The following is a 141,968-nucleotide window of genomic DNA, read 5'->3' on the forward strand; positions in this document are numbered from 1 at the left end:
GACCCCACCGTAATTTGGTAGGTATGAGCAGCACGTGATTGGCGCCCCCACAACACAAGGGAGGGCATCACCACAAAAACTCTTCATCATCCTTCCATCACATGATCATCATACTTCTTCATTCACAAATCAAACACCAATCATCGTATACGTAGAATGCATGAACAACTCTATCTTTTTTTATTAATCAAATAATAATAATACTTCTCTTGTGTTGTGTTGGTTTCTATAATATTCTTATATTTTCAAATTTTAATGAAAACAATTAAGTTAAGAATAGTTTTCTGGATAGATACATGTTCCTGGTTTTTTTAGAAAAGATAAAGTCTTTAATACTTGGTTTAGTCCAACAGAAAAGACAATAATACAAAATAACTTTTGAATTTAAGAGAGGAAGGGAAAATGTATATAGTCCAGATCTAATATGTATGACCTCAGTACATCTAGAACATACAAGATATAGTTAATTACTTATATATTAATTTATGATAATCGAGTTAATTTAGGTTTACTGGTATTAAGTTATTAAAAATAGGTTGATTAACATCAAACTAAGATACGCATTGGTATTTATTATTTTATCTTTGTCTTCTCGCCCTTACGATTTCTGGGCTTAGTGATTTGCGGTTTATACTTCCTTTCTCTAAGAAGAGCGGGATGGGGTATTTGCTAAGACGCTCTGACACTCAAGTTAGTCCGAAAACAATATGCCGGTGAGTTAAAAGTGAAAGATTACCTTTGACTTTGGGTCTTCTCTGATATTTTTAACTTTGGATGGACCTTAGCTGTCATAGGTCTGCTTTTTGATTTAGATGATAGTCCAATTGTATCTTAATCATAGTTTATAATTAATCTGATTTAATTACAGTTAATCAAAGATTTATTTTATGTTCTTAAGTTTATTTTATCTTGTCGCCATTCGACCTCTCGTACATTATTAATTATCAAATGAATGAAAAAAATTAAAATATTAAAGATATCATTATCCATATTTTGATAAATAAATTAATACATGTCGAAAGTATTAGTATTTATTACTTTCAAAAGACACTTTTTTCATATAGTCATACTCTAACCCAATTGCACAGCAGAGACTTAGTCAATGCCGATCCTTACAGCAATCTGCTTTGACAGAAATGACAACACTGTTCTCATATATTTTGTTGTGTTTCATTTCTTACTTTAGAATAAAAAATACTAATGATTTTAGAATTCGTACTCTTTTAATATTTCAAGGAAGTGGAAATGAAAGAAAAATAACTAATTAGCAATTTTTTGGTAAAGAATGTCTAATATATGTAAAAGTTTTAATGAACGATACTTTGAAATAGAAATAGCAGCACTTACAAAAAGTTCTACGAGAACCACTGATGAACTAAGCATTTAAAAAATTAAAAATAATACATTATTGATGAGAACAATACCTTTTTAATTATGGATAACATATGATTTGTCCATTTATGACAATAATTAAATTTAAGTTGAAAAGCAAGCAATAGAAAAAAAAATGGGGAAATTTTGAATAGAAGAAACATAGCATTTGCAAATGCAGTGGATTAGGTGTGCTTAGGGATGGAATAGAGGTTAGATGTCTATTTTAGAGATGACATGACCAATCTCTTGTACCCAAATCAATTAATCACTCTTTCTTTCAAAAATAATTTGTCTTCACACCTTTTTAAAACGGAAAATAATTATTAGCTATACTCATTTTATATTTTTCAACTTCTTCTTCTAGTTCATTTTTTATTTTTTTTATTAATTTAAAAAAAAATTATCTCATGTACTCGAACGATCGAATTGATTCCCAATGAGTCGATCAGGAACTTAACCATTCAACCAATCAATCACAGTAAGAAGATCGTATGACGACACGTGACCGACCAGGTCAGCAGAGTTATTCTGACTTACTTAAGCGTTGGAGTGCCTTCTGCAAGTACTATCCCCGCCTGTGAAACCAGACGACCGAGAGGAGGAAGGAGAAGCAGGAAGCTTAAAGTGATAGCAACCGACCGAAAATAGAAGCAGAAGTAGTCATTCTCTAGGCCCCAACACCCATTTCGAGAATCTCATTTTAATGATACATAAGTTAAAATATATAGGAATTTGATTATACTTATCTTTATTTTTAGTTTTGGAGTAAGAATTCATCTTTATTCTAGCTTTGAAATAGAAGTGATAGCCTATTGTATATACCACAAAACTCTTCCATCAAAAGAAAGAGGACAATAATACCTTCACATCAGAACTTGACAAAAAAAACTATTATTTTAGTATAATATAATATTTTATTCAAAAAAATTGATTATTTTTTTGAGAAAAAAAATATTAAAAAAAGAATGAGTGTTTCTTTACTGAGACACTCCCATTATGTGAAACATTGAAATGGGGGAGGGCATGGAAGTGTTTTATTTTGATTTTGTTGCATATATAAAATATATGTATGTATGTGTGTTGAGGAAAGTTGAATTGTTGAGGGTTGAGCATGTGGGAAATGATAGCATGAGGGGCCAAGATGAGGAAAAATGTTGTGAAGAATCCAATTAATGAGAAGACAAGATCCATTGAGTCTGACCCAACTAATGCTTTCCTTTGAAACAATCACTTGGTCTGCGATTGGATACTTTTAGACCATCATTATTCAACACACTCCAACTTCCTCCTCTTTTACTTTTCTTACCCTTCTCTTCTCATTTTCTCATTAGATTAGATTAGGATCATTATCCCCTCAATCACTCTTCACAAAACTCCAACCACATCCTAATCACAATCACAATGCTAACCCCACAACATTTTCATCTTCAAAACACCCTCATTTAATATTCTAGATCCCTCTCTCATTTCATTCCAACCTAAGACTATTAAAATAGACCACTATAGGGAATCACTACATTTCAGATATTATCGACTTTGAAACTTAAAATTATGGCATTTTTTTATTCTTAAAAGACACTTCCGTGAATTAAGAAACGAAAGTGTCACCACAAGAAAATCATTAAAAAAAATCAATTTAAGAAACCAAAAATAATTAGTTATTATATTGACTAAATTAGATACCATTTTAGAAACTAAAAAAAAATGGTTTCTAAAAAGGTTTCTAATTTTAGAAACCAAATTTTTTGTTAGTCTCTAAAATGGTCTTTAATTTAGTTAATATAGCAACTAATTATTTTTTGTCTCTAAAATTGATTTTTATTTAATGATTTTCTTGCCGTGTGTATATAAATTGTTTTTGATATGTGACTATTAACTCCTTAGTAATTAGTAATGTGTGACTATTGGATGTATCTCGTTTCGTTACGATCTCAAGTCTGTTGAGATAACATCAACTAAAATTAATCATCGCATCATTTGATGTATCGTCTATTTTAGAACTTGAAACTCCATTACGATTTTTTTTCTTAAAAACGTTCAATGAATTAAGAGGAAAAAAAAGTGTATATAAACTTTATCTACATCAATTTTTGTCTCTTACATTGACTCTTCTTAATAATGTATAATGTATGATTATTATTCATTGATAATTTATGACTATTAGGTGTACCGAAATATAAACTAGCCTCTAATAAAACTCAACATTGATGAATTATGTGTAGACAGTGAATGATTTTGCTTTAAGGAACAAAATTGCCGTTAATTAATATATGTGTGCTTGCACATGCACCACTCAATTCTTTCTATATCCAATCACTATAGTCACTACCTTTCCCTTTACACTGTCAGCAAAAAGAAACCCGTGATCCTTTTCATGTTGGAAATTCCACAGTTTTTTTCTTTCTAGGGCTCATAAAAATTCACTCTGTTAAAGATATGAGTGGAAAATTTGCATGCACTCATTGCTTTGAGCATTTCTCGTTTAACCCATATTAATTAGTATTACTCTCTCTCTCTCTCTTTTTGTGTTCCCTGGTCTAACCTAACATTGGCTATGCATGCACACCTTTATGCAGTAGATTTATGGGTACTAAAGATGGAATATAGTGTTCAGAAAATGTTCACGTACGAATTGACAGAACTAAAGCTGAATTCTTCGATCGTTGATTGAGGGGGTCATGTTCAAGAAAACACAATATGATTCAAAACAACAATGATGAAAAAGTGAGGGAGAAAAAGCATGGAGTGATGGAGTTCATATCAGACAAAAAGAGAGATAGAAAGATAGCATGCATTTGCATCACATCATGGTGAATTGAAGGACTGTGATATTTGATTTTGATTCAATGTACTATTGGTTTTCGTGTTTCGGCTGCTTAGATCCTTACATTATTGATAAACGCCAACATATAATATATAAAGATTCTGTTATGTTATGTTATCTTTAGAACTCCATCTTCAATTGATTCAGATTATAACGGTTAAAAACAGAAGTAAAAATATTTTTTTATTTGTGGACTTATCTGAGAAATGTAAAAGTTGTGGATTTCACCATTATTAGGACATTTCATTCATTTTGATTCTAAACGAATGTAAATCTTATTTTATAATTTAAAATAAGTTTTTTTAGGTTGAGTTAAAAAAAGTCAATTTCTTAATATGATATCAGAGTCATTTAAAAGTTTATCTTAACGATAATTTGTTGAGACTATCGAGCCGTTATATTTACTAAAGATTTTTATAGATGAGTGTAGACCTTACTTTATAGTCAGTTTTATGAGATAGAGTTAAGCTTAAAATTCATTTTTTAATGGAAATTTTTTAAAAGTTATAAATTGATGAATTTGAGTGTGAAGGTGTTGTTATTTAACATTTTTGAAATCTTTATCTTTATAACTGTTTTCATTTTTCTTCTTTTGTGTGATATAACCCATCTTTTCCGTTTGCATGTTATGGTGCTTGCTTAATTATTGCAAATATGAAAATTCTTTTGGATAGAAAAGGTAGTTAGATTATATGAGGAAGCTCATGTCAAATCACTTAGTTGTGTGGTGTGTGGTGTATATGAAGATTTAAGACCTCATCTTATGAAAAAGTTATCTTTTCATACACTCTATTCTTTTGAAATAACTCTTGCTATATTCTCTTAAAGAATCTTCTTAACAATTCACCTTCTTCTGCAGACAAAGTTCTTTATAATCCACGAGTAATACTTATAAACATCTCAATATTTCATCATCTCATATGATAGGGTGAATTCATATGACCTAAAAGATCATATTATATTTCACACCGCAGACAAAGTCATATGAACCTCCATCGACTTTCACCAACTAATAACTTCATCTATGTGATTCTATTATATCAGTAGAGTCATGATGTCTTATTACGGACCTAACAGATCAATACACCCTAACAATAATCTCAACACGGTATTTCCTTTCCTGAAAATACTATATCTTGATCACACTTTCACATCATTCTATACCTCATGTAACACATCAATGCACCATTCAATCATATCATATTTTAAATTTTTCTAAAACAATTCAAATAGATCTCAAAATTTACCGAAACACATAACTAAGTTCATTTAATCATATTTTGAAATAAGATTTATAATTTTCACTTAAAAACAATATACAATAATAAACTAGGCTTTCAAAAGCAAAACTAAAAATTTTAAGTTTTTTTTTACAGAGAATCTAGCTTGAGCGAGAATTTGCTCACTTGAGCTAGACTCGTTCTCACTGAAGCGAAAATTTTCCCGCTTAAGTGAGATTCAACCCGAGAGCACCCAGAACTTCATCCTAAGTCTCGCTTGAGCGAGATATGCAGAAAATTTCTGCATAAACTTGTTTAAATTCAAAACCAACATTTCATTCAATTGATAAATTTATAAATTTACATATTACATTGACAGTTCCTGTTCAGAATTATACAAGCACTCTCATTGACTCATTGAGCTAGTATATCAATATATACATACATATGATTTCTAAATCAAAATCATTTAAAATCAAACAATCAATTCTCATCAAACATTTCATTTAACCTGATTCAACAAACTATTCAAATACATTCATAAACTCTTTCAATTACAGACTCATATACATTCTACAACATTTACTATATCTACCATTTCATATTTCAATTTCAATCAATTTCCAATCGACTCAAAACAAGAAATTCTGCAAACAAAAATTTGGAATTGGTGACCACGTCACCCCCACATCCAGATCTTCTAGTTTAGGGTTCTATTGAAAATTTAAACTAGCTTCACTTACCTTTACTTGAGCAGATGCTCACTAAGAGCTCCAAACCTACCAAAAGCTTCAAGAGTAGCTTAATCTGCACCATAAAGTTTTGATAAAAAAATCTAACTATACCACTAGGACTCTTAGCTAACAAAGACTAATCATAAAGCTAAAAGGGTCACATGCGTAAACTTAGATTGAAACATATCTACAAGTTCAAAATTTAACTCAAAGAGAAGAGTAAAATTGAACTTACTTTATCAGAGATTCTGATCGGGTAGTCTTGTAATCTTCGTTGTCAAAAGTCTAATGGCAGACTCCTATTTCAAACTGATGAGCGATGAAGTCAGAATCTTAGAGAGAAATAAGAGAAAAGGAAAAAGAAAACTTCTAAAAAAATGATGATTCTTTTGAAATGAAACTTGTATAACTGAATTTTTTATTTATATAGTTTTTTATTTTAATGATAAAATATTTAAGAATTATTTAAAATATACCATTTCTTGGATACTTGTATCTTTCTTACAAACATTTTTTGAATTCTGCATACTTTATAAAAACTTTTGGAAACATATGTATTTACACTTTTATTTTTATCTGTATTTATATTTATTAAAATAAAATATAAAATTTGTGTATTCGTATTTTATAAATATTAAATTATATATATACATATATAAGATAATATAAAACAAAATTAAATAAGGTGTACTTTGCTAATAAAAAAAATTGTACTTGGTTCAGCTTAATTTATTATGCAAGATTCATGCCACAATAAAAAGTTAAAGATATAAACATTTTTTCAGCAATAATTGAAGTAACGATTCACGGTACTATCCTTTTTGCTAAAGTCAATTCTCACTGATGTGTAAAGTTACATTGTTATTTTAGAGAAGTTAATATTAATTTAATTTTTCCAAAATAAAAATACATACAAAGTATTGTGTTACGTTAACAAAAAAAAATGTCAAGACATACAATTTAAATTTGATTCAATCTGTACTGAATTAAAAACCAAGTGACTACCACTAAATAGTTTTAATTGTTTTTTTAATATTGTTAACGAATACTCTAAGGTTTTATCTCTTGTTAATCCAAAAAAAAAAACATAATATATATTGAATTTTATTCTCCCTTGTACATGTTCAATTAATTAGTATATAAAAAAATTGTGTATCAACATAAAATAATTTAAATATAAATATAATGAATTTAAACAAATAAACCACTTAACAATTTATGTTCTTCGTATTTTCTTGATTATGCTTTCGTGTCAAAATACGGTTTATTGTACAATGAAATAATATACATAAAAAACATTATTAAATTTTATTTTATAATTAACATTAAATCATAAAGAATGATTAATTATTTATAAGAGACTTGTATTTAGCTTATATTATATATATATATATATATATATATATATATATTATTTGTTTTGAAAGTTAGTGTTTTGTTACGATTTTATTATTTAAAAATATATTTTTTAAAGAAAAATAAAATAAAAATAAATAAATATATATATATATATATATATATAAATTGTTATTATATATATTAGTATATCAACACTAATAAAGTTCAATAGATAAATTTTTAAAGTGATGAAATAAATGTAAAATTTGACACTTGAAAGTGAAGGAATGAGAATTGAGAGTCTTCAAAAAGTGCAAAGCACAAACATAGGTTTGACAATTCTTAGTCCCAAAATTCCACTTTGAAGACACATCATTACTAGTTCTATTTCTAGTCATTCAATTATTAGTTAAACTATATCTCTATCTTTATTATTTTAAATTCTTTTATGCATTTATTATATTGCAACTTTTTTCTTTTAAAGTAAATTAATATAGAAAAAAAAATTGAAGTCAACTATGCATATCCTATCTATTAAATTAAACAATTTTGAAAGTTCCAAATTTGACATATATAGACAAATGCTGGCAATGAAGACCTCCTATCTTAAATAAACCTTATCATGTAATCATGTTCATAATAATAATAATAATAATAATAATATCTAAAAAGTATTTTCTCACATAAAATATCTAGAATGCTATTTATAACAATTATCAGTAAGATAATTATTTTTAAAATATAATAAATGTTATCAGTTTTATGTGTAAAATCACTAATTAATAATCAATTACAATATTTAATCAAATTATTTGTGGTAAGAATTTATAAACATTGAGTTTTTATATAACCAATAACTCGATATTAGTATGTAAAATAACAAAGGTGTAACCATTATTATCTCAACAAATTTAAAATCTTATTACATACATATATTTTACACGGTCATTACTTAAGAAAAAAAGTTTGATTTAAGTAATTTATTTCAATACTCAATTATTTTTCTTTTGATTTAAGATTTACATTATTTTGAATCATTGTGAATATTTTAAAGACTATTTAACTCCAATATATGAACCTTTAATATATTTTTCATCTTATATATTTAACTTGCTCAAATGAAAATTACTAGCTACACCCCTAGATAGGTACTTCGTGTGGATGTAAATCTGCAATGAAATAAATGGTGGGGACAACAGAAAATTTAGAGAGCCTTCCAAAGTGCAGAGCACAAACATAGGACTAAAATATAAATCTATATTAAAATAATTTTTTTATTAATAAAGATTTATCGTAAAATAATTTTACGAGAGATGTTATTAGTTATATTTATATTTATTTAAATGTTAAAATAATATTCATTATCATTTATACTTTATTTTTGTTTTCTTCTATTTTAAAGTCAACACGTAAATAAACGAAAGAAGTCAACTATGCTATGAAGCTTATGTCCTTTTAAGCTCCAAAATTTCCACAGACATCATACAATATCGACCAGAAAATACCTCATGAGTTCTTTATGTAATCATAGTTTCCATTAACGATAGAAAAAATGCAACAAAATTATATGAACTTTCGAACTTACGAAAATTTTCTAATTGGATTTGTGAAACATCTTGAAATTTCATTTTACAATTATTTCATGTTTCATCATGTTTTCCGTCCATTGTTTTCTCAACCTTGTATCTCACTTAAGAACAAAGAATGAAAATGCAAGGTAGAGTCTAAGTAAACCCTTTTCTCTCTATATATCTATGGTCGATTAGATAACAATATTAATTTAATTTTATAAAATTGATTTGTAAAATAAAATTTACATCACTTTTATATATATATATATATATAAATCTCACATCAATTAGATATTAAGACATTTCATTATATATAAGTGAGTGTAAATCTCTCCTCATGAACCGGTTTTATGGGATTGAGTTAGGCTTTAAAGTCCATTTCATAATATGTTATTAGAGTCATTTTGAATCTATCCTAACGAGTGTTTGTTGGGCTTATCAGGTCACCTGCTATCAGAGAGTGTGTTGGAGATCCCACATCGACTAAAGAAGCACCTCATGAGCTGGTTTCATGGAGTTGAGTTAAACTTAAAGTTCACTTCATAATAATATAAAAAATTGTCTTAATTAATATATATTTTTTAACAATATTAAATAAATATCATAATTATTCATGTTTTCTGCGAAAATAATGAATATAATATGTAAAATATAATATTGTAACAATAGTCATACCTAGTAGTTACATAATCTTCTTCAAATATTTTTATTATAAAAAAATTGGTAACTATCCTAATTTTTATAAGTTTTTTTAATCAACAAAAGGAAAATTAAAATTATAGAACGAAATCTAGGATGCCTTCTATACAAACGAAATAAAACAAACATGTACAAAGATTAATTATTATTATTATTATTAAGAAGCTTATGTACATAATAATCACTCAAACTACATGCCTTCGGGACAAAATAAAGGTAATTTCATAATAAGCGCGTTTTGAAAAATAAAGCATGAATTAATGTTTGAAGTAACCATGATGATTAAATACAATTAAGAGAGTTTTGTTAGATCAAAAGACTATGATGTAATAATAATAGCACGTGACAAATTTATAATAATGTCACAACGGAGATTAAATTTTATGAGATTTGTTTTTGAAATCGTGTAATTTACATTTACACCTTTTGATTACAAAAATAAGTTAGTAGCCAAATTCAATATATATTTTTAACCTAATATAAAAATTACCAAAAGTTGCTTAATCTCATAATCAAACATTTGAATATCTACACAAACTCGCATCAACTAATATTTTAATATGATTACGAAAACCCAACTTTGAAACTAAATATTTTGCTTGATGAATTAAAAAACTAAAAAAAATAGGATTTATTACTCTTCCGAATTTCTGGTTTTAAAGGATTTTTCATTCTTATAATGTTTTTTAAGATAACTTTATGCATATCCTTGTGTATTGAACTAAAATTAATCCAAAAGAAGGATCAAAACAAATAACACACCTTCTCTAGAAATGATAGTAATTTGCATATTTTAATAATTACAAATTACAATACAATTAGGAGATGATATTTCACCTATTACAACCGAGTCTTTTAACGAATAAAATAATAATAATAATCAAACGGCTCTTATCATCGTTTAATCTCTCTAATAACCTAAAAAAACTCACCCAAAATCATTAATTAGGATAAAAATTACAAACCCCAAAAAAAGTAGTTAGTGACAAATGAGTATTGTATTTTCAGGTGAAGGAAACCGAGTCAACTCAGCAGATCAGTTCATCACGAAGCAACGGCCACGATTCAGAGTTGCCGCTCGACACATCCACGTGGCACCGTCTCCTTAAATCCTCGAGCGTGTACAATCCGGGTACGGGTCGGTCCACGACCCGGAGAAGCTCTTCGAACAGAGACTCGTCGCAAGGAAGAGCGAGAGGACCGTGGTTGCAGAAACCGTATTCTTCTTCTGCTTTCGCGAGAAGCATCTTGAAGATCGGATGGTTCAGGTACGTGGCGCGCACGATGAACCTCCTCCGGCTAGGCCCCACGCACACCGCCACGTGGCCCGCCGGAACGTCCGACGTCGCCAGCCGCGCCTTCCTCCGCCACCGGAGAAGCATTTGCCGCACGCGCACAATGCGCCGGATTTTGCTGCAGTTCCCGGTCGTCGACGGCGACATTCTCCAACAGTCTGAACGAAGAACAGAACGGAACGGAGTGTGAGAGTGAGTGCGTTTTCGTTTTGGAGTTTGGATTTTGAAAGTGTGAAGAGTTGGGTCGAGTAGGTAGGTGGAGTGGAAGAAGGTAAAGAGCGCGTGGGGTATATATGGTTTGCGGAATTCGAAATGCCACTGGAGTTTGAGATAATTACGAGATTGTGCCTGTTGCCTGCGTCGTAGTCAAGCCCATGTGGAACCCAGTGGGGTGACTCGATGTGGGCTTGCTTTAGCCCACTAGCCCTGCTTTCTTATCTTGCATTTCAATTTTTCTATGCATTGTACTAGGTCTCCTTTTGCAAAGCTAAAACTATATCTCCACTTTTTATCCCTAACACCACCTTTTTCTGTTCTCATCAACCTTTTACACATCTTTTTATTTTAATTTTATGCCTTTTTTGTCCAAATCAATTTTTAATTCATTCACTTTCGTACAACTCCGGAAACTAAGATTTAAAAAATATAATTTGTAGGCTTAAAAAGTATATCTAAAAATTGTACCCATCTAAAGACTAATCAAATAATGAATGGTGTTAGTGGGAGTTCAAGTCACTGTGTTAAAAGTGCACAGAGTGTGGAAATGAGAAATGCTTCAAAAGACAATGCACCTTTGTTGGGATTTTTTAGAAGAGCTGTTTTCAAGATTGTTCATGGCACTTTGGATCCATCTATTATGGTTTGAGTTGAATTCCTGTTTAATACATGAAATAAGAGAAAAGAGAACAGCCCATGATACACCATTCACTCATATAATAAAATAATAAATTTTGTTATTGTATACTAGAAACTTGAAAAAATAAGGGCAACAAGGGTAATAGTTCAACAATTTGATTTTTCCTCTTCGCTAGTCTTTCATTACAAGAAAATCATGAAATATAGACTAAATTTAGAAACAAAAAACAATTAGTGGTTAGTGACTAAATTAGAGACCATTTTAGAAACTAAAAAAAATAGTTTATAAATTAGTTTTTATTATTGTTAAATGGTTTTTAAATTGATATCTAACTAGCTATCAAGATTTTTGCTACCAAATTTAGAATCTAAATAATTGGTAGTTAAAATCTTGGTAGCTAATTAGATACCAATTTAGAAAATAATTTATAAATCAAAAAATTTTTTAGTCTCTAAAATGGTCTCTAATTTAGTTACTATATCAATTAATTATTTTTTGTCTCTAAAATTGATTTCTATTTCATGATTTTCTTGTAGTGCTTTTTCCTTTCTTCCATCATTTCTAAGTTTTAAGTTTTGGCTATCGATTGAAAATGACCGATGCTTGAGTAAATGTTTAGCATTAGATGATGTTGAGTAAATGTTCAGAATTTGACGTGTAATGAGTTTGTATTGATTAAATGTGATTATTTATATAATTTTTTATATATTATATTATTGATAGATGTATATAATCATAAAAATGAAAATACCTAATTTATTTTATATTTTTTTATCTTTATCTAGTCTGACTATATTCAATACCAAGTATTATACGTCGTCTAGTACCGACCAATTAAAAAATAATAATTTACAAAATGATGAGAAACAAGAAAATGCCTCTTACTAATTGATCTGTTGTTTCTTTAATAAAAGAAATCGCAGAAACGTGGATGTTGTGAATCAAAATGTTGTTTTTATTTTTTTATTTGAAGTTGGAATAACAAGTAAGAAAGAACAATTAAGGCTTAACTTTGTTTGTGGTTTAAGTTACTGAACATGCTCACGTTACATGTGCTTGCCTCAATTAATTATTATGTTTCCTCATATCTAACATAGAGATTATGGGAACTCAAAACCTGATCTTTGTCTTCGAACTGCATTAGATCCCAACTACATAATCCTGTTGCAAAATTTTTAGCTTTCATTATCCTTCCAATTAGTAATATATTCTACTCATGATGTTGTCAATTACCAATCAAGGGCACAAAAATGGAAGTGAATGCGAATTGTTATGATTAGATTAATAGTGAGAGAACCACACTGGATCTGGCTTCTGTGGACACAGACCAACAGAAAAACTCATTTTGCTTTGAATTGATTAACTAAACAAATTATTTGGTCTTATAAACCATGATTTGTGTTCATATGAATCTAGAAAACTATTGAATTCTTCATTTTTCTTCTTCGGTCGGGCAACTTGTTAAGGTTTCACTGGAATCCTTCTCGCCTTCGTGTTTCTCCTTCGACTCTCGGTCTCAGGTGAATACCGAATGGGGTACCTACAGAAGGCACTCCGACGCTCAAGTCAGTAAAGCGGGTGATTGACACTCAGGTAGATACACAGTAATAAATGACATATCTTTCTCATTGGAATGTGTGTTATTTATATTATTTTAATAGGCTTACCTTAGTGGGTCTGATTAGTAGAATGAATCACACTTATGGATGTATTACCTAGTCCTTAATGACATATTAGTTTCACTGACCTTGATTTGAGAGTTAATGGATTTATGTGTCGATCGGCCAAACCGTTCGTGATGATTTCCCTCGGCTCGACCGGATTTCCCTTATCTCGACTAAATTTCTCTAATCTCGATCAGAAAGATCGAATCTCGATTAGGGAGATCGAATTTCGGTCTCACCCGTACCAATACAATTTGATTCCAAAACGGAATGATAAGAGGGAGGTTTAGTGTAATTAACTACTCATAAAAGTTGAAATGGTAGGAGGCAAAAGAAGACAAAAGATATCTATGCGATGAGATTCGGTGATAGCACTGTGGTCAAATCAAATTAATAGTGTTAGTTGTTTATTAGTAACATTAACAAAAGATTTTGAAGAAAGAGACAAACATTGAGGGACAAAATCAACTGCATTTTAATTTGTAATGTTTAGTTTTCTTAATCCCATGATTTTGCTGTCCCCAGAATCGTTTTAACATAGTAATCCTGATTAGAACACCGGCATAACTGATTCTTTTCGAATATATGCTGCCTCCTGCATTAACAATAAACAGAAAAAAGAAAGGGAGCAACAGTGGAGAGAAAACGATAACTGTTTTGCAATTTTTTTACTACTATCACCACTATAATGTCACACCATCCAAATGCTAACTCTTGTGTTAGTTGAGAACAAAGCGTAGTTGCTGGTAAAATAATAGTTAAACAAACATTAAATAAAAAATTACACTTCATTACCCGAAAGTCATATTTACAAAACACAATTTCAATTTTTATTTATTTTATATTAAAACAAAATCGTATGAAAAAGCATAATTATAATTTTATTAATAAAATATACTACTTCAAGTTTATTATGATAATAATATTCATTATAATATTATCATAATATTTTTTTATAATTACAATAAAAATATATTATTATGATTAGTGTTACTATGATGATTTGTATTTTTATTATAATAAAAAAGTATAACTATTATTATTACATTGGTATAATGATTATTATAATATTATTATTTTTATAATTATTATTTTAACATTCATAATAATAGTATTAGAACTATTATTCTCATTAAAAAATATTAATTATTATCATTATATTATCATAATAATAAGATTGAAGTTCAAATTTATCATAATTTTTACGATAAATTGAAAGCGTATTTTGAACGATAAGTTCATTTTAATTTAATTTGATTTTTTCTATACTAATTATGTTTTTTAAATATGAGTAATCAATTTCTATATTTTTAAAAAATATATAAAAAATGGAAATTGCACTAATTTAGTAAGAAAAACCGAATTCTGCCTTAATTTCTTTGTCTTTTCCCTAGTAAATATTTGGAGTTAAATTTGGCATGTCAGCCAATTTTGGTGGAAGAAAACCCATTCCATGGGCTTCGAATAACGAAAAATATAAATCACGGGCTTTGCTTACATAAACAAAAAAAAGTCCCCTTCTTCCTGCACCTCCATGATCTCTGCATGCACCCATAGAAGGTGCAAAGAGAAAAAAATATGCCACCGCAGCTTCTTCTTCCTCCACAAGTTTTCCACTGTCCTTTGCCAACTATTGTTTCATTCTGCTAGTGCCACTCTAGCCATCCTCGTATAAAAAGTAACTTTTTGTACTATTATCTTCTGGTACATTTTTCATGTAGAAGAATCGACAAAGATTTCAAATAAGATATTATATATAAGATTTCAACCGGAAACATATTTCAAATTGACCAAAATAAAATGAGTACAAGTAAATTTAAGATTTTGGATAGAACTATCCAAAAACCTAAACAAGAACATTTCATAAATTGTTTAATTTTTAATATTATAATAATTTGAATTGAGCAATTCAGAATGTATTGAAGTATCCTGCAGATTTATAATATTGAAATATCTGCAATACATAAACAAATTGATTAATCTACAATACAACAATTGAAATGTATGACTATAAAAAGCTTCTCGATATTATTAAGCATTCAACAACCGAAATATTGGATGCCCCGATCCCACTCTAATGCACAAACAGATATAAAAATAATACAACTATCTTAACGACATGGGGATTCCCTAAAGAAACCACCTTCAAAATCAAATTATATATAATCAATGATAGATTAAGCACAAAGACATATTCATTGTTTGATAGTTGCTTAATATGAAATTCTCGATCGTTCCAGCCACCATTGGAGAAGAAAGGAGAAGCTACATAAAAGAGATTGAGGCAATATAGCGTTTTTAAAAATTTGGGGCTGCATGGGAGAAAGAGCATAAAGAAGAATGGGTATTTCAGGCAGCTGAGAAATAAACAGAGGTTAGCAGAAGTCTGTGTGGCAGACTCTTACATAATAGAAGTAATTTTTTTTGGATATACCCATCAAACATAGTAATTATGGATAATCTTTAACGAAGAAATAAAATCTCTTTCGTAACTTTGTAGGACTGACTTCCTCATGCTTTGCTTGACTTGCATTCATTCATTGGTAAAAAAGCAATTCATATGGTTGCAAAGTTATGCAGATTGTGAAGATAATTTAACAATACGATTCTTTTGCTATTCAGCGGAAATTTATAAAGAAACCCAAATTCACACTCATAGTAAGTGAATAAAACAACAGCACCAACCAATTTTAACTTATAAACAACACAAATACTGGTCAATCCAGTAAATTTTGGTTGTATTTAGCTCTTGATCAAATGTGGAGAAAGGTAACATCTATACAAACCACCATTGATAAAGCACGTGGATCAAATCAAACTACTTTCTCCAGTATTTGTGGATCAAATATATACAGCGTTTTCCTCCTAGATAAAAGTGAAATGTTTCACACAAGACTGCTATAACTTACCGTTCAACAAGAACATAAGAACTCTTGAAACTCGAACTTGAACACAAGAGCATGATCAGCAAGACAAGTAGATAAAGTATTTAATCTTTCAACCGTCTAATAATAGAAACATACGATGTAACTATAATACCAAACAAGGTATACTATACAGAGAGAAAAAAATTATTTATTTATTTATATGTATATATATATATAGAGAGAGAGAGAACGAGAGAACTACATTTTTTGGAAAACAGCCATACGAAGAGGGCTTACATTAGCTGTTCTGGAACCAGATCTAACAAAAGACTAAAGTTCATTTCACTCCCACCCATTTCAATCAAGCACAACAACCAAACAAAAGCGTAATGGGAGAATACACTCTAAACTGCATACATTTGATACACAGCACATGAAATAACTGACCAACTTAATTTAAAAATAAATTTGAAAAAATTTCAAAATGCATTACTATTAAGCAAATATGACAGTCTAAGCATCTTGCAATATAAACATGGAAATAAAATAAAAAAGACATCGTATTTATTATAACAAGGCAAAATCTTGAATATTTTCATGATGCACTGAACTCAATGCTTCAAGATTGTCTAAAGCTTAACCAGAAAAAAAAATGGGAGAAAACATGGTACAGTTTCTTGTCATGAATTATTTCAGTATTCTACTCCATCCTCAGAAAGATAACAGCCTAGGCATGTCCCATTCCTTTTCAGTGATGAGCCTTCTCCTGAGCTTTTTTATGAGAGTTGGCTTTTGCCTGAAAGTAAAACAAACATGAATTACAAAGAAGTTCTGCAGAGTGCGGTATAATCATAAGATGTAGATGTTGGAGCAAGGTAAACCAACCTAAATTCAAGAAATAACAAATATAAGGCATTAAGCACGATCGGAGTTTGAATAGAAGACAATAGAAATACAACGCATGGCACAGCACAACAATGCATGCCATTGAAATTGAACAAATATTACAAAATTATATGACAAAACCAGAACAGATTTCAACCATTAAGGATATAAAGCCTTTCCCAAACATCGGGAGACTATTCACAACTCATATCAAGATCGTAACCAAAACATCAGTAAGCCGCCACTCAAATTCACCCAGCAGAAAGGCTTAATTCACGTTAAGGCTGTAGATCTGGGCTGAAATTAGAACTAGTCACGAGAGAATCGGCAAGCTGGGGCTTTGATTAATCAAACCAACAACAAATCCGTATGATTCACTCCAAATTTTTTAAATCACAAAAACAATATAGTGCCTAAAATCCCTTAATCAACTGATAACCCCACTCAACATGAATGTAGTGTTGAAAATCAACATGTGGACAGCAATTTAGAATTTCAGATAAACCATGGATTTCTCTAGATCGCCAAATTACAGTTTCAGAAATGCATATCATCGTCACAAAAGAGGTGTACGATCGGATGAATTTTAAAACAAAAACTAGAGATTCGTTAAAATACCTTAAGATACTTGAGCTTGATGCTTCCATAAACAAGGCCGAAGGAAAAAGCAGAAGCTCTAGCAACCTACCAGTGCATTTGGTTTTAGATAAAAATACTAAAAATGTTGTCACTGAATTAGTACCTCGTTTTTCACGAGAAACAAAGAGAATAGGGTAATTCGGGGCATACCAAAGCTAGGGTACTGGCACCGGAATAAGGTCCTGGAGGAGGTGCCATTAGATTGAGAGACGTCGGCGCAGTTGTGGTTGAAGAGAGGAACAAACAATGGAAGGCAACTACTCCGAACGAAGACGATGAAGAAAAGAGTGCTTCACAATTGTCGATTATGGAACCCTAGCCAAGGTAGGACCGAAAAGAGAGGGTGACTCGTTAACAGCACAGTGTTCGTTTAGTGGACTGAGACTAAGTTTCTGCCTCCAAAGCCCAATAGGCCCACATATAGTATCAGCCCAATTTTGAATTTAGAATCCAAACCCCTATGTCTGTAAAAAAACACACGTAGCAAAAAAAAGTAAAATGAAAAAAAATATATAATGTCAGAAGTGGGATTTGAACCCACGCCCTCTTTCAAAGACCAGAACTTGAGTCTGGCGCCTTAGACCACTCGGCCATCCTGACTTGTATATTTAGTTTCAATACTAAATTATATTTATAAATTTCTTAGTGTATTATTATTGGGCCTTTAAAATGCAAAAAAACTAGCAATAGTTTAAAAGGTGTGTAAAGATATGTTCGTGATTTAAAATTAAAAAAATATACATTGTGAAACTAGGGTGTTGAGACTTGGGTTGGGTTCTGAAATTTTAAATTTTCTTTTCCCTTGATTTGTGCCTTACCATTAGCAAAACAAAGTCAATGACTTACAGATTCAAGTATAAGATATATAAGATATATGACCAACACAATCCACGGAATAAAGGGTTTCTTAGAAATGCTAAAACAGAACTTGATGTTTATATACAACAAACAGTGTTGTTTCTACAATTCTTTTTTTTTTTTAAGATACATTTTTATCATTTTTGAAACTTAAAAACTAAGTTTTCACTTCAAAATAATAAGTAGACAGAAAATTTTAAATTTTTTTATAAGAAAAACCATCAAATATAAAAGGTCATAGATCAGACGGGTATGAAATGCTCTTACCATCCAATCAAGTCCAACCATATTAGAAAATAAATTGAGTTTAGAGATTTTATAAAAAAAACTTAAACTTATATAAAATTATATTTAGATAAATAAATTGATCTCTTATCAGATATTTTCCAATTAAAATAAAATAGTACATTCAAAGTAATCTGAGTAGAGATGATCTGAATGGATAATTAGTATGATAATTTAGATTTTCTCAAAACTAGATTCCTTATTAACAAGGTATTTTAAGTAGGAAAAGTTAACTCTCTTTTAAGTTATACTTGGGTTCTATGAGATGAATTTATTTTGTAAAGATCAAAGTTTAATATGTATGAATTTATACTTTTCTTGAATAATTTAAGTTTATAGAAATATTATATTCGTGGAAATTTATAATTAATGTCGTTAAAGCTTTACGAGCATTAATTTGTAATTTTAATTGAATGATTTAAGTTTAAAGAAATATTGTATATAATTTATCTTAATTGCATTGTTATATAATATTTTGTCTGTCTTTAAAAGGGTTAAAGTGCTGTGTAGTGATTGGTGATGATTTGAACTTGATATATGAATTATGTGAATGTTAATTACTGTGGTAGTAATTGATTTGTTTAATGTATAGGGTATTCAAACCATTGCTACCATGAGAGATATTTACGCTTCATAAATAACTCAAATTAAATAGATAGAGATACTAAATTGTGAGAAGTTGATAAAGATTTTTGTCCAATAAATTGTCAAGTATATGAGGTACTGTTAACTTTTTTATCATTGTTTTACAAATATCCACAACTGCGGAATTATCAAGTTAAGCTAAAACATTTCAATATGGATATAGTGGTACAGTGTAGATTCCGTGAGAAGATGTCGGCAAGGCCCTCATACTTGAATTATTGATTTTGACTTCGAGAAGATAAATTGAACAGTTTAGATTAACTTGTTCCGAACGCCATAAAGTAAAACAGATCCATGACAGAATGGTCATTCTTTACAAAAAGAAAGTCTGAACAGTGTTTCTAAATGTCATCACAAAACAAATCATGTCCAAATAATGCTTACAATTTAATAATATATATTATATATACTGAAATTAAATATGCTCTATAATTCAGATATAGGACAGGAATTAGAACTTGTATATGAACTTTTTGCCCGAGTTGGACAGGTAATGCGAATCAAACTTCATACCATAATAATTAAGGAAAACTTTCTGTAAATATGAGAAAATGAGTGCAGTGAAACAGCAGCGAAATATATAACGAACCAACCATCCAGCTGCAGGACCTCCTTCCCAGGCTATTGTTTTATGTCGGAATTTGAGTTGCCATTACCATTCTGGTGGTGCTGCTGCTGCTGTTGAAGATGAATGTTTTGTTGGGATGCAGTGGGAGGCTGCTGCTGCTGGAACATCAGAGGGTTGACAGAATGTTGAGGAATCAAACAGCTAGAACCATGTGAATCCCCACTAAGTTCAGCTGTAGCAATCTTTAGTCTTTGAACCTCGGCAGTAAGAGCCTCATTTAGAGCTATTAAAAGAAAACACAGGGTAAAGAATCAATCAGAAGGAGTCATGGATGATTCTACTAGTCTCCAAAACAAAGCATACACAATGAAGATATGTCACTTTGAAAACCAGTCATTCTTGCAAGAAATTTACATAACAAGCTTCTATGAAAAGGAATGCAGAAGCATATTCTTATTCAGCTTGATAAGTTCATATCCGGCAGATCCTATAATGGGATTGCTTCAATATTACTCATGTTAACTGCAACAAATATGTTGTGTAAACAGAACGTAATTGACTTGGTTATGGCTCACACAGCATTTCTCAACTCTCCCCGAGAAATTTGGACATAAATAACTGAGTAGGTATCTTACACTATAATTCCTACATGCCATTCCTATAATTCCATTTACTTTGGAAGTGCTTCAACCGAGTTGCTCACGAGATAAACTTCTACATAGAAAGGCCTTAATACGATGAATATAAAGCATTTCGGTTTCAATGGGCCTACTATTGTTAGCAAAATGCTTTGATGATACATTTACAATAAAGGGAGCATTATTAGCATTGAATCCGAGCCATAAAGTTTCAGTGATTTGAGAAATATTAATAAATGGATCTGTAATAAACTAATTATTATCCCAAAAAAGTTAGTTGATGAAGGCTAATGAATGATTTTTATATACGAAACACGACCTTGCCCAGGAATCCCCTTCAACGAGAGTGACAAGAATGAAACTCCTAACCGCTAGATAATAAAGTTATGGTATCATATCAAGAACCAACTCGCCAAAGAGTATAAACTGTTAGGTGAAAAGACATGATAGATTATTATTTCTGAAAGGTTCCTAACATTTTATAAAAATATTACTAACAATAAACCAGCTAACAAAATGAGATCATGTAAAGGCCCGGTTTCGTGCATAACATTTACTGCAACAAAATAGAATTGAGTAGCTAACGTAAGCCAAAATCCCAAGTTAGATTGAGAATAAAATTTACCCCCACAACTTGAAGGACCAACATGAACGACTTTTCTACACTACTGTCTATACTTAAAAGCTTCTCAGCTTGCAAGTATCATAAAAGTAAACAATGGCAATTTTATCGTCAATTGCAATGTTGTTTCCACTTTACAAGCCATCTGCTGAATCCTTTCACCCGTACTCTTGCACTCTTTCACAAAAAGTATTCATCATGCACGTTGACATGAAATATAATATAAAATGTGAAGACTAGATCAGCCAAGACTATAAATGAAAAAGTAACTACTGATACCTAGCACATATCAATAAAACAAAAATTTTGAAAAACTACGAATGAAAGGGAAGTAATACCATCTCGGAGCTTTGCTTGTTGTTCCATGGATTGAAGGCGAAATTTCAACTCGCTATTCTGATTAGTGAGTCCAGCAGAATCTCTCTGCGTTCATATAATTGGAGGAATTCAATAAAATTAGAAAGCAAAGCCATGGCCACAGTCTAATCATTAAATTACCAACACAAACATGTTAGGCTCCCACCTGTAACAGAGTAAGCTGTGCAGATAGTGTGGTGGCTTCCGTCTGTAGTGTCTGAACCTTATGCTCTAGCTCAGATATGTACCTCATCTTCCGCTCTTTGGATCGTGCAGCCGATTGCCGGTTAGCCAAAATCCTGAAAATCACCCCAAAACCTAATCAATCAGTCAACTGGTAACATGAACTATATATGTTAATAAGTTTACGAGCTATAAGATAGAATGTTTAATGGTTCAACATCATCACCTTTTTGCACGCTTTGGATCGGTCAAGGCAATCTCAGCAAGTTTTTCATTGGCCATAATTTTCTTCAATTCAGGCCCACTAAACTCCCCATTTCCAAACTCCAAGCTGAAGGCCGATGAATTGCCATCAACTCCACCGGCAGGCGAAATCAAACCAGTTCTCGGCCCCGGCGACGGTGGCAGCTTCGGCGACTCATCACCGAAGTTCAACTTCGAAATGAAACTATCCATGGAGACACTCCTATAGTGCCTGGTGGTGGGTGCAATCTCCCCACCCGCACTCCTCTTCATCCCTTCCCTCTTCTCACTCCCTCCCTGCCTCACCGCACCATCCCCACTCTCATTAACACTACTCTCAGCTTCATTATCACTACTGTCACCACCATTAGTCTTGGTCCCACTCGCTCTACTATCCAAATCATCGCGATTTTCAGTCCCGTTTTTATCATCGGTTCCAGAAGAGTTCAACGCATCAAAGCTATCTAAATTCATGTAAGCAGAGAAAAGATCATCCACAACTTCCCCTTCCGGGGATTTCTTCTCCCCGGATCCCTCTACATTGCTGTGGTCAACACCCCTGTCCCACGGTGTTTCTCTTTTGACCAATTGAGCAGGTTTCGCCAAAACGGGGTTTTCTCTGCCCCGGAGTGGAATAAGCGGTGGCGAAGATTGCAAAACGGTGGAAAACCCAAATGGAATATCACTGTTAGAGCGTCTATGCGCTTTGCGAGGGGGTAAAGGCAAATTGCTGTTGGTTGAGGTGTTGAGTGTTCTGGCGAAAGGTGAGGGTGGCAAGAGGGAGTGAGAAGTGACGTCACGATCCTCCATGGACACGTCAGCAGCTTCCGAGACAGATGTAGAGGAGGAGTCGCGGAAGGGGGAAGGGCTGAGGGGAGGGAGGGAGTCGAGGGAGAAAAAGGAAGGCTGCGAGAGTGATCGCGTGTGGGTGGGTGTAGGGGAAATGTTGTGCGACCCCATTTGCTGCTGACGCGTCACCGGGATCTGAGAGTAGGGCGAAATGGGCGGGATCTGGTGCGGGTGCGAAGGTGGTATACCCGCGCGCTTGTTACTGTTCCCACCGTCGAACTGATGCTGATGCTGATGCTGATGCCTGGCGCGCATTTGCGAGGGATTGAACTGCGGGATGCTGAGTTGCTCCATGTTCAACGGCTGTTTCAGAAACGAAGAACAGTGAAGCCTCTGCATCATGTCATTGGTGGCCTCTTCATTTTCACCCATTCTCCTTCACCTTCAAATTCCACTTCCAATCAAAATCTGCAACCGCACACCACAATAACAACAATCATCATCACAATTGAGGTAACTGAGATTGAGCGAGTTACCAAATTATTATCATCGTCATCGCTATTCATTACCTTGCCACTGTTCATCTAGAGATTGGAACAGAGAATGGTGCAGAGGCCAGTTGAATTGAATTGATTAATAATACCACCGTCGGTCTTGGAAGTGTTAACTTTGTCTGACGGAAATGCCGAAGGAGCAGGCGCTTATCTCTCCAAGATTCACTCTCTCTCTCTCTCTCTCTCTCTGTCTCTCGAACAAGACCAACAACGAGAACAAAAAAAAAGTTTTCTGCGTCTCTCTCTCTCTATCTCTTTCTGCTTTCTCTCTCTACATCCACGACGATGACTACTACACGGATTTCATGACTCCTACGCGTGAATTTAATTTAATAAGAATTTCATTTCACCCCAATTTGCATTTCGCCCGCATTTCAATTTCATTCCGACCTCATTTGTTTTCTCCTACACCAGGTTTTTCTTCCCCTTGTCTCCGCAGCTTATTTAGCCACTCTTTACCCAATCCACAATGTCTTTTTTTCTTTTTCTTTTTCCATTTTTTTTTCTTCTAAAAATCTGTTTAAAGATATAAAACCTATGAAGTGGGGACACTTCTCTTAAATGGCGTGTATAATACTCATATCGAACACCGACATTCGTATGACACTTGTAGGACACGTATATGTGAAGTGTCTAATTCAAAAAGTATTCGTTGAATTTCTGACCATTCTAATATGATTCTAACACAATTTTAAAAAATAAAAATACATTAATTTTTTAAAAACTCAAACTTATTCTAAAAATTATTATTATTATAAAAATAAGAAACAAATCATTTTCAATAAATGATGAAAAACATTTTTTTCTCCAAAAAATAATCTAGAATATATTTATGTATATAAATTTTTATTGTCAATTTATATAATTTATAATTATATAATATATAGATCCATATCACATGTCCTATATTTTAGATATTATACGTATCTCCGTGTCCGTGTGTAGTACCATTATGTCCGTGTCCGTGTGTAGTACCAGTATGTGCTACATACCCTAAAACTTATTTCCTTTTCATTAAATTATTCAAAATAAATCGTTACGAGATATTTGCCTAAATTCACGTTTAACTTAATGAAACCGCGCAGGGTAGTGTTTGTTCATTAAATTATCCCTTTTATTTAAAAAGATACTTTATTTCTTTTTCGGGAAAAAAATGTAATCCCACCACTCTTCCTTCATTGGGGGCTTTAATTTGCAATTTTAAGATGAGATTTTGATATTTGAAAACTGTGGTATATATCTTCCACGTAAATCAACAAAAGTATCTAATTTGACATGGACGGGGCATAAAGATTTGTTCAGATTCTCATTCCTATGATTCTGTCTGATCTTAACAAAAATACTCTTTGAGTTTACATAACTAGTTGGGATATAAATATATGATGGTCACCAAGGACGACAAAAACAACAAAACAAAGTGTGTGGACACTGAAAAAAGATGAAAATTCCATGGGGAAATTTTGGTATCAATTTAAATCATGGTGCAGGGTTTTCTACCCTGTCCCATATCAATGGCACAAGATTGTTAAATAGTAAGATATAAAATAGACATTGAAAAAAGAGATAGTTGTGGATCATGGAGTGTTTAGCAGCCCATTATTACAGAGCTCATCTCAAGGTTCCATAACATCGTCATTGCCCTAGCTGAATCGGGATGGTTGGATTTCTTGAACGGTGGATGAGTCTTACAGATCGAGGTTATGTCCAGAAATTTATTTTTTTATTTTTTTTGGGATTTTATGGAGTACTTTTTATTCACTTAGTTTCATTTTATAAAAGGGTCCAAGTATTTTATGATCAAATATATTATCAAATTCAAGATTTTAAAGGAATTTAAATTCTAAAATTTTATGAAAGTAATTAAATTGTTTAAAATTATAGAATTTTAAATTTATGGTAAAAGAAAGTAAATTTTTGAATTTTTTATTTTTAAATTTGTATATTCTTTCCTATTATTATTTTTTTTCTCTTTAACTTGCCTTTTGGTGGAAAGTTGTGGATTATACTAAATCATAATATTATTGCAATGACTATTTCTTTTTAATTTAGGTTGATTATAATTTTGTTGTTTAAATTGATAAATATTTTATTTTAAATGTTACTATTGTTTTTATTGTTGACTAATGTTATTTTTTCTCGATAATAGGTAGAATTTTTCTGATAAATGTCAAGGAGATTATACTTTGACGAATGCCAACTATAATTTGTCATGATAATTTTTTTTTATGTTTGTAATGATTTTTTCCCATGTTTGCAGTGATTCTTTTATCATAAACACCGATGTTATTATTTTTCAATAGTTTGTTAAAAAAAATGTTGACTATGAAAACTTAAAATATATATTAATTATGATTTTTTTTTATCAATGTCAATTGGAAAATCTTTTCTTTTACATTGATCGAAAAGTTTGAATAAAAACACTAACCATCAACTTAATAAAAATAACTTTAGATGATGTTAACATGTTAAAAGTAAAATTTAAACATCTTTAAATTTTTTATTAACTATTAAAAACAATCAAGTATAAAATGTTATAAGGTTTCTCTTTTGAGATGATGGTTTAGTTTAAATAAAAAAAAAATAACAAATTAGGTAAGATACAAGTATTTTGTCTTATATATGAAATAACATTGTATAATTCTTTATGTCTGATAAGGTATCTATATGCTGAAATCATACATACATGGACTAAGTTAACCACATATTACTTAAATATCTATATGTTTATTCTATGTTGCGGAGAATTTATGTTGTTTTTTATGTGAAAAAAATATTTTTAAAAACAAACACAAATCTCATTAAATGATCTATTGCAAAAACAGTTAAGTTGTTTTCTTCAATAACTTATTGATATTGAAACTAAGTGCATTTATCTCTAACTCAACTAGCTTGAAGCACTGTGTTTCCTTAAGTTAAATGTTAGTTCTGAAAGACATACTATTTTTTTTTCAAAGATAAAGAGAATGAGACACAAAGTGAGACTATATTATTAGTATTTAATTATATAATAATTATGTTTAAATATATATACATTTTATAACCAATTATATCATGTCTTTCGCATAATTAATCTTCCACGTAATTAATTATGCGGTAAAAATATTTACTCATTTATAATAATATTTTACTTAATCTAAATAACTTAAAAATTTAATATTATTTCTCTCTCTTTTTTTTTTCTTTTCTCTCTTTCACCTTTCATCATTTTCTACATAAACATCAAATTTTCAATAAATAATGATTGATATATTATCTTATTAAACTCGTGGTTACAATATTAATGTAGTTTATGAAGATAAAAAAATGAATTTCAAGCCTTTATCACTAACCTCTTAACCAGGAAAGTTCTTATACATTCAAAAAATCGCATATAATAACTTAATAATAGAAGTCAATAATATTTAACAAAAAAGATTTCTTAATCAGTTGAGATGTCATAAAAATGTAATTTATAAAAAGGTCATATATATATATACACTTAATGTGTCTTATAATAATAAAATTAGGATGAAATTGTCAAACTGAAAAAAAATCTAAATCTCAAAAATGATGATTTACCCTTAATAATTACATTTTAGTGGAATTATAGTATCCATAAAGGTTGAATAAAGAATCATTGCGTTTCATTTGAATCTAAATGTTAAGTTCTTTATAGGATTTCATGCTAATCAGACCAGATCTATGATTAATTAAGAATGAATCTTACCTTATACTTATACTTATAGATCAGTTATATGATAATAAATTAAATTTAAACATAATTTTTAATTTAATATTATATATTATTCTAAAAAGAGTTTATTAAACTTGTTATATCACCTACTATAAGATACAAATATATAATTTCACATACTATATTCATTGTTTTAGAAATCTCACTAACAACTAGACATAATAATACTTAAATTTACTTTCTTACTTTATAATAGGCTCCATGCATTTGCATCTTGATTTAATGAGAAGGAAGAGAAAGATAACATGTGAGAAAAACAAAACCAGACGGCAAAGTAATGACCATAACCAAAGTAATGACCATAACCGTAGAATTTTGTAGATGTGTGGAATAAGAGAATAAAATTTGATGATTTGAAGCTTTGAAGAATGGACAATGAAGGACAAAGAAGAAAGATGATAGGTTGATAAGTGTAGAGTATAATTTAAACCATGGCAATGATGAAACCAATCGTCTGCACCAAATCCTTCTTAATCATTAACCTTTATGGTGCCTTTTGGTAAGTGACCAAGATTCATTCCATAGACCACCAAAATCATTTCAATCTGCAAACATCAAAGATCATATTCCTAACTTTGTTTTTTTCTTTCTTCCAAGCTCACCAATCCACATCTATGGTGAACCCTTTCTATCACACTACTGTGTTTCCCCGTACTATGTACGGATCGTATAAATATATTTAAAGTAATGTGAAAGTTTATATAGTATTTACAAATGTATTTATAGAAATACGTGAGTAATACATAAATTGCTATATCATGTTAATGAACTCACTTTTTAATTAGATTCCGCTTAAATAAATATAAAATTAGAAAAAATTGAAACTCTTGTTACAAGTTTTGTAAATAGGCTTTTGAACGATTATATAAAATAAATTGTTAGAATTAATAAATTTACAATAATGAGTAAGTAGTAATTTATATGTATAATTTTTGTTCTCGTAAAAAATGATTGAGAGAACACCTATCGGCTTAACTATTGACTTTTTTTGTTTCAGTCGGTATTATTTTCTTTTGCTCATTCTCTTTTAAGTCTTTAAGTTCGGTTGGACTCTATTTCCTTCCTTCATTTTCGTTCGCTACTTTCAGTCAAACTTTGCTTTTTTCCTTCACTCTCATTACTATATTCGGTCAAGCTCTGCTTCCTTCCTTCACTCTCGGTCAGGACATCTGCAAAAGGTGTTTTAACGCTCAAGTAGGTGTTCGTTATTCGGTGCAATAAATGCGTAATAATATTATACATTTTTCTTTGAAGTTGTGTTTATTTATATGAATGTGATAAACCTCGTTAGTATTGGACCAAAATTAGTACATGAATCGTGATTCGGAGAATTGATCAAATTCTCCGTACAACTTAGTTTTATTAATCATCTATTTATCTTAATGCATTTTAAATTGACATCGGATACTAAGACATCTAGGACTCATTTGGTCCAAATCGTTACAACTTTAAAAAAATTGTATTTAACAAACACCACTATAAGTTACAAAGAAATTAATAATAGAAATCATGTATATAAAATACAAATTCAATGCAAAAATTAAACAAATAAATGAAAGAGTAAAGACTTTGGTTCTTTAATATTACCATTGAAAAAAGTTATTGGTTAAAAAGAGATTGAATAACATTTGTTACTAAAGCATAAATTGTTTTTAAAGAAAATTATGGTAAAATGTTTAATTAATAAATAAGTCCGAGAATTCATGATAATTAACAATTTTTTAAATATTTTAATAATAAAATATTAAAATATTAAATTAATTTAAGACTTGAGATAATGAATAATTTTTAAAATTTGATGTGAATAAAAATGCATGAGATGCATGAAGAAATCCTATTCTTCATTAGATTCACTCCGCGGTAGAAATGATTTTTCGTTTTTTTCTCATTCTCTCTCACCCTTTTCTTTCTGTTTTTACTTTTCTCTTACATGCCCCCTCTCTCAAACATATTCCCTTTTTCTGTTTTTTCCTTTCTCTGTTACAGTTTCTTTTTTGTGTTGCCTTTTTCTCTTATTTGTGTTTGCTGAAGACTTGAAGTGTGTGTGGTCAAAGAGAATGTAAGAGTTGTTGTCTGTATTCTTAGAAGGTAGTTTGTTACAAGACACACCTCAGCATTCACTTTTAGAGATACTATGATATAAAAATAGTGTAAAATTCCATTTGATGTTAAAATAATAGGTATAGAGTGTTTTTTTCTTAAGTTCTTTTATATGGATTGTATTTATTTATTTTTTAATAATATTTTTTTTCTTGTGTAAGATAAGATTATTGAAACTCGAAGATAAGATTATTGAAACTCGAAGTGTTTAACTTAAATGTCAAGTTTTATAATAATGTCTAATATGATAATTTTTTATATAAAAAAATATCATGATTTGAAAAGATATAATCACGAATAGATTTTTTCTAATTTTTATCCTTTTGAATTAATGATATGTTTATTATTTTAATTATTTAAAGAATAACTTTTTTTTAAAAATTTTAATTAGTTATCCAAACGAAATTGAGATTGAGTGTTGATATATACAATTACTAATTAGTCTTCCTTATTTCTTACACACAACATGTGGAGGTCAAATATGAAATTCAATCTCGTATTAATAGATAAATAATATTCATTCCTAATTGAACTTCACAAGTGTTTTAAATATTTTGCAGACTTTATGTTTGATCAATACATATAATGACAATTTGATCATATAACGATAACATAAGGATAAAACTATCAAATAGCTTGAAACTCTCTATAGTTACATTACCAATCGTTTAAATTTAATTGTGTATGACATTGGTCAACGTCCAAGTTGGGGATTACTATTTCCTTACCACCAAACTTTGATTTTTTTTAAATTATACATTTGCACATGAAACATGATAGGTTGAAGTTGTTCAATTTTTTTTACTATAGTACTAATGTCTTATCATGATTTTATTATTTCAAAGGCTGTCTTAAAAAGGATATAAATGTGTAAAGATTGTGTTTCCTTCAAAATAAAGTTCATACATTCGACTATATTTGTTTTTAGATATACTCGTACCTCATGCCTTCATCATACGTCTTAGTCAACTTTTTTAATGGTATTTGATCTATTTAGGAAACTATTTTATTCGCAGGTATCAACTCATTTTTTATAAAGAATTTCACTCTTCAAAATAGAGTTCATGTATTAAAATAGCTTTTATTGTCATATGTTATAATTCACTTTTTAATAAAATTTGATTTATTAAAAATAACTACTTTGAAACTCTTAGTAAGTATTGATTTTTTTTTTTAAATTCATTATCCAAAATAAAGTTCATACATTCAACTAGATTTATTGTAATATAATCATACCTCGTGCATTCATCATATGCATGAATTCACCTTTTAATAATATTTGATCTATCTAAAAAATTATTTTGAAAAGTATATGTTCATTTAAAATAAATAAATAAATAAATAAGGCTATGTTTAAATTTTAATACTACGAGTGTGGATGGTGATAGTATCCCATAAGAATTCATTGTCTTAAAGAAAACCGTAAAACTAGCTTTAGAATAATTAATGCTAAAAGTATAAAAGGCTTTTGAGATTTTATGAATCTTCTATTCAAAGTTTTTTTTAATTATCAAAAGATCAAGATAATATTTTAAAAAAGAAGATATTAATCTAGACGCTAGAATTATTTAGCAATAATTTATTCTGGTGTGAGGCAATATAGTAGAACATATCATAAAAAAATGTCATAAAATTTAATTACTTACAAATGTCACTGTTAATCATGTTAAAATTTACATTTTTGTTTTTTTGAAATCGAATTATAAAAATTCTAAACACTATTCGGGTGCCCAACCAACACAAGTTGTCAATTTCGGACATATCATGTTGTCCACCTAAAAAATCTCATTCATTTATTTCTTGACAACAAAATTATTTATTTTTTGAACTCTAAATCATAAGGTATACAAATAAATCATTTTTTAACATCTTCCTTTTTTTTTGTTTAAAACCAAATAAAAAAAGCTAACTCCTCTCTATTTTTCTTCTTCTTCTCTCAAAATGTCTAATTAAAATTCTAAGGAAACTATTGATACAATAAAAATACAGTTTTTTCAAAATAAAAATTAAAAAGGCGTGTTTTTATCTTGTTTCATTTTTTAAAACATATAAAATTACCTTAATAATATTCTCTGCTATTTTTTTATGTTTCCCATAAAAATATTCTCTCAAGAAAGTAAAAAAATAATAATTTTTTTTTAGTTAAAAAAATGTACTATAATGAAAATATCATAGTATCCTTGTTATTTATAATTTAATGTCATAGATAATTAAAATTTCTAGTAACAACATGGTGTTATTTGGTTTTAAGAAAATTTATATGAATATTTCTGGAGATAATTTTTTACCACTATATTTAAGAATCATAATTTTCAAAAAAATCATAGTTTACAATTATGAAAATAAAATTTTCTTACATTAAACCTTTTCAGTGACCTTTTAATATTTATAAGATTTGAAGATGGAATATTACTTTTAAAAAATATAAATTTTACTCTATTCATAGTAAGTTAATGATTTTCTATATACACGTTGGTGGAGAATAGGCCATTAAAAATGGTGGCATAACGAAGGGTATTGATTTTCCTCGTCCATGTGATACATCGTAGTCATATTGTTCGTATTTATCACTCTCCCACGTCCTATTAGTAAAGTATTTATACTATAGCGTGTGTCATCTTTTATTGCTTTCCCTCCCACAACACGTGTGACCTTGGCCCATGCTAATAGCAATAATTATATGCAATTTCTTCCTTCACCATATCATTTTTATATTCATCAAATATACATTTTTAAACTCAACTTTATCTTATCACATATTTGCTTACAATGTCAATATGTGGAAGTCATATATTTTGGTATCGATAAGGGTTAGTTTTGCTTGTTGGTATTTGAAAATGTTACATTTATCTACGAATATTGTCATCTAAAATTATATTATTTAACTATAGATATCTTTATCTAGAAGACACCATCATACTTTCATATATACATATCCAAAAATTAATCATCCTTAGCTTTTTTTTGGCAGTGTGATGCTATTGAAGACTTGCAGTCCAAATTAAGCACTTTATTATTCATATAAGGTCGCACTTTTCACAGATGTAGTTGGTCACACACGATTCACATTAGAAGATCCTCCTCCTCTAATCCTGACCATGTTCCTAATCATAAAATACTATCAAATAAAAAAAAACGTACATACACTGACTTCCAGATTTCCACATCCAGAATTACTCGAAAATACTACCTTCTAGATTTTTTTCATCCAGAACCCATATGGATATCCATATCCAGAAACAATAAATCACAAAAAACCTTCAAGATATAACTATTTGAAACCCCTCTATATACACTTCTGGAACACAAAAAACACTTCCAGATATACATATCTGGAAGTCAAAGAATTTACAAAACTTTAACGTTCTACATTGAGTATCCTTTACCTTTCTGCATTGCGCATCCTCCTACGTTAATGACACTTCCTTTTCGCTACATCGTCATTCTTCACCGCTGTTGGAAAATCCCACATCGACTAGAGATAAGGACATTTCATAATATATAAATGGGTGCAAACCTCACCCCCAAGAGCCGGTTTTATGGGGTTGAGTTAGGCTTAAAACCCACTTCTTAACAACCGCAAAAACACTAATGTGTGTATGGACTTTCAGATATGTTGAGTTCTACCCTAGCTCCAATTACAAGAAGAATGAATTTACTAAGACTATTAGGTGTTGAATGCATCTTAAAATTAACCTAATTTTTACTTTATTAAAGATAAGACGGTTAATTCACACTAATATATTGGGGTGTCTGAAATAATATGAGAATATACCTTTTTTTACCAAAGTGAGAATAGTTTTATCCCATTAAAAATTAGAGTTAGTCGTATTAACATGATATCATAACTTTAATCTAAAAAAATCGTATAATGACATATCATATTATGGTAAAATCGTGCCGACAACTTCTGAAAATAAATTTGTTGTAATGTGACATTCCTGTAATTAATGATTATTTTAAAAGTAAAAGTACTTCCAACTTGATACTTGTAAGTCAATATTTTGATTTTATTTTATTGATATACGTGTATATTAATATATATAATATTAATTAATACAGATAGTAAATAAATTCGATGTAAATAATAATATATAATTAACTATTTAATTATAGTTTAAATATATTAAAATTGAGTTTTGAATGATAATAAGTTATGTAATATTTTGATTTGTTTATTTAATAAGTAATTATTTTTAGGAGTTTTGTGTTAAACAAATATATGTTATTTAATATTGTATTGTTTTATATTTGAATATTACTAATTTTATATAGGAAATCTCTAATTATGAAAAAATAATAAGCATATAATTTTTTATTAATTAAAATTACTAAACATGTGGCATAAATTAAATCAAAGCCAAACAACAAAGTAACAGTTCACGTATAACTACTGTAATTTTGATAAAAAAAACTTTAAAAACTGCAGTATATACATACATACTTCAACTGAGTCAACATAATTTCACATTCCACTAGTAATTTAATATAATTATTAAAATTTGTAATTAATTTCAAAGACAAAGTCCTGCATAACAACTAATCTATTTGAAGTAAACTAATTGTAATTACTTTACTATAAGCAGAATAATTTTAGAACTGTTATAATAATAATTTATTTTTTCCACTATTACAGTTTTTATATATAAAATTAGTAATATCCAAATATGAAACAATACAAAATATATTTTTTAAAACAAAATTCTTACATAAAATTAATTTATCAAATAAGTAAATCAAAATATCACATAACTTATTATTATTCAATATAAAATTTTAATTTATTTAAATAATAATTAAATAATTAGTTAAAAAATACTATTTATATCAATTTTATTTACTATTTACATTAACTAATATTATATATTAATATTTTTTTATACAACACATATATGTAAATAATAAAAAAGATTAACTTAGACATTGTAATAATGTGACATGAATTCAGTTTAAATCTATTTATACAAAAATTGTGATAACTTTCATATAATTATATTTATCACCTAACACAATTTTATTATTTTTTCATTAATTAAAGTCGTATCATATTGTTACGAGTTTATCTTCAACACTAATATTGTCATCTTGAAACAAATTCACTATGATTTTTTCATCATTATACAACTTTTTCATATTAAAGTCGCGTCATATTCCACAACTAACTCTAATACATATTATATAATATACACAAATATATAATATATATAATATGATTGATATATCATATATGTGATATATATTTTATTATATAATATTTTTTAAACTAAAACTCACCTTATTTATTCGTATAAACTGTTATAATAGTACTTAATATAAAAACAAACAAGTTTACAAGTATATATTATTTTAAAAAACTTAACATTCTAATATTGTGTAATATAAATACTATATTCAGGTAGAATAATATATGTTTGTTTGCTATTGTATACAATCATTTTCACGTTGAAATTGCTTATATTTAATAATAATAATAAAATAAAATTATAGATAAAACAAAGTAAATTGGGTTTAATAGACAACCCATCACCACACCACCAATTTCGTAGGATAAGTTATAAATCAATCTACCATTTTTTAAATGTATTAAAATATAAATACTATAAATTAAATAATATAACACTGTATAATAATTTAAACCATTAATGCTTACAAATTAATTTTTTATTAATAATAACGAACTAATTTAACATGTTAAAGTAAAAATATTATCAATTTTTCCCATTAAAAACACAAATTAAATGGGTAAAACTTATATAACTAAATGAATTTTTAATGTATTTAAAAATATTAATACTTTTTTCCAAAGGTAAAAAAAGTAAAAAAGTAGTAGATTAACCTATCAATTTATCTTAACTATAGTGTGTCAAAACAAATATATTGACACCTAAATAAATTTTTCCAAAGACAAAAAAAAAAACATAGGAATAAAAAATGAATGGTAAAAGATATATTTTTTATTCCTTTCAAATAAAATACATACACACTTGTATTTTCATCACTTTCTGATTCTATTTTACTCCAACCCAACAACTTTAACTTTTTATTTTTTCTCTTCTGCTCGTATAGTTTTAAAGCAGCATTAAACAAACAAAACAGAAAGAAAAAATAGAAAATTTGAAAAATAAAGTTAAATGGCAAACTAAATAAAAACACAAATAATATGTATGAGTGTACGTATAGGAGATTCCTTCAGTTAGTATTCTATCCCTAAGTTCCACATTGGCTAAATATATACAATTTAGTAACCTTCCATTCCATGCGCACCCACCACAACCATCACTGTTTAGTGCGCCGTGGACAAATGACGCCGTCACGGAGGTTCTCCGCTCCATCTCCCACTATTCCCCGCTGCTGTGGCAGCTAAACCTCCAACACCAGAAGCTCTGCAACCTATACCTTGTAGTAATGAGAGATAGTGTTCCACACATGGCATATTTGGCATCATGGAACATGAAGAAGCTAGGAGGAAGAATGTGCTGGCTTTCTTTTACTAGTCTACTTTTCTGTTTTCTTTCAAAGCTTTTCTGTTGATTTCAGTTTTTTTAAACTCACCAATCCATGATCACCGTAGTTTACTGATAATAGGATAGCAGGATATGTTTTTCTGACAAAAAAAAGTGTTTACTAAGATAGTCCCACATTGAAAAGTTTTCTAAAAGAAAACAAGTTTATAAAGGAACACCTAATGCACTTGGTCACGACCTTACTTGAACAGGATCTGTTCTATAGGCTCGTACCTCTGTATCCTTGAGTTCTAAGGAGACAGGAACTGAAGTCTGGTGGATGAACCATGACCCTGTGATCAGAGCGTGATTAACGGTCAGGTGTGTCTTCTCTCAGGATTAGATACATCTTAGCTGTAGAGGATCGTTCCTAGTTGTCAACATCTGGGATGGTCACAGGGTTGTCTGACAGACTCCCTCAAATATTTTTTTTACCCCTTTTCCACTAACTAAACCCAAACTGGAAAGGGTCTTATCCACTTTTTAAAATCAAAGGGCCCAACAATGACCCATCGCAGTAACATCATCTTATTCAAAATGATTTTAAAATTATAAAACTATAAAAAAATTAAAATCAAATCAAAATTTCATAATTAATATAATATATGCAGCGAGAGAGTTACCAAAAAGTGCCTAATTTTTTTTGTCCTAAAATTAAAAATTCCATTGAGATGATTTCAAATGAACCATTTGAACAGATAAAATGCAATTAAAGAAAAGATTAAAAATAAAATAATTTAGGAGGTTCGTGTCAAGCAAGGGAAAGGCCTTCTGCGATGAGTTTCTACTCACCGTTCTGATGGTGCCATAGGGGTCAACACCGTTTCCACTTTAATTCAACACAAACATTCTTCAATCTCTCTCACGCTTATTATATCATGATATTCATAGTTCCTATTCATTCAACAAGAGGAATGAAAACGAAAACGAAATTGAAATTGAAATTGAAATGAAACATTGTAGCCAGATCCCTAATCCTTCCCTTCACGCACCATAGGTTTTTGGCGATTCCTCACCCACGCTTCGTATCTCTCTCCGCTTCATAAATCCACGCAGAAACCATGCTTCTGCATGACCAACCAATGGAGGAGGTCCTCGTTCAAATTCTCAGAGCGGCATGGCTCGCTGCCACGTTACCAATCGTAATCGCGTCCCTTCCGATTCCCAATCTAAGCTTCCTCCGCCGCACCTTGATTGGCTTCGCCGGGCGAGGCAAAATCATGCAATCCTCCTCCCAAGTAACGCCACTTTTACGCGGTTTCATTTTCATCCCTCGAAATTTCTCATCACCGACACAATTTTCTTTGTAGCAGAAATTCACCATTCCTCAGAGGCTGTTTCTGCACTTCTACGCGGTGGCTTTTTTGTGGACCACGTTGCTGCTTGTCGCGACATGGGCGTATGCGTACAGCATGGTGCCGCTTGTAGCGGAACCGTTCTCGTACTCTACTATCACCAGCTTCTTGACGGGTGGTTCCACCATCAGAACCGATTCGTATAAACTGAGGCAGAGGTATGTGGCGTGGGAAGCGGTTTTTCTGCTTTTTCTGATGGAATTTCACGTCCTCCGACGACTCTTTGAAACCATTCACGTGTTTGACTACAGCCCTTCCGCTCGCATGCACGTCATTGGTTATCTCACTGGATTGTTGTGAGTTTTTTTTTTCCCCATCTTTTTCACTTGCATTTGTTTCTTTTGAAGTATGGAAGTTGTTTTTACCGTGCTGAATTGAGAATTTGTGTGAAGTCTGTTACTTCCTGTTGTAGTTCGTGGGATGAATAATTCTTAATTGTTGATTGTTTGGTCTGAAATTGTAAGGGAGACTTGTAAACTTTGTAAATTCGGTTAATACAATTCCTGAGGTGCATGGATCGCTGAACTAATTGTCGAGAAATCTGAGTAATGCACTCTTTAAAATTATCTTTCTGACACGCTTTTCCCATAGGTGAATTCAGGTGGGTCTCACTAAATATGTGGTTTCCATTCCCCGTTTGGTGGGCTCCCATTTCTAAATTAGTAGGACCATGAGAGTTTCATCTAATAAGAGTGTCTCAATAGAAAATGTTAGAGAACATGATGCGAACACACAAACTCACATATAGCACTACTAAAACGTTTGAGTCATGTCAATATGACATAGGTTAAAGTTTAATGTTGTTTCCAGGGATATTCAAGTTTGGCTTTCATCATATTGCATTTTCTGAATAAGCTTTTATGAGGATGAGCATGCCGTGGTGCTTGGAAAAAAATGTTGTAGTTGCCATAGCACTTCGAATGTTTAGCATGAGCTGAGAGAAGTAGAACACGCATATTTAAATACTTCTTCTATTATAGAAGACTTCTATTATTTTTTCATATCCAATATAATATTTATGATTTTTTTAATAAAACAGGTCTAAACTAATCGACATTTGGACTTAGTCTGTATATTTGAGTGTTGCCGACATACATAGTCTGAGTGTTAAATCTTTAATCGATACACTTGATCTACCATAATGCATTGAAATTAAAACAGGAGCAAGATGAGGAAAGTAGTAGATGATTTCAAATGAGAGTGACTAATTCCATTTATTTTTTCACTTGTGAATTAGATGTTAGTTATGTGTCGCTTGTCCAGAATGATTTGAAGTACTAGTATTACTTGTTGATTTGTGCAAGCTAAAATAAATTCAATCTTTCTGTTTTTGGAAGTGAGAAGGTCCACACCTATGTTCTTACATAAATATTAATTGCATAATTTCCTGTATTTGTACTTTTTAGTTATATCTGGTTGCTCTCCAGAAAATAATAAAATAAAGAGGATTAATTTATTATTTTTCTGAAGCTAGTTTCTACATAGCAGCACCACTATCGCTGTGTGGTGATTGTGCAGTGGAGGTGTTTAACTTCGTAGCAAATCTAGTGACCGAGTTCATTGTCAAGGGCAAGAATCAGATGCAAGTGACAGAGTTCGAAATCTTTCAAATTTTAAATCCTCTTTTCAGGCTTGGGTGGAAGCATTGGATTGGTACAGCTGTTTTCTTATGGGGTTGGATTCATCAATACCACTGCCATAAAATTCTCGTATGCATTTACTTGTTAGACCTCTAAATCCTTTATTTTGAGAACACGCCTTCATAACTTATAGGGGCTACTTCATGGGTTCTAATTGCTATTTATTTTCATATCACTGATATAGAATTATACTAATGCTACCAAGTGATAAATTTGGCGTAAAAAAAAAATCTATAGTTTTCTTCATTTGCTTTGCGTGTGGATCTTTGTTTTACATTTTGTAAACTAATAAACAAATGATTCTTTAAAATGAAATGTTGGAGTTTGAAGCAAATATGTCAGTTTTGTAACGAGGTTAGGTGAATTAGGTTATCTTAATATTGTTACATTCAATTGTCGTGAGGCTATCTGAGTTTAGCAATTTTGGCAGGGTTCTCTACGACATTCAACACAGGCAGAGGAATATGTAATTCCTCAAGGTGATTGGTTTGAAATCGTATCCTCTCCACATTATCTCTCTGAGATTGTAAGCCTCTTTCTCTGTCTTTTATAATATGTACTTATGTGACTGATATGAATAAGCCTAATATTTGATAATGATGAAGGTTATATACGCTAGTTTTGTGGTCGCTACTGGAGGATCTAACCTAACAATCTGGTTACTTTTTGCTTTTGTGGTAATATTTCTTTTGCAATGTTTTAATGTTTTAAACAAAATTGCCTTCTGTTTTTTCATTTGTTTTTGGCATATTTCTTTTCTAGGTGGCAAATCTTTCATTTGCAGCTGTGGAAACACATAAATGGTATCGTCAGAAATTTGAAGATTATCCAACTAGTCGATTTGCTATAATTCCATTTCTTCTGTGAGTTTGTGAGCAATGTGTAATTAGATCTCAGCAAAGAACTGTACTATTTCTCTAAGTTGTACTTATTTAGATCAAGTTTTTTATTGTAGGGAAGCTTATACTGAAATTACAGAGATAACTTTTGGCTCTCTTTTTGGTGTAAAAATCAAACATTCAGAATCAGAGTCGATCTTATTTTACTTTAACCCACCAAAATAAACCCTAATTTGATATAATTGCATTCATTATGGAAATTTCAGAAAATTCTGGTCATGTAAAATACTCATCGGTTACTGATAACTTTCCCGGTGACAATATTATTGGTTGAAGTACTTTTTTCTATGTTTATAAAATTACAAATCTCAGGAGGACAACTTGCATAACTTTGTATACAGATATACTTTTTTTTATCTTGAAATAACCATGGTTAATACTGTTATCGTTAGCCAAGTCATCAATTCATCATCGTCATGGTAATTAATTACTACTAGGATTCCGAATATAGACTTAGATCATTTTTCTTTCTATTAAAAATTAATAGGCTTCGACCTTCCTCCGTGGCATTATTAGCCCTCTTTAAAGTAGCTTTATATCTGGTAGGAGTATTACTGATAATCTTATTTTGGCTCATGAGATTGTTTACTCCATGCACAAAAGTACGCGCTAAAACGGTTTTGCAGTCTTTGTAATTAATCTTGATGAAACTTATAACAGGATACAGTGGGATTTCTTAGAAGGTGTTGGTGAGGGATTTTTTTTTTTTTTTATATTACCATTTAGCTCATCATCTGGTGTATTGAATCAAATTCTGTATCTTCTGAATGGATCTAGACCGGAGAGCTTCAAACCTATTAAAGGACTTACATGAGAAGGTCCTCTTTCTGCTTATCTTTATTGTGTATGGAGAAGCTATCTCTTTACATTCAGGAGTTGGTAGATGATGGTGCAGGGCAACCTATTTCTATTTTTAAGGATGGTCCTGCTATTTCTCACATTTTTTTAGGATGGTGTCTTTTAGTTTTGCTAAGCCAAAGAGTCTCAGTTTCGTTTGCTTTCTTCCATGTTGAGACATTTTATGGGAAATTCGAATTGAGGTTGAATCTTAATAAATCTAAATTTTATGTTAACGAGGTTAGGGATCTTGGCAAATATCTATCCCTGTTGAAGGAGACGGTGAAGAAAGAATAATTTAATTATATCCTGGATAGAGTTCGCGGTAGACTTGCGGCTTGGAAAGGTAGACTTCTCAACAGAGCTGGCCGGTTATCTAGAAGTTGTCGTAATACAACTAACATGCAATGAAGGTATAAGTTGATAACACTGATAAAGCTATGTAGTTTCAGTTTCTTTAGTTCGTCTGTTTTCCTTTGTACTCTTGCTATATAAGTCTCTTTCTGAGACTTAAGTGTTAATGCAACTTATTTCTTTTCTTTCTTTCTAACAATAAGATCTATGCTGTGAATTCAACTCTAAACTTGCGTTGGGATTGATTCATCATCCTGAGGATAGTTTCCATTTATTTTTTCTTGGTCAGTTTCATTCCAGAGCTTGTAGTTTTGGATTGCAGATTGGATGATCAAATTTTATTTTACTAGGAATTTAAACGTAAATTGGAAGTGTCACATTAGATGATGGAAACATAAAAGATGAATAGTGTATAAAAAGAGTATGATAAACATATTATCTTAAGAACTTTTTGGAAGTGATGTCTTATGAGATTGACTCATCGATAAAATTCTTCGTTGAAGTATCCCAATTGATAAAATTTACCAAATTTTTATAATTGCATTTTCTATATTTCAGAAACTTATCAATTAAATGTTCTCATTTCCAAAGATGAAGACTCCCAAATAGAACGGAAACTAAAAGGGAAGGGAGGGGGTAAACAAATGGGCAAACAAATTAACTAAAAATATTCAGAAATCTCCCTTATTTACTACACGAAATATTCTATGTGCTAAAAAGATAATTTTTGAACCATTAAAATGAAGAGTTTACATTATCAAATCAATGAACTACCAAGGAGCCAGAAGCTTATACCATCTCTGAATGTCAATACAAGTCTCAAGATCAAACGGCCATTATATTTTTGCATACTTGAAAGATTATGATACATTCTTAGGAACGGTGTTCTCACGCATACAGATTTATGCCCCAAAACACAGCTGGTTGATTAGTTCGGTATGTTTTATCTATATTTCCAATGAGCTTCATGTCCTCTTTAGACAACTCAAAATCAAAAACCTGAAAGTTTTCTTTCAACCTCTCCAGTTTTGACGATTTAGGAATGACCACAGTGTTCCTCTGAATGCCCCACCGAAGAGCAATCTGGGCGGCAGTCTTTTTGTATTTTTCAGCCAGACCCTGAAATCAAAGAAAATGGTACAACCTCCTCAAATTAATCAACTCCGTGAAACTGTTTTTGAATAGACGATTGCAGGCAGTTATGGTAGTTTGTTAATAACATTGTGCTCGGAAACTAGTATTGACCACTCACTTTGAAAACTTGGTCATCCAAACATGAAACTGAACCAAACCATTCAGTATTTGCTGCTGCACCTCCTAGTGGAGTGTGTGCAGTGACACAAATCCCATGCTTCTGACAAAATTTTACTAGAGACTCACGCTGGAAGTATGGATGAGTTTCAATCTGATTTACAGCAGGTTTTATCTTGGAATATGCTAAGCAATCTCTTGTCAGAAATATATCATAGTTGCTGCAAATAACATTTTGTCAGAGTGCAATTTCAATAAAAAGAATCAAGCATTTCTCAAGTTAATACTAGGAACATCTAGACCATTAAATCAAACATAGATGGGTTATCCAATACATTCCTCTTATCATGGAACACGAGTCAAAGAGAAATCAAATAAAATAAAGTCTTATTAATCTAGCTAAGGGTTACCCGAACGAAACATGAGACAAGGATGAACAAACCAGAATGATGGAGATCAAAGAATCAGATTCATATCACAGCATACAAAGAATCTTGAATGTGAATCATACCAGTCAATACAGTTTAATAGCTTTATTACTTGGAGAGACTATCAGAATGATAAGATGGATAATGCAAAGAGACTTAGCTGGAAGTCTTTAATCATCCCCAAATAATATAAACTTTCATGCAGATGTCAATCTTGGTGAACTTTACAAAGCTGTTTGTTTTTATCTTTCTTCATTCTTGATTTTACTGTTTCTAAATAACTGGACAAAACTTGCCCATGAAGGGTAGTAAAAAAATGTTTTCTGGGGCATCTACTAGAACATAGCAAAAATTGTTTGCATAACCAAATTGCACCTGATCCCTATGCTGCGAACCAAGCCGGATGAAACAAGATCCTCCATCGCATGCCAGGTAGTTTCCAGGGATATGGTGGTATCTATATCCAGAACTCCATCATCACCCAAAGGACTAGAAGTATTACCAACCCCTGCATGTGTGCAATATGAGAAAATTATACTAGAAGGCATTCAAATGTGCACGAAATCACTGTTAAAAACCCTAAACAAAATGAAGAAGTATTCATGTATATGTCTGATCTCGTTTGTAGGGAATTGAAGCTCATCTGTATTTTCAGTGTAATGTTAAAACACTAGTTGTAACTACACATGCACCGAAAGATAAATGAAAGGGGTGCATAAAAAACGGACATACCAGTATGCCTTACGGCAACAGGAAAGTGAACAAGATATAAATCTAGATAAGTTAACTGAAGCTTTTTGAGACTGTCTTTACATGCCTCAAGAACGTGTCCATGATCGGAATTCCAAAGCTGAAAGCAAATTCAAAAGCAAAGAGTAAGACTGTAATTATCTGAATCAGAAGAATTATCATTACCATCTTCACCTACACAAGTCACAAACAAACAAGTGCACAGGAATCACTGTGAAACTAACCTTGGTGGTAATGAAAAGGTCCTCCCTCTTCACAAGGCCACTATCAAAAGCCTCCTTAAGCGCCTCTCCAACTTCTGCTTCGTTCTTGTAGTCAGCTGCAACAACGCATCCAAATCTCGTCAACCACAGTATGCTTATCCACACATCACTAAGTAAACTAATCAACTAAAAATCATGCTTTGACATTAATTAATCAACAGGTTTTGGTGGGGTTAGTCTAATACTATAAAAGGGATAAGAGGAGCCATTAGAATATTCTGAAAAAAAGAAAGTAACATTGAATCATCATCCATTTAGGGAATCACTAGTCGTTTTGATACTTTAAACTGCACACAAAGAACATTTAGTGATTTTGGATTCAATTCAAATGATGCCGTAAAAAAAAATGCCTAATAAGGTAGAAGATTCCAAAGTAGATAAAGAAGCAAGAAATATGCCTAAATTGGAACTTTAGAATACCAGCACAATCAAAATGGCGATAACCAATTTTGATAGAATTGAGAATTAGGTCTTTGATTTCTTTTCCTTCCATGCGCCACACACCCAATCCAATGATGGGCATCTTGAAGCCATTGTTGAGCGTAATTGCCATGCTTTTCTTCTCTTCCTCCTTCACTCACCTCTGCTACTCCATACTTCTGACCGTGATCTCTTATGCTACAAGTTTGGGCCACAGTGTGGGTAAAAGCCCAAATCCGGTGATAAAATAAGGCCCACTTGGACTGGGGAATCTCTGTTAATTTCTTCTTGCACCTCCATAAATCTCTTTCATTTTCAAAATTACTCTTAGGAAAAAGGTGCAGGATTTGGGATTTTTGCATTTTCGAATTGTATAATCCATAAAAATTCCCTAAAATTCAAAATTATGAACTTTAGAGTTTGGAACTATGAGGCTCGGACACTTCTTCTTAAATGACGTATCCGTGTTGGATGCGTGTATCCGTGTTGACACTCGTACGACACTCGTAGGATACTTATCGGTGAAGTGTTCAATTCAAAAAATATTTGTTGGATTTTAAAAAATTTTAGCACGGTTTTAACACAATTTTAAAATGTATAAATACAATAACTTTCTAAAAACTCAAATTTATTGTATAAATTTTTATTATTATTATAAAAATAAGAACAAAATTCTTTTGAACCAAAAAGATATCTTCCTACTCCCAACAGAATCCAAAACATACCTTTGCACATAAATATTTATTTTCAATTTATATAATTCAAAATTACAGAATATATAGATTCGTGTCTCCGTATTCTTCATTTTAGAGATTATATGTATTTCCGTGTCCGTATCCATGTCGTGTCAGTGTCTGTATCTGTGGTACATAGGTTTGGAATGTATTTTTGAAGTCATAAAAATACTTTATAAACTCTAAATTCGGAATTTTAGAATCTGAAAAAAAGGAGAGAGGGTATTAATGAAAAAATGAAGAGAAGGGCAAAGTTGTTCTTTCACGTCTTCTATGGAGGTGCTCAAAGAAAGCATGGAGGTATACGAAGAAAGGATGGAGGTGTAGGAAGAAATTAATGGAATCTCACTCCAATAAAAGCACGACGTTATGAGAAATGGACTGGGCTGGTTAAATTTGGGTCCAATTGGGGGCACGGAAGGTAATTAACTAACTATAAAACAAAGGAAATGGTTCCTTCCCCTCCTCAGTGTACGGTAACAGAGATCGGAACGTGGAACTTCTCTGTGCTGCGGAAACCGGAATATCCAACTTCTCAGATCGGATCTATTCGACTTCGTTGCAGTGATTATGGCTTCTTTCAGCGGCGATGAGACGGCACCGTTTTTCGGCTTCCTTGGAGCCGCTGCTGCGCTCGTCTTCTCCTGTAATTCAATTCTTAACTTCTCAATTAGATCTATGTTCGAAGTAGTTACATGATCTCTTTCCAGTTTCAATTTATTAGGAAATTTTTTTGTCCTGTGCGCAATTTGATCCCTGCATGATAGAAATAAAAGGTAAACAGTATATGTTATGATTGGTTGATTCAGTTGTTTGTTTTAGTTTCTGTTGTTCAATTGTTTTGTTGGATTCAATTGCGCAGCTTCAAATCGTAGATATAGTTTCTTGTAGATATAGGTTGATGACTGATACCGAATAGTTTTGGTTAGAATATTTGTTTCTTTGGTTGGCTCTCAGTGGACAAAATTAGTCTGTTGAAATTGCTTCACGTTGTTTTGATTCTTGAAATTGCTTGGTAGAAGAGCTTGAATAGTTGTGTATTTAAACATGGAAAGAGGAATTGTGAGGCTTTTTGTTAGCTCTTCATTCTCTCTAGATTTATCTTACTAAGAGTTGTTTGAAATGACGGAGGAAGGTATGGGAGCTGCCTATGGCACAGCAAAGAGTGGTGTGGGCGTGGCTTCGATGGGTGTGATGAGACCGGAGCTGGTGATGAAGTCTATTGTTCCTGTTGTTATGGCTGGAGTTTTGGGTATTTATGGTCTTATTATTGCTGTTATTATCAGTACTGGCATTAATCCCAAGGCCAAATCTTATTACCTCTTTGATGGTTATGCACATCTCTCCTCTGGTCTTGCCTGTGGGCTGGCTGGGCTCTCTGCTGGCATGGCTATTGGCATTGTTGGTGATGCTGGTGTTAGGTATTATTCTTCTGCCTTGGTCACCTTTTTCATTCAACCTGTTTTGATCATATTCTGAATCCTATAGAATTCACGTAATACTTTATGCAATTGCTATGCTTTCAATCAACGGGCATGTTATCATGTTATCCTTGATGAAATGTATATTTTGCTGTTAGTTTGATACAGGAATATAACTTTTATAATGAATCCTAATAAAATTCTTGCTCTAAACAATTAATCTTCTTCTTCTGCAGAGCCAACGCACAGCAGCCAAAGCTTTTTGTTGGAATGATTCTCATCCTCATCTTTGCTGAAGCTCTTGCCCTGTATGGTCTCATTGTTGGTATTATCCTGTCCTCTCGTGCTGGTCAGTCTAGAGCTGATTAAGAAAGATGTGCTGCAAAATATTCTTTGATCTCCCTTCTGTTTTAACCTTCTTATTTTGAGGGCGAGGGGGTAAATTGTTGATTGTGGAGGTTAGTGATGTTGGGACGGCACTTTCAGGATTTAACACAAACTTATGTGAAAGCAGTTGCTGCACCAGTCATTTTTGTGTCTGTATAAGTGTAGTATTTATTTGCTTAATAAAGCTTCTTAAGCTTCTTTTTCCCTGTGCCATATAATCTTAGTATTAAATTTTTTGTGCTACTGCCATTGTAATTTATTTGTATTAATGAGTCTTTAATATTGGATGCTAGTGTGGCTAAATGTTGCCTTGTGTTTTGATCAGTTAGTTGTATAAATCCACATGGATGTTTTCAATAAAAGAACATTTTGAGCATTCTAATATTATTTTGAATACTTTTATTGTCGGAGCAGGTACGAATTATGAAACGAACTTGATTAAAATTGAATAGGCGAACTTGTCAGTGTACTAATTTTAAATGTGGTATTATTTTTCCCTACTAGAAAATACAACGAAATTACTAGATGAGCTATAATATAAGAGCTTTGTTATTTGTAGATTAAAGTCAGAGTATTATATGTATCTTTATATACTTATTTTTAAGTTTCACTTAGTTTTTTTTTTCATTCACATCAGAAAAACATTTATACAAAAATTGAAAGAACAAAATGTTATGTTAAATTGTTGTACAAACAAATAAACCAATAATAACAAAATATCAAGATTGAATTGATGTTTACAACGTGCTTGCCTCTTCATCTAACCTCTTTTTTTCTGAACCTCTCACTACATGACATACACGGAGCCACAAGATCCATGAGTTAGTTTAGGAAATTTTCTTATAATAATGCACTCTAGTCACGTGCTGCGCCGTGACCTTCTTACTCATACAAAGTAGGTCTCCTTCACTGTGTTACTGTTGTGTTGTGTTTATTCCTGATAAATCTTGATCGAAAGTTTTTTTTAGTCTTGGGCTTGACGGGCCTGAAATGGTTGTTATTAGCAAAAGAGACTTCCAACGCTCACATAATTGAATCAAGTTATGAGTAATAAATGTTATTTGAATTACCTCTTTAATGTCAACTATATTTATAAAGTTTGTCTTGAGTTAAGGATTTGTAGGAATGAGGATGCTTTATCTCGTTTTATTATAACAGTACGATTAATGTAGTACGTTTATAGGTTAATTTATTTCAAGTAAAAGAAATATGACATTATCAAGTATTTAATATTAAATATATTTTTTTTTCTAATATTAAATATTAAGAAATAAATTATAATTGTATAAATATATTTTTCCTAAACTCTTGATGTTTTATGTAGCTTCTTAGTCTTAATTGAGGTGTGAACCTCCTCCAAAATAGTGGTTTGTTCCTTCTCAAACAATAAAGCATTATTCAAATGCTTAAACATTTTATGTTATGCATTAAAAAGAAGTAAAGGTTTATCTTCTTTACCAAGCTTTACTTAAATATTTTCTAAATCATCCAAAATATTGTGAAAGTCTTTTTGATGCTCAAAATATTATGAAGGTCCAATGAGAGCTGAAAGGGGGAACTAACCAAAACCAACAAGTGATGGATGGATATGAGAAGATGGTTGGTGTGGCTCCAAATAAACCACGGCGAGAATAAGAATACGAATGAATAGTTTATGAACACACACTTTATGGTTTTTGCTAACACTCACTCGCTGTCTTCCAAATTGTGGTGAGTGCTGAATCCTAATGGAAATGTGTGGAGCCACTGCTCTGACATGGTCTCACACCATCTCTCCGTCGCTTCACCTTCCTCCATCTCTCTCAGTAAGCTCATTCACTCAACCAACCTTTTCCTTTCTCACCTTTCTGCATTCCCCACTTATCATCAATGCCCATTCCTTCCATTTTACCAGACCAGAGACCCTAGGAGCTTCAGGGTTTGGTGCGTCACCGATAAAGATCCCAAGGTATTTCTTACCCTTTCATCATTCTTTCAAAGTCAATGTGAGTGAGTGGCATGCCACAAGTGATACTTTGTAAAATCCGTTTTGTAGCTTGAAAACTAAACACAGTGACACCAAATTCAAGGATTGGTCCAGCAATTTCAAATCCAATGCTATAAAATTTATGCTTACATTTTAGTGTATACAATTTATTTTAAATGATTGGATTTCACGCAGTTGAACATTCAATTAAAGTGAAGAGAACCCCTTATCCGAAAATTTACTGCCAATCTCAGAAAATTTGGTTGAAGGCTTACTTTCTGTGTAAATCAGAAGCAATAAATGGAGTAGTTGAGAAGCAGGTGTTTAGACCTATTAGTTACCCATGTCACTGGCTGGAGTAGCATAGAAGAGGATCTTCTCCTATATATAGTAACCACAAGCTTTCATCCTCCTATTGAGGTGTATTCTCCTTATTTTAAGAGTTTGTTTTTGTTCTATCCTTGTATTCAGAGAGAGATTATAAAAGAAAATTTCTCATACTTTTTTCCCGTGGTTTTTCCCCTTATATGTATTCCACATTAGATATTTTATTTCAGTTTTAATTTAGTTTCATGGTATTATTTCTGTACACTCAAAACCCAATACGGTGGTGTTCTATTTGTTGCTTTTGTGTGCTAATAATCGCAGTAGGCTTGTCTTGATCTTGCCTTAGGAAACCTGATTCAGGTTAGGATTAGCTCTTTTGGTTCAAAATAAGAGTGCCACCTGTGATTATTAAGTTATACCCATCTTTGGCTTAGCAGGTGGTATTACAATCTTTAAGATTTCGACCTCTCAACCTCACAAGTGATTACAAGCACAAAAAAGAGGGATGAGCTATGCAACTTTGTATACCTTGTTGAGTGCTGCGTATAACTAGTATTTACTTTAAGATTGACAAGATTGCTTCTATGTGTGTAGGAAGCATGCTTTTTTGTAAACATTACTTTGGTAATTTGCATATTAAGAATGTCATTAACTGTTATCAGTTTCGCCTTTTCTAACTACTTATTTAGTTTGGGTTTCACAGTATCACCTAAGAGTGTTTTTGCAGGGAAGTAAAATGATCATATCTGTAACTGGAGCAACAGGTTTTATTGGTAGAAGGTTGGTGCAAAGACTGCAAGCAGGTTATGCCACGCTCTAGCTTAATGAGCACATTTGTTTATGTTTTATGATATGAAATGCAGCATTTTTCTAGTGATCTATTGTACATCTAGATTTCGGCCGTTTTTAATCCTGCATAAGTTTTACTCTAAAATGCATTGTGGTTGTATTTTCCTAGTTCTCTCTTGTACATCTAGTTTGCACACAGTTATCCTCTTGCTTTGCAAAATATAAACCTAACGAACATAAATAGTTGCATCCTATAGTATGTTGCGTCCTTGGTTTGGTATAACCTCTGGTTTTTTCAGACTCCTGCTTGTCTATTTTTTATCGATTAAATTCTATCTAAGCTTCTGTGGGTATATGCATAAACATTTAAGCTAACTTGCATCTCAAATAACAATATTTGCAGACAATCACAGTATTCATGTCTTGACGCGATTTAAATCTAAAGCAGAAACAATTTTTCCGGGTAAGAAGGTAATAAATTAATGCTATAAATGTACACTAACAGTCACACTTTAGAAAAGAATACCAACAAACTTATTCACAAGTGCTAACCTTTTCAAAAGATCATAGTGACAGGTCAACTTCAATTACAGCAGAATAACTTTAATTTTTAAATTATAAGCAATATATATTTGTTAGTTTCTATTCATACTAATTTAGACTCCTCTAGTTTTATTTTTCTCATAATGGTAGAAGAAAAACAATTTTTTTGCACAACCTGACTCTGTCAGAACATACACTATAGGTTGGATTAATTGGTTAATTTTGCCTTGGTATCTACAGCAAAAGACTTTCCAGGAATCAAGATTGCAGAAGAACCAGAATGGAAAGATAGCATTCAGGGCTCAACGGGGGTTGTGAATTTGGCTGGACTGGCCATAAGTACCCGTTGGTCTCCTGAGGTTATTGCCGTTCTAATTACTTCCACTACTTATATGATTTAGTACTCAACTTACACATATTTGGTGGTTATTTAGGCATATTAGGTATCTTTCTACTAATATTTTGATATTGTCTCTGTTCAGGCTATTTTGATTTGTAGTTTGCTTATTGGCAGTGCATGTGTTCTTTTATAGTTGTGCTGGAAAGACCTCATTTACTTTTTTTAAAATTTTATTGGAATAAGAAAATTTACAGACGACTTTTTTATATCCAGAATTCTTAAATTATAAAATAATATATTGATGTATATTTTGGAAATTTTTGCTATCTTGGACATTGCTGTAAGTTGAAAACTGCTGAACATTATTTTTTAGAGGAACTGACTATACGCATACACATACACTGTTTATTTTTCTGTCTCTTCTTCCTCCAACCTTTACTTTTGTGCTGGTAAAATTAGCACATGCATAACTTGAAGTGAGTAACATGCATTTAATGCTGCAGATAAAGAAGGAAATCAAGCAAAGCAGGATTAGAGTGACCTCAAAGGTAACCATACATTTCCCATTGACAAAAATGAAAATAAATGTATTTTTTATTATTTTCTCTCGGGAAAAATATGTTCCTCCATATATTTTTCTGTTATTTACATAAATCATTGCTTATTCTTCCTGACCTATTTATTTCGTAGCAAAGGTTGTAGAATTGATAAAGAGTGCACCAGATGAAATTCGACCTAAAGTTCTTGTTAGTGCAACAGCTGTTGGTTATTATGGTACGTTTGTATGCAAAAAATGGTTAAATACTAGTTGATCACTGTCTTGCTTTGTGATTAATATTATCATTGGTTGTTTAATGCACTGGTTAGCAAATGTAATGTAATTACTTTTGGAGCACGTTTTATATTCACCGACTGGTTAATAACTATGCATTATTTTGCATACAAAGTAAGTTTTTTCATTTTCCTTCCACTTTAATATGTTCAGGTACCAGTGAGACACAAGTCTTTGATGAACAAAGTCCATCAGGAAATGATTATTTGGCTGAGGTAAGTAAAAAAAATAGGAAAAAAATACTTCTTTGCTTTGTGAATGGAATGTTTAAGAGTATACTCATGAATTTCGAAAGGGTATTGATCTTTCTTATTTAACATTTTATAAGATGATTTTTTTAATATTTTAGCCTTTTGTTTTTCTACTTAGTTGACGGTGTACAAGAATATTTGTCACAATTGATTGATATACCTTATAAATAGCTTTTGTCTATTTTTCCTCTGAAAGTGTGTTTCTGATCATTCAGTTCTACGAATCCGATATTTTCCAATCAACTAAAGGTATTAAAACTAATCGACTTTGGTTTTGGGCATTTAAGTAATTTGAAAACCAACATTTATTAAAAGTTGAAAAAGAACCCAGTTTCTGCTTTAAAATTTGATCTTGAGACTAAACTTTAAAGTGTCTAGTACAAAATATACAAGTTAAATGAAGGCAGTTGTTATGAAAAATCGGAGCTACTTCTGTCTAACTTCCTGTCCCTTGAGATGTTATTCAAATATATGGAACAATGTCCAACTGTAGCCTCTAGATTGTATTGATCAAGAATGCCCCTTCTGTACAGGTTTGTAGGGAGTGGGAATCCACAGCCCTAAAGGTAAACGGAGATGTTAGACTGACTCTAATTCGCATTGGTGTTGTTCTTGGTAAAGATGGTGGAGCACTAGGTTTGACTTCTAAAGTGCAAATTATGGACTTAAATATAGTATTTGATATATTATTGTCCGTAGGCTTATATTGGTGATTATATTAAATAGGAATTTGAAAGGTATTTTTCTTTTTTAATGTCATGAAGAAATTATATCTGATAAAAAACTATTGAAAATTCATGATATTGTTGGGTTAAACTGATAAAAACATCTGAGTCTCTGCAGCTAAAATGATACCTCTCTTCAACTTGTTTGCTGGTGGACCTCTCGGCTCTGGAAAACAATGGTATTTCACTCAGTTTCTTTCGCTTGTAAGAGATGTACTTCGTAGTATTTTTAGCCCATTCTAAGACACTGTCGATGAAGCAACTTCCCACTCCAACCTGGTGTGTTTTGTAAAATGCAAAAATAACCCTTTTCACAGCTTGAATGCTGCTAATAAGATGTGTAGTTTGTATTAATTTCATGGTTGATGCCGTAGTTGAGTACTTGAGTTCCTTTTATTCTTTCGTGCAGGTTCTCCTGGATTCACTTGGATGACATTGTCAATTTGATATATGAAGCGCTATCAAATCCATCTTACAAAGGTGAATTATTCACTCCCATATCCCCAAAACAAATTTATCAAAATTCTTTAAAAAAATGCAAATGAATAATGAACAGTGGATATTGGTCATAGCACAGACTTCATTGTAATAGGATTACCCATTTTCCTCCTATTACATTAATACCTCCAGCCGCAATTACACGGTTAAATTATGTTATTCCTTTTGAGATTACCTCTAACAACTCTAGACACTTTCAAGCAAAATCATGGATATATTTTTCTGTTTAGTTTGTTGCATTATCATGAATCATGTTTGTTTAGGTGTTATCAATGGAACTGCACCAAATCCTGTGCGATTGGCAGAACTGTGTGACCAGCTGGGACATGTCTTGGCTCGTCCGTCATGGCTGCCGGTACCGGATTTTGCACTCAAAGCTGTTCTTGGAGAAGGTGCTTCTGTGGTAAGGAATAATCTATGGTTAATTTGTCCTCAGTTTACTTAACTTCTGGCATCATTTCATTTAAACGAACCTTTAACTTCTTTTCTTTGAAGGTTTTAGAAGGGCAGAGAGTAGTTCCTACTCAAGCTAAGAAGTTGGGTTTCACATTCAAATATTCTTACGTGAAGGATGCCCTTAAAGCTATTCTATCTTGAAGCATTTTTTGCCCAGTAACTGTCATATTCTTTATTCTTTTCAATCATGCATGCATCATCAACCTTTTAAGGACATTAGTGGATGTCATTCACCGTATTGAGATTTTTGAAAGCGGTATACGTTTGAAGATGTGGTTGCATTGTGTAGTCAATATTATATTTTGGTAATGTGTATCAGAACGTGTATTATAGCACATTTTCTCTTACTTTTTGTGAAGTATTTTACATTATCTCTACATAACGTTAGAGAAACAACTAGGTCCGAATTTGTCCAACTAAATTCATTTTCTCACCTTTAATTAACAATGCAGAACGTTTTATCGTAACTATCCAATTACACATCCTAATGTATAACTATCAAATTCATTCAGTAATTGCCTATTCATTTAAATTAAATATAATTTATACAACAATTTAATTATTTATCATAAATTCAAATTATATCATTATCATTAGAGTTTTAATTATAATATATCTTTCATTCTGACCAAAGACCAATAGGAGAAACTTGTTAACTGTGGACACCAAAGTAACATTGAGGACCACCGGCGCATACAAGAACAACACTCCTATAATTTATAACCTCAGTTATAAATAAAACTCCTTTGCCAAACACGTATCGTAAGGGTAAAAATGTCTGAAGATAAGCATATTATCCTAATCCACGTCTGTGGAAGTTTGGGCAGTGCTCCTTAATTGGGCGTCGCCGTTAGCGCAGTGAAGTCCTTTGGGTTTAGGGTTCCTCCAGAAATTACCAAAAGAGCCTTCAATTTCCTCAAGAGTCTTCCCACGTGTTTCGGGGAGCATTGTGTAGTGAAAAATCCACGCAGCAACAGCGACACCGGCAAAGAGAAAGAAGGCACCCCCAGTGGTAATGGCCTTACAGAGGGACAGAAAAGTCATTGAGATCACCCCACTCGTCACCCTATTCACCACCGCCCCAATCGCCACGCCCTGAGCGCGCAACCTAAGCGGGAAAATCTCCGAGCTATACACCCACGTGATGGGCCCCGACCCAATCGAGAAAGTCGACGCATAGGCCAACACCGCAGCGATGCTCAGCCCAATGGCCCACGTCAGCGTCGACCCAGAATGGCCCACCACCGTGAGACACACACCCAATGTCACAAGCGATAATATCAGCCCACTAACGCTGCATAAAAGCAACACGCGCCGCCCGGCCCGGTCCAGCAAAAACGTGGCAACCAAAACGGAAGCGGTTTTCACGAACCCAACCGCCACCGTCGCGAGGAGAAGGTAGTTATCGGATTTGATTCCGGCGTTCTGGAAGATCCTGGGGCTGTACAAAACGACGGCGTCGATGCCCGTAGCTTGGGCGAAGAAGTGAATCCCGAGCGACGCGATGAAGATGTGGCAAACGGCGCGACTGGGGTGTAGGAAAAGCTCTTTCCATACGCCTTGCCCGTGACTCCGCTTGGTCACTAATACGACGTCGTCGTCGCAGTCCTGAGGAATCCCAGCCGTGTCTTTTATGTCGGCTAGCCTTAGCCGAGCCTCTTCCTCCGAGTCCGAGATTTTGTGCAGAATTCTCTTTGCTTCGCCTAATCGACCTTGCGCCACGAGCCACCTCGGTGACTCCGGCATGGCCAACACTGCCACCGCTAGAAAAATGGCCGGAACGGCTCCCACTCCAAGCATGAGCCGCCATCCCAGCCGAAGCGGCAGCTTCGAAAATCCGTAGTTTGAAATGTATCCTATTAGAATCCCTCCGTTCAGGAATATCTGAAAAACCGAAATGGCGTCAAATAATTTTGCATTGAATCGTTGTTCATCTTAACTAATCGAAATGAATCAGAGAGAACCAAACTGAACTTAGCCATGTCAACTGAATAAATATATCAATGAAAAAAATAGTTTGTTACCTTTCAGTTGAGTTCGAGCGCATAGTTTATTTCTAATTTGATAAAACAATTCACTCGATTTCATAACACTTTTGAAATTCTTATTTATGCAGCTTTGAACACAGTAGTTTAAAGTCATTATTAGAACATGATTGGAAGGAGAGAGAGAGAGAGAGAGAGAGAGAGAGAGAGAGAAATGGAAACCTCTGGGAAGGAAGTGAGGAAGCCGCGAGCGGAGGTAGGGGAGATTTCGGAGTTGTAGACGGGGGCGATGAGGAAGGCGAAGCCGATGCCGACGCCGGCGAAGAAGCGGCCAAACATGAGAAAGGCGTAGTTAGGGGAGAATCCCATGAGGATTGCTCCGACGAAGAAGATGACGCCGGCGAGCGCAATGGTGTAACGGCGACCTATCCAGTCGGAGGTTCTGCCGGCGATAAAAGAGCCTACCGGCGAGTAGAGGTTAATGATTCCACTCAGGATTTCGATTTGGACGTCCGATACTTTGAGATCTCGTTGTATGTACAAAGCTGCTCCACTCATGACTCCAATATCTGGAGTGATTAAAATTCACATAAGAAAGAGAAAGAGTGTTGGAGTGAGAGAAATTAACGTAGCAGTAGTGTGATACTCACCATAACCTAGTAAGATAGAAGTCATGGAAGCTAAAATGGCACAAGCTAAAGCAAACTTGTTTCGTTTGGGTTTGTTTTTAGGATCTATCATAGATGCAGCTTCGTCCACAGCCATCTTTTTGTTGAAGAAGATGATGCAGATTTTTGAGAAGAACAGTGACCATATATAATTGGAATGCACGTTCCTCTGATGTTATCTTATCTCACACTCATGCCATTTTCTTTGACTCTTCACTCTTCAGTCAAACAAACGTGCAATAATTTTCTACTCCTAAAACAATACTCACTTATGTAATTCACTTATTTCCATTAAATAAATAATTAAAATTGTCTCGTCTCTAAATTATTCTTCTATCAATTTGTGATTACAGTGCTATGGCCGAGACCGAATGATACAGATGTCCGAGACGATCGAAACTATTATAGAAGGTCTGAACTAAATCATTAACGATCAAATCAATCAATGCTCAAATCAAGATCAATGAAATTAATTCATTATTAAGAATTAGGTAATACAATTATAAATGTGATTCATTCCACTAATCAGATCCAATAAAGTAAGTTCATTAAAATAATATAAATAGTGCACATTCCAACAAAAAAAAAAGTACCTCATTATTACTCTACACACCCAGGTGTTGAATATTCGTCCGTTTCAATGACTTGAGCGTCGGAGTGCTTTCTGCAGGTACTTATCCCATTTGACATTCCTCTGAGGCTGAAAAGAGTAGTACGAAGACCAGAAAGACCACAATAAAATCCTAGCAACCTCCCCGAAGGAAGGAAGAAGACGAAACTTTCAATAGTTATTTAGGTCTCATCTCCCTAACAGGGAGAGTAAAACTTCATAATACTTTATTAATTATTTACCAAACTTAATTAGTTATAATTTTTATAAACAAAAAATAGACGTTTATATATTTTTTTAATTTTAGAAATCTCTAAGCTTGATTTATTTTAAAATTCGAATTAAATTATGATGATGTTATCCATATTGAATGTGGATAAGGACATTTTGCATGGAAAGAGTGTCCCAGACCAAAATCATTCATGCGGTTATTTCTTTTATTTAGATAATGTAGATCAGAAAGAAGTATCTGAAACACTAAAATGCTTTAGATGATCAGGATAATGAACCTGTTATGTTTTCCAACATACTAGGTTATTTCAAGAATCAAATTTAAATATAATATTATAAATATTAGACTTAATTAAGTTTCAAAAGTTACTCGTAACTAAATTTTGAATATTTTTAATTGATTTTTTATTAAAAAATAATTTACTTCAAAAATTTATATTTTTTAATACAATCTTCATAATTTATTTTTCTGAGTAGATTATCTTTTGTTTACTTAATTTCATACATGTTAATAAATGTAAAAATTTCTAGTTAATATAAAGTAATATTACACTTAATATAAAATAGCGAGTACTTTTTATTGATTCTATTGAAAAATGTGTTTAATAACAAACTATTATCATGGTCACCTTTGGGCAACATTCTTTTGGTGGTTGGTGTAGATAATGATGTAAAAGCCATAAAAAAAATCTCATTATTTAACACATTTTTAATTAAAATAATAAAAAATTTATGTCAATTTATGTTAATTATAAAAGCTCAGGTCTCTTAATACATGAAGACAACAAGTAAGCAATATTATCAGATAAAATAATAGTCACGATATTCAAATTGCAAACAAATTAACAACAACTCAAATTAAACAATATAATTTTTTTAATATTCACTGTAACAGGAAATTAAATAGAGATTCAGTTAAAATATTTAAATTTACGAAGAATTTCAAAATTAATTAAACTTAAATATTATTCTCTCTAGCTTTTAATCAAAATTTACATTTTCATTTCACCTAGTTATAATTCACATGCATTTTGTTATTACTTAAAGAAAAACATGACTAAAGTTAAAAAACAAATCATTGCAATTCAATTTTTTTTTTAAAAACATTGTATTGTACACTGAAACAAAAAATTTGATCATACGAGATAAATATGTATTTAAGACAAAAAAAAAAATCATAAAGTTGATGGAATTTGTACTCTAACCCAATGAAAGTGAGGAGAAAATAAAATGTACAGAAAACAAATGTCCTATTGGAACAAACTATAATGGAGATTGCTAGAACCTCATTAATTATTACCTTAATCTCTCTTCTATTAGCTCCTTCAAAATGGTTTTCCAACAAAATCAATAAAACAGTTAATATTATTTAATTACTTTAATATATATATATATATATATATATTTATATTTAAATTAATTATATTAAAAGTTATATACAACTATTATGTTATTGTCAAACTATCATTTCTCTTAAAAAATAATTTTGTTTGAATGATTGAGATTCACTTTTTTCTTTGTAGTTAGAGATTAACTTCACAAACTAAATAAAAAAAACTATAATTATTAATTAAAATTTAATAATGGAGATTGTAGTAAAAGAAACATATATTCTTTATAAAATAAAATAAATAATAAATTTAAAATTAAACTAATGTAGATAAAAAATTGAATTTCCAACTCCATGAAAAAATAACAAAATGATTATTATTATTATCATCACTTATAACTCTAAATAATCAAAATTATAAGCAAAAGAATTATCATGTATGTATGTGAATAAAATTGATATTAGCTATCCAGTAAATTTATGATTCAATAAAAATATATAAAATAATTTGTAACTTGAAAGAATATATTTTAGTAAAAAATCTATAGACTAAATTAACTTTTATATATATATATTATGTTGTTTCATTGAGATTTTAAATAAAATATTCTCACGGGTATGTGGAAAATAAACATAACGAAAATAATACCTAGTTGTTACATACACTCGTTTTGTGATTTGTTGGGAAAATATAAATATACAAATTCATTTTTCTTTGAAGTTCTTCAATTAATTGTAAGATTTTAATATTCAATAAAATCTATCAATTCTTCATAAAAATGTCATATTATTATTACAATTTTAAAAATGAAAATTTTGATTGAACTACTCTTAATAATGAAAATTACATGAATAGAATAAATAATATTCAAAGCAAATAAAAAAAAAATTGTTAATTTATTTTTATATTATCATTGTGGAAATAGAAAATACACTATAATAGGGTAAAGGATTGAATTGTTTTAAAAAATATTTTATTTTTTTGCAAGTATCCTCTACGTACTAAGATGATAAGTTTAATACTAATCAGAAGAATTATAAAGATTTTTAGATACTTGAAAACGTGTCACTTTTACCATTATTGTTGAGACCATTATTATTGAGCGAGTAAACCGTCATTGTCAATTGCTGAATTTAATCAACAATGAAGTCTTACCAGGTTTCCAACGAACTCGTATTTTTTTGCCAAACATAATCTTTTATTTAGCAGATAAAAAATGGAGAGGTTGTTTAGCGCGGATAAAAAATGTATAGGTTGTCAGAATGTTCATATAAGAAAAAATTATATAAAAAGATATAAAAAAAAGGCTCAATTACCATTTACATCTTTATTTCCCTATCTAGCACCCTTTTGTTTTTATTTCCCTTATCTAGCACCCTTTTCTTTTTATTTCCCTATCTAGCACTCTTTTATTTTTTATTTTCCTATCTAGCACCATTTTAAAAATAAATAAATAAATAATAAATTATTATTTTTTTTAATAATTTTAATTTTGAATGCATTAAAAAATAAATATTTTTAATGTTTAAAATAATTATAAATATAATTAATGAATAAATAAATGAGTTTTTACAAAATAAAAATAAAAAAGTAATAAATTAAAAATATTTAGTTTAAAATTATTTTTTTTTACAAATGTTACACTTATTTTATTGTTGTTGTTTTTATTTTCTAGACTTATTTATTTTTGTATTTTTTTCTTCTCATTTTTAAGCATTAAGTGTAACATTTGTATTAGTTTTTTTTAGAATTTTGCATTTAGGTAAACACTTCAATATTATTTATGTGTCCACTATTAATTAATACTAATTGACTTTGGTTTTTTTATAAATATGTCCTGTATTTTTTACTTGAAATTAACATGATTATATCATCAATAATAATCAAAATAAATAGTAATTTATGTTTATAGATTCAACTTTTATGTTGTTGTAAAGTTTAATTTTTTATTTTCTTCTTCTATGATGGAGATCAAGCCCAAGAGAACATGGAGGCCACTCATCAAGCTCAAGAAGAGGTGGAGGCACAAATGTAGGACGCCCATGGAGGTCAAAGTCCACCTCAAAGGATTACAAGAAGCATGTTCAAAGCCTTGGGAGCTAGAGGACATTTATTTTCTCTTTTTGTAGTGTCTTTAGTTGAAGGTGCTTAGAGGGAAACCTTAGAAACCTCTTTTGTTATAGCATCTTTTAGGCTTTAGTTAGGAGCTTTAGGGGGGTGTATTAGTAGATAGGTGTAGGAGTAGAATAGGGGGTGCCAAAGTGAAGGAAAGGATCACACCTTCCTTGCTTTGCAAATAGGCGCCGGTTCTAGTTTGAATTGGAGGGAATTTTGAATTGTTTTAGCTTTCTTTTTTCAGCACCTTAGGCTATAAATAGAGGTGCCTTCCTTGTAAAATTCAGATTTGAATTCATCTAAAGAAACTATACTCAAAATTGGAGTGAGCATTTGGAGAGCTTTTGAGCTTCTACTCTAGTCTTATCTTGAAGGACCATGGTTTCCTCAAGTGGCGGCTTGCACACTCATCTAGGAGCATCCATACTTCTAGTGGCGTGATCATCCAACCATTCTTCCATCTTCATGAGCATTCTCTTCTCCTTCCTTTCTTCTTCTTCAATTTGTTCATGTTGCCTTGTGTTTTGAGTTGTTGTTGTTTCGGTTCTTCTAATTTTCCAGCACCTATATTCTGTTTGTTTCTTAATTTCTGTTCGGTACATTTGATTTTGATTCAATTCTGTTCGGTCTCTTCTTTTTAAATTCCTTTGTTGATTCAATTTGACAATATTTGGTTCATCCAAATGAGTTTGGGATTTGGTACTTGTTATTGGTGAGTTCTTGACTTAGAACCATGATCCAACTTCTAAGAAAGTGCCTCTATATTTTCCAGCTCAAGGTGATTCCTCAAAGTGTCAAGAATCTTGTTCTATGTGGCTATTGGAATCACATCACTATTACAATCTAACAGTCATATATTTATACAGAAAAAAATGATCAGTTTTTGTTATTTCAGTTTTGATGTGGATTAGTTAGAAATGGATAAACAGTTTATTTTATTATAAAATCCATCCACAAAAGCCATCCACATCCACAACAGCCCCACCATATCTTTGGTATATTTTCGTTTCTAAACTTATTCTCGCATGGCGAAAACATGTATCATTTGGACGAAAGAGTTGCAAGCCTGTTTCTATGACTTTATTCTCTTATGTGTATTTACATAATTTCATATACAGAAAATATATACAACTATATGGAGACTTTCTCTCATTGTCCTTTTTCATTGTATATATCAGTGTATGCAAACCCTTTTTCATTGTCATTTCCTTCTCAACTCTATTTGGATTGACTAATCAAAATGGTAGAATGAAAAAAAGAAAGAATAAAAGTTAAAAATTGATTGTTTAGACTGAGAAAGAGAATAAGGAAAAAAAATACTATAAAATTTGTGAGTAATTTCATAGATAATAATTTTTAAAAATATGTAATAACATATTTGTAAAACAATTAAATTATCTTTGTTATTATAAATTATTTTTAATTAATTATTAAATTATAATTTTATTATTATTATTATTTTTAATGGTTTTAGTATTATTTAAATTAAATATTATTTTTATTTGTAATAACTTTTTATTTTTTATTTCATTATTTCTTATATATATATATATATATATATATATATATATATATATATATATATATATATATATATACTCAAGAAGTAAGCCATCCACTGGTAGTTTTGGTTTATAAATATTAATGAGTACGTAAACACAAATTAGAAAAATCATACACCTTTAATCACTGTTAACCAGAGGGATATATCCCCTCCTTAACCTTTGTATATAAAGTAGATTATATACCTTTAATAAGATTGATTGAGTTACATTTTATATCTTCTCTCTCTAGCTCCTCTACCCTGTGCCTAATATGGTATCCAGAGCTATTAGCTTTTTCGCTTTTCTTTTCTTTTTTTGAGTACCCATGACTTCTGCAGCCTCTGGCCCACCTCCTCCACCTTTTCCACCGCTTCCACCTCTTCCACCTCTTCCACCGCTTCCGCCTCTGTTTCTTTACACCATTTCCACACTCCGATTCTTCTCAAGCTTGATGAAGAAAACTTTCTTCTCTGGAAACAACAGGTGTTGGCCACGCTTGATGGTCTTATGCTCTCGCATTTTCTTGATGGTTCTTGCGTTCCTGAATCGCCTTCAACCTCCGCCGATGGCACTGTCCCAGCATCTCATGCTTATCGTCTGTACAAACAACAGGACAATCTGGTGGTGGCGTGGCTTTTGGCGTCAATGACGACACCATTGCTAACGCAAATGGTTGGTCTCCATTCTGCAACCCAGATCTGGACCACGCTGCACACGTATTTCTTGTCTCATACTCGATCTCAGGTCAAGAAACTTAAACTCACTCTCAAACAACTCAAGAAAGATAAATCTGTCTCAACGTATGTTCTCGGCATCAAAAGAACTGTGGATGCTCTTGCGTCAGTCGGTGCGCCCATATCCGTCGAAGATCATATCGAAGCCATCTTGGATGGTCTTTCGTCTGATTATGATCCATTTGTTGCCTCTGTTTTGTCACGAAGGGATCCCTATACTGTTGCTGAGATCGAAGCCCTTCTTCTGGTTCAAGAAGAGCGTCTTGAGCGGCACAATCAAGTCGATCCATTAACGTTTCCTGCCACTGCTGCATACACATCCTGGCATCCGGCAAATCCATCTCAAGAAAAATACAAGAACAATTTTTCTGGTTCCCGTGGCTCTGGCAGAAACAACAATTTTAGTCGCGGTGCTCGTGTGGCTCGCTCTTCCAATCGTGGTGCTTGGAATAACTCCAAGATATTTTGTCAAGTGTGTGGCAAACCCGGTCACACTGCTCTTCATTGCTGGCGCTGGTATGATTATCAACCGCAACCTCCTCCACATGCCCATGTCTCTCATTTTTCAGATTCTGATCATGCATCGAATGAGGCATCTTTGTTGGGCGTTCAATCCACTATGGACGATCCTCTTTGGTACCCTGATAGTGGCGCCACTCATCACGTCACAAAGGACTCCACTGTCTATTCTTCAAAACAGCCTTACCATGGCACTGAAACTGTCAAAATGGGTAATGGATCAGGTTTGTCTATTGCCAATATTGGTTCCACATCTTTTTCTTCTCCTTCTACTCATAAAAGTTTAGTTTTAAAAAATCTTCTACATGTTCCTTTAATTACAAAAAATCTTCTCAGTGTGTCTTCCTTTGCTCGTGATAACAATGTCTTGTTTACTTTTACTGCTAACAGTTGTTATGTTGTTGATCAGGCTACGAAAAAGATTCTTCTTCAAGGCACCCTTAAAGATGGGTTATACAGTTTCCCAATGCTTCATAATCATCTTCCTTCATCCTCTGTTCACAATATTTCTTTTACTCGTAATACACTGACTGCTAATGTTTGGCATCAAAGACTGGGTCATTGTAATATGGATATTCTCAAACAGATTTTTCACAATAATGATATCAGATGTTCCAATCATATTAGTTTTTGTTCTAGTTGTCTGCTTGGTAAACATATGCAATTGCCTTTTCATTCTTCTGCTACTGTTTACACAAAACCTTTAGAACTTGTGTTTGCTGATGTGTGGGGACCTTCTCCTATACCAGCTTCCAATGGTGCCCGTTATTACATTTCGTTTGTTGATGCTTTTAGTAAGTATACATGGATATATTTTCTTCATGCTAAGTCACAGGTTCCTGCTGCTTTTCACAAATTTAAATCTTTTGCTGAAAATCAAACGTGTTCTAAATTGCGTTCTTTACAAACCGACAATGCCCGTGAATTCCTTTGTCTTAAACAGGTTCTTGATCAGCATGGTATACAACACAGGCTCATTTGTCCTCACACTCATGAGCAAAATGGTGCTGTTGAGCGTAAGCATAGGCACATAGTTGACATGGGATTAACTCTCTTGGCCACTGCTTCTTTGCCTAGGCGTTTCTGGGCTGAAGCCTTTCTTACTTCAACTCATATTATCAATGTGCTTCCCACTCCTGTTTTGCACAACTCTAATCCTTATACTATGTTGTTTAACAAAAATCCTAATTACGCTATTTTCAAAGTTTTTGGTTGTGCTTGTTTTCCTTTATTACGTCCTTACAACAAAAATAAGTTTGATTTTCGTTCACAACAGTGCTTGTTTCTTGGGTATAGTGTTACCAACAAAGGTTATATATGTCTAACTCCCTCTGGTAAGACAATTGTTTCCAGACATGTGCACTTTAATGAAACTGAGTTTCCATATCATGAACAATTAAATTCTTTTCCTATTTCATCTGTTTCAGTGCCTTCCCCTGTGACTACAACTCCTCCACTTACTGTTATTCATTCTAATGCTAATACTAATATGCCTATTCATAGTTCTTCTGCTCTTGTCCCTCTAGATAACAGCACTGATATGCATCATAATACTGGCTCTGAGATTCAACCTATCAATTCTCATCCCATGGTTACTCGTGCCAAGGTAGGTATTTTCAAACCTAAGACATATAATGCCATAATTTCTATACCTACTGCTCCTACGTCTGTCAAGGAAGCAATTTCTTCACCTATGTGGTTTCAAGCAATGAATGACGAATATCATGCTCTCCTCTCCAACAAAACTTGGACTCTTACCACACTTCCACCAGGAGCCTCTCTTGTTGGCTGTAAGTGGGTTTTCAAAACCAAGCTACATGCAGATGGTACTTTTCAACGGTGTAAGGCCCGACTGGTTGCAAAGGGATTCAATCAAACTGAAGGTGTGGACTACACAGAGACTTTTAGCCCAGTGGTGAAACATAACACCATCCGCATTGTGCTCTCTCATGCTGTCACTCAACAATGGCCTGTGCGTCAAATTGATATCAATAACGCCTTCCTTCATGGTGACTTGATTGAGCATGTCTACATGCAACAACCTCCTGGGTTTGCATCTCGTGATTCAACTCTTGTCTGCAGATTACACAAGGCCATTTATGGTCTCAAACAAGCTCCCAGGTCCTGGTTTTCTAAACTTAGTCAAACTTTGATTCATCTTGGTTTTCAATCTACTGTCAGTGATTCCTCTGTTTTCACCAAATTCACTACTTCCTTCACTTTATTTGTGCTTGTTTATGTTGATGATATAATTATCACTGGCTCTTCATCTACTGCTGTCACTGATCTTATTTCCACTCTTAGTTCTTTCTTTGCTCTTAAAGATTTAGGCCCTCTCCATCATTTTCTTGGGATTCAGGTATCAACTACACGACATGGTAATATGCATTTATCTCAGGCTCAATATATCAAAGACTTGATTCGTCGAACGAATATGCTTCATGCAAAGTCCCAACCTACCCCTATGACTTCATCAACTCGCCTGCAACAAGACTCCTCTGAACCTTTTCAAGATCCATCTATGTACAGGTCAATCGTTGGTGCTTTGCAATATATTCTTATAACGCGACCTGAGTTATCCTATTCAGTTAACCGTGTTTGTCATTTTATGCATGACCCTAAACTACACCACTGGCAAGCTGTGAAACGCATCTTACGCTATCTAGCTGGAACCATCAACTTTGGTCTTTTACTGAAACGTCAGTCTTCATCTTCCATCATTGGCTTCTCGGATGCAGATTGGGGAGCTGATGTTGATGACAGGAAATCAACAACTGCCTACTGCATCTATATTGGCTCCAATCTCGTATCATGGTCTACTCACAAGCAAAAATTTGTTTCCAGAAGCTCAACAGAAGCTGAATACCGTGCTGTTGCAGCTCTTCTTACTGAAGTTATATGGACTCAGTCTCTTTTATCAGAATTACGTATTCCCTTTCTCACACTGAAGTTGTACTCTGATAATCTTGGTGCTGTCCTTCTAAGTGCCAATCCTGTCATGCACTCAAAGACAAAACATTTTGAGTTGGACCTACATTTTATTCGTGACCACATCTGCAAGGGCAACATTACTCTTCTTCATCTGCTTGCACGCTTCCAAGTCGCGGACCCTCTCACCAAACCAGTATCTGGAACTATGTTTCTTAATGTCAGGGATAAACTCATGGTGGTTCCTAATCCAGCCATGAGTTTAACGGGGGGTGTTAACCAGAGGGATATATCCCCTCCTTAACCTTTGTATATAAAGTAGATTCTATACCTTTAATAAGATTGATTGAGTTACATTTTATATCTTCTCTCTCTAGCTCCTCTACCCTGTGCCTAATAATCACACAGAACATGTTTCTTCGAAATTCACACCTTTCTCATTATATAAACAATCTTCAAGATTGTTAATAGAAGCTGCATCTATTCTATGTAGCAATTATCACAAAATAGATTATTATACCAGCTATAAACCTTGAAAATCCGGCAACTACTACTTTACCATAAATAAGATTATTAGGCTTCGCGTAGGTCACTATAAAGTGATAGAAATAAAAATAAAAGTAGTTCAACAATAAAACTTCAGCAACCAGAGAAATTAAAAACACAACATATCCATAACAGTTGTGTAAAATAATCTATACTGATCTACTCTGCCTCGTGGCACAATTCAATTGTCTCAGTGTAATATACAAAAGTACATATGACTGACTACCTTCAAAGTGAGGGAGAGAAATTAAAGTAGTTCACAATGAAATAAACTTGCACCAAGGAATTAAGGTTAAGAAAAGAAGAGAAAAATGTCAACTCGTTAAATGATACACCAAAACCATAAAAAAAGACAAGACAACCGCCCAAAGTGGCTTAATCAATAACTCACACATCTTATCTAAATGAAGATGCAATCCTCACGTTTCTATGGTTGAAAGAATGCAAAACAAGTTGAAGAGTGTGATCAATCAGAAACACTGATAAAATGTCTTTAACACTGTACACGGGCGGAGCAAAAATGAAAGGACTATAAAAGTGATGCTGAGCTATTTTTCCATGAATAAGATGATCTCCGCCCTGTGATTTGGGGTGTGAAGCTAAGCCCAAACATCTCCTTGAGGGCCTTGCCCCTCTCCCAAAACCTCACTAACTTGGCAACTATCGTAGCACTTTGCATTACGTGGTTCGTATCATTTTCGCTCCACAAACGGTTCACTAGTTGCAGTCTCCTGCGCTTTGAATCCAATGAAATGCCCCACTCCTCGTACAGCCTTATTCTCTCCTTATCGGAAAGCCTCCTGTGCATAAGCTTCACAAGCATTCCTCTTTCTCGCCGAAGTGCTTTCACGCTGTATCCCCAACCAAGCGCATACATGAAATGAAATACACTAGTTTATAAATTAACCACCATGGTGCAACGAAAAGCAATAAATCAAATAAACCATAAGTGAATCAAATCAACAAAACAGACAACAGTTTTTTGCAGGGTATGATGAGTCTTTATATGTGGATAAATAGTCATGATCTATTTCTTAACATTAATTCAGTGTCACAGTGTTCCATGTAGAAAAAATTTCGTTGGTGGTAGTATTGGCCAATATGCCCATTTGGATTCCAAATAATAATATAATATACAAGAAACTGAAATACATGCAGAAGTGACAGAAAGAGAGAACAGAACCTTGAAGCTAGTGTGATTGTCTGACTATCTCTCACAGACTGGTTTCCATCAGAAAATGTTTCTTTCAGGAAGGATAGTCTTCTAAGTTCTACCTCCATGTAAATGGAATCTGTTGGATCACCCCTGAACAAAAGAAAGAAGTAGGTCCTGTGGGTCAATGGTACACAGCATGATTGCCACAGTTCAATTATCTCTTTTTGCTGTCTACTGAATTGCAGAGACCAGTCTAAAGGAGTTCCAGATGTCTCCAACATTGGATCCACACCTGCGTCTTTCACGTTCCTCTTTCTTCCTGCCTCATGGTCCTACAATTCAGGAAAGCATAATTTTTTTAAAAGCATCGAGATTAAAATAATGACCTTCCAAATGGAAAGTTCTATGAAATTATGAACAGCAGTAGCACATATAATTTGTAGCATATAGATATAATTATGTTAACTCATTATCCATGTTGTTAGTATTAATATTCAAGTCTTGATACGGTGGAAGCAGGAGTTTCTCCTACCATTTTGCTAGTGAAAAATAAGAATTTCATGCATTAAATGACAGATAAGAAAATTCCTAGAGTAAGGTTTTCCTACTTAAGAACCTATAATTGCCATAAACACTACAATCTAACAATCATATATTTGTACAGAAAAAAATGATCAGTTTATCTGATGTCTGCATGAATGTGATCAGTGATCAATATTGCATAAATAGTAAACAGTCTCCTGTACTTAGAAAGAGAAAATGAAAAGACGGTAATACTTTAAAAATAGCTGAAACGAATTATTCTCACCTGACCATCAAAAAGCTGTTTTTCATATTCTTGTTTGACCATTTCTTTCATCCCAGTAACAAAAGTCTGGATGCTAGCAATATCCTCATCAGCAGATGTTCTAATGCTGCTCGCTCTAAGATCATCCACAGAAAGACTTCCCATGGAAGACTGAGAACCATTCCTTAACAATTTTATGGAACCATCATAATTCAACTGAGGAAACTTTCTCCGCAAACCATCTGGCCTACCAGGGAATCCTTTATCATATCCATTGGCTGGAGTCCTCTGTATTACTCCCACTGACTCCGGAGAACCAGTCATGTGATATTCCGTACAACTCCAGCTTCTTGTTAATTTACGATTCCTATAATTTGACACATTTTCTGACATGACCAGCGGAGATTGTTCATCAGGAGAAGGACATATAAGAGAATCAATGGTTGACTGTACATCATGCAGTCTCCGCTCCAGCAGTGTTGAATTTTCTTGGATCTGGCTGTCGCCAGTATCTTCACTCAAATGTGAAGATATTTCCTGGCCTGTTCCACTTTCCACTCCAGATATTGGTGAAGTTAACTCTCCAATGTCAACACATCGAACTTCCTTGCAGTAATCTTCAGTGTCTTCTGTACAAGCAAAATTAGCTAACAAATGTATAATGACTGAATCTGATGCAGTTCCAGCAAAGAATATGATCTTTATTATCAAATTATTTACACTACAGGCATAGATATGCAAGGACCTACCTTCAGGATTACTTCCACTATCTCCATCAATATAATGAGGGTTGTTGAACTCTCTGTGTGTATTAGGATGATGAGGACCACAAATGCTCGATGACTCTGATACTGAACAATCATCTTCCCATATATCTTCCCCTTCCTGCAGATTAAGATTGATGATTAATAATGCTAGACTGATCAAATACAAGCCCAATTTAAAGATACGACATCAAACATGTAAAAAATTATGAAATATAAACTACTTTTCCAGATATCTGCTCCTTTCCGACCATGCGCAGCAAATCTTCAACCCTTGATTGAGCAAGGTCACGTTGCTTAGTTAGCTCCCTAATCTCCTTCTCCATCTGAATGTGAAATTCATATTATGAACATGTAAGGAGTAAAGAAAACAGACATTTATATATATATATATATAGCATGAATCTGTCTGGAAAATCTATCATTTAACATTAATACAACTATATCTAAGATATCAAATTTTATCCCAAAAAATAAGGCTATTAACCTATATAAAATGACTACATTCAAGTGTTTCCAGGGAGAATGTGACACGTGTTGAACACTGTCTCTAACCGCCAATAAAATATAAATAACAGTAACATATATTAAAGAAAACCCCTGCTCCATCAAAAAATATAAAAAAGAAACTAAGGCCAACAAATCCATTTGAGATCTAGTCTAACACTTAACAATCCTTCTTATAGATAGTATACATAAATTCACAGGGGCAGTATTGGTCACTAACACAAGTATCCAGAAAAGAGAGATTACCACACAAGACATGTCACAATCAATACAAACATGCTGATAAAAAAAATCAATACAAACATTATAGCACAAGAGTTCAAACAGTAAATTATACAACCTTCTCTATTTGGAGATCTTTCTTTCTCAACAATGTTGCATAATCACAATTGGAGGTAACAGGAGCACCAGGAGTTTTCAACTCACTCTCTAATCTAGCCACCTCTTTCTGCAAATGCTTGACCAAGGCCTTATCAGACATCACAACATTAACCTGTGCTTTAGTGGTCACTTCTTTTGCACAACAAGCAAAAAGAAGTGTGTTTCTGGTTTGCTCAACATGACTTCGTGCAGGGCTCAAAGTGCAAATGATAGCCGTCCTAGCATTTCCACCCAAGCAAGGCTGAAGTATACGTGTCAACTTGGAATCTCTGTAATTGATGTGTCCATGTCTCCCATTACTGTATTCATTCACATCAAGTCAATGGATTTATTAAACAGGTATAGGTAGCTCCAGCATTAAAGTTTTCAACATACAGAAAATTTCTAGTGTAAAGTAAAGATATCTCCAATTAGCCACAGGGTACATAATAAACAGTGTAAAGATTTCTCTCACAGTTTCTTGACGATGGATGAAATAAACATCATATTAACTAGATTTCATCTTTCTAACTTAAGATTTCATATATATAAAAATTAACTAAAGAGGCTACCCTAGTTCTTTATATGTAAAAACGCCATCCTACTATGACATTATAATAGTCTCATTTGAGCTAGTCAGTTTCATGCATATAGAAAACCAAGCAACCTTATAGCCAGGAGATTATAAAGAAAAACTAGAATAATATGATTAAGCAATAATAAAATTAAAAGACATGTCTTGTGAAATTAAATAAAATTGATGTGGATTTTTCTAACTACATTAGAAACGGCATAAATAAGGAAGACACCATAAACTGAGGAGTGAGTAGACAACCTAAGCTTGCGAATAACTGTTCCAAGAGTAAGTAAACTCCGGTTTATATGGCACCCTTCTTTTAGTCTCATCCCAGCTGATGATGCCTGAGATGCACGCTCACTCCCCGCCAAATCAACAAAATTCTGCAGAGAAACAAAAAGAAATTAAATAATTATAAAATATTTCATAATGCCCACAATAGGAAGGGGATTTTAAAGAAAGTAAACATACCACACCAGCTACTAGGGTGGCCGAGTTGCCTTTGCCTAGGAATTCCCTGGCAGAACTTTCCATTGTCTGAAATGTTGCAACTCCGTTAATGGAAATCTATCAGTAAAAAATACTAAGCACAATATTTTAAGCATGCAAGGGGAAGGCACATACCAATCTGATAATTTGGTGAGATCTAGAACTCTTTTCATTTAGGTATGTCTCTCCCACCTGTCTCTGAGCTGCAAGAATAAAGTAAACAATACAATAATACCTACTACTGACTAAACTGTAACAAGAAAACTATGCAAAGACCTTTACCTTCACTGAAGGCTATAAGCTCTTTTAAATGCCCCCAGTCTCGTAGTGTCTCCTCTGTGAGTTTCTCTAAAATGGGTCCTCTCTGATATGAAAATAATGAATCATTAATAAAATAACAGTTGATTATGCAATCTTTATTATTAAACTTTTATCCAATAAAGAGGCATTCACCTCTGGATCATCACGTAGCCTAAGTGGACTGTTGTCAGTACTGAGGAGGTCTCGAACAATTTCATTGTAAATTTCAATTGCTGAGAACTTCAATATAAATGCTCTTTCTTCATGCTAAAAAAGTTAATTACCGTGTCAACAGCACTTAGTAATAATATTTATTATAAATAAGGGCTCTGGTGAAGAAAGATAGCCAAGAGCTAAACAAGCATATACATATATATAATAGTAGTCTAGTTACCCTCTTTATATAGTCAAAAATATCAGCAACAGCGTATTCGGTTATTCCAACCATCGTATATGTCTTTCCACTACTTGTTTGCCCGTATGCAAAAATACTTGCTGAAAGAATATATAGATATACCTATATTAATCAAAGTGGGCAATGAGTACAAGAAAATAGCCATCGTGACAGTATTTACTCACAGTTAATTCCACCAACAACTGAAAGAGCAACTTCTTTGGCTCCTTCCTCATATACCTGCCTTGTGGCACAATCACCCCGAAATACTTTGTCTATCACCAATGATAAAAAAAAAAAGTTTAGAGACACTCCGCCAATAATCAATGGGTCTCCGGTTCAATGTCTTTATTAAAAATAAAACTTTGAAACGCTTTATCATACAACAAAACGAAGCAAAATGCAATTTTAAGCGTAATAACAATAGATTTAAAAAATAAAGTTTAAAGAAAAGTGGGATTGACACTTAGCAAGTTGTGCTAATTCATCCACCAAATGTTTGCATAAAAAATAATTATTTTCTAAAGTTAGACCACGTAAATTAGGAAAAAAGTGCATTGCCGCGGCAGTGAGTCAAGGAAATGCAATCCTAAACTAATCGAAATGTAAAAATAATAACTAAACGTCATTCTTCAGATAAGGGAAAGAGATCCGTGTAGCGTTTAGGACTATATATTTACCAAATCTAACCCACGTTAAGTCCTCAATACTTTGTTAGTGTCAAGTATAAACCTGAAACTGAATAACTCAGTTTCAATGGCAATAAAAATTCCAAATAATAAAGCAACATCTAGATTAAAAGCAGGCATTTGCTTACCAAATGTGTAGGCACTTGGAAATGTGGATCCCTCACGCAGTGTGTTCCGATACAAGATGGTAGTATCATTAATGCATTCCCAGTCTGCTGATTCATTAGCGGCAATCTCCTTCTCATTCAGAGGCCTCAGCCTTATTGACACAAGAATCTTCTCTTCGCGGCCACTCACTCCTTGCATCTTCTCCCATTTCAGCAGCTCTTCTCCAGCGATAGCTCCCATGTCTCGCTTACTCAATGTTTCCTCCGACCCAATTAACAAGCTAATCAGACCTCAGAAAAAGCCCATGACTCCTAAAAGTGGACAAGTGGGGTGGGTGATTATTAAAGTTATTCTTCATTTCCCAAGATGCAAGCATTTAAAAGAAAAGAACCGAGTTTAAAAAAAGAATAACTAAGCCCTTAACTAAATGCAAGAAGATAATCACAATTCATAATCATGAAATGACCAAACTCAGAAAAGATGGTAACCGTCAATTTCGGCTGATAAATAAAACACTCGTTAACAGCAATAGCGAGCTAACTATTGATTATATTTATATCCAACCAACGAAAGAAAGACCGACACAATACAGAATGCTAATTAATTACGCTTTAATCATCAATAAACTACCAGCGGTTGGCAACATATCACGACCTAAAAGACTTCTGTTTAAAGAGAGATGATCAATCATGGTTTTTAGCTTAGTCCGATTAAAGGACATACGGGTCTTTTACTTTTATTCTTTGGTACTAAGCTTCATATGGAGAGAAGAATAAAGAAGAAGGAGCGAGGGAAAAGAAAAAAGGGCTGGCTGGGGCCAAACAAAGCATAAAAAGTGAGGTTCCCTTTTTTATTAATCCTTCCTTCAACAATAAACCAATTGCAATGTAACAATAGAAAACTTTGAACAGCAGCGACCCCGATAACGCTTGAGAACGAAGTAACAGAGTTTTACATAATAATAAATATGAAATTGACCCTGAATTGGTAGTTATGCACAGCACGACACACAACACTAGTCCCCAACCAACAGAATAACAGGGCCATCCCTTTCAGTTTTTTTCACCCTTTCTCTTTATTTTCACTTCTGGCCAATTAACAAAAGCATCACAAACACTCACTCTCTCGCTCATTCTCATACACATCATTTTTTGCAAACCAAGGGATTTTCACCTCTCAACTTCCCCGTCCTTTTCGCCACACTGTATCAACGATAACCTGATTCACTGCACAACGTAGCTTATTTACGAATCTGCAACCTCTACTATTTTTTGGAGCTGCTTTATCTGTGATCACAATTCAGAAATACTACGATACGAACCGAAATATAAACAATTTATCATCTCCGCTTCCATCAAACAAATGCCACGATCATTCACAACAAAACGCTCCAAATCACCTCGAGTGGACCTTTTGGAAGTTAGCAAGTATATTATTCTTCCTTAGCCGGCACAAGCCACAACGCAGCGTTAATCACCATCAGATTTTGTTAAAACAGGGAAAAATAACACAGAGCAAGAATAGTAATAAAGAAGAAGAAGAAGAAACATACTCGGTGCAGAATAGAACAGTGTGAATCCGTAACGACTTCACTCTACGAAATCACGAACCGCGATCTGAAACAGAACACAATGCGAGTTAGAGAGAGCATTCGGTTGCTTCCTCTCTCTCTCTCTCTCTCTCTCTCTCTCTCAGAGTCTGAAGCTCACACGCATCCTTGTTGAGAATGGACCAGAGGGCGCGTAAATCTGATGCGGTGTCAATTTCTTCCATCTCTCGTTTTTTTTTTTTTTTCTTCTCATTTTTTAATTTGACTTTTCATGTTTGTTTTTGCTTACACTCGGTGTGGTAGGAGAGAAGTCAAATGACGATTGTGCCCCTGCTTTTTGCTTATGAATTCCTATCCTCAGTCACGTGTGGAGGGGCATTTGGGGTATTTAAGAGTGAGGGTGTGAGCAGTTGTGACCCAGACGCCGCCAAGGCACGTGCAGAGTGTGGAGAAAGCGGTTGCAGTTCTACCCACTAGCGTTAATGTCTTAATGATGTGTTTGAGAAACCGTCCACACGGATAAAGATCCATTGCCGAGAATCCACACGTTTGGAAGTTTGTGTCTAACGGTCACTACAGTCAATAATAAATAAACTAATGTAGCACTTGCTAGTTTATTTATGAATGTGTTTTTCTATTTTATTTGTCACTCTGTTTAATTATAACAATAATAAATTTTTTTATCACCTCAAATTGGCCTTTAAAACTTTGGAACAAAATAATATACTTCAATTATTTCTTTCAATTAATAATATACTATACTATATCACATATTTATTTAAATAAACTATTATATTAAATATTTATTTAAATAGTATATTATATTAAACAATTACTCAAATAGCATAGTTTGTTGTAACAGATACAAATTTTTTTACTTCGAATTTAAAGAAAATAATAAAAAATATTTTATATAATTTAAATTATTGCTTTGTGAATAATAAATACGATAATTAAAATATTTTTTAATGTAATATTTATTTTATAAATAATTATTTAAAGAAGAAGAATTATTTATAAAATTATTTTTTGTATAAAGAACACTATTCACTAATTTTTTATCTATATTTTTGTTATCTAAATATTTTATTAATTTTGTGTATAATTAAAAAAATTAAATTGTATAAATAAAAAATTTGAAATTTGAACTAGAATATTTTTAATATAGGATATTTTACATTTACATTTACTCTGTGTTTTATTTATAAATAAATAGTTATTAATATTACATTTATTGGATTGAATACAAAACTAAATAATTACTTTTCTAAATATTTGATTTTTTAACAAGTTAAATTTTAATTTAAATGTAAACTATATTTTCACTCAAACAAGTCAATTTTTGTTCACAACAATTTTTTGTCAAGTTAAAAATGTCTCTCTTTTTTTCATTCTCTCTCTTTACTGGTTATATGTGAATCTTCATTATAATGTAAAGTGAATGTTAATATTTAGATTTAATTGATTTATGATTTTGTTTAAATGGTATGAATCTATGGTCACATGTATGAGATAACATGTAAACTATTATTTGATTTGTGTATTAAATATTGACATGTAATAAAATTCTCATTGTTTCATTAATCATTTAAGTCACATAAAATAAAATATCAGGTGGTGAGAAGTTGATGGATAATTCTTGTAATAAACCTACTCTGATACATTATTTGTAGTTTTGTTTGTAAATCTAAGTACTAACTTCTATAAGATGGTAGTCTTTGGTGAAACATACTTAATACGAATCTTTCAAAAAATATCGGTCAATATTTCGCTTGTTGAATATATTTTATGTGCATTTTTATAATTTTTGATATATTATTGTATGATAGAATTGAATTATTTTTTATTTTCTAATCACAGTGTTTCATTTATATATACTTTTTTGAGTTAAAAAAAATATTTTTATAACTTATCATTACATATATTCTTTTGTATTGTGATATGCAATAATTATATTATCTACGAGCATATATGTAAACAATTATTCATTTAAGTAGCTATAACTTAACATGTAGAGATTAAAATAACTATTAATGTCAATTTTGATTTTATTAAAAAATATGTGGGATAAATACGAATTTAAAGACAATTGTTTTGAAAAAGCAATAAAGTTATCGTAATATTATTGATAAAAGTGAAAATGAAAGGTAAGGTAGGTTGATTACATTTTCAAAGCACACATCGATGAAAGTGATTATATAAAAGAATTACCAATAGAATTAACTTAAGTTAAAAGATATTTAAGACATTTGATAAAAAATCACATCAGCAACCAAATATTTGAAAAAGTAAAAAAGAACAAATAAAGTATTAGATAGATGTCAACATTAAGAATATTTAGACAATACATCATTTATAAGTTATAAATTAAAATCGTCAATTTAATATAAAAATCTAACATATAACATAGTTATAATTAGTAATTCTTGAGGAATGTCTACAAGTAGAAATACGTAAATATGTATTCAATAATGTGAAAAACATATTTACACAAACACACGTTACTTTTAATGCCCAACTATGACTAGTAAAAAAAAGTAGTTAATGTGCGTTTTATTACCATTTAGTTTTTCCACACATTCTTTTATTTACGTTGTTTATTTTTCATTTTATATTAGCCTTCATGATCATTTAAAGTTATTTACTTTATTTTTTTCAATAAAAAAATTATGTTCTCTTTAGTTTCTTAAACTGTTACTAATTCTGATTAATGATGTAGTACGATTTTTTTTTATCTTCGATAGTGGATGCAGATGATTATCTGCAAAAGATATTTTGATTCTAAGCTAACATTCAAAATGAAACAGATGAATGTAATAAATATTATTTAATGCATACATTTATCTTGATTTGTGTGTCTATTTATAGAGTTGTGATAAATTTGACTCAAAATCAATATAGGTTATTATAGGTTATTGGATTAACCTTTAGATTTAGATGTTAATAATTTTGTGTTAAGGTATATTTGTGAGATCTATGAGGGATCTATGAAAATTACGTCACCTAAGATATTTAGTCAATGATTTTAATCGAGACACCATTGAAATTCATTCGGTAGAATTTTCCCTCTAGTTACTTTTATTTTATTTTAGGTATTTTAGACTTGTGGTTATTTATATTTCAAACCATTTTACAATTTTTCAATCTATATAATTCTCTTGTATTCATTTTCACATCACTTTAAATTATATTTCTTTATAATTATTGTTCTTCAAATTAAGTTAATTCATTCTATATTCGTCATTCGGTTCAATCTCAATTAAAACTTTTGTTTCAATCTATGTCTCTATAAAAGGATACATTTCGTTATAAATGCTTTTGATCTTATTTTCAACTAGAATGTTACCCTTTATTCAATTAAAATATTTTTATCATTTTTCAAAATATACCACCATACAATTCCAAACCAAATATAATTATACAAGCTTTAAAGTATTAAAAAATGTAATAACTTCTCAATTTTTATCTTTTCAGAGTAATTTTAAATCTATATTTTTTTACATATAAAAAAGTTGACACACGCTCTTCTCTACTTTCTAAAAAATATTGCATAAACACAAAAAATCAATGAAAAAGGTTAATTTGTTTTAATCAATATGATAAGATTTTGATAATCATAAGTATAAGTGTTAATTGTCACAGTAATGGATTAAATACTAAAATTAATTATATTCCTCTGAATTTATAAACTTTTGTTAATATAAACAAAGGAAAATTTCGGTCATAACACAATGTATATTTTCACAAAAAACACATATACTAATTTCTCAATAATTAATGATAAAAAAGTATTTATTTATACTGTATTTTTTTCTTTAAATTGAGTGGTAATAGAGTATTAATTGTATTATATTCTATTCTATGTCACTCACGTACAAATTAACATACCAAAGCAATCATTTAAAAAATTATTAAATACAAATTAATTTTAGAAAAAAAATAAATAGTTGTTACAAGGATTAAATTAAAAACATTTTAGAAATTAAAAATATTATTAATTTTTATTATTATAAATAATTTCTAAATTTATATTTAGTAACTATTAACTAACAATATTATAAATTTGATAGTTAATTAAATACTAATTTAACTAATATAATAATTAATTATTTTTACTTGTGTTTATTTTCTTTTTATATTTTTTACATAAAATTCTATCATCCACTTTTCACATCATGACATTACCTAATAAAGCAGTGGCAGGTGCAAATTAGATTTATGGTTGTGTTTGTTTATCTATCTTCCAACATTAAAGCTAAATTTTATTGGACTCACGATAATCAGAAAAAAATAAAATAACACATTCTCTCTCGTCTTCATTTCGAATTCATATTTTAATTTCCATTTTGTAGTAACACGTCTCAGTTATTGGTTTGTACCATAAACAGTGATAAAATCTTCCACACATTTTCTTCGCATAAGACTAATTCATATAAAATATTGTATATTTATAGATAATTCGATAATAATTACATAATAATAAATATTTTTTATGATATATTTTCAATGATTCTAATTGTATCTGTGTGGATGTCAAAGGAGTAATATTGATCCACGTCGATACACAATGGTTATCGTGCTTCGAGCTGTCCAATTTTTCAAGTCTGTCTTCCTTCTTGCGTGCGTTCGTCCGGTCGGCGGGTACCTATGATTGCACTCCGACTCTCAAGTTAGTGTTAGTGTTTAGTTAGATTTCCCTGATAGTATCCAAACGTACATTTTATCCTTTCAAAAATTCCTTTAGTAGGACATTAACTGTGTGGGCCAAGTAATCGATTGCTAGAAACATGCCTAGTGGTCTTTGATGCTGGTGACTTCCTAATATTAAGGAAGTACTCTACGAAATGCCTTTAACTCAGGAAGTTACAACAATTTATTTTCTACATGTAACCATGTTTACTTATTTATTTATTTAATGTGCGCATGTCCGGTACCGACCAGTACACTAATACTATTTTAAAAAATACATTTAAACATAACATTGTATAAACTGAAATTTAACATATTATGTAAACAAATTTATATATTATATAAACTGAAATTATATATAATAAGTTTTTAGTTAAAACTCATGGAATCTCTTTATTTAACATTGTATTGATTAGCATGTAGAAAATCAGACCTTGATTACAGGAAATTTGAATTACGCGTGAATGTGTAGAATCTTACAAAGTCAATGGTGATCATTGCCATTTTCTCTCTCTCTAAGGACTGCTTCAAACCTTCATAATTTTCTTCGTTTCGTGTTTGGAACTAACAACATTATTAAGCACAGGAAAACGATGCCCCTTTCTGAAAAAGACATTAATCATATATAATTACAAACAGTACACTTATATTTTCATTTTGAATCTTGGACTTACATTGATCATTCATGTGTCCTTTTCGTGTTTTTCTATGTGTAGGTTTTGTTAGTCCCTTCACAAATCAATGAAAATTGGAAAATATGCCGTTAGCAGTTAAGTTAATTATTATTATGACTTGGGTTGCAAGTTTAGAGTTTACGTATGAATGATAGGAACAATTTATTAAAAAAAGTACATCTATAAATAACTTTGGCTTTGGCTTTATGTATAATAATAATTGATTTGTTTTTTTTATAAGATTATAAGATAATAAAAAAAAATCAATCAAAGTATTAATATGAACTTTAAACTTAACTCAATCTCATAAAATCAATTTATAAGATGATATTTGTATTCAGTTATATATTATAAAATGTCTTAATTTCTCTAATTAATGTAAGATCTCATGATGTATTCATTTAAATTGTATGATTTTTTGCGTTAGATGTTTTTTTACTGGATTAGTTATGAGAGTTCTATATAGGTATACATGAGAGTAAGTTTAGTGAGTGAGATTATGGTTGAGTTCATGTATAAGAGTTGATCACCCCTAAAGTGGTTCATATTTATTATTTTTTGTTGTAAATAAAATAAACTATTAACTATTGTTAGAATGTGTGTTTTATGATATTTTTTTTTCATGAGCAATCTTCACTCCTTTTATTTGGGTTCATTTGATTGATCTTCAATTCCATCCGCAAATTAAGTCCACCTTCCACACAGTGACAAGGAGACCACAACTACATTTGATTAAACTTGAAAAGTGATTCTCAAAGAATTCAATATTGTATGACTTAACATTATCAATTAAGCTACAATTATTAAATGGCATTATATAAGATCCAATCAAAAGCAACTTAAAAACTTGTGGGTTAAAGCTTTTAGGGAGAGGAAGAAAAAAAAATGAGGTCTTTAATGAATTGATGGAGCATAATAACATTGCAAAGTGGCAACAAAAGAAGAAAAAGGAGACTGCAAAAGATTGGTACGGTAAGAGTCAAAGACAACTCTTCTATTTTGGTTTTGGGTTGCACGCGTTTCTATGATTTTATGGGCCCTTTGTGTTTCATGTAATCTCAACAATTTAATTAGGGTAAATTCTCCCTTTTAGTTCCATACTTTTTTTGAATAATCTTCATACCTTTTTTAATTTACCCTTATGAGTGTGGTAAGAAAGGTAATGTTTTATTTTTCATTTTATTTGTAAGAGATAGTGGTTGTTTATGGTAATTGATGATGAACAAATATGATTAGAGTAAGTTTTCTGATGATTTTATTAATAATTGTTATTTTTTAAAAGTCACAAAATCTAAAAGAAATCTAAAAGAAGAGAAAATCAACTAGATTCAAAACTAAAAAAAAGTTATTTTCACAATGAACGTTAAATATAATAAATATTTTTATCAATCTTTTTACACATTCAAATAATGAAATTCTTCTCTTAAATAGTATGACGCGAAATAAGGTATAACTGGAATATAATATATAATGCTAATGAACTTGAAATTATTTTTAAAAAATAAGTTATATTTTATTTAGAATTATTTAAAAATTCTCTCCTTATTTAAAAAAAAAAGTCACGAACTAAAAAAAAAAATCACAATGAAAAAAAAATTAGACTAGTGAAAATATAAAAAATAATCAAAATTTTATAAAAAGAATAAAATTATATAGTCACGAACTGTAAAAAAGTACTAATTTATGCCTAATCTTAAATTAACAATAAATCGAGAAGTAACAGCTTTCACATGAGCACATGCAAAAAAAAAGTGGTAACAGAGTGAAGGAGAACAAAACTTAGATTAAAGTGGAAAGAGAATGGCTTTAATAAAGAGTGCTTGCATGTGTTTTTGTTCATGTTTTTGTCAGATGCAGGCTTTTCTCTTGCATTATCAAAACGTTGCAACATTTCCCAGTTTTCCCCTCTTTTCTTTCAGATCTTCGAATCAATCTCAGGCTTTGGAGTAAAGTGACGCATATATAACACCTTCATAGCTGTTTTATTTAATAAAGAAAAAACGAAATAAAGGCTAATCATAAATGATGATTAATTAAACCTACTTATAAATGATGATTAGTTTAATCTGAGCTTAACTTTACTCCTTTTATTTTTTAACCCTCACTTATTTTTTTTTCTATAATTTAAAATTATATAATATGTAGTTATATATTCTATAACAACTTTAAAATGAAGAAAAATGATACTTTGACAATTTTAAAAATTATATAAGATTCTTGATGTGATAAATTTATATATAAATATATATAATAAATGATAGATTTGTAATTAAATTATATGAAAAAGATATTAAAATAATAGTACTGAGGTTGTAATTTGGTTGTATAAAAATTATGAGTTGTCAATATATCATTACCCTAAAAATAAAAATCACCAAATTTCCCCTTAGATATGGTATTTCTTTCTCTCTTTCCATATCTCCTAACTTCTCTTTTCTTAATTTCCTTTTCCAATTTTCATCTATTTTACAATTTGATCGGATCATGTTTTAGTTGAAGAGTTAAGGAACATTTCTACTTGATCAGATTTTTAAACAAAGTTATTTTTGTTATAAAGATATTTTATTATCTATTTTTCTTTAAAATTATAATTTTTTAAAAAACTCTAAATTTGTATAAAAATATGTTAGACATATACTGTAATAGTTAGATGTATACCTGGAGTGTTACATATTTTTGTTTTAAATTATGCAATTTGAACTAAATTGTTTGATAATATTTTATATCACATAATCATGTTCTTTATTTAATCCATGATTCTTTCATATTATGTCACATGAAATCATATTCTAAATTACATAATATCTTTTTGATTACTTAATCCATAATTACGTTATGAATTAAGTAATTTAAAATTTTTAAATTAGGTAACATACACTACATTCCGGATATACGGAGGTGAAGGAATAAAAAACACAAAGGGTTATTTGTAAGCCCATCTACAAGTGTTTTTGGGCCAGAGTTACTTTTAATTATACTCTTAACAAAAAGACTATTTCTTCCTGCACCTCCATAACTTCTCTTCTCATGCACCTTCATAAGTTAGTCAAAAGACTATTTTATTCTTAAAAAAATACATTTTAAATTTTACAATCTGGAAATGTATTTTTTTCTATTTACCCATATTGTAAAATTTATAAGGTATTTTAAGATGTGAATTTTTTTTCCAAATTTTATATATATATATATTTATTTATTTATTTTAATAAAATACATTATAAATTACAAAATTTATAAGATATTACCGAATTTATAAATATATTAGGTACTATACCATCTATTACAATCTATTAATTTAATATATATTTTAATTGTACAATTCGATAAAAAGAAAAAAAAAACACCAACACAGAAACGGTTAAATATTATAAAATTTATCTCAACTATTCACCACCACCAACTACGAGAAGCACTTTTCACTAAAATAAAAACCATAACATTTATCCAAAAAGTTATATAATTGGAATTTAAAAAAATATATAAAAATACAGGTAGAAGGTATGAAGTGCAGGGACAATTTGCCAGTAAAAATATCAACCCAAAAGAAACATCAAGTTTTTTTTTTCTACATTGACAAAATCAAATTAAAATTCTAAACTTCACATAAACCCTATGCCATTGTGTCCATCATAATTAGTTAAAGACATGCAAAGCTAAAGTATGTATTCCAACCATTATAAAGAATGGAAATGAAACCTAAATCAAATAAGAAAAGGATAAACACATGACAGTGAACATGTTTTGGTATTTTTGTTTATCATTTTATTCTCTTTTTTCAAATATACCCAATTGTTGAAAGCATTAATGGAAAAAAGTAGTAATTAAAAAAGAGGGAATAATTGTTTGTGAACTTTTGGGAAAACATTACCATGTTGCTTCCTTTAATTCTTGTTTATGATTTTTATGATTCTAGTTTTTCCGCGATTTAAATTTTCATAATTTACAAAAATCACACTTGTTTCTATTCTTACTTTTTATATAAAAATAAAAAATAAAAAATTCTTATATTATAATACTAAATTGTTTTTTTATTTTTATCCAAATTGTTGGATATCTCACTTCGACTAAAGATGAAAACAATTCATTGTATATAAGTGGGTGCAAACTTCAACCTCATGAGTCGGTTTTATGGGATTGAGTTAGGTTTAAAGTTCATTTCTTAATATGGTATTAGAGCCATTTTCGAGTTTATCCTAATAAGTATTTATTAGACTTATCAGGTCACTCCCTATCGGACCGTTATCGAACCACCCATAATATGTTATCCCACGCACGAATTGCTATTACTCTTAACGTGAGAGGTGTGTTGGAGATCCCACACAAATATTTATAATATGAATAAAAATTAAATTAAAAATATATATATCAAAATTATAATTTAACCTTTATAACAAATAAAAATGAAGTAACTTATTTTATAAACTAAAAAATAGATAAAAAATATGACAAGTAAAAAAATTTATGACCATAGAGAATGTAGAAAAGTAAAGGTGCAGAAGTATGAAGCATGTGATTCGATTTGGTGGTGCTTTTAATGATGTACACAATCTTAAGCCACATTTTTGTGGTTTTGCTTCACTTCATTTTCCACTTTCTTTACTCTGCAAAATAGTGTGGCTATGAATAGATGAACAATTGCTTTCATATTAGTCACCTTTGAATCTTTGTGGTTCCAACATCTTCTACCATCTACTTTTTATTTTCCATTTTGTCCACTTTATAAATGGGAAAAAACTTAGTTCTCAATGCTTGCCACTTGTTTGGAAAATCTTTATTTAGATGAAAACAATTGTTTGGTTGTTGGTGTTTATTTTAAATGATTAGGTTAAAGTACTTACAAATTTAAGTCAAAGTTTCAAACTAAAAAGTTTTTTTTTTCACACAACAAAAATAAAACTTGAAGTTGGAATATAATGAAAAAGTTTATATGGTTGTAATAATGGTTTTAAATTTGAGTTATGTAAATTTCTAGGCTGTTTTATATGGTGCACATTGTCATTAAATCTTACCAAAACTAATTTGACATTTAATAGAAAATATTTTAGGTTTAATATTAACTCATAAATTTAAATATTATTAATTATTTAAAAAAAATTGAATGTTTTTTATTATTTGTCTATTTAATATATCATTCTCTCTAATTTTACTATTACCGAGATTATGTTACTATTACTTTTAGTTTTATTTTCTTTATTGGTCCATTCACATTTCTCTTTCCAACATTCGTCAATTTGTCAATCGATTTATTTATTTTATAGAAAAAAATAATGAAAAAGTTGATCATGAAGTTTGAGATAAATAAAAAGGAAATAAACAAGTTGACGAGTTAAAGATGAAAAAAAAATTAATAATCAAGTAAGTTTATTAATGATAAGATCAAATGAGGATATTTGGACAAAATTAAAAAAAAAAACACTTAATAAAACAAAATTAGAAACTTAATTGAAAATATGAAGTATTTAAAACTTAATTAAATTAATATTTTATTATAAAACATATAACTAAAAATTAGTTTTTAACTATATTATTAATATGAAATATTTACTTATCTTATTTAAGTCAGATAAAAAACTTATTAATAAATTAAATTAATTTAAATTTGTATTTTAGTTATGCTTGATAATATAATTTGTAAAAGTAGTTCTATCAAAACATAAATGATTGGACTCTTAATTTTATCATTTAGATTATTTAACATTACAGATTACACAAAATCCAGTGCTTGTTTCTCAAGAAAGTTACGTGATGTTTTACAGATTAATTTAATCATATACTTTACATTATTTTACATAACATTGTTTTAATTAGGTACTTTTTTTTCACAATTTAAAATCATTTTGGTTTATGATTACTCATATTTTTCGTGAAAAAAATACGATAAGTTGACTAATTTATGATTTATTCATAAATAATCTTTTCATTAATATAATAGTCTTCAATATAGTTTGTTCTTATAATTCTTTATTAATAAGTATAGTTTATCTATGCATTATTTTTGTTAATATATGAGTTTTGGTATAGTCTCTCCATATATATATATATATATTTTAATAATATTTTCATGTGATGACAAATAATTGTTGTTACTTTAGGTGTAAACCTAACTAAGATATCAACTAGCATAATAATATCTAACATAAAAGTTTTTTATAAAAATAAAATAAAAAATAGGTACCTTTTTAATATATATATATATATATATATATATATATATATATATAAATTATGTAATAATAGATGGTGATTGATATTTGAAGTGTGAATTAAAATGTTAAATTTCATAATAATACCTAATATAATTTTTTTTTATTGAAATAAAAAAAAATATGAGAAAAAACAGTTAAGTGATTCAATCCCGAAAGTATTTTAAGTGATATTTTTTAAAAAGTATCATAATCATAAGTATTTTTTTTAAATAATTACATATGCATTATCATTGACCGTTTAAACTGAGATTTTGATATTGATCCACATGCTTAGTAATAATTTAAGTAGTTCAAACAGATATTTAAAACCAAATAAATGTATTAAAAGAATAAAGTTTTTGATCCTATATCACGATATCGTGATTAGCACTAAGTAAAAGTATCTGTCCATTGTTTTAAATATTGTTGGTGAAAAATTAATAAAAGAAACAAATTTACATATATTTTAACAAAATTTAAAGTTAAATTAATTTTAAAAAAAATTATAATAGTAAATTAAATATTAATTTTAAATATATCTAAATAAAAAATAAAATTACAGGCAACCTGAGCAGAGAATCAGAGTGGGCTGGGTATAGCAGACCTGGTTTATGGCTGTTAGTTTTGCATGTATAATTAATTTGAGGAAAATCTGATATTAAAAAAGTATGAAAATAGCTTTTATATAAAATTTTTATTATAGTATTATGCACAGTTAAATCAAGTATGTAATAATATAAAACATAATCTAAAGGTAAATAAAATTTTCATTATAAATATGCATTTCTTAAAAATATGTACTAAAATATTAGTTGCAGTGACTTGAAATATAATTTAAATCCAAATTTATTGAAATATTTTTTTTACATTATATATCTATCTATATATATAGAGAGAGAAAGATTAACTTTTTTTTTTCTACTTACTTAATTTTCAAATTTAGTTAAGTTGAAACTTTAATTTCTTCAACCGTAAAATCATAATTAGTTTTGTACAAATTGAGCTTAAAAATATATATTATAATTTATATTTTTACTATATTTCCTAACATGAATGTATACATTTTTTTTTAATGTATATAATGAGTTCCTTTTATTATCATTGAGAATTTATGTATTCGCCTTCTCTTAAGCATAATATGTTTATTTTATTTTTTTTATAATAAATATATTTTAGAAATATTGATCAAGTAAATTATCTTTATATAATAAGATAAGGTTGTAAGTAAATAATTTTAACAAAAGTGTTTTTTTTTCTATTGTAATCACATGCAAAAATATTAATAACAAAATATTTATCTTAATAAAAAAAAATCCTGATTCATAATTGTCTTTCAAATATTAAAGAAGACCGTTTCCAATATCATGTTTTGTAATGACGATAATAATACTTAGAATAATAAACTTCACCTCTTACGTCAAATTTTCCCACATAATTGACCATATATTGTTGTTTCTATAATAAAAACAAAAAAATAGATTAAAAATATCTATTTTGGGTGAAGATGGAAAGAGAACTGATACAACTAAAATTGTAGTGTAAAAAAAAAATATTTGAAATAAAAAACATAATATTCAATCATAATGGGAAATATAAATATTATTGTAAAAGTACAATATAATTATTTCTTATTTATTTATTTATGATACTTAACTTCGTAATTGTTTATTGAAGGAAACATAGATTAACCAAAGAAGTTATCCATAATTATTTTGAGACAAAACTATATAACAATAACATTGCAATCAAAATTTACATTTACATCTGATAAAAGTAAATATAATATTAGTTAATAGGACAGCTATCACAGAGTATTTGTAACTACAAATTTTTACAAACATTTGAATACTTTATTGATTATATTGTTTATTACTATTAAAATTACTTTAAAAATTTCAATTATTTATTATACAACATGTGTGAATTCACTATACAATAATGAATAATTTATTTGTTCAATATGTTCCAATTTCAACATATTACATTATGCCAAATAATTATGGACAAAAATTTAAATAATAATTCATACTATTACACACACATTTTATAGTGTATTTTTTTTTACAAGTGATTACTTTAATTATTGTTATTATTATTAAAATTCAAATATAATACATACTTCTACTAATTTTATTATATGGTATAGAAACTATTTTTATTAGTAAACATTAATTTTTTTTTCTAAAAAGTCTTATGCAAGGATAAAAATACAGCTTTGTACAAATTTCCATTAAAAATATTTATTATAATCTATATTATTATATATGAGGTTGGTACATTTCTCTTAAATAGAATGTATGTATCAGAATCATGTATTGGACACTGATATTCGTAGGATAAAGTGTCTAATTCAAAAAATATTTGTTGAATTTTTAATAATTATAGTACGGTTCTAATATAATTTTTAAAAAAATACATTAATTTTAAAAAAAATTGAATTTATTGTATAAATTTTTGTTATAATTATAAAAATAAGAAACAAATATTCTTGAATATCAATCAATAAATTGCAAAAGTATTTCTTTGAGTGACATTGTTTAAGAAACAATCCAATATTGGTAAAAAAATTCAATCGATTAAAAATAACAATAACACTAATGAATAGAAATATAATTCACATATGCATTGAAATCAATAGACTTAAATTAAAAGAAGATGAATAAAAATATGATTTATGTAAATATTAATAAAAAAATAACTACAACAAGTTTTAATTAAAAAGAAATTTTGGTCAGCATTTAAAACCCGAGTGAAATTTGTCCCTAACAAATCATCCTTTAAAAATTCTTTATCTAAACTTACTATTTACACTATCTTCCAAACACAGTTATAAGCACTAAATAGTAATTAAAGTTTGTATGATGATTATTGATATGATTATAGTTAACATTAATTTATAAAAGATAATCTTAAAAGTTATGAAACATGTAATTTAAGATGAACTCAATTAGAATAATAGATGTTATAAAGTTAATATAGTAATATCTAATAATATGCTGATGCGCGATAAGTTTAATTATTATTACAATAATTTTCAAACTTTATAATTGAAATTATTTTTGGATTTTTTAATTGTGTAAAAACATATTCATATTATAGAAAATTAATATATTTCTAAATGCAACTCTTTTTATAAACGATAAAAACAAACAAATAATTATTTAAAATAGAATAAATTAAACACACAATATTCTTTTAATCCATAGAAAAATTTCAACACACCTTAAATAATTGATTGATATAGATAATAATGTTCAATATAAAATATAATGTTATTCTCGTTTATCTCATTAATTAAAGTTAATTACGTATTTAGTCTTTGGTCAAAAAAGTTGAGTATCTACAAAAAATATCTTGATATGGTAGGCAAAAATAATATATACTTTTCAATTGATACCTTTGTTGGTGTGTGTATTTATATGATTATAGTGGATCTTCGATGTTGAATATGAATTAAGGTGAGTTATCGGATTAACTTTGGAGTTATGATAATATTTCCTATTATGATTATGTTAATCCTAATGGATAAAGAGACGTCGAGTCTTTATTAACCCTGTGAATCACATAGTTATCTTAATCAATAATTCTTAATATAGTTAGTATAGGAGGGTACATATAATAATAAATTTATGCATTTAACTATTTTTTGTTGTTGTATTTTATGTGTATTGACATGTGATTAGTGGAGATGTCACCACAACTAACGTTAACAAATTTTAGTTTTAAGAATAATCTACTTATTCATGGCTTGTTTGGAGGATTTTCTTATAAGATTTTTTAGAATAGAAAATTAAAAATTAAAATGATTTCATACATAAATCATTTGAATATTCTCCTTCTAATAGTAGATAAATTGATTTTAAAGAAAAAGTTAATTATTTTTTCGTATACTTTTTTTTTCTAATGCTTAGTTTGGTTTGAAGTATTTTTGAGCTCCGACGTGGTTGTATTGCGTAAGTGATTTTCAGCTTATTAATAGAATTGTTAAGTAAGCCGTTTTGAAATTAAGAGGAAGTAAAGTTTTGAGGAATTGAAGAAGAATCGAAGAAGAAGGGTCAAAGAGCATAGAAATAGAATAGATAATGCGAACCCTTTGCGACGTTTGCGAGAGCGCCGCTGCCATTCTCTTCTGCGCCGCCGATGAGGCTGCTCTCTGCTTTGCTTGTGACCAAAAGGTTCCTTCTTTCTTTCCTTTCTCTTTCAATTCTATTCTTAGCAATTTCCAATTTCATCCATAAATTAACAAATACATACAAAACAATTCTTTACTCTTTGCCCTTACTGCAAGTATTAATAATCTGTGTTCAAAGGAGCCGAAATTCGCTTCAATGTTGTTTCACTTTGATTTTGATGTTTGGTCCTGAGATTGCTTCAGCTTTCATATGCAAAGTAATGCATTTCCCATGAGTTTGGGCCTTAATTTTGAACCTCTTTTGGTTTCAGTTTTCATCCTATGTATGTTGGTCTTTCTTTCAATGCTCTTTTATTCATATTATTTTCTCAGTTTTTCACCTTGTTTTTAATTTGCATTTACTGCCATTTTAGACACTGTTTGTTGTTGATGTCATTTCTACCTCCTTCCGTACCACACACCCTTGTTTAGATGAATATCACCATTAGTACATGTGAGAAAAGAAAGTAAAGAGGAGATCTCGTGTAAGCTAAAATCTCCGTATACAGTTATAAAAACTTTTTCATTTAGCTTCTGTATAAGCTCAAGTCTATAAGTTGAATTTAGCTTGAAGAATTTAATTCATTTGTCATTTTTTTTGTGAGTGTTTGTGAATTTTTTTTATCTAAACAGGGTTTATATCTTTTTAAGATGTGTTTTTGCATCATTGGATCTGAAATGCCTTTGAATTATTATCTCATAGAATCTTAATGTGGAGATTGATTCACTTAGCAAAAGAGGTAGCATTAGGACAACCGAGTTGGAGTTGCGACTCACTTGAAACTGGAACAATACTAACTTAATGAGTAGTTAAGCAATCTAATGGAATTATATTTTGCCCCGCATGTTTTCTTCGAATATCTTTTTATGTCGAGTGAGGCATCCTACCTGTGAATTTCATATTTTTTCTTAGATGGTGCAATAATTACTATGACCCAATTATTTATGCCTTTTGTCAAACGTTTCTGTTAACAACATTCATATATAATTTAATGAAAGTACTACACACTACATTTGCATGCAATTTTTTTCTGACAGCATGTGTTTGTGGTTTGCATTGGAGGTACAGATCCATATGTGTAACAAACTTGCTAGTAGACACATTCGGGTTGGCCTTGCTGACCCCACTGATGTTCCACGCTGTGACATATGTGAAAATGCGCCTGGTACTGAGGGTATTCATATCTTTTTTGCAAGATTGTGCATTCTAAACTATACAGAAGTTGAATCTTTCTCCCATGTCATGGAAATTTGTATGTGTAGCTTTCTTTTACTGTGAGATAGATGGTAGTTCGCTGTGTCTGCAATGTGATATGATTGTGCATGTTGGTGGTAAAAGAACTCACGAAAGATATCTTCTATTGAGGCAAAGAGCTGAGGTATGTTTTAGGATGTTGTAAAGAATTATCAATCTTCCTAGCTTCTGAATAGATCATTTTGAAGTTTATATATCTTGCTTTTGGCCTTTTTATGGCAGTTTCCAGGAGATAAACCTGCCCAAATGGAAGAACTAGGGCTGCAACCTCTGGATCAAAATGAATTTAGGAGGGATGAAGGTCAGTCCCTCAAGCTAAAAACAAGAGACAGTCAGCAGAATCACAGTATCTTACCTGTTCCAAGACAAGAAAATAATATTGATGGCCATAGAAAAATGGATAAAAAGTTAATTGATCTCAACACCAGGCCATTGCGGCTAAATGGACCAACACCAAACAACCAGGTGATTGTTTTTTCCTTTTCTACGTGGACTTGAGTTATTTGATTGAGGGTTGTTTTATAATATGCATTTCATTACCCTTGAATTTAACTAGTTTTCTTAAACGCGCAGAAACAAAAAAGTTGTGACACTTATTTACTTGTCGAATTAACGTATAATCTAATTCTTAAGGAACAGGGTATGGATATTTTAAGAGGCAATAATCATGAATTTGCAAGTGTGCCACCAGTTGAATCCTACAAACAAGGGGCTGAGAAACAATAAAGGTACAACACATGAGATGGGCTGAGGCAGTTACAGAAATATAATGTTTACTCAATTTTCTTTTACACTGTTGACCTTGTTTCTGTCTGCTTAAAGTTTGACTTGTTTGGCTGCAGACCAAATTAATGAGGGAACATAGTTACTTTCATATGAATGAGCTGCATTATGGAGGTAGCTTAAAGTCGATGGTATATACTAAGTTTTCTTAAAGCAGCTTATGTTAACATCCTTAACTTTTGGTTTCTTAAACTTAGTCTGACCTCAGAGGAACTGTTGGTCATATATATTCATGATATTTAATTACATGTCTGCATATTATATATGATTAAATTAAACCCTCAAATTGTTTAAATCTGCTGATTTCAGTTTCTGTACTATGTTAAAAGGGACTGTATGCTAATGCATTGGTTGAAGTAAAGACTTATTATGGCTTCTTTATTAAAATACCAAAGGGGGGGAGGATTGGGGAAGAGTTGTATGATGATGATGGGGTGGTTGTATTGGTACCTATCTGGTTTAACGTTTGGAGCACCAACCACAGTTATAAAAAGGAGTTTAAAGCAACATTATTCTTCATTTATGAAAACCATAATATTTCATTACTATGGTGAAAATACTTCAGAGAAAAAAAGTGGGATGATAAATAAGATTTGACTAATATAAAAGGAAAATAGAAGGAAATAATAATAATAATAATATACTTTAACAACCTAAGAAGATGATTGTTTCAACCACAATCTCAAGGACAAACAAAAACATTGAATTTGTTTTTTTTGTTTGTTTAATAGCACCTCTTTTATGTTGTAGTTACTTTTCATGGGTTATGTTTTATGACCCTTATATTTTTTTTCTAGTTATAAAATAGATATGTTTTTCTCTGTTTTCAATAAAATGACATTTACCTTTTCTATAATTGTAAAATAGACTTTCAACTCTATTGTGATTTTAGTAAATGACATTAATTTTTCTTATATTTTTATTAAAATAATGCTTGACTCTGTTATTTATTTTAAAATAATTCATTTACTCAAACTTAAATACAAATTATAAAAACTAAAAAAATAAAGTTTTCAAATATAAAGTTAGATAAATTTTGTTAAACAAAAGATTGGATTTCACCCCGTTCTGGTTGTCTTTCTAAAAGACCCAGCTAAAATTGATCCACTTCTACCACAGTTTCTTGGACTGACCCAACTTGTATTTTATAAGTTGTTGAGAGCAAAAGTAACTATTTTTTTTGACAAGGGGATTTCATCCTGCACTCCCATGATTTCTACCTGCACTCCCATACTTTCAAAAATATCAATATGATATATTTTGAGTTGTATTACGATCCAGAGTACAAAATTTATATTTCAGACTACAATTCAAAATACAAAATATGTAATTAGAAATACAAACTTTGTATTTTGTATTATTCAATCTAAAATACAAATTCTAAAATATAAAATTTGTTGGAATGTATTATATTTTAAATTATACAATCTAAAATTTTGTATTTCAAATTACATATTTTAATATAAAAAATTACAAATTTTAACTTCTGAATTCTATACTTTTTTTTTTTAATTTCATAAAAATACTAAAGAATAATCTGGATACTATGGAAGTAAAGACTGAAACATAGTCGAGCAGGCTGAAAGTGCAGGAAGAATTTTACTTTTGAGAACTCTGCACCTAAGTAACTGTTGAGCTTTGTATTAATAATTTTTTTACTAAAGGTGCACTCCAATAATTTTAAAAATATCAAAATTATTTATTTTGAATGGTAAAATATACTATACAAAATTTATATTTTGAATTATTAAACTAAAATATAAAATTTGTATTTTGATCATAAAACATAAAATACAAAATTTTTAATTTAAAATATATATTTTTAAATACAAATTTATATTTTGTATTATATAATTTAAAATAAAAATTTCAAAATACAAAATCTGTATAGTCCAGACTGCAGAACTCAAAATACAATTTTTTTTAATTTCCAATTTCATATTTCAAAATATAAAAAAAAATACAAATTTTAACTTTTAAATTTTATATTCTAATCTAAGAAGTATCTCAATTCCATATTTTAAAATTGAAAAAATATTTAATAAAAAATTTAAAGAATAACTTGAATAAATATGAAATTAAAGAAAGAAACATACAAGAATAAACACGCAGAAATGTAGGAAGAATATTTTCCTTTTGACAACTGCCCAACTAAGTAACTCTTGAGCTTTTATATTAATAAAAAAATATTAAAGGTCCTTCCCAAACAATATAAAATTAGACAAAAATAATAATTAGTTAATAAGTTATGAGATCTATTAATTTTATATTTTTAATAATTTTTTATCAACAAAAAATAATAATCTTAAATAATGTATCATAACGTTTCTTAAAATTTAGCTGATTAAAATTTATTAGAAATTATAAAGTTATAAAATTTTAACATGCCTACTTTCTTTTTGTTCTTTGTAGGTTTCACCATTGCGTCTTCTTCTTTCTCAACGTGCTGCCTCCTCGCCGCCGAATCATCCTCCTCCCGCGGCGCTGCACGGACCCACGGACCGCCGCATCCTCATCCTCTCCGCCACCATTCACGGCCTCCGTGAGAACCGTCCGCTGTATGATTCTCCCCCTTGCTTATCGGCACATCAACAAACAAGGGATCGTATGTCATTGAAACTCATTCTTTCCCCTTTTTTCTTCCCATTGAATGATTAACGACATTCACTACTCACTCCTAACTTGCTAAGTCATTGAAACTCATTGTTTCACCTTCCTTCATTTACTGCAAACAGTTTATGAGTGTTCTCTGTATTGTTTTCACATTATCTTGAAATTTCATGTCCGTGTTGCCACGGAATGTTTTTCTCTATGTCATTTAGGGTCTGCTAAAATTCTCAATGAGCTAAAAGAAATTCCATTATGAAAGTGCTTATAGAAGAATTTCCTACAAACAGCCCTTACTTGTTTCAATGATGCAGGGTCTGATTGGATTTAACTGCCACATTTTGGTTTTAAGTTGGAGATTTACCTGTGCTTTTTTTTGTTGTTGACATTTTTGCATTTGATTCTCCATAGGGGTTTTAACAGAAAACCAATGGCAAGTGCGTTGGTTAACAGAGTTGGTTCTGTTCGAAACTGTCCTTTACTAAGATCTCCGCTCAACTTCATGAAAGCCTTGAGCACTTCTTCGGATTCTACTTCTTCTGCTCAGAACCCTAAGAAATCAAAGCGAAGAAAGAAGAAGAACTTGTTCGAAGTGGCTCAGTTCTTACCTAACTGGGGAATTGGCTACCACATGGCCAAGACTCACTGGAAAGAAGTTTCTTACGAGATCACTAAGCTCAATCTGTACAAGGTGCTTCTCTTTCGATCCTCAACTTTTTCCTTGTCCTCCTATTGTTTTGCATCGGATTTCATCCAATTCAAATTGAATTTTACAGTGATTTATTCCTCTGCTGTTATCCGTTTTCAGAAGTCACTTTCTTAATTTTATTTTGCAGGATGGAAGGCATGGAAAAGCATGGGGTATTGCTCATAAAAATGGTTAGTGTCATAAGTAGAAGTGATTTTGACTTTTGGATATTCTGTTTATCAATTCTCTGTGCAGCAGAGTCTATTGAAGCCACTGATAGTTTTTCTGCACTGCTATTCTTCAATGAAAGTGTAGGCTAGGCCAAGAGTGACTTTCTTAATTCTTACATAAGAATTGCCTTGATGTCCATTTAGGATAGTCAATCTATTATTGGCGCTTATCAATCTATTATAAATACTTAACAAACTGGATAATAAGCAGAGTTTTCCATAAACAATAAAAATTTGGGTTAGTGAAAAATGTGGGGAGTTTTAATTGAGAACTAAAGAGTTGTTTGAGTTTCATCTGATGGATAAGCTTCATTGCCTTTTTGAGTTGCAAATTTAAAACAGGTGTCCTTCTGTCAATTACGATATACCATGATGTAGAAAGTAGAAATTGTTTACCTGATACTTCATTCCCTTTCCAAGCTTGTCTCTGTTTCATAGCAATATTGCTTGCAGTGTTTCTGATTACACTGCGGTGCTTATGGATTCTCAATCGGAATTTGTAGTTTTTATTTGAGTTGGTTTATGTTGTTTATGCATTCACTTAGGAGGTTCTGTTGGAGTTATTTATTGCTCAATTCAGTGTACCCAGTCCTGCCTAGCATAATACCAAATTGATTCTCTATTATGCTGGTCCCTTGTCTTAGTCTACTTTAACCAAAACTTCTGCTTTAGACCCAAAAATTTAAGCAGTTCTTTATTTCATCCATTCTAACGGCTACTGAAAAGAAGAATTGTAAACATATTCTTATGAATTTTGATAGAAGTGTCTGTTTGACATTTCTAGAGGAACATTTCTAACATTGCCGTGGTGAAGGGCCCTTGGAGAGTGTTTAACGCTTATTGTGAGCTTGTTAGAACTTGTGAGAGGATTGAGCTGGTGTGCATAAGTTCGTCTAAATGATGCCACATGCGGCACTCCATTACATTTGCATGTCTCGGTGTTAACTTTCTTTCTTTTTTTCATTCATGTTCCATATCGAATTAGTTATGATCTTAGTTATAAATCACATTTTTTTTCTTATTTGACAATGTAGTTTCTGTTGGTTGTTAGAACTTGGCAGCTTTATTTTGATAAATTGTCAGGATGTTTTTTGAAGCATAATGTACCTAAAATAAAGTGTAGATTGTATGAAGCATTGCATAAACACTAAAGCATTTTTTAGTACTTTTTTCTGCCTTGATTTTATATAGTACAACTTATTGCAGGCTTGCCGTTGGCAGATGCTCCAAAAAAAATTAGTGGAGTTCACAAACGCTGTTGGAAGTACCTAACGGATGTAGTAAAAGTATCAGAAAGCTCAACAAATTTAACGAGTCCAACAGACAGTGGCTTAAAAGTTGAAACTGAAGCAAGTTGATACTTTCTAGTTCAGGTCTTTGTTCAGGTCTTCAACATTAGCTCATGTTTTTTCAATTGGTCTTGTTGTTTTCGACCATTGTAGATTTTCTAGTCAATCTTGCAATATTCCTTACGCAATCTGCAAGGTGCTTACATAAGTTTATTTTTATATTTATAATAATCAAATGAACTCGCGAATATGAAACGTGCTTTGAGGGAGTCATCTGGCTGCATTTGGTTATCACTATATTTTGTCTGAGTTATTTTATATCCATTCTAATAAATCACTGAATCTATGGTTTCAATATGTTAGTTATTAATTGTGTGTTGATTGTAAATGGGGACTTTGTATGTATGAACATAATTTGGTATCCATATACTTCAATGATGTTCATTTAAATTTATCTACGTACATGATGTAAGTGCTTCTCTAAAGCTATCAGATTTGGATGTCAGATTTCATTTAAAATCAATTGACATTTAGAACAATTTTCCAGATGAATTGTGTAATTTGATACCAAGTCACATTTCAAGATTTGAGACAGACTAAGACCTTTCTATAGTTTTTACATGAGATGATGATAAGGATTTAGACTTGATAGTTACTACATAAATCAAGTACCTTTACATTTCAAGCACATACAAAAAGGTGACAACATCTTGACTTTATGAAAAAGCTTAGGTGGACCTCGTTAATAAATAATCAGTTAACCAAAATAACAATCAAAGCAACAGGGTACCACTGAAGTTGTTCTAATTGGGTGTGTGATAGATAGTAAAGTATATTTACAAGTGATTGACCTATAACATTTAAAATCCCGAAGGTGTAAATAGAAAAAAAATGACATTTTTGGATTGTAGAATCATAAATACTATAAATTAAGACCACGAAAGAAAGCTATAAATATTTAAAATTACTCATTAGAATACAAAGTCTTCGTGTTAAATAAATTGAAAGGTTGTTTATTGACTAAATAGTACCAAGCCATAAATCTTGTACCAAATTCTTCCTACACCTTCGTACCATCTTACTACACCTCTATAACTTTTTAATTTTAACTCTACCTTTTGAGATATAAAATTTGTAACATTCCTTATTATAATATGTATTTTGGGTTGTACAATCTATAAGATAATTTTAGATCCGAAAATATCTTATGAATTATACAATCGAGAAGTTATTACCGGACATGAGAATATTTTCTGTATTATGTAACTCAAAATAAAATTTTTGAATGAAAAAATATATTATAGATTGTAGAATCCGAAAGGTGTAAACAGATTTTTTTTTTTTTTTTTGAGTTATAGAATCTATAAATATTGTTTAAGAACAAAATGAGATGGTCGGAGAAGCTATAACTTTATTTCGGAAGGAATCCAATATCATTGATCAAGTTCATCTCCTCTATGAGAAGCAATTTGGTTTGTTAGGAATTGTTTCACGTGATTATTGTTTCATATGACCATCATTACGTATGGATTTGAATTTCTATTTCACATGCTACATGGATTAGGCTAAAGTTTATTTTCTCTAGGCTTTGTCCAAATTATGATTTTGAGATTTCAAAAAGAGAATACAAACACACTATACATCAATAATGATACTACACAAATTAGACATCTCTTTCTTGCTTTAAATCTGGATAGGCAGAACATTTTTTTATCCAATCACGTATGTGTTTGCATGCCATTCATCATAAATTAGGTTAATTTGTAAAATTCAGCTCAATATTTCGTAATCATAATTGAGGGTTAACAAATGAAATATTTAATACAATGTCTATTTTTCTTCCTAAATTTTGTCACTGTTAAATCTTGAATGAGTTATTACTCTCTTCTAATAAATTCTTGTGGTTTAGAGTTTAAATATCTACTTGAGTTTTTTTTAAAATGAAAAGCAAATTTGTCATGTAGCATTTGTCAAAAGATACGCTGTTGTCTAAATAAAAAAGCAATATATTACACTTTTTTATGTAGTTTGTGATAGACAAATATGTATCATGTGGCAGAGTATCTGTCTTCAAAAGTTCTGTAATGAGAAGTTGTGATATATATTATTAGCGTGTTAAATCAATTACACATTTTATTTTTCTGTTACAAGTACAAGAAGAGAGTGCTAAACAATTTTCTTGAAGGTATCTTCTTGCTAACTTTGACTGGTTTTATCTTCCTTGGGGATTAAAAGTTGTTTGATCTTAGCCTAAGCAAGGAAGACTTCATTTTCGTTTAAAGAGGAATAGAGTGGACTTGTTGGTAAGTTTGACTCCATGGCAAAATTTTCAGTTCTCAAATTGATGATATGTTAATAATCATATACCAGATTATAACTGAAAAGAGAAATATTTTTTTTGGGTTTTTATCAGATAGATTCAACAATTTTGTTATACATGGAAACATATTCAAGTACACAACTCATAGGAAAAGGTTTATTAAGTTGTAAAGGAACATGTAACCATAAACAAAAATAGTCTCCAAGACTATAAAAACAGTACATTTTAGACAAATTAGTCTTTCAATTCATCCTCCGTCAACACCTACTGCAACTGCTGGTGGTGTTGCTGCCTAACATGTATCATATGCACTAGAAACATCTTAGTAGGAGTAACCTTTGACGAACAACTCCTTCTTGGCTTCCTCAGATTCACCCTCACCAGTGTACTTTCCAAGCTGAGCCAGTGAGTTGGACTTGGCACGGAAAAGGAGTGCATCTTGTGATGCTTTCACTTGCTCTGGGAGTCCTCCCCATGTCTTCAAGGCAGTGTTTTGGAGGGCTCTGGCATATGAAAATGACACATGCCAGGGGTTTGGAGACTGGTTCATGGCATTCAAATTTAAGGTAGCTTCAACCTCAGACTGTCCACCAGACAAAAACTGCATAACACAACTTTGGTTACCACATGAAAGGGAAGTTAGGAATGCAAAGAATGATGCATTTTGGCAGTGTTACTTACCATAATTCCAGGAACAGCAGGGGGGATTCTCCTGTGAAGGAGCTTTAGGGTGTAATCAGCAACTGTTTCAGGACTGACCTTCTCCTTGGACTGAGCTCCAGGTGTAACCATGCTAGGCTTCAGGAGAATACCCTCAAAAAGGACATTGTTCTCAGCAAGGTAGAAGAAAACCTCTGCCCACACCTTTTGGGCCACTTCAAAAGTTCTATCAATAGTATGTTCCCCATCAAGCAAGATCTCTGGCTCCACAATTGGGACCAATCCATTGTCCTAAAATCATTGAATGAAAACATGTTGACCCTTCAGAATCAATACATTATATGTTCAGCATTAAACTCAAAATCGTTATCAGTTTTGTTCGAAAATTTAAATGACAGATAATTATTATGGTTTTAAGTGTAAGTTATAGTATAGTTGCTATCAGATAACATGTTTGAGAAGTCTATTGTGAGACTAGACTATTTTAAAAAGATGTATTCTCTATTTGAAAAGTATCAGTGAACTAAAAATATATTCTGTGTTCAAAATAAATAGGTCCTCTTCTTAGGCTTATGTAAAAAGCATCCATTACCTTACATCCATAAACAGAAGTGTAGCTCTAAGAAAAAAAAATCAAATCACCAATACAACTTGAGTGGTTTTCTCACCTGAGAAATTGCAGCATAGCGAGCCAGACCCCAGGCTGCTTCCTTAACAGCCAGAGCAGTGGGACCATTGGGGATGCTCACAACAGTACGCCTAATATGGTGTTATGGGTTGATATGATGAAAAAATGAGCATGATGTGTAGCACAAGAAAAAAAAAGGCACAAAATTATGAATGATTTTGCTGTCACTGCAAAGGGCAATGAACAATGAACACTCACCATTTGGCGAAACGGGCACCTTGCTGATAGTATGCAGCTGAGCGAGAGGCAAGACCATCCAAACCTTGGCACCATGACTCATCGTTGGATCCAGCAAGGGGAACCAAACCCTGTTGTCTCAATTACATAAACCATGATTTAAATGTACATACACTGCCATATTTTAGTTCAACATCGAGATTTTCACTATGTTGAACTACAAAAAAGCTAACCTCCGATATCTTATAACTAAGCAGTGTTTATGTGAGACTTGAATCATCTTTCTATATGGACAATAACAAATATCTGAATGATGGTACAATTAAGCATAAAGTACATATCATATTAACATCCATCAACACTCATACTAATTCTTTTCATTGCTATTTGAGGTGTTAGTAGTAACTGCATAGCAAAGGAAGAAAAGGGTGATTCCAAAATTCTTACCTTGTCGACCTTAATACCAGGAACAATTTTTTGCTCTTGGAGCACATCGACAATCTTCTTGCCATCAATGGTGGATTGGTAGAGAGTTTCCTCAAAGAGAATGGCACCAGAGATGTATTGACCAAGGCCTGGAACTGTAACAAGGAGGGTACGGTATGCCTGGCGGTTAGCTTCAGTATTCTCTAGCCCAATTGAAGCCAAACGCTTCCCACAGGTAGCATTGGACTCATCCATAGCCAAAATACCCCTCCCTGGTGAAGCAACGATTTTCTGTTTCCACACGCAGCAAAATATTATCAACAATGTGAAAACCATACTTTGGAAGCAAACAAGAACAACCCCAAAGATTTAGCTTCTAAAGTAGAAAACAAAGTGAAGTTATATTCATTGATTAGAATAGTTCATAACTACAACACTTAGGCACATATTTATAACCAGAATCTCAAGTGTGACAGTCATAAACTATCCTTTCTCCTCTAAATTCCAACAAAGCCAAATGGAAAACAAGAAGGAATCGGATTATGAGTGTGAATAATTTCAGTTTAGTTCAATTACAAGATGCTTTTAGTATCTATCTGTAGATAAAATTGTCCATAAGAGCCAGAGAAAAAGGTAAAATGCATTTAGCTTCTGTAAGCTAAAATAATCTAAACTGCTGAAGAAGTTAAACAGAAAGAAGTCACATAAAAAGAAAGTGCATGAGTTGTTTACTATCATACCGCAGTCTTAACAAGCTCATCAGCATAGGAACCAGCTCTGATGGTGAGGGCTGAAGGGTTGGTGGGGCTGCATCTGACAACTGATGCAGAAGGTTGGCGAAGGGTTTGACCCTTCACCCACTCAGACTTGTCAAGAACAAGTGAAGACTTGAGCAGAGAGGGTGATGCAGAGGCCATTGTTGAGTGCAGGTGTTAGCACTAGCACAATCTTATCTCCTACAGCAACCTTTGTATAGGCCTCTTTACCACACATGCAACGTTTTCGCTTCATTTATAGTTCTCAAGTGATGTCTCATCTGAGGCTGCTGTGAGCTAACCTATCCACACTTGACATGTGGATGATAACTTCAGCTTCCTTCCCACTCTGTGCTGCCATTACGTGGTTCAAATGGATGCTTTTTTTCTCACCTTGTAAAAATGACTTAGAAAAAAAGAAAATAGAGGATCGATATTATTTCCCATTGTGTTACTAGTCGTGACAAGTATTACATGCACCAAAAAGGGTACCAATTATTGCTGTCTGTGGAGGAAGGAAACGATGAAGCAAGTATGAGGTTATTATTTACATTGTTGATTAACTGTTTTGTCTCCTTCTCACTGGTTTATGGTCTTGGTTCAATGATAGGGTGTTGTGAGGTTGAGGTAACGATGTCTCCAGATCATGCCTTGTCAAGGGTTCCTTGTAATTATGCCTTCTTCCCCTGTCCCACATCCTCTGCAATGATATTTTAATGCCTAATTAACTCAAATATATACACACTAACCATATCTTTGGGTTAACTTAAATTTTAATCTAAAGAAAATTGATAAGTTCACAACGTAACAATTTATAGTTATAATTATAATTTGGTCAGATGCAATTTTAGAAATTAATTTATTTTAATATAAAATTAATTTTCTTTTTAGCTTTAAATTTTTCATTATCAAATTTATTCTTATTATTAAATTTATCCTTATTAGTAAAGAATATTTTAATGATAAATTATGGTATATTAAAAAGTATTTTAATAATGGATTATGGTATATTTTTTTATAAGTTTGAGTTAATTTTTTTAATATATAATATTTATAATTATTCTTATTTTTGTAATAAAAATTAATTTTATATTAACATTTAAATAAATTTATTAAATATATAAAAAATATTGAAAATAATATTTATTATTATATATATTTATTTTTTATATAATTATATATGTTTTGTTGATATTATAATTTTATTTTATTATTTATAATTATATGTTATTATTAATAGTATAACTAAAATTTATTAAATAAATTTATTTAACATTTAATTTTATATATTATATATATATAATTATATTAATATAATTATATATATACAATATATAAAATTAATATTTTATATTATATAATTTCATAGTTATATTTATGAATATTTTAAAGGGTATTAATGTAAAATACTTTTATTCTTTTAATTTTTGTGAGAGGAAAATAAAATTTTAAAGAGTGTTAACGTAAAATACTTCTATCCTACATTTCTTTTAATTTTTTCATGTGAGAGGAAAACAAAATTCATGCTCTCTTCAGTCTCTTCCTTCACTTCCAAACATGTTGATCCAAACAAGGGATCTTTTTACTCGTTCATCGATGTTCACACTTCATCAGCGAATCCAAACACAACATTAATCTAATTAAAAAATTGATTCATTTCAATACAAAATCATTTTCTTTCTAATTTTAGTTTCAAAATGATTCATTTTAGTTGTAATTTGGTATATGATTATCAACATATGAACACTCTAGATCTAATTAAGAGTTTTTTCATCTTGTTGAAAAGAATATATTATCTCTATAGACAAGTTGGGTTTTACCCGATAATTAATACTAAAATGAGATTTTGCATGTTGTTCAAGAGAATATGTTTTTTTTTATTAAAAAACTTTTATGTTAGACAGTCCAAGAAAATATATTTAGAAGACTTCTTTTACACCCCTATGTAATATAGTAGGTTTATACCAAAGTTCCAACCCTAGTGTTTCTAGTACATCACGAATCAATAGTAAGTATTAACTTTTTTTATGTCATTAGTTAGAATTTTTAATAATTTATTCTAATTTTATATTAGATTATTTATTTATATATGTAGTTCATTTCACTTATTCTTTATTATTACAATGCAATTGATGAGTGGTTAATAAATATGATAATATCCTTTAGAAAATTTGAAGTGATTATTTTTTTTTTTAGGAAATTTGAATTGTTTAAGGATAAACTATGCTATTTAGATATAAATTTTTATATGAAATTGAAAGTAGTAATTTGATTATTTAAAATGAAATAAATTTAAAATTTATTTTTAGTTAGAATTTAAAATTCATATTCTTAAATTTATATAACTTTTTTTCGTATTTTTTTGGTTGAAACTTCATCGATTTGACTAAGATTGAAGTATTGTTGGTGATGAAAATCATTCAGTCATAACATGCATAGGATAAAGAGACCAAATAAAAAGGACAATTATAGGAGGAAGGAATGTACAAAACATATCACATAAGACCTCCACACCATGAAAGAATACTAGAGTCTTGGTCAAAAGACTAAAAAAACTAAGACTCAACTGACTCAGTGAGACAAAGTCAAACATCTTTTTAGACCGTACTTTAATTTATATAATTTGTAAAAAGTAGATTATTTGGATCATTTATTAAGTCTTGGTTTAATTTTGAGCCTTATATTTGGACCAATAAAAGAGTGAGTGCACATAGTAATAGACCGTATAGGTTAGAAAAGAGTAATCCACCACTTGGCATCAGAAGCATGAGTGTGTTATGAAAGTGGACTTTAGGCCTAACTCAACCCCATAAAACCAGCTCATAGGATTGAGGTTTGCACCCACTTATATACAATGAAAGGCTCTAATCTCTAGTCAATGTGGGATCTCCAACACACCCCCTCACGCCGAGACTGCCAACTCGTGCGTGGGACTATATATTTTGGGTGGTCCGATAACGACCCGATAGCGACCCGATAGCGGGTGGCACGATAGGCCCAACACAAACACTCGCTAGGATAGACTTGAAATGACTCTGATACCATAAATTTAGCATAGTATGAGTTGAAACTATTTGAATTGATAGAATATGTAGAGTTATAAATGGATCCTTTTTGAGTAATGCTAATCAAAAGATAGTCAATTAACCTTCTCTTAAACTTATTTATGTGTGATTCATGTATAGGTAATAATGCCTCAACTTCACTAATTGGAATATGATCAAAATTGCTTTCAATAATAGAGATTATGAGGTCATACTCTTCTAGTAAACCTTAAAAAATAATATCTAAATGTTTGCGAAGAAGAATAAGATCAAAATGGCAAGAACCAAGAGCATCAATAATATATTTGACGTGAAGAAAAAATTCATGCACCATAACATTCCTCTTCATTAAAACATAGTATTTTTTAACTCTTATAATTAAATATATATATATTATCTAGATAAAATCTGAATATTGAAAAATAAATCAAATAGTTTATTGTGACTGAATGAAATAAAAATAATAATAACTAATAATAAGAAGAGAAATATAAAAAAAAAATAAAGAAAGAGAGAAAATGGGATTTTGGAGTAATGTAAGAAATTTTAAACCTAAAAATATTTGTAGCTTAATTATAGTGTATCACTCCAATCAAAAGGTAAAGAAAGAGTCATGTTAAACTCTTTTATATTAATATTAATAAACTTATATATGTTCTATTAATCTTTTATTTTTTTAATTATATATTATTTCACTTTCTTTAATTTTATATATATATAATTTAATTTCCAGTTTCTGTTTATTTATACGGATATAATTTAAGTTATCTCTATTTACACACTAGTTTTGTTTGTTTATATTTGTGTAATTTAATTTATCTGCAATCATATTTATTTATTTATTTATAATTGTATCATTTAATTTCTTGTTACATATTGGTTTTGTTTGTTTATTTATTTATATGTTATTTAATTTATCTTTTGATTAAAATTCATAAAATTATTCTTGAATACTCATGAAAATTACATAGTCTACACACGTCTGTTTATGAAAATACTCATGAAGCTGATCCGAAATTTGAAATGAGTGAATAGAATCTATTAGTCGAGACAAAATCAACAAAGAAGAGAGTCAATTGAAACCATGACAGAAGGATATAATCTTATTGTTCTCGTTTACTCCCTGCAGCATCTTACTGCACTAAAGGTGGAGTTAACTTGGTATCTGCTGATTTTCCACTTTCCATCCGAAAGTTATTCCATTCTGTTTCCATATGTAATATGTAGCAAAGTACTTAATAGTAGTAGAAAGGAAGTGAATCATATATGTTATTATGCAAAAGATTCAAATGCTGCAGATGCCTCCTCAGTATTTTTGTATTCAGAAAGTAAGAAAATGGCTTTAACAAGTACGAAGAATCTATTCTGAAGGTTCTTTTTTAAGGTTCTTCTAAAATGTTATGTTCTTTAACTTTTTAACAGTGTAAGTCACTTATATTTTACCTTGATGATTTATGAGAATATCTATGATAAGGAAATCAAATTAAATTGATAAAATAACATTTGTTCTTGGTTGGACTCTGCATCCACCAAGTAGGAGATTAAACACACTCATTATGTTTTCTTCAGCAGAAGTAGTTTAGGTGAAAAAATGGACCTATCATCAATGATATGAATAAGAGCAAACTGGATCTAAGAATCGCTGAAAGAAAAAAAGTTAATTAGGACCATATGTGGTTTTCATAGATTCACATTGTTCTAGATGGGAACAAGTCATCTGCTACTTCATTATTCTGTTTCATTTTGTTTCTGAAATGATGATTTTTTAAATGTGTGAATAAATCTTGATGTCACCTTTTTAGAGGAATAAAAAATGGATCAAAATTGCAATTACAATCCTTATAAAGCATTGCATGTATAACTTACTTTACACTGATAGCAGGATTCAGAACTACCGTTTTTTCACATGTCTTTTCCTGTACTTCCATAACTCGTCCTTTTTTCTCTTAGGTTTCACAATACCCATCTTATTTCTAACCACACCAATCAAGGATCTCCTATCCGTTCTGTTTTTGATTGCAGCTTTATCATCAAGAATCGTCCGAAGCTTCTGGTAAGAATTGGCATCCATTACCTTACCATTCTTGACCATCTCCTGGTGATAAAAGAATGCCTGAGCAAAATCTCGAACGCGGATAAATGCATATATGATTGTTGAATAAGTTACAGAATCTGGCTTTATGTTACGATCTGCCATCTCTTCCAACAACTCTGGCAGCTTTGAGTGTCGCCCTCCTCGCGCATACGCATTCATCAGCATATTGTATGTCAACAATGTTGGATGCAATCCAACTTTCCCAAATTGAGATATTACATCTCTTGCTTCCTTGTAGTGACCATGTTTAGAAAAACCATCAACAAGAGTATTGAATGTCACTCGTGTTCCTTCAACTTTCTCCCTCCTCATCAACTTCCATATTTTCATTAATGTTTCGGTATCACCAGCTCGTCTAAATGCATCTAGTAAAGCAGTGTAGGTTTCTATGGATGGTTTAACACCTTCCCTTTGCATGTTTTCAAATGCTGCATAAGCTTTCTCATGCCAGCCACTAACTGAATATGCATGGATCAGAGCTGTATACGAATGTGAAGTGGGTTTAATACCATCCTTCCTCATCTTCAAGAATGTATCTGCAGCCATGTCACTCATCTTTTTCTGCTTCCCATATGCACTGACAAGACAAGTATATGATTTGGCATTTGGCTTCAACCCAACATCCAGCATTTCAGCAATCAGCTTCTCCACAATCTTAGGCTGCATTTTTCTGCTGTATGCATGCATTAGAATGTTGAACGTAGCTTCAGTGGGCTTAATCCCTTTAGCTTTCATCTCAACAAGAAGGCCTTCAGCTTCTTCTACACAGTTGGATTTACAATATGCATCCATCAGGGTGTTGTACATAATAGCATTTGGAGAAACTCCTTTCTTCTCCATTTCAGATAGGATGATGAGAGCTTCCCTCATCAAACCCTCAACACAAAATGACTTTATGAGTGCACCTAGAACTTCTTCACCCCATTTGACTCCTTTTCCATTCATTTTCTCAAAAAATTGCCATGCATCTTTTGCACTATGGCCAAGTTTTCTCATAACAATAACCATAATAGAGCATGTCACGTGATCCGGCAGAACATTATCTGCTTCCATTGACTCATACACTTTCCAAGCATCTTCATACCTAAAACAATCAGGTAGACTTCAGCAATAAACTCTTACAATACACGGTATTTTAGAGAGGGGTGATGCTGCTCTAAACATTGTGAGAGCATTTGTCTAAGTAGGGAGAGATGAAACATCTTTGGTTATTTTACATTGTTTTCCATACAATAATAAAAATATCTTAATCATAAATAATATTTAAGTTTTGACAGTTTGAAGTTTGTAAGCAGCACAGGGAACCAATACATCAGAGGTAATTTGTAACATCTTAATTCTCTGACAAGTACCACTGGAGTTTAATAGACTTTATAGTAGTTCATAGGACTCTCAATAACAAACCTAGAACAAGACAAGCCCAACAGGCAAAAGAAAGGACTTCCATTGATCAGCATTAATGGGAAAACTGACTGGTGTTTAGAGACTAGGGATTGTTTCAATCAATGGAAAGGCTGCAATAACCAACACCTAGTTAAATAATCTGTTAAGGTATATTTTTACCCAAACAAATTAAATTATATATTTTTCGCAACTGGACTGGAGTAAAACTACAGAAACATTATATAAAATAAAGTAATTTACAAAACAATATACTTCCAGTTCCACCTTTGAAGAATAATATACATTAACAATGTTTCCCTAACTATATTACTAATATATCTAAGAAACCAACGGATAGCCCATCAAGAGAACTTGCAAAGAATATGCAACCACATGAAAGTCATGCTGAAACTGATGTGCTAGTACAGTTAATATTCAAGTCATAACATTGTCTGGTTTCTTGTAATCACTGATCAGAATTCTAGGTAGAGATGATCCAATAAGTAGTTTCCAGTGTTCAGTTGAAACATAATTAAGAAATGACATGGTTTATACCACTGCTTGGATAACAAGCCTACAGTATCTTGTTCATTTCCTTATTTTCCACTATCATTACAAGAGTTATCACTGAAACAAATGAACTAGTAAACAAGTTAAATTAATTAAACGTGTATCATTCTACCTAAGCAAAAGTAACAATCTATTTTACTTGCATTTGCATCCTCTATTGATCTTCCCATGATCCACACAAAAGCAGCAAGAGAAAAACAAGCAAAGCAACTGTATTTTGCAAAAACTTTTTACCTGCCACTAGAAAGAAGGCCTGAAATTGCAGCATTGTAAACATGAGCATCTCTGAACTCCTTGGTGGATGGTAAGTTTGAGAACAAAACCATCAACTTATCAGCCATCCTTGCCTTCCCCAACAAAGGAAACAACACAGTGCAAGCCCGAGGTGTCACCAGTGAAGGTTCCTGCGACCTCATCCACTGAAAGAAATACAAACAAGATACCAGAAGGTGCTCCTCCCCAAGTGATTTCAAAACCTCCCAACACTCTTTCTCACTAACCCTTCCTTCGTATTCAACCAAACCCTCCTCCAGAGTAAGATTCTGCGGCAAGTTCCTTGCAAGCTGAATAATCTCCCCCACAATCCCCTCAGGTAAAGGCAAACCCTTTTTCTCACAAACCATTTCTCTCTTTTCTTCAACCAACAAAGAGCCATCCTCCAAACCCGTTTCAGATTCTTCTTCAACAGGGTCACTCGTGTCAGAAGCAAGGTGCCATGATGTGCGACGGTTCTTCTGAAGCGACAAACTTCCTTCTCTTCCCGGGTCTTGGAAGGAAATCCTATTGCGGGTTTTGAAGAATTTGTAGATTGGATCATCTGGGTCGCGAGCTTGTTCCTTCTCTTCTTCTATTGTTTCTATGACCTCTTGTTCTTCTGGTTCTGGTTCTGGTTCTCGTTGGAGATATGGGAGGAAAATGGGGGTTGGTGAAGAGTGGATGGTGTTGGAAGGTGATGCACACAGACAAAGGGTTTTGGAGATTAAAGAGGTTGAGATTTTGGAATGTGAAAGAAAAAAAGGTTTTGAAAAAGTATGAACATGAAAATGGTGTGAAACGGAAGAAGACGGAGGTAGTGTGGAGTGTGTGAAGTTGAAAGCCATGGCTCTCTGTGAACGCACACAAAGGTTATCTTCTCCCCAAAGCTTGCTGATTCCTCACATGATTCCCATTCCCAGGTTCTGCACTGTCTCAAACAAAAGAACACAGAGAAATTGCAATTTTTTGTTCTTCCTCCAATTTTAGTTTCTTAATTTTTTATATTTTTAAAAGTCTACAATTTTACTTTAGTTTTTAATCTTATATAATTATTTATTTTCATTTGATTTAATTAAATTCTAAACATAACATATTTATTTAAAAACACAATGAGAAAGTACTGTAATTAATCAACATGCAAAAAGTAAAACACAAAAAAATTAAAGATTGAATCAAAACTATTATTTCAAAAAAAATATATAAAACTAAAATCATCAAAAAATAAAAAATTAATAACTTAACCTAACTTTTTAAAAATATTAAAGAAAAAAAAATTCAAAATAATTTGTTGGAGGGAAGTCTGAAAATATTTTAGGAAACATGTAATTGATAATATTTTTTTTAAAAACGATTAAATAAGAGTTATTTTATTTTGATTATAATTAAATTAAAATTTAGATATACTTTATTTTGGTATACCTATCAAACTTTAATTAACTTTTTTACTATCACATTGTTGAGAAGTTCACAAAATTTTTAGCCTCTCCACATAACTTACATAAATCATAAGATCCTTAAAAACATTATTGTTAAATAACACGTTAAATTTTCTATAAACTCTATACCAAAGATTTAGTAAAATGTATAAATAGGATTTATAAATAATCTCAACAAGTACATATAGTATTTAGACTAACTTAAGTGTCAACAAAAATATTCTTAGTTGTTTAGATAGTTATGGATGTATTTAATTTGATGCCAATTTTAATTATATAAATTGGTAATTATTTAAAGTATAGCAAATATGAAAGTTAATTTCTCAATCAATTTAAATTTAAATTATAATTACTATCTATATTTTTTTATTATTATTATAGGTGAATTATGCGGCACTCTTTGGAAGCTTCCAATTCAGTTTCTCCCACAACAAAAGGGTACTGGTTATATGAATAGAACATCAATATCAAAACCTTAAGGCTTATAATAAAACAAATATTAAACTCTTCCTAGCAGAGAAAATTATAGACAATAGAACCGAAAGAAACATAAAAAAAAAAAAAACAATATCTAATAATTTAGATGAAGGATAGTCATGAAAAAATGGATAAACAGTCCGTGTCTTATTTTATTATATAAACCGTCCCACTTCCACATCTTTTTGTATATTTTCATTTCCTAATTTATTGTTGTAGCAATGGCGATAACATGATTAGTGGGATCAAAGAGTTCCAAGCCTTGTTTCTCTAAGCTACAAGAGAATGAGAATCTAAAATTTTTTATTTTTTAATTTTTTCATCAACATTTGTATTTTTTATTAATTATTTTTTTTAGATGCGACTCCGAAAAAGATATTGAAAGTCATGCTTCTCCCTCTGGCCTTAAGCGTGTGTTTGGATTAGGGGGAAGAAATGTGAAGATTTGAGGAAGTGAATTTGAAGTGATTTGAGTGAAAAGTACGAAGAAAGTTAGGTTGTTTGGATTAAGACAGATAAATAATGAATTTGTGGAGAAAGTTTATTAAAGTTATTGAGTGATGTGATGTGTGTGAGGAAATTTTTAATTTTTTAAAATATTATAATGTAAATTTATAAATTTATCTATAATTTGTAGTAATTAAAATTTTGTATATTTATTTTTATTTATTATAAATAATTTTTTTATTATTAATTATTAGTATTTATTTTTATTAATAATATTATTAAATATTTTTATTGCTTAAATTTATTTAATATTTAATATTTAATATTTTTATTTTTATCATAGATACATATAAAAAATATTTTATAAATAAAAAATTATTGTTAATATTATTATTTAATAAATTTATTTTAATTATTATTAGATTTATAATTTATATTTATTTTTATTATTATTGTTTTTAATTTTATTTTATTTTTAAAATTTTATTTCATTTACTATTACTATTTATAATTTTATTACTTTTTTATATATTATTAATATTTTAAATTTTATGTATATTATTATTATTTTATTATTTTTATATTTATATTATTAATTTATTTTCTTTTATTATTATTTATAAGTACATTTAAATTATTATATAAATATATTAGTTTATTATTATATTATATTACCTAACTTTTTCAGAATTCACTATGCTCATTTTCTAACTCTCCCGTAAATCTACACCTTTCTGACAAATTCTTTTTACAAATAATTGTCTTTTAATACGAGTGAATATTTAGCTGAGCCAAAGATATCACATAACTAGTCGCCACCAAGTGTTATTATCTTTTTCAAATTCTGTAGTCCATTCATTTGTAAGTCTCTATATGCCTAATCTGTTGGCATTTTTTTTTAAAATCTTCAGCTATTTCATAGTTTATCCACTAATTCTTCAATCCTAAATCAATCATTTTTCTGGTATGATAGAATTTTTTTTCCTATTTTAAAATGATGGTTAGTAATGAGGGGTCAGTTTTGAAAAATAATAATCAGAAAAAAGGTAAATCTAATGATAGGGTGATTATAGAATAAAATTTCTTGTGTTTTAGCACTATTTTAGTGTAAAACTTGTATTTTTACCTTAAATAACACATCTTTGACTTGGTACAACCAAGCCCTCCCTTATACACTATCAATTTCACCATACTCATCTTCTCCAATGCCCCATATTCTTCCTTCACCACACCTTTACTTATCACTCTTGAACCTTATAAGTGAAACTCATAAAAATCAATCATCTTAACCTTCTCACTCACTTCATTATCATTGGAAATGAAAGTTGATGCATATCATGAAAATCACGCAGTCACATGTTGTCTTCTCCGAGTCCAACTTTTTCTACATTATCTAAAACTGTGATCATTCACATAAATTTTATGTTGACCAAAGAAAGAAAATTACGTGTTTTTACATAACTTTTTCATAATAAAAATCGTGCTATGACGTAATTTATCCAATTCCATAAGAAAAATTTATCCCCTTATATAATAAAACTAATAAATTGTATCATTTTAATAGAAAAATCATTTTTTAATATATGTTTGTGTAGAATAGAAAAAGATAGGTTTTAACATAAAATTTACACTCTACAATTTACTTAAATTTCCTAATGTTTTGAATAAAGTGAAAAAAATTGAATGTGTTTGGATTGAAATATGTTAGGAAAATTTATTGATATATGTAAGTGATGAGATAACTGTAAATCTATTTTAATTTTTTTTTAATGGTGTAAATTTTAAGATTACAAATTTACTCTTGTATATAAAAAATAAAATATTAATTAATTTTTTGCACATTTTAGTTAATTAAATAATATAAATTTATAATTATAAATAAAAAATTAAAAACATTAAATTAAATATTTAATTATAATTATACTATTATTTATTTTATTAGTCAAATTAGTGTATTTATATAATTTTAATATTAGTTATGATTATTTAATTTATATTATATAATATTATATATGTATTAAGTATATATTTTTATTTATATAAGAATATTAATATTAATGATGATTTTTATTTAATTACCTTATTCGTCCGTACATTTGAGGTTAATATTCAATTTAGTACTGTAATTTTAAAAAAAATCAATTTGGTCCTTATGTTTTTTAAAAAGTATTCAAATTAATCATTTTCTTTAAGTTTCATCCGACACATTGAGAGTTATTATTATTATTATTAATATTACTAATAATAATAATAGTAATAATAATAATAATAACTTTGAATCTCGCATCTCTCTCCACATAACCATGTTCACATAAACACCCTCTCTGTCACATAGACACTCTTTCTCTCATGTAAGTAACTTGACTCAGTTAGACTTACAAAAAATGACTAATTTGGATACATTTTAAAAAAACATAGAAACCAAATTAAGATTTTTAAAAACCACGATACTAAATTGAATATTGAATCCAAATGTAAAGAGAAACAAGGTAATTAAATCTTATTATTATTACGAAAATGTTAATAAATTTTAAAAATAAAATGAGTATTTAAAATTTGGACAAGATTTTTTTAATATATTTATAATTTAACAGTATTATGATATATGATTTAAATATCAATTGAATTCTATTATTTATATTTTTAGAATTTAAATATTTAAATAGATTTTTTATTCTTATTAATAAATCAAATTTAAACTATTATAATATATCAATTGAATTTTATTATTTATATTTTTAAAATTTAAACATTTAAATGGATTCTCTATTCTCATCAATAAATCAAATCTGAATAATGATAATTTATCAATTGAATTCTATTATTTATATTTTTAGAATTTAAATATTTAAATAAATTTTTTATTTTCATTAATAAATCAAAATCTGGATTATATAATATATAATTAAATTTTATTATTTATATTTTTATAATTTAAATATTTAAATAGATTTTCTATTCTCATTAATAAGTCAAAGTCTACATTACTGTTATATATAATTGAATTTTGAATAATATAGTATAAATAAAATCACTAAAATAATAGTCTATAATTTCAAATAATGATTAATAAGAAAAAATATTTTTTAATATTTCTAAAAATAAATACAAATAAAATATTAAATTATAACAAAAACAAAAAAGACAAAAAAAAAACACCTAAAAAATCACAGAAAAAAAATCATAAAAAACAAAAATTGGAAATTAGTAATATTGTAATTGCCAGTTAGTCATTCGATTGGAAATATTATTTATTTATTTTCCTTCTTTTATCTGTTGAAATATTATACCTGATCATTGTCTCTCACACAGGCACAGAATACTGGCGAAAGCTGTAACAGTGTAAATATCCAACAATGGTTGATTTCCATAACTTGACTTGTCAAACCTGTAACAGTGTGGGTCTTGGTGATGGCTTTGATGGCTTTTTCTACTGCCTTCGATGTGGCTCTCGATACGAGGATGTCGACGACACTGGTGTCGATGCCGATGATCTCTTCAATAAGGGAGAAACCGGTGGCGGTGCTGTCTACATCGCCAGTCACCAACGGCAACGATCTGTAGCAATCAAAGCCGAACCCATATCTCAGCATGACTCATTCTATAATTCCCAGTCCAATTTCATTAGGAATCTAGGTTTAGAAGATGACACTCCTCAACGAAATGAACTTGTTCAAGTTAAAGGAGAGGAATTTGATGCCGATCAGTTTATTGAGGAAAGTCCTTCAGTTCCTAATGATTTTGGAGGCTCAGTTGCAAGCTTTGAAGATTACCACAACGAGATAAGGATGCGGTATGTGATGGGGTTGCAGCTGATGATTGAGCTTCAGTGTGAAGCATTGGTGAAGGAGTTTAAGGTTACCCCTCTAATTTGTGGCTTGGTTGGGCCAATTTGGTTGAGATTTGTCTCTGGGACTGGTGTTTTCGATGATGACTGGGCTGATAAAGTAATCCATAACTCTGAGATGCAGAAAGAAGGTAACACAGTTTCCTGTCTTGTATTTCTACATTTGAATTACAACACATGTGCTCTGTTTTGTTTCATGGTTTGGTTCTGTACATTCCAGTCAATTTTCCTATATAGGGTTTGGTGCATGCTCCTGGTTCAGTATTGAATGTGATGTTCCAATTCTCGGTTTGTTTTGCTTGTAATGTATGTGGGGCATTAATATGTCCTGTTCACGAAAGGTTTCAGTACATGCTTTCTGTTTCTCTTAAAATTTAGCGAAACCTGGTAAGTAATTGAAGTGTTTACTCTCTCTAGTATATCATATATGATAGTCAGAACTCAATTTAATAATAATATTCATTAAATTTGGATTTAGTTATCAAATTTATTGTTTGAGCAATAGAGTAAGAGGATGAGCCTGACAATTTTATACTAACCTATGTTTATCAAGTCTGTACTACAGTCTTTCTGCACTCAGAACGAGATGTTTTATTTTCATCTAGCATATCTTATAGTTTGTTGAGTTTATTTCTTCATTGGTCTCAGATGAACCTGAAGAGCATAAGCCACGTTCTAAATACAAAGCAGAGCCCCACAATATATTTGGTCAGCGAGCTGTGATGATATGGTTTAGGTCTTTAAAGAAAAGGATTCCACTATCTTGTACTCTTGCTGTTTCATTTCTGGCATGTCATGTTGCCAGGGAAGCTGTCTTGCCATCTGACATGATGAAGTGGACGTGTGAAGGGAAGCTTCCATATTTTTCTGCTTTTATTGAAATTGAAAAGCGCATAGGACAACCTTCAAGTGCATGTCCTATTAGTTCAAGTGTTATGTTCAGGCCCCAGCGAGCTGTTCCGGTACAGAAGCTAGAGTCATTTGCTGCATCCATTGCTCATTTCATAGGCTTGGAGTTACCTCCTGTTAACTTTTACGCAATAGCTTATCGTTATCTCAAAAAATTATCACTTCCTGTTGAGAAGATACTTCCTTGTGCATGTCGCATATATGAATGGTCAATGCCTCCATCTTTGTGGTTATCCCTATCCACTAAGTATTTTAGGCTACCTACTCATGTATGTGTTATGTCAATTCTAATAGTAGCAATAAGGATATTATATAACATAAATGGCTTTGGAGAGTGGGAGAATAGTTTGTCTCGTAATGATGATGCTGTGGAAAACAGTGAAAGGGGTAATGCTTTTTCCACCAATAATGGACATGATTTTGCTGGAGAATCTAAAGATTCAGCTGAAGATAAAGAAGGAACTCAAAAGCATGAATTGGATTCTGCCTGGCTTATCCAACACCTTCAAGCAAGATATAATGAGATTGGGGATATCAATGGTGAAGTTATTGTTTACTTATGTTATTATCTTACTATATTGAACCTATGTTGCATGAATACATATTCTATTTTCATACTATTTTTTGCAACAATTAAATGACTATCTAACATCCAGTATTTGTGCAGAGTATACGAAGGACTTGCCTACGTATCTCAAATACTGTAGGGATGTTGTGTTTGCTGGATTAGAGCCATCTTATGGGAATCACGAGGAAGAAAATATGATAGAATACCTATGGAATTTTTATCAGAACGAAGAGGTAATTAAAGAACTTAGTTATTCCATTGGCTTGCACAGGCCTTTAGAATTACGATGCCATGAAATTGTTTTCAAGTTTCAACTTCTTTCTTTAAGTCTTTCTTGTGATATTCTAAGAAAGAAGTAGGCCCTGTGCCTCTGCCCTTTTTGTGTATGGGAGATAGCTCGGCTGTTCATGATTTTCAATTTCTTTACCCGTGGAGCTTAGAAAATAATTTGGCTGCGACAATAAAAGACATGAAAATTCCATAAAATTGCCACAAAGATTGGCTGACTTATTTCTTGAAATCAAATTTGTATAAAATAGAACAAAGAGTGGAATTTATTTTCCGTTTCCTGCAAAGTTAAGGGGCTCAATCAATTGCCAGCCATTTAACTATCTGTAAATTTCTTAATCAGGTTTTGTTTTATAAAACTGATTGGGAGAACATGCTAAAAAATGACACGTTGCTTATTTTTACATGTTATTATTCGAATACATTTACTTAGTTTCAACTATCAAATTTATAACATCCGTGTCTATGATTCCTGTGAGAATTGCTCAATTATTTATGGATCAACTGATATTTCACTGTTAGTACCTGCACTTTCTACAGTTTTGTTGTTCTCTGTCATTTGAATCAGTGAAGGGATGTGCATTTGCATTCCCTTAATGAAATATTTAAGTAATAGTGACTGCGGAATTTTTGCAGACATATAAAATAAAATTTGTAGTCCTGCATCTCCTAAATGTTATGCAAGGCAGATTTGACTAAATATACTTAATTTTTATAAGTTTGATCTATCTGCCTAGGAATGTCTAGTTATATGTTGTTAACACTTTTCTTTTTTTTAATTTCAGGATATAAAACCATTAGAGAATGTAGGGCAGTCAAATTCTTCTTTAAACCAAAAGAGTTTGAAGGATAAAGAATGCATTGACAGGACCTCCAAGCAGGAAAAGATTAGAGAAAAAAGTTTTAGTGAACTATTTCCTGGTGATGAAAGCTGCCTTGAAGATGACTTGTCTGGAAGTGTGGATGATAATAGTTCACAGGAGAGTTCCTCAGAAGGCGAAGAAGACTCAGATTCCCATGATCACAGTTCAGGAAAATCTGGAGTGAGAGAAGCCATTAGACAGATGAAATTAGACATGGAAGAGAACAGATTTTGTTATATACCACCTAGTGTCAAGCGAAAAAGACTTGATTATATTCACTATGCAAGAAAGAGGGATGAAGGTGCTCTGACCTATGTTGCCCATGCTGATTATTACATTTTGCTTCGGGCTTGTGCCAGGATTGCACTAATTGACATTCGGATTTTGCATATTGGTGTGTTAAGCCTCGAGAGAAGACTTGATTTTTTGGAGGAACGGACTGATAAATGCTTACATTCCAAACCAACTAAGATTACATGTCAGTTTTGTAGTGATCAAGCTACGCAAAATGTATCTGATTTGAATATTTGAGAATTGACTACACTAACAACTAGATTTGAGAAAGGATGCTTCATTGCTTCTTTTTTTTTCTTTCATTTTCCAATTATTCATAACAGATAATAGGAATTATAAGATGAGACGATAAGAACCATAGAAAGAAATTAAAAAGATAACATGAATTTTTTGATTGCTAATGAATGAGCCTTTCAAGTGTTTTGGAGCTGTATGTTTCAAACAGTTGAAAACTGTAAAAACCTTTTTCTTTATAAAATGAATTTGAAATTTATTATTTTTCGTAGTCCTTTTTCTTACAGCTTTACACATTTTTTTACGTGGAAACTGTTTTCTGCGTTGAAAAAAATAATTATCTTATAATTGTTTTTTATGTTAATTATAACCTATGAGGCTTAGATATTTCTCTTAAATGACTGTATATTCGTACGACACTCATATGACACTTATCGGTGAAATGTTCAATTTAAAAAATATTTGTTGGATTTTTTTAAAATTCTAGCAAGGTTCTAACACAATTTTAAAATGTATAAATACAATAATTTTCTAAAAACTCAAATTTATTATATAAAACAAATTCTTTTGAATCAGTCATGAAAAATATCTTCCTGCTTCCAAGAGAATTTGAAACATACTTTTACACATAAATATTTATTTTCAATTTATATAATTCAAAATTATATAATATATAGATCTGTGTCTCCGTGTCCTATATTTTAGAGATTATACGCATCCGTGTTAGTGTCCGTATTTGTACTACATAGATTATAACAATAATGATTTTATATATTGTTGATTATTAAAATAAATTAATTTTCACTAGAATCTCAAACGCATTTTTGTAGTTTGACGTATTTCCCAATTTTCTATTATGAAAGAATTAATTAAAATAATATATAGCATAGGAAGCAATCACATAAAGATAACATATTAGTGTGTAGTATATATGGTGTATTAACGTCGTATTCTGAATATTGTTTGCACATTTACACATATTTACACTTGACCTTATTCATTATCATTTTCTTATATCATTTTAATTTTAGATACACTAATTCTAATACTTAATTATGATGTGACAATATGTATCATCCAAATCATGGGAAAGAATCATTAGTCTTGCCACCAACCTTTGTGTGAGTGCCATATATACCTTATCTAAATATCAAACTGATCCTATCAATGACTTTTCATAAACAAGGACATGGGTGGTGTCAGGTGCACTAGGCCCGTAATGTCCCAAAACTGAAATTCTGCATTATGAAAATTTGTTTGGGACGGGAGGAGTGGAAAGTTAAAGGTGTGGGAAAGTGTAAGAAGAAATTGTGAAAAAAATTAGTGTCAGGGTATGTTAGAGTGGATGTGTAAAGAAAGTTTATTTAGATTTGAGTGATGTGGTGGTTATAAGAGTATTTTAAATTATAAGATTATAAATTTATCCTTATATATAAAAAAATTATTAATTTTGTGTATATTTTAGTTAATTAAAATAATTTAAAATTTCATTTATAAATAAAAGAAAAAAATGTAAAATTCAAAGAAATAAATATAATTTTAAATGTAAGTATATTTTTATTATTTTTCATTTTATTAATTTAAATTAATTTTGTTATTTAAGTTATTTTATTTAGATAATTTTAATATTATTTATAATTCTTTAAAATATATTATGTTAACATAAAATTATTATTAATAATAATTTTCATTATTAATATTATTGTATGAAGGACATAGTCTTTTCATCTCATTACACTTTCCTTTCTCTTCAATTATGAGAGGATCCTAAATATTCTCAACTTTCCATTTACTCTCATCCTCAACCTCCCCCTCTTATAGAAGCAAATAAGGGTGACATTCATTCCCTCTCAACCTCCATCACTCCCAAAATCAAACACACCCTTAATTCTCATTCTGAGTCTTTTGGAATGCTCTTTTACATTAAAAAATACTTATTAATTTCTGCATATTCTTTTAAGCATTCTCATTGAATAAGTGACTGTGACTCTCCTTTTATCATTGTTTTAAATTTTAGATCACTTAACCAATTTATTATTGGTTGTGTATCTGAAATATTGGTGATATATGGTTTTGTTTTTCAAAAGGAAGGGAAATATAGTTTATACTTAATTTTCTCAACCTTTTTTGGGTTAACCTGCATGTTTTTCTTACACAACAATGAATGATACACATATGCCTCCATTTAACATACATATATTAAACAGTTATTTTTCTTTCCTGTCTGTCTTTTAATCACATTATATATCCATTAAACTTACAACTTTTTTCTTTCTTTCTGGATATATGTCCGGTGTTGACTAATATTGAGTTAACATGAATCATTTCCAATGCTGTGGTGGTTGAAAATGGTAGTAATTGTCCACCTGCGAAGCAAATCCTTTTTGTTCATGATCTCTTTTCATGTACTGTCATCTACTCATTAGTGGTTGATGCTTCTTGCTAGAAATAATTTCACTCACTTAAGAATTGAGATTAAATATAATTTTTATATATATATATATATTTCTCTTCTGAAATATATTTTAAGAAAAAAATCGTGATTAAATTTCAAATTTTAAAACTTACAATATCTGAAATCCTAACGATACCATCTTGGTGTACTTAAATTTAAAACAAGAGTAAATAATTATTTTTTTATGAAGTTTTGCAAGTAACAAATATAGCTCATCATGTTCCTCCTATCTTTCTTATCTTTGTACTTACTTTTCCATGCGAGTCCACGTTAAATTGCTCATTTTGTACTTGTTTTCGTCTGTGTTAAATACAATATTGAAGATATTTAAAAAAACTAAGAATTTAAAACAAAATAAACACTTTACTACTCACTAATAACTTTTAGACAGTTAACAAATTAACCCTTATATACAGGGCAACAATCTCGAATATAACACTTAGAAGTAATCACCCCTTCTTTCTATTGATTAAAAGTCAGAAGCAGCTTTTGTGAGCACAAATTTAGTAATGTTCCTAAACCCTCTTGATTATTTTCTCAAGATGAGAAACATCTTCAGGGTATATCTTTTCATTTAGGAAAAAAAAATCCTATATATGATGGTCATTCTTACATCAACTAAAGCTGGGATTTGCAGCAAAATATGCTAACACCCCAACAAATGGTGCATTAATGTACGTGGTAGGTTCAGATTTCCTAAAATCAATTCGATCATCCTCATAATCATCATTTTCATCAGGTCCTCCAACAATGGCTCCAACAAGTACATTAGGATTGGGATTTGTTGAGTTGAAGTAGATTGAACCTTCTTTGCATGCAATGAACTGGGGATGATCCTTGATGGAGGGTAAAGAAGAGGCACGGTGGTGAATACGTTGAGGATAGTAGTTGCTATAGCCAACCATGTAGGACAGTCCCATTGGGTTTTCACCCAAAATGTAATCAACTTGCCTCTTGGCATGTTGACGAAGAGTTTGTGCACTGACATAGACATTGCCACAATTGATGGCTTGTGAAGTGTGTGTTAGGTAATTGGCATACACCAATTCAAGGAAAGCAATTGAAGTTGCATGTTGCAGGTTGCTGCCTCCGGGTCTGTACACAAGCCCACCAGGTGTGTACTCAATGTTTGAGCTTGATGATTCAGGTATCAGTGTGCAAATGAACCTCTCTGCTGAGGACTTGTAGGACTCAAGAGAGTACATGTTTCCTTCTATAACTTCCTATAAATTTCATAAATCTTTTGGCTATTAACATAAATTTGGTGAGTTTTTAAAGTTGTGGTTGAAGTCAGTGAAGGAGTAATATATATGAGGCTGACCTTGGAGAGAAGTACGTTGAGGCCAGCATGCTTGTTGTCCCAACCAAACTCATTGATGTTGTCTTCTGCACCAAGAGTTTTCCCATTGCTTTCAATGTAGTTTAGGAAATTATCCTCCTGTGTCGCCCTCCTTAGCCATGCAGCTCCCCACAACAGCTCATCCTACCATTTTCATATTAACTCACTCATCAAAACAAAACACAACACAACTACCTCAACTTCCATTTCTTTCTTTTCTTGTTTTTCTAGGACCCAAAATATAGACTTCTACTATGAAAAGGCAAAAATTATTGAGCAATTACATTCACTGTGCTAGCTACCTAGGGAGTGGGCACTGGGCATTATTGCCAGACCTAGCCACATGCATGTGACATCTTCCAACTACCAAAATTATAGGTATTTTTATTACTTTCTAGTTAAATTTTTTAGTAATTAATCTACCCAAAATTTAATGAACAAGTTATTTAAATTAAAAAAACATGTAGAACTACATAAACAATTCAATAAATTAACATTTTAATATTTTTTATTTTTTAATCATATTATTAAGTTGTCTCTGAGTTGAAAAAATTTAAATAACCAATCAAATTTTGTTTTATACTTTTATACTTCTTAGATGAACTAACTGAACAAAATGATATATATATATATATAAAAGATGGTAATATCAGTCAAATATTTATTATATTTTTTTATTGTTGATAAAAAAATAATAATATATTAATATATATTAGGTTATATTATTCAGAATAAGTTATTTATTAAAATAATATCATCTCAATTAATTTAATTTTTAAAATTAGAAACTTAAACATGTACATAGTTTATATAATTAAAGAAAGTGATAGTAAAATGAATTTACCTGATAGCCATCGAAATCACAGTAATAGGGGCAGGCATTATACTTCACGTTTTCATTGTCACTGTAAGCACCCCTGTAGTTATCTGCAAATTCAAAGGCAGTAATGGCATTTCGAAGCAGTGTCTCCGAGTAACCGGGGTCCGATGACCGGAACGCCATGGATGAAGCTGCTAGTGCGGCGGCGGTTTCGCCGGCGACATCGGAAGCGGCGTTTGGTGCATCAATAGCATACGTAGTCCTCGCCGTATCCATGTCCTCTGGCCTCTCCCAACAATCGTGATCTGAGTTTGGATCACCCACCTATGCCATTCACATCACCAAAATAAATAATATATTAATCCATCTAATTAATCACAAGTTTACGTAAAATAAATTTTTAATTTTACTAAAATGGTTCGTGATTATCTTTTTATTTATTTCATGGTATAAAGCTAATAAAATGATTCGTTGTTCCTTTATTCTTTTTTGCGTTTAGATAACGTATGCTTCCTTCGTGACTAAGATGGTTATAATTTATTTATATAAAGAAGTATTTTTATTCTCTATTATTTATTATCAGTAATTTTAGGATTTTTTTATATATACTTTCAAGTAAGTAAGATTTTGGAGATTGTAATTAAAAGATAATGACTTGATGTTTTCTCATCTTATTTCTACAATTATGTCATTCTTTTCAATTTTATTATAAAAAACTATGTTAAACAAAATGAATTATCTTATAAATGCTTCATCTGAACGTATTAAAATATAAAACTTATTTCATATATTTAATTATAATAATATCTCCAATGAAATCCATAAACGTAACTCAATTTATCATAAGAATCAAATGGAAAAAGAAAAAGGTTTTGTTGTCACCGTCAGCAAGGACCGTTTTTAAGGCTACTTATAAAGTTAAGTAAATTGAATCTACAATTATTGTTTTTGTAGTTGAAACTCTCCAAGTTTAACTTTTTCAGTCCAATTTTTTTTTCTTTATCAGCTTTTCACCTAGTATCCATAATCGAGCCAATTCTACTGTCTTCTATTTAAAATCTATTGATCAAAATCAAATTTGACTAAAAACAGATGAACACACAAGTTTTCTCTTCACAATTTCTAACGTCAAGTTTTACAAATCTTTCTAATCTTATCGGAGTTTCAGTAAATTTGTTGCTTTTGGAATTATCCGTATCTCAAAAAAATCACCAACCCAAAATAACAATTACTTTTGGATTAAAATAAAAACAGCGAAGAGTAATTGGAATTTACCTGAACGAAAATTCGATTGGGCTGAGAAAGAGTCTTGAGAAGATAATCAGTGGCCCAACGAATTGCGAGGAGTGCGTTCCTGAGCTCATTGGGAGGCATGACGTCTCCGAATTCCAGGACGCTCCAGGCCAGCATTGTGGTGGTGAAGGCCATCGGAAACCCGAATTTCACGTTGTCGCCGGCGTCGTAGTAACCGCCGGTGAGATCCGTGTTGTAGTTCCAGCCGTCACTGAGACCGGAGTTCCCTCGCCAACTCACTCTCTGATCCTGTGGCAGGAATCCCGATCGCTGTCCCTCGAAGAAAACAATGGCCTTCGACAATGCGTCCCAATAGTCGTGGGCGCTTCCCATTCCGATCAACACCGTCTCAAACACCGCAACGTAGAACAGCCTCCTCCACCACGCCTTCATTTTTCTCATCAATCACACACTCCTCTCAACTCAAATCACATGCTTCCGCATTTGTCACTTCGGAGCTTTTATATTCTGTGGGTCCAATAACCTTTTTCTCTGCTTCCTTTTCATTCCAATAATGATAATTAAGATTTATCCTAAGCTCTGCTCTCGCAACCCAACCCAAGTGTTTATTTATTCCACCCCATCTTAGATCGGTTGCGTTTGTCGTTTTTAAAACACAGCACCAAACTGGATTCTGGCTTAATCTAATTTCATTCTATGCTACCAATCCGACAACATTGTCACACTCCACTTCAGGAACTTCCTTCTATTCAGATTATTAAGAACACTAATTAAAGTAATGATAACGTAATATATTATGTTACCTCTTTAAGTGATCACATTACTCAAAACTGAATATTTATCACTTCTGTCTTTCAAATAGAATAAAATAAAAAAAACCTTTTCTACACAAATATAATCACTACACAGTACTAAATTAATCAGGGCTTTTCGTTTTTCAAATAAAAAAATGGTTGTCTACTTATTTCAAGAGATTATCGAGCTTAAATGGAAAATTTTAATGAATGATATTCTACACTTGTTTATAAACAACATACTTTCAGGAAAGCTTGTCCCACATTTTAAAATACAGTTGATGATCCTTTGATTTGAACGTGCATGATTAATTTCTATCCGCAGCAATTAGAAGCTACTACTTCTAACCATTTTTATTATTAATAGACACGTTCTTTATCTTGCAGGAGTATTTTACTAATTTATATATGCATAAAAATGAGAAATGTTTCCAAACTCGGTTGATGAGCTAGTGGTTCCACAAATGTAGAGCAGCTACAGAGAACATGAATGTTCTTTATCTATATTCATGGTAGCACGAAAAAAGATAAGCTCTTTCTTTTTTTCTTATTTAATATTTATTAAAATAATCTATTTTGCATAAATAATTGAAAATCAAGGGCCATTTCCCTTCATACAAATGTAAAATTTTACTTCTTTCAATTGCCCACGTACATCAAGAATTTCTCTTGTGCTTAACATTCTGCAATCCTAAAAAAAAAACCTCGATCTCTATATTTTGTAAGCCATTTCAGTGGATGATCAAATAGTTTAATTCACATTAGAGAGAAAAACATTAGATTCTCAAAAATAAAAGAAAAAAACGACAACTCATCCGTCCCTTTGGACTTTTACTATGACTTCAATAAAAAAGACAGTGGGGGTACTGTCAAACCAGTATACCAAATTTGGGGGTCCACATTGGAAGACAACATAGGTTGTAGAACCAAAAACACACTATTCGGTATAACAAATATACACATCAACTCTGGCAGAAAAAAAATATTTAAACCAAGTTCAGAATGTAGTAAAGAAAGTGGCCAGTGTGTAAAAATTATTTATAATTCAATTACCTATATATAAAAAATTGACCTAAGGTAAAGAAAAATGGCCAATATGTAAAATTGAATTTATTTCCGACACGAATTACAACAACTGTCACCTTCGTTCGCCTAGATAGAATGTCGAAGTAGTTCTATAATGCACCTTGCACATCAGGGGTGATTGATGATCGAAATCTAAATTCGTCTTAAGGGAGCATGGATTTACCAAACATGCAAGGTGTACTGTAGAATTAGTTTAGAATGTCATTTAGGAGCTCTTTCACATAGTTACCCACTCTGTTCAAGTTTTTGGCTACACCGGATGCCACCAGGCCTGCATTTCTTTGAAACCTGCAAATTTAGAATCTTCCGGTGTTAGAATTAGCCGCATCCTCAGTAATAGGCTTACAACAAAAGTTAACACGTGTATGCTGAAAACTTCCACTTGCCTGTTCAAGAACTCGGTTGTATGATTTGGAGGGGTGTATCTTCGAGGTTGAGGAGTAGGATGTTCATCTTCAGGACAAACAAGACCAAAATCTCAGAAATGAAAAGGCACAGTATGTAAAATGTACAAATAAAAGAAATGAAACTATCTACAAATAATAGAAGAATCTTAACTAATAAAATAAGTAATACGCAAAACCATGAAAATCATTTTTAACATGAAACAATTGTTTGGCGTAGAAATTCATGCATAATGAAAAAAAATCGCATTGCAAAACAATGACATTTTTTCTGGTTCTACAGGAAAAATACTAGCCTAGGAGAACGAATTACCCCCCAACAGTTCTAATTAAGGTTTGACAATACTAAATGAAGCTCAATTTAACAAAAAAAAAACTCCATTTTCTTTTTTCTAGTGATGGATGGATACTCGGGGATTTTTTTCCTATCTTGGTCATAAACTAATCCAGTATTAATCAAACTAGGGTTCAACGCACAGAAGTGAGAGGAAAATAAAAAGCTTTTATTGGTCTATAAGCTCTCAAATTCAAGAGTCTCAGCTTCTCTCCCAAACTGTGAATTTCCAAAAACTGAATGCAGAGCAGTTTTTCTCTAATTACATAATTGCCACTAATAACTGTCATACTAAGTACTCTATGTTATACACTGACTCATAGGTCTAATTCTCTTCTAGTCTCTTCCTGTTCCTTCTAAAATACACTTCAGTAATTGAGATCAAGATAATGTCGGAAAAGTACACAACAGATAAGGTGTCCAACTGCTTCTGTGACTTTGCCTATGAACTTCCAGTATAACATGTTTGCCATTTTGGGAAAGTTATCATTTATATAATGAGGGAACACAAATTAATCATCTCCAAGATCAAAGAGAGTTATCCAAATATGTTTGAAATGAGGAATGAATGAAAAAGAAAGTTAACCTAGAAGTCTAGAACTATTAAAAAACTAAGAAATTCAATACCTTCAGTTTTATGAGTAGCAGGAACATGGCTAGGAGAGGGATTTGAAGCTTTCTCTTCTAAGACAACCTGAAACATATGTTAATAGTGTCATAAACTGAGATCACATTACCGTTCACAGTTTGAGTGATCACTGGTGCACCACCGCATCTCCACTTCTGACTTTTTAATTTTAGTTTTTCTTCAGAAATGCTAGGTTGCTAGCAACAATCTTATAGACTCTTCACTATTGGGTGGAAATCATGAGAGTTCCCACAAACAATAAATGAGACTCATTAGAGAAGCAGACCCAAATTACTTAGTGTCTCTGCATAACTATTAATGGTGGTGTTATGGTTTAGCAGTTTTCTTCTATCTTTAATGACTTCACAAGTTTATTATTTGGTTCCCCCCTGTAATAAATTGTTGCTTGTGGCATGATATGTGCAGCTTTATATTACAAGAAATGTGTACCAGCACCCAAAGATACCCATGGAACAAGATAAACCTAGTTTTAGAAAATAGATAAACTACAACGGAATGGTAATCAAGATATATAACCTCAAGACCAACGCAAAAGGGCAATTTCGCTTTTTTATCCTGCAAGTCAGCTGAAGAATCTTTGTTGTCTAAGTACACAGAGTATCCAATACAGGCATACTTGAAATTTGTAAGACTGCGGCCCTCTTTCGAAGCTTCCAACTCAGTTTCTCCCACAACAAAAGGGGGTACTGGTTATATGAATAAGAACATCAATATCAAAACCTTAAAGGCTTATAATAAAACAAATATTAAACTCTCCTGAGCAGAGAAAATTATAGACAATAGAACCAATCCGAAAGAAACATAAAAAACATAACATAAAAAATAAAGTACTAAAAAGTAGTAATAGAATAATTTAGATGAAGGATAACCATGAAAAAAATGGAAGTAATGACTAACGAATATACTGGCTAACTAAACTGACAAATTGACAAAAATAAGAAATAAAACAAACATTGTAAATATACAGGGCTAATTCTTAATAGCAAAATTTGCATACTTATTGCCACAAGAAAAAGCACTATACATTAGACTACTAAAAAATATTAAGTTTCAAGATTATCAACTGCATGTGTATAATTTGAATCAAAGTTCGTAAGAAAAAAGGGATACAAAATAATTATTGCCATAACAAAAGAACTATACATTAAGCTTCCAAAAAATATTAATTTTCAAGATTATCATGAACACGTCTAAAATTTGAATAATAGTTCGTAAGAAAAATGGGTAAAAGGAAACAAATTAGGTTGTGAATGATTTTTTTTGTTTGAGCTATAAATGATTTTGTGTCTGCTGAATGCTAACCCAGCTCCCTCTCTTTCCACAAACTAATACTGATGATTTTTCTTAGTAGCAACTACCAGGATGAGCACAAATGCCATATTTCTAATGATTTCATGTACAAACTAACTGCCACAGCAAGCAAATTAAAATCCATCTGCAAGAACAAGTCAAAACAAGAAATGCAATGCCATCTTGAATACGTTGGTCCGCATCTATAGGTAAAGGAAAATGTAGTCCACAAAAATAAAATAAAAATTACTCCGCTAAATGGATATCAACGTAGCTCTGAATTAATCGATACATTCACTATGCTCAGAATACCATGTTTGATATTCGGTAACCAGATTTTAAAACTTTCACACACAGAATTTTATTTCATGCACTTTCTGTTTTTATTGCTATACACTTTTTCAAGAATCGAACCAACCCACTAAAAATTGAATTGTAGACCAAGAGAGAGCGACCTTGCTGGAGTGTTCTGGAGAAGCCGACGCATGTGGGGTTTTTGGATTTTGTTTTGTGAAGCGATGAGTAGTAGGTACATCCCTTGCACGATTTTCCTTTGGATCCTCTTGTGGTATGAGGCGGGTTAGGGTTAGGGTTTTGATTGGAATTTGGATTTGGAAATGGATTTGCATTAGGATTTTGATTTGGGTTACCGTTGGGAATGGGATTCCGAGGTTGAGCACCACCTGCTCCTGCTCCTGTGGATGCAGCTTCGTCGTCGGAGACCGCCATCGTCGTTTCGCTTTTCTTGCTCTGTCAGGTTCCCATGTCTGCGTTTGATTTCAATGAGAAGTACACGGAGAAGGGGAAAGACATAGTTCAGCATAAAACGCAGCAATGGATACACGACACCACATTGCGTTTTGGGTTGGGCTTTTGAGTTTATTAGTTGGCAGTTTCATCCTGCACCCCTACATTTTTCTTCCTGCACCCCCACAATTTTTTAAATTTCGAAACTGACCCCACAATTTCGGAATCTGAGAGTGTGCTACGGATTCGACAATCCAAAAGTGAATCATGTTGCATTTCAGATGAGTGGGTGTTCTGGAAGCAAAGTTTACATAAATTATTGATTTCCAGATTGTTGAATCTAGAAACCTAATTTCTATTATAGATTGATGGATCTGGAATGATTTTTTTCAATTATGAATTTCTGAATCCGGAATGCATATTTTGAATTATGGATTGGCGGATCCGGAATGGTTTTTTCAATTAGGGATGTTTTGCATTTTTTTATTTTGGATTAACACTATCATTCATGTACTACCGAAAGCATCAATCCGGGAGATTACCGGATGCACCAATCCAAAAATTTACCAGAAGCGTCAATCCAAAAATTTACCGGATTTCATAATCCGGAATACAAGAAAAAATATACAGTTTATATAGGGACCAGTTTTGTCTTTGCGCAACCTTTTGGGAGTGCAGGAAGAAAAATGTAGGGGTGCAAGAAGAAACTGCCTTATTAGTTTTGGATATGAGTGCAGATCCAAATTCCAAACTGGGCTACCCTCTCACAAGTTGGGCTCTGCATTCTGCACCCCATAATCTGAAATCCATTTTTACCTTCTAATAAATGTGTATTATGGAATGTATAATTCCAAATACAAAATATCTAATATATTTTGAATTGTATATTACAAAATATTTTTTTATATTTTTATTGTATATGAAATACATCTTTTGTATAACGAATTATATGTGTTAAAATACATTATTTTTGGATTTTTTTTAAATATATTTATATTATATTTGAATTAATATCAAACACAATTAATTTATTTTAAAGAGTCATTTTTATATTTTAAAAACAAATTATGTATTTAATAAAAAAGGTATTATTTTTAATAGGAACAATATTTACCAAAATTAAACACAATAAATAAATGATGATAATATCTAATGTATTAATAATCAAAATGTTTGTACAATATCATTGTTAAATTTAAAAATACAAAACCTAAGTATTAAAATTATGTCTTTGTTGTCTATTTCGTACAACGGGTGGAGGTTTGGTATAAATGGTTTCATCATCCATGACGCCATAAGCTAATTACAATTCACTATAGATTTTGTCCCACACTACCTTTTGCCACATGTCCACAGTCAATCATGCAATGCAGAATATTGGCAATCCTCCTGAATATATTATGCATTTATTGATTCAGTGCATTAGGCACTTTAAAATAAATAAATAAATAAAAATCTTGGCAACGTAAAAATTGAAATAACTCACTGAGAAGCATGCTCTTATTGTGATGGCAGTCATGTTTGACCAACATCTGAACTATATGGCCAACAACGCGACAATACATTCAGTTGATCATCATCCTCCAGAGAAAGTATGTAGGGGTGTGACACTGCTTTTTTAATCAATGCATGTATGTGACTACACATGATGAGGGTTACAAATGAATCTTAGTGAAATTGTTATCTACAATGCTTCGTACGTTTGTGTCCAACTTCACTCTATCGGATCCCTAATGGAAATCCTTACCAAGATCATGTTACAGTGTAATCAGTGACTTATGAATATGATTTTACTTGTATCTGTTTTAGTAGTAGGGAAGCCAGTGTCACATTGGTAAGAAAATGGTCGAAAAAGTGCAATCATTGATCATTAATGACAACAACTACACCTCCTTTAGAAGGTGTGTGAGGCTAAAAAATCGTCTGCTCATATTCAAATTGGCACAACACAAGCTCGGGAAAATAGAGTTGTGAGCACGCCCTAAGTTGGATATATCCCGAGAATTTAGTTATCGCCTTAAATAACTTACTAGGTTGATGATTATCATGAGGATTCCATAACACAACAACATGGGTAAGATCATCGATCTAGACACGCACAATAATATCCATACATATATGGTGCCTAGTGACATAACGACACGCTCGAGGAAGGAGCTCCTTATATGTGGGGAGTGAAATCCCTTATTCTCATCCATGGGAAGTGTTCATATCTCTATGTCTAATACTTCTGAATTGAATATTAGTCATATATTTAATTCAAAATAAATTTAAATGGTTCAAATTATGTGTATTATTTACATGTAGTAGCGTGACATAACTTCCTTATTATTTTGTCTACTCAAAGCAAGAATTCCCAACTGATCGTACATGAGGATGAATGCAACAACTCTCCGTGCATACCCACCACATATCCTCAAATTGTTGAATAACAAGTTTGTCACATTAACCAATGTCCAACTTTTATTAGCAAAAAATTGAGTACCCAATCAGATGCAACAAATAAGCGTGAGTTGTAAACTTCCCATTTGTGGTGTACAATGCACTCCCTATACACATTGCACAACCAATTCACTCGCATGTGAATACCACGACACTACCTCAACTCTATCTTGGGGTCACAGAAATCTACCCCAAGTTGCTCAACCAACAATGATGACACGAATGTGAAATTTGTCACATAAGTTCAAAACTACCTCCACATTTAGGACATGCAATAATGCAGATACATCATCCAAAATGATGGTCATCTCACAACCAAATGGGTAGAAATTGTTGGTGTCGTGGTGCCACCTCTTAACAAAGACTGGTATGAGATCTTTATCGGCAATCTCATAATTAATGTTGTACAATGACAATAGCTCAGTGTTAAACATTAGAACTTGAATTTGGGGATAGAACCCAAACATACGCAACTGACTTCACTTTTCCTTTATTCAATAGTGATGCAACAACAATGATAATGAATGTAGTTCCAACAAGCTCTCCCATTCACAAACGGAGGAAGAAAAATTGGAACAGATGCCAGCAAGGGATGCAGTGGAAGGTAGAAAGAAGTGAGGAGAAGAAATGAGAATGAATGTATGTTAAATATAAATACATAGAGAATTAGTTTAGTCTTTTCACAAACAGTATGGGAGTGCAGTTGAAATTTATGGGAGTGCAAAATGCACAGTCCTCACAAATCTTCTCGTATATTATTTGAATTATTCAATTGTAGATTCATTACGATAATATTACTTTTGCCTTTAATTTGATTAACTATAATTGCTTAAAAATATTAATTATAAGTAAGGGTGTAAATTATTAAGATTGTATCCTGTAAATCTAATTTATTTTACTTAGCTATCTACTTTTACAAAGGTGAAGAATATCAATGCAAAATTGGATGATCTTCTAACTAATGCAATAACGAATGAAAAATAATATTTATACTAAATATTTTTTTGTTAATTGTCTTTTTCTTTTACTTAGCTATCTATTTGTAGAAGGTGAAGAACCTTTCCAATGATCTTCTAACTAATGTAATAATGAATGAAAAATAATATTAATACTAAATATTTTGAAAATAATAATAGTACCATTTTTTTTGTTAATTGTGTAAACTTTTGTAGGATTATCCATGTTATGTATAATATTGGTTTATTTGGGTAGATTTTTTTGGAAGTGTCCAATATTATATCTAATATTTGTTTTGTTGTTATTTAGGTGTGATAATTAGTTCTAGATATTTATTATAATTAATTTGATAGTTACACGTTTTAATATTGTCTATTATTTCATAGCATTTCTTATATATATACTTTTAAAAATACATGAATTAAAAAGAGAGATTATAGTTTTATATTAAAGATTTTGGAAATAGATTATGAAGGTAATGGTGATTGCTCTAGGAAGTAGGCAAGGCGTGCAGAGTAAAAGGGAAGTGCCGTGTTTGGCATGTGCACATGAGTTGTGGTGCTTTTCATTTGGATTCTTTTATTATATAGTTAAGATTCATGAAGAACACCATCAGAAGCACGTTGTGCATTGAATGGAGGGTGCTTCTACGCTCTTATTGTCCTACCAACAACTGCTTTTCACATGGACAACATTACACCCAGTTCAACGTATACTTTTCTCTGCAACTTTTCGGAAGCACTTATGCACCCACGTCTACATAAGATTCTTCCTAAGTAGAAGAAAAACAATTTTTTTTAAACTTATAATTATTTCATTTATAAATTCAAAATAAAATGTTTTAGAAATTATAATATACAATGAAATATTTTCATCTCTAGTCGATTTGAGATCTCCAATACACTCCCTTCACATCGAGAGTGATAGTTTATGCAACTCATGGGTTAAAATTTACACTCACTTATATATAATGAAATATCTAGTCGATTTTCAACATATAAGAAAAGACTTATGTAAATTGATTTTCAACATATAAGAAAAGACTTATGTAAATTAAGTTACACATAAAGTAATTTTAACCTATACATATCAAGTTTATTATTTTTTTATCAATTATATCTCACGAGTGTTTGCAAAATGATGTGATTATATTTCATTATTTTCTTACAAAAATTAGTATAATGTTTTTAACTATAAATTTTTTTTAACTCAAATTAATTGTAGATATTCATAGTGTCGATTGTTTGACGTCAAATTCAACAAGTAAACATTTAGTAAGTCAACATTAACTAATATGATTTTGGTCATGTGTAAAAAACACATGTTTGCTCATAATTTAAAAAATATATATATTATATTTAATTGCTTTAGAATAAAAACTTATCGCAAAATTAAGGAGTGTGATATTGCTATATAGATAATGACTGGAAAAAAATTTGTTAACAAAATGAGTCTAATTTTTCAAGACTCTAAATATAATATTTCTTTTAATTTAAGTTCATAATTTTTTTTATTTCATTTTATGTTTAGTTGCATGATATTTTTTGTTATAACAATATAACACTTGAGATAAACGCATAAACAATAAAACTAAACATAAATAATATAAGGAATGGAACTTAAATCTTCAATTTTTAAATAACAAAGTTATTAATTTAAATAAAAAACATGCAACATAAAATCAATAAACAACAGATACATAATTAAATATACCATATCCCACACCTTTATTTTTATCAGAAATTCATTAAAAAAAATAACATAAAACAAACAAAAAAAGAGCATGTGAGAGTCATGTGATCCTCCTCCCCTTTGTAAAAGTAATCATTCTATTGTGAATCAATCAGTTGTCTCATGCAACATTTACATGCTTACATCCAACTATCAAAGTTAACTAAGTCTTATATATGACAACAAGTATTTATTAATTTAATAAATTATTAAGTTCAATTATTATAATGATAATAAGTATTATTGAAGATTTTTTAACGTAAGTGAAGCAACTCGTTACATTTAAACCAATTGAAACAACGTCATGTGAAACGATGTAAGAGAGGGAGTGGTGTTTCAAAACCGCTTGGTCTAGTGTGTCAATTAGAATATTACACATGGAAAGACATTTGAGTAGGCGCAAAATCTTGAAGTGACGTGTTTGAGGATCCCATAGGAAGGTTTTAGAACATTTTTTAAGTATTTTCGTTCTATTTGACTCAAAACTGGGAGATTGTGTATTGTCTCACACTTAGGAGGTCAATCCATGTCTGACCAAATACATTGTGAAGGGGGACCTCATGGTAAAATGTTTAGAGAAATTCAAGGTCTAAACGTTAAGTAATAGTAAGTCGCTCTTTAGATGATAAGTTTATCAATCATAAATTAATTAATTTTTAGACAATGAATGTGTCGATTATGAGATGTCATTTTTGACAATTCTAATGACATTAACAAAAACAAAGATTATATTATAGACAATTTTAGAACTTGAAAAACAACTAAATTTTTAAATTCATAACTTATTTTTTTTATATAATCTCCTCTATCTTGAATCAATTTTCAGTAGTTCAATTTATCACTAAAAAGAAAAAGTTTCTATAATAAGGATACTTAACCTTATTTATAATCCCTACTTTGAAAAAGTCACATTGAATCAAAAACTTATAAACTTCCAACTAATTTTGTCAAAAAAAACACCTTTAATTAATTTCAATCCCTTCATCTTTAATTAACAATAATAATATTAAAAAAAGACCACCTAGCCATAACAACGCACAAACCTCCAATAAAAAAAAAAGTAGTTCATCAACCATGTGCTTATGTGACTTTTTGACAAGGGTTCATAATCTCTGAATTAAGAGTTGTTTATTACGTATAGATTTAATATGAGTTGAAAAACTTAAAAAAGTTATTTACGTAAATCGTGGTTGTGTCATAGTTTTTTTTCTTTTTTTTAAGGAAGGTATTATCGTGAAAAAAACCAAAACCAGTTCAAAAAATTACCCAAACAGTTATGTTAGGTTTATATGGCAACTTCCTCGAGAACTAGCATGCATAAAATTTCAATCTTAAAGGATATAAAATAAAAGACAATTAGAGGAGTGAAAATTAAATTTTAATACGAATTTTCATATTGTATCTCTCCTACTTGTGAAAAATATATAAATAGTTTGGTGATTAAATAAAGAGAACATTAGGAATATAATTAATATCATCTTAAATTAAAAAATATAAAAACAGATAACTTTTCAATTTTTTTGCAATTAATGTCCTTAACTAAGTTAATAAATAAATAAAATTTATGTTCAAAAAGAAAAAAAATACAACCATTTTTTTTAAAGTATAAGTCATGTCTCCTAACCATTAAACATGGAGATGACTCACCATTGATGCTTGTAGCCACAAACACAAAGATGGAGTACTTTCAATCTTTTTCATAAGATTTTTTTTCATCTCAATCTACCTATAAAATTATCTCCAAATTTATCTTATATAAAAATACATTTGAATGGAAATGCATTAATTAATTAGGAAAAGAAAAAAAATAATTATCTTAAAACAATTATAATAAAGTAACTAAATAAAATTTAATAAATATCATATCAATTATTCTATCTTTTACTTTTAATCTCGTATTTTTAAAATATTTTTGTTTTTATTTAACTATTACTTTGAAAATTCTTAGTTGTATCCTTGTTTTCACTTTTTTTTAAAAATATATAATAAAATAAAGAAAAATTTGATTGATTTCTTATGAAAAAGCTTAAACCATAAGAAAAGAGTTTTAAGGTTGTTAAGTTGTACTACAAATGTTTCTTTTGAAGTGATTAAGGAATTAAATGAGAAGTAATAATAGAAGTCCACCTCATCCTACTTGACCATTCCATTAGGAGGTAGAACAGTTTCCATGGTCTCAAATCAATCCAACTTTATTGCTTCAATCACTCTCAGCCCCACCTTTCCTCTCTCTTTCCTTCTCACTGCACTATTATGCACAAACTCAATAAATATAAATAATTCAATCCAAGTAAAAAATAAAAAATATTACTTTTTTCTATCCCAATATAATTTCACATAAATATTGTTAAGAATGGAATTAAAAACAGTTCATATACTTATTCTTCTTCCAAAAGCAACTTTTAAAAAAAATCGTAACAAAAATATAATTTTTTAAAATAAATAATACTTCAAATACAATCATTAATCCTAATAATATTATATCTCAAAAACATGGACTTAATAGAGAGTCAACTAAAATATAAACTCAACTTGAAAAAATGTATATAAGGGCAAGAAAAGCATGTTCTCATAAATTCTTAATTAATTTTTGTCTTTGTGGACATAACCAAATCTGATTAATAAATTAAAACTGAGCTAGCAAAATGGGATACAACAATCAATGCCTTCCTAATGTTCGCTGTCACTTTGCACAGAACTACCTCCCTACTTCACTACCACTAACTTAAATCACTAATCACTATAAACCGGTTCAGACCGGTTCGTTGACCTAAACCTACTCTATTCTCTATTCCACTCTAACAAAATACTACTAATTCAAACAAAATGTTGTTACTCATTCAGAATTTAATTTCTGCCTTGGAAGTTTCAATTCTGATAAGAAAAAACATTTAAAACACCTAATAAATTGCCGACTAAGTTTGGTGTGCAAAATTCAACAGCTTGGGACCAGTTGAGTCCGGTCTGAACCGGTTTCCAGAACCGGTTCTGTGGTCTCCTTTCTTCGCCTCATCTCCAACACCTTCCGGTGGCTATTTGAGTGAATCTCGCCAGAAAAAGTTGGGCTAATGGCCGGTCTATACTCTGGAAAAAGCCGACCGGACTTGAACCGAACTCCGCAAGCGTTGCAGAGTGTTTTGGGCCCCAGTGGGCCGGTCCTCCACTGCGGCGTTTTCTGCACCTGGCAGTGGCTGCACCGTCGCTGAAACTGGGTTCCACTTTGGGCCTCAGCCTTTTTCTTCTGCTTTTTAGCCGTGGGTTCGCCAAACTCAACTCCAGCCAACACCGGAGAACACAAAAACGGCGGCGACACAGTAAAAGACCACACCCGAGCGTTGGGCTTTCTACTCTTTTCGGTTCTCAACCTTTTGGGAACCGTTGAAGCCGTTTGGGCCCGGCCCGGTCTAGGTTCTGGTTCGGTCCGTACCCTTGTTTTCGCGGCAGGGACAGGGTACAATAGAGATAGCTCAGGGAGAGAATCATCTACAAAGTGAGAAACCCACTCCAGGTCCGCCACATCATCCGCCTTCAAAATTGAAACAAAACGAATCATTATTCTTTGTGTTTCTTCAAAAAAAAATGTTCGAAATAATTTGTTTAAATTTACATAAATTAAAAAAAAAAAAACAAAAAACACTGAAGAATTAGAAAACTCACAGGAACTGACAATTCCCCGGCAAAGACGGAGTCGCCGCCGCCGCAGGCGGCGGAATTGGAATTGCTGTCGTCTTCGATTCGGTCCTGCAAGGAACCGGAGCTGCTGTCCTTTTCCTCGTCTTCCTCTTCCTCGCAGACGTCGAAATCCTTTCCAAGCTGGAATTCGCCGTTGGAAAAGTCAAGAAGGTCGTCGACGGAGAAATCTTCGCCGACAACAATGTTGTTCGCGTTGAAACACAAAATCTCGTCGCAGATTGCTTGCGGGAAGATGAACTCCGTCCGCAAGCTCGGTTTGAGCGCTTTCGCCGCCGCAACTTCCATTTTTTGTGGTTCCTACAGACCTCAAAGCTATTATTGTGACGACAGAATACAATTTTACGTCAGAGATTGATGTTTTTTTGTGGTGAAGATTTAACATGTTTAATGAATTTAATAAATTTTTACCTGCTAAGAGAAAAAAGTGGTGAAGAGAGAGAGAGAAAGGAAAGTGCAGTGGAGTTTCCTTTGGTTTAGCGAAACAGGCGTGTGAGGTATTGGTTTATCTTTATCTCTGTTTTTGTTTTGGTCTCTTATAAGTGTGTAGTACCATTTTTGGATTTAAATATGGCACTACTAAATTTTCCTTTTCCTTCAGAGTCATGCATTGAGGGCGTGACATTTGGTCAGGTGCTGAGCCTTCACTATTATTGGTCTCTGATTTTTTATTTTTTATGAAGGCTTTGGAAAAATTCTAAAACTATGCTACAGTTCTTATCTCTACAAAGTGGCTGGCCCGGTCCATTTCTACGTTACAAACAAAACAAAACCAAACAAAAGGGTTAAGGTCACATGCCGGTTTTGACTATTACTTTTGTTCATTTTTTTGCTGCAAATTGCATTGCAGGATATGAAGCGTGGGTTTGACTAAGTGTAATGTGATCGACTTGAAATGATGAAATTAATCAGAGTTTCCCGCTGACAGTTTTCGAAAGAAAAAGAGAGCATGATGAAGAAACTTGGTGGGTTGCGTTTACTACAACTTTTGAGTATTGAAATTTGAAAAAAAAATGAAGAATGAGTGTAAAGAGGAGACACAGCGAAAAGAAATCTCACAAATGGAGATTAGGAGAAGCTTTGCTTCAACGCGTTAATTGCGCCTCGTTATGTGCCAAGTTTTGGATTATTTTTCCCGCTATTTTCTTTTCTTTTCTAATTCTCTAATCATGCCATGTAGGACCAAAACTAATTATCTAAATTAAATTGTTTAAAAAAATATATTACTTTTGTTTTACATAAATTTCACGATTGTTTTATTCGTTATTATTTGTTTTAGCCATTTAATTTATATTTTAAGAAATTCAGAGATTGTATGTGCAAAAAAGTAGCGACTAGGTAAGTTATTCTTTAATACATTATGAGACATTATTTTTAAGTTCTTAAGATTTGGTGTTATGTTTAAGTTTTAATTTTTAAACTTCTGAAACTCGGATCTAAGGTTTTGGGAGGTTGTGCTGTTATAGGTTAAGTTTTGATTTTGAGTTTCTTAAGTTCGGAATTAAGATTTATTTCGTTGTGTGATGTTAGAGATCGATTTTGGTGTATATAAGGATATTTAAAATTAAATAACCTAAATGTGAAAAATAATGATATTAGTTAATATAAGTCTTGTTAATGTCTCTTAAACATTTAAATGATTTAAGGAAATAATAAAGATAGTGTCAATATTTAATAATAAATAAAAACTTAATGTATGATCAGATAAAAAAAATAAGAAAGTAATAATAAAGTTTTAAATACTCGTATTTAATATAATATAAAACCACATAAAGTAATACTCGTAAAAACTATTAGTCACAATGAGGCTGGTGTATTACCTCTCTAGAGAAAGAAAATGCTCTAAATCAGATGTCTTTTTGCAAAATTATCATACATTAAATGCTTCTAGCACTATTTTTATTTATATTTCACGCATTCAGAGTATGCTAAGAATAAATTAATAGTTAATTAAAGAGATAAATAATATATTACTATTTTCTATGAAATTCAAAATATTATTTGCATTCCTTAATACAAAATAATATGTAAAATTACAAACATGATGGATAAAATTAAATGAAAGTAGTATTTATTACTCCGTCCCATAAATAATTTTCTTTACATATATTATGAGGAACTAATTAATATATGAAAAAAGACAACAATTTTATAAAATTGACAACGTGAGCATTAGTGAGTTTTTGCTTATCTGTGGTTGGAGATCCCACATCGACTAGAGATTAGAGCCTTTCATTGTATATAAGTGGGTGCAAACCTCAACCCTATGAGCCGATTTTATGGGGTTGACTTAGGCTTAAAGTCCACTTCGTAATATCTGTAACCCGTGCTGACACGATCGGACGACTCGGTGAGTCGGTAAGAAATTTGACCATTTAACCATTCGACTACAATAAGAAAGTCATGTACCATCCGGAAAGCTAAGAGAGACAAGACAGGGGGAGAGCATAACGATCGTTCTCTAGGCCCCAACACCCGTTCAAGAACAATACCATTTTAAAACTTCTTCATATATTATTATTTTATTAACTTTCATTTTTTTAGTGTAAAATTTCTCCCCTTGATACTTTCAATTTTTTGAATTTTAGTTTATTTTACAATTAATTGTATATATTTCACAATTGAAAATTACTTTTTTAATAAATAAAAAATAGTTTTTCCTTGATACCCTGATATTAAAAAGGAAAATAACAGTATAAAAGTCATTAAATATTATTTTTAACCCCATTTGAAAATTCTATTATCTTTTGTAGTTCTGTGAAAAAAATTAAATAAAACAGATGTAATTTATTTATGATCTAGTGTAAGATAATAAGTTGAACAGAATTTGTTAACAATACATAACCAAATACAAATTTAGTTTATTTTAATTTTAATTGTTGTACCACATTGCCGTTGCTGCACCTCAGTATTCTGCTGCACTATTTAAGAGGAGGATGAAGAAGAAAATAGAACCTTAAGTTTGGTGGAAAATTTATTATAGCAGTTATCATATATGTTTTAGAAAAATTATTTATAAAAACATTTCATATGTTATAAAAAGTTTATTTCAGAAAAAATTAAAAAAAGTTATTTTGAAAAACTCATTTTAAGAAAGTTTATTTTAAAAAATTTGTTACGGAAAAGTCATTCTACAAAGTCATGTTTTGGAAAGTTTATTAAAAAAATTTATTTATAATGTATTTCATATATTTAAGAAATCATTGTGGAAATTTCATTATATTTCAGAAATCATGTTTTTGAAAATTTTATTCAAAAAATCATGTTT

The 141,968-nt window shown here is 30.9% G+C and overlaps 16 protein-coding genes, 1 long non-coding RNA gene and 2 other non-coding genes across 34 annotated transcripts; 8 read left to right on the forward strand and 11 right to left on the reverse strand.

Annotated features, from left to right (window-relative positions):
• Window positions 1-16,984: 16,984 nt before the first annotated feature.
• On the reverse strand, window positions 16,985-18,360 carry LOC137810356 (uncharacterized). Its single transcript, XM_068611618.1, has 3 exons — window positions 18,117-18,360; window positions 17,946-18,011; window positions 16,985-17,238 (listed from the first exon to the last, which is right to left on the reverse strand). Exons 1-3 carry the CDS (start codon window positions 18,162-18,164, stop codon window positions 17,191-17,193), a joined length of 162 nt encoding a protein of 53 aa, XP_068467719.1. The 5' UTR covers window positions 18,165-18,360; the 3' UTR covers window positions 16,985-17,190.
• A 122-nt stretch (window positions 18,361-18,482) lies between these two features.
• TRNAL-CAA (transfer RNA leucine (anticodon CAA)) lies at window positions 18,483-18,566 on the reverse strand. The gene has a single exon. It is a non-coding gene; the product is annotated as a tRNA-Leu (tRNA).
• A 1,483-nt stretch (window positions 18,567-20,049) lies between these two features.
• On the reverse strand, window positions 20,050-24,022 carry LOC137810444 (bZIP transcription factor 29-like). Of its 2 annotated transcripts, none has more exons than XM_068611733.1 (5): window positions 23,724-24,022; window positions 22,349-23,622; window positions 22,106-22,238; window positions 21,921-22,005; window positions 20,050-20,605 (listed from the first exon to the last, which is right to left on the reverse strand). In XM_068611733.1, the coding sequence occupies exons 2-5, from the start codon at window positions 23,584-23,586 to the stop codon at window positions 20,376-20,378; spliced, it is 1,686 nt and encodes a 561-aa protein (XP_068467834.1). In that variant the 5' UTR covers window positions 23,587-23,622; window positions 23,724-24,022; the 3' UTR covers window positions 20,050-20,375. The 2 variants fall into 2 exon arrangements, with proteins under 2 accessions (XP_068467834.1, XP_068467925.1); XM_068611824.1 differs by lacking the exon at window positions 20,050-20,605 and adding an exon at window positions 21,483-21,759 and having other exon boundaries at window positions 23,724-24,013.
• Window positions 24,023-36,238: 12,216 nt separating this feature from the next.
• Window positions 36,239-36,459, forward strand: LOC137811859 (small nucleolar RNA U3). The gene has a single exon (XR_011081183.1). It is a non-coding gene; the product is annotated as a small nucleolar RNA U3 (small nucleolar RNA).
• Window positions 36,460-36,763: 304 nt separating this feature from the next.
• Window positions 36,764-40,084, forward strand: LOC137810556 (polyprenol reductase 2). The gene is made up of 6 exons (XM_068611929.1): window positions 36,764-37,282; window positions 37,358-37,695; window positions 38,874-39,108; window positions 39,470-39,565; window positions 39,645-39,716; window positions 39,802-40,084. Exons 1-6 carry the CDS (start codon window positions 37,106-37,108, stop codon window positions 39,904-39,906), a joined length of 1,023 nt encoding a protein of 340 aa, XP_068468030.1. The 5' UTR covers window positions 36,764-37,105; the 3' UTR covers window positions 39,907-40,084.
• Window positions 40,085-41,832: 1,748 nt separating this feature from the next.
• Window positions 41,833-44,432, reverse strand: LOC137810630 (NADP-dependent D-sorbitol-6-phosphate dehydrogenase-like). Its single transcript, XM_068612047.1, has 6 exons — window positions 44,242-44,432; window positions 43,783-43,877; window positions 43,541-43,658; window positions 43,184-43,316; window positions 42,382-42,601; window positions 41,833-42,248 (listed from the first exon to the last, which is right to left on the reverse strand). Exons 1-6 carry the CDS (start codon window positions 44,372-44,374, stop codon window positions 42,018-42,020), a joined length of 930 nt encoding a protein of 309 aa, XP_068468148.1. The 5' UTR covers window positions 44,375-44,432; the 3' UTR covers window positions 41,833-42,017.
• A 995-nt stretch (window positions 44,433-45,427) lies between these two features.
• Window positions 45,428-47,165, forward strand: LOC137810716 (V-type proton ATPase 16 kDa proteolipid subunit). The gene is made up of 3 exons (XM_068612160.1): window positions 45,428-45,621; window positions 46,111-46,396; window positions 46,633-47,165. Exons 1-3 carry the CDS (start codon window positions 45,546-45,548, stop codon window positions 46,763-46,765), a joined length of 495 nt encoding a protein of 164 aa, XP_068468261.1. The 5' UTR covers window positions 45,428-45,545; the 3' UTR covers window positions 46,766-47,165.
• Window positions 47,166-48,242: 1,077 nt separating this feature from the next.
• On the forward strand, window positions 48,243-53,857 carry LOC137811012 (epimerase family protein SDR39U1 homolog, chloroplastic). Of its 2 annotated transcripts, none has more exons than XM_068612563.1 (13): window positions 48,243-48,588; window positions 48,678-48,731; window positions 49,780-49,879; window positions 50,269-50,328; window positions 50,649-50,767; window positions 51,252-51,296; window positions 51,444-51,522; window positions 51,734-51,795; window positions 52,365-52,467; window positions 52,675-52,735; window positions 52,966-53,036; window positions 53,318-53,457; window positions 53,550-53,857. In XM_068612563.1, exons 1-13 carry the CDS (start codon window positions 48,511-48,513, stop codon window positions 53,649-53,651), a joined length of 1,074 nt encoding a protein of 357 aa, XP_068468664.1. In that variant the 5' UTR covers window positions 48,243-48,510; the 3' UTR covers window positions 53,652-53,857. The 2 variants fall into 2 exon arrangements, with proteins under 2 accessions (XP_068468664.1, XP_068468672.1); XM_068612571.1 differs by having other exon boundaries at window positions 49,804-49,879.
• A 195-nt stretch (window positions 53,858-54,052) lies between these two features.
• Window positions 54,053-56,539, reverse strand: LOC137811006 (polyol transporter 5-like). The gene is made up of 3 exons (XM_068612550.1): window positions 56,146-56,539; window positions 55,718-56,064; window positions 54,053-55,394 (listed from the first exon to the last, which is right to left on the reverse strand). Exons 1-3 carry the CDS (start codon window positions 56,258-56,260, stop codon window positions 54,309-54,311), a joined length of 1,548 nt encoding a protein of 515 aa, XP_068468651.1. The 5' UTR covers window positions 56,261-56,539; the 3' UTR covers window positions 54,053-54,308.
• A 10,291-nt stretch (window positions 56,540-66,830) lies between these two features.
• LOC137826144 (kinesin-like protein KIN-7E) lies at window positions 66,831-74,636 on the reverse strand. 8 transcript variants are annotated; one of them, XM_068632119.1, is made up of 16 exons: window positions 74,405-74,571; window positions 74,026-74,289; window positions 72,873-73,163; window positions 72,241-72,330; window positions 72,056-72,156; window positions 71,815-71,928; window positions 71,644-71,725; window positions 71,497-71,564; window positions 71,344-71,409; window positions 71,131-71,255; window positions 70,276-70,615; window positions 69,653-69,754; window positions 69,414-69,549; window positions 68,686-69,293; window positions 67,905-68,209; window positions 66,831-67,572 (listed from the first exon to the last, which is right to left on the reverse strand). In XM_068632119.1, the coding sequence occupies exons 3-16, from the start codon at window positions 73,090-73,092 to the stop codon at window positions 67,251-67,253; spliced, it is 2,679 nt and encodes an 892-aa protein (XP_068488220.1). In that variant the 5' UTR covers window positions 73,093-73,163; window positions 74,026-74,289; window positions 74,405-74,571; the 3' UTR covers window positions 66,831-67,250. The 8 variants fall into 8 exon arrangements, with proteins under 8 accessions (XP_068488220.1, XP_068488514.1, XP_068488443.1 ...); XM_068632413.1 differs by having other exon boundaries at window positions 68,686-69,290; window positions 74,405-74,569; XM_068632342.1 differs by lacking the exon at window positions 74,026-74,289 and having other exon boundaries at window positions 68,686-69,290; window positions 74,405-74,636.
• Window positions 74,479-75,021, forward strand: LOC137826610 (uncharacterized). The gene is made up of 2 exons (XR_011083547.1): window positions 74,479-74,608; window positions 74,705-75,021. It is a non-coding gene; the product is annotated as an uncharacterized lncRNA (long non-coding RNA).
• Window positions 75,022-89,699: 14,678 nt separating this feature from the next.
• LOC137811028 (B-box zinc finger protein 18-like) lies at window positions 89,700-92,453 on the forward strand. 4 transcript variants are annotated; one of them, XM_068612599.1, is made up of 6 exons: window positions 89,700-90,124; window positions 91,190-91,286; window positions 91,384-91,499; window positions 91,598-91,840; window positions 92,009-92,103; window positions 92,218-92,453. In XM_068612599.1, the coding sequence occupies exons 1-5, from the start codon at window positions 90,032-90,034 to the stop codon at window positions 92,099-92,101; spliced, it is 642 nt and encodes a 213-aa protein (XP_068468700.1). In that variant the 5' UTR covers window positions 89,700-90,031; the 3' UTR covers window positions 92,102-92,103; window positions 92,218-92,453. The 4 variants fall into 4 exon arrangements, with proteins under 4 accessions (XP_068468700.1, XP_068468691.1, XP_068468682.1 ...); XM_068612590.1 differs by having other exon boundaries at window positions 89,929-90,124; window positions 91,190-91,295; window positions 92,015-92,103; XM_068612581.1 differs by having other exon boundaries at window positions 89,936-90,124; window positions 91,190-91,295.
• A 2,061-nt stretch (window positions 92,454-94,514) lies between these two features.
• LOC137811047 (uncharacterized) lies at window positions 94,515-97,327 on the forward strand. Of its 2 annotated transcripts, none has more exons than XM_068612620.1 (4): window positions 94,515-94,763; window positions 95,177-95,456; window positions 95,602-95,644; window positions 96,890-97,327. In XM_068612620.1, the coding sequence occupies exons 2-4, from the start codon at window positions 95,196-95,198 to the stop codon at window positions 97,039-97,041; spliced, it is 456 nt and encodes a 151-aa protein (XP_068468721.1). In that variant the 5' UTR covers window positions 94,515-94,763; window positions 95,177-95,195; the 3' UTR covers window positions 97,042-97,327. The 2 variants fall into 2 exon arrangements, with proteins under 2 accessions (XP_068468721.1, XP_068468731.1); XM_068612630.1 differs by having other exon boundaries at window positions 94,547-94,716.
• A 2,099-nt stretch (window positions 97,328-99,426) lies between these two features.
• Window positions 99,427-102,573, reverse strand: LOC137811059 (fructose-bisphosphate aldolase 1, chloroplastic). The gene is made up of 6 exons (XM_068612641.1): window positions 101,984-102,573; window positions 101,265-101,534; window positions 100,839-100,948; window positions 100,621-100,711; window positions 99,974-100,243; window positions 99,427-99,893 (listed from the first exon to the last, which is right to left on the reverse strand). Exons 1-6 carry the CDS (start codon window positions 102,158-102,160, stop codon window positions 99,615-99,617), a joined length of 1,197 nt encoding a protein of 398 aa, XP_068468742.1. The 5' UTR covers window positions 102,161-102,573; the 3' UTR covers window positions 99,427-99,614.
• Window positions 102,574-106,866: 4,293 nt separating this feature from the next.
• On the reverse strand, window positions 106,867-110,326 carry LOC137811068 (pentatricopeptide repeat-containing protein At5g50280, chloroplastic). The gene is made up of 2 exons (XM_068612651.1): window positions 109,325-110,326; window positions 106,867-108,221 (listed from the first exon to the last, which is right to left on the reverse strand). Exons 1-2 carry the CDS (start codon window positions 110,188-110,190, stop codon window positions 106,934-106,936), a joined length of 2,154 nt encoding a protein of 717 aa, XP_068468752.1. The 5' UTR covers window positions 110,191-110,326; the 3' UTR covers window positions 106,867-106,933.
• Window positions 110,327-114,941: 4,615 nt separating this feature from the next.
• On the forward strand, window positions 114,942-118,744 carry LOC137825342 (TATA box-binding protein-associated factor RNA polymerase I subunit B). The gene is made up of 4 exons (XM_068631014.1): window positions 114,942-115,683; window positions 116,201-117,001; window positions 117,129-117,262; window positions 118,103-118,744. Exons 1-4 carry the CDS (start codon window positions 115,062-115,064, stop codon window positions 118,709-118,711), a joined length of 2,166 nt encoding a protein of 721 aa, XP_068487115.1. The 5' UTR covers window positions 114,942-115,061; the 3' UTR covers window positions 118,712-118,744.
• Window positions 118,745-121,525: 2,781 nt separating this feature from the next.
• LOC137811075 (endoglucanase 24-like) lies at window positions 121,526-125,277 on the reverse strand. The gene is made up of 4 exons (XM_068612662.1): window positions 124,598-125,277; window positions 123,347-123,646; window positions 122,485-122,646; window positions 121,526-122,386 (listed from the first exon to the last, which is right to left on the reverse strand). The coding sequence occupies exons 1-4, from the start codon at window positions 125,015-125,017 to the stop codon at window positions 121,778-121,780; spliced, it is 1,491 nt and encodes a 496-aa protein (XP_068468763.1). The 5' UTR covers window positions 125,018-125,277; the 3' UTR covers window positions 121,526-121,777.
• Window positions 125,278-126,467: 1,190 nt separating this feature from the next.
• LOC137811083 (uncharacterized) lies at window positions 126,468-129,988 on the reverse strand. Its single transcript, XM_068612674.1, has 5 exons — window positions 129,589-129,988; window positions 128,360-128,529; window positions 127,822-127,888; window positions 126,843-126,909; window positions 126,468-126,744 (listed from the first exon to the last, which is right to left on the reverse strand). Exons 1-5 carry the CDS (start codon window positions 129,860-129,862, stop codon window positions 126,645-126,647), a joined length of 678 nt encoding a protein of 225 aa, XP_068468775.1. The 5' UTR covers window positions 129,863-129,988; the 3' UTR covers window positions 126,468-126,644.
• A 7,569-nt stretch (window positions 129,989-137,557) lies between these two features.
• On the reverse strand, window positions 137,558-139,763 carry LOC137824553 (GATA transcription factor 7-like). Of its 3 annotated transcripts, none has more exons than XM_068630232.1 (3): window positions 139,112-139,763; window positions 138,668-139,000; window positions 137,558-138,536 (listed from the first exon to the last, which is right to left on the reverse strand). In XM_068630232.1, exons 2-3 carry the CDS (start codon window positions 138,986-138,988, stop codon window positions 137,946-137,948), a joined length of 912 nt encoding a protein of 303 aa, XP_068486333.1. In that variant the 5' UTR covers window positions 138,989-139,000; window positions 139,112-139,763; the 3' UTR covers window positions 137,558-137,945. The 3 variants fall into 3 exon arrangements, with proteins under 3 accessions (XP_068486333.1, XP_068486322.1, XP_068486326.1); XM_068630221.1 differs by having other exon boundaries at window positions 138,668-139,015; window positions 139,112-139,254; XM_068630225.1 differs by lacking the exon at window positions 139,112-139,763 and having other exon boundaries at window positions 138,668-139,085.
• Window positions 139,764-141,968: the final 2,205 nt, after the last annotated feature.

This window comes from Phaseolus vulgaris, chromosome 11 (assembly GCF_000499845.2).
Source record: "Phaseolus vulgaris cultivar G19833 chromosome 11, P. vulgaris v2.0, whole genome shotgun sequence".
Lineage (NCBI taxonomy): Eukaryota > Viridiplantae > Streptophyta > Magnoliopsida > Fabales > Fabaceae > Phaseolus > Phaseolus vulgaris.

Bases quoted from the DNA above. Each gene is read 5' to 3' on its own strand.
- LOC137810356 (XM_068611618.1), bottom strand. From the start codon at position 18,164: ATGGCACCTCCTCCAGGACCTTATTCCGGTGCCAGTACCCTAGCTTTG. The intron at 18,012-18,116 runs GTATGCCCCGAA...ATGCACTGGTAG, and splicing joins GTGCCAGTACCCTAGCTTTG to GTTGCTAGAGCTTCTGCTTT. The intron at 17,239-17,945 runs GTATTTTAACGA...TTTTACTTTCAG, and splicing joins TCAAGCTCAAGTATCTTAAG to GCAAAAGCCAACTCTCATAA.
- LOC137810444 (XM_068611733.1), bottom strand. From the start codon at position 23,586: ATGGGTGAAAATGAAGAGGCCACCAATGACATGATGCAGAGGCTTCAC. The intron at 22,239-22,348 runs GTGATGATGTTG...GGTGATTTTCAG, and splicing joins GATCCAAAGCGTGCAAAAAG to GATTTTGGCTAACCGGCAAT. The intron at 22,006-22,105 runs GTGGGAGCCTAA...ATATGAACGCAG, and splicing joins CACAGCTTACTCTGTTACAG to AGAGATTCTGCTGGACTCAC.
- LOC137810556 (XM_068611929.1), top strand. From the start codon at position 37,106: ATGCTTCTGCATGACCAACCAATGGAGGAGGTCCTCGTTCAAATTCTC. The intron at 37,283-37,357 runs GTAACGCCACTT...TCTTTGTAGCAG, and splicing joins TCATGCAATCCTCCTCCCAA to AAATTCACCATTCCTCAGAG. The intron at 37,696-38,873 runs GTGAGTTTTTTT...TTCTGAAGCTAG, and splicing joins GGTTATCTCACTGGATTGTT to TTTCTACATAGCAGCACCAC.
- LOC137810630 (XM_068612047.1), bottom strand. From the start codon at position 44,374: ATGGCAATTACGCTCAACAATGGCTTCAAGATGCCCATCATTGGATTG. The intron at 43,659-43,782 runs GTTAGTTTCACA...ATTTGCTTTCAG, and splicing joins ACCTTTTCATTACCACCAAG to CTTTGGAATTCCGATCATGG. The intron at 42,602-43,183 runs GTGCAATTTGGT...TGTTATTTGCAG, and splicing joins GTTCGCAGCATAGGGATCAG to CAACTATGATATATTTCTGA.
- LOC137810716 (XM_068612160.1), top strand. From the start codon at position 45,546: ATGGCTTCTTTCAGCGGCGATGAGACGGCACCGTTTTTCGGCTTCCTT. The intron at 45,622-46,110 runs GTAATTCAATTC...TGACGGAGGAAG, and splicing joins TGCTGCGCTCGTCTTCTCCT to GTATGGGAGCTGCCTATGGC. The intron at 46,397-46,632 runs GTATTATTCTTC...CTTCTTCTGCAG, and splicing joins GTTGGTGATGCTGGTGTTAG to AGCCAACGCACAGCAGCCAA.
- LOC137811012 (XM_068612563.1), top strand. From the start codon at position 48,511: ATGGAAATGTGTGGAGCCACTGCTCTGACATGGTCTCACACCATCTCT. The intron at 48,732-49,779 runs GTATTTCTTACC...TGGGTTTCACAG, and splicing joins TCACCGATAAAGATCCCAAG to TATCACCTAAGAGTGTTTTT. The intron at 50,768-51,251 runs GTTATTGCCGTT...TTAATGCTGCAG, and splicing joins GTACCCGTTGGTCTCCTGAG to ATAAAGAAGGAAATCAAGCA.
- LOC137811006 (XM_068612550.1), bottom strand. From the start codon at position 56,260: ATGGCTGTGGACGAAGCTGCATCTATGATAGATCCTAAAAACAAACCC. The intron at 56,065-56,145 runs GTGAGTATCACA...TAATCACTCCAG, and splicing joins TTCTATCTTACTAGGTTATG to ATATTGGAGTCATGAGTGGA. The intron at 55,395-55,717 runs GTTTCCATTTCT...TCGGTTTTTCAG, and splicing joins TCCTCACTTCCTTCCCAGAG to ATATTCCTGAACGGAGGGAT.
- LOC137826144 (XM_068632046.1), bottom strand. From the start codon at position 73,092: ATGGGAGCTATCGCTGGAGAAGAGCTGCTGAAATGGGAGAAGATGCAA. The intron at 71,726-71,814 runs GTGAATGCCTCT...TTTTCATATCAG, and splicing joins GGCTACGTGATGATCCAGAG to AGAGGACCCATTTTAGAGAA. The intron at 71,565-71,643 runs GTAAAGGTCTTT...TTATTCTTGCAG, and splicing joins GCTTATAGCCTTCAGTGAAG to CTCAGAGACAGGTGGGAGAG.
- LOC137811028 (XM_068612581.1), top strand. From the start codon at position 90,032: ATGCGAACCCTTTGCGACGTTTGCGAGAGCGCCGCTGCCATTCTCTTC. The intron at 91,296-91,383 runs GTATTCATATCT...TTGTATGTGTAG, and splicing joins AAATGCGCCTGGTACTGAGG to CTTTCTTTTACTGTGAGATA. The intron at 91,500-91,597 runs GTATGTTTTAGG...TTTTTATGGCAG, and splicing joins TATTGAGGCAAAGAGCTGAG to TTTCCAGGAGATAAACCTGC.
- LOC137811047 (XM_068612620.1), top strand. From the start codon at position 95,196: ATGGCAAGTGCGTTGGTTAACAGAGTTGGTTCTGTTCGAAACTGTCCT. The intron at 95,457-95,601 runs GTGCTTCTCTTT...TTTATTTTGCAG, and splicing joins CTAAGCTCAATCTGTACAAG to GATGGAAGGCATGGAAAAGC. The intron at 95,645-96,889 runs GTTAGTGTCATA...AACTTATTGCAG, and splicing joins GGGTATTGCTCATAAAAATG to GCTTGCCGTTGGCAGATGCT.
- LOC137811059 (XM_068612641.1), bottom strand. From the start codon at position 102,160: ATGGCCTCTGCATCACCCTCTCTGCTCAAGTCTTCACTTGTTCTTGAC. The intron at 101,535-101,983 runs GTATGATAGTAA...GTGTGGAAACAG, and splicing joins ATGAGCTTGTTAAGACTGCG to AAAATCGTTGCTTCACCAGG. The intron at 100,712-100,838 runs GTGAGTGTTCAT...ACACCATATTAG, and splicing joins GGTGCCCGTTTCGCCAAATG to GCGTACTGTTGTGAGCATCC.
- LOC137811068 (XM_068612651.1), bottom strand. From the start codon at position 110,190: ATGGCTTTCAACTTCACACACTCCACACTACCTCCGTCTTCTTCCGTT. The intron at 108,222-109,324 runs GTAAAAAGTTTT...TGATTGTTTTAG, and splicing joins GGCCTTCTTTCTAGTGGCAG to GTATGAAGATGCTTGGAAAG.
- LOC137825342 (XM_068631014.1), top strand. From the start codon at position 115,062: ATGGTTGATTTCCATAACTTGACTTGTCAAACCTGTAACAGTGTGGGT. The intron at 115,684-116,200 runs GTAACACAGTTT...CATTGGTCTCAG, and splicing joins CTCTGAGATGCAGAAAGAAG to ATGAACCTGAAGAGCATAAG. The intron at 117,002-117,128 runs GTGAAGTTATTG...GTATTTGTGCAG, and splicing joins TGAGATTGGGGATATCAATG to AGTATACGAAGGACTTGCCT.
- LOC137811075 (XM_068612662.1), bottom strand. From the start codon at position 125,017: ATGAGAAAAATGAAGGCGTGGTGGAGGAGGCTGTTCTACGTTGCGGTG. The intron at 123,647-124,597 runs GTAAATTCCAAT...TGAATGGCATAG, and splicing joins CCAATCGAATTTTCGTTCAG to GTGGGTGATCCAAACTCAGA. The intron at 122,387-122,484 runs GTCAGCCTCATA...TGAAATTTATAG, and splicing joins TCAACGTACTTCTCTCCAAG to GAAGTTATAGAAGGAAACAT.
- LOC137811083 (XM_068612674.1), bottom strand. From the start codon at position 129,862: ATGGCGGTCTCCGACGACGAAGCTGCATCCACAGGAGCAGGAGCAGGT. The intron at 127,889-128,359 runs GTTATATATCTT...CATATGTTTCAG, and splicing joins CCTTTTGCGTTGGTCTTGAG to GTTGTCTTAGAAGAGAAAGC. The intron at 126,745-126,842 runs GCAAGTGGAAGT...CTAAATTTGCAG, and splicing joins ACAACCGAGTTCTTGAACAG to GTTTCAAAGAAATGCAGGCC.
- LOC137824553 (XM_068630232.1), bottom strand. From the start codon at position 138,988: ATGGAAGTTGCGGCGGCGAAAGCGCTCAAACCGAGCTTGCGGACGGAG. The intron at 138,537-138,667 runs GTGAGTTTTCTA...TCAATTTTGAAG, and splicing joins CCGGGGAATTGTCAGTTCCT to GCGGATGATGTGGCGGACCT.